Genomic DNA, 142484 nt, shown 5'->3' with positions numbered 1-142484 from the left:
GTTCTACAGGGGCTTAGAATCATCACTTAATGTATAAAGGTAACAACAGGTTCTATTAGTTCTTGGGATCTTGCTCTTTCTCAGTACCTGCTGTAATGAAACTTACATAGCTCTCCAGTTTAAGGAATTCAGTGCTCCTGTCAACCATGAAAACCTGTTTGTGGGCACTGAGTTATCTGACTGTATTTAAGGAGCATTTGTCAAATTATCGCTACTGCTTTCGTGATTGTCACGAGCATTCTGTTGAGGGCGGGCAGTGAATGATGGGGGGAAGCAGCAGGGTGAGACTGAGGGCTCTTCGTGGAGCCCCTGGGAGCCATTTCTGTGTGTGGCGTGGCCATCCAAGACAGGCCACTGACACATCAGTCACAGCGCTTCCCAGGTGGATACAATAGCCGTCCTCGTTTGGGACATCAGGACACACCGGTGGGCACTGCTGGGCTGGGCAGGCAGGGTGTAGGGTACTTGCTTTGCCCTGTGAAGTGAGGCTTCCCTGCTAGAGAACTCCAGGCCCAGATGCGTGAGGGGTCATTGGCAAGGATGCAGTGCAGGGGGTACCAGCCCACGAGTCTCCCCTTCCACCAGCAGGTGACTCAGGTCCAGGGCTGAAGGAGGGTTGCACCCTCATGCAGAGGGCTCAGGGAGAGACCTCTGAAAACCCGCAGACGTTTCACAGGGAGCCGGGCTGGTGTGGTGACAGCAGTGGGCCGTGCAGCCTGGGCTGGGGGCTGGCTCCGCTCCCAACACGCTGTGTGGCTTTGGAGCATCGCCTCACAATCCCAGCCTCGACTCTTCCCCAGGGAGCCGAGAGGGTCAGTGCTCAAGACTTGAGAAACCCCACGCGTCCTCCTCTCCCCCTCGGGGAGGTGGCCTTCTTGTGGTGATTACATTTTACATTTTTCTCTATTCCCCCCACCATGCCCACACAACACTCAGATGCCTGCCGCCTACAGATGAGCAGTGTGGCACAGAGGTCCAGAGCTCCAACGTGAGAGTCAGACAAGGGTTTAAATCCAGCTCAGAAAGATGGGTTCCATCAAAGTGCCCATCTCATAGAGCTGCGTGAGGACACAGGTGACCAGGAGCACCAGCAAGAGCCTGGCAGGGGAAGAGCTTGTGAGGACGAGCCCCAAGAACCCTGGAGGCTGGGCCCAGGGCAGCTCCGTGCCCCGCAGATGTTTCCCTCTGTTGTATTCAAATCTGGTAACAATGGGCCCGCCGTCCTGGGAGGGGCTGAGTGTGGTCCCTTAGCTCCCAGCAGCCTGAGCCCACTAGAAGGGCAGCCTCCTCCTCAGCTGGACGTCTGGACCATGGACAGTGATCTGAGTGACGCGGACAGTAAGTATCACCAGGGAAGGCATGGGGCGCCCGCCTCTGCAGGGCGCTGAGCTGAATTTTTCCCGCTGCCCTCAGTGCTGTCCTGGTTCTGCATCTGTGCTGCTGAGAGCATCCGTTGCTTCTTTCCTTCCTTCCTTCCTTCCTTCCTTCCTTCCTTCCCAGTGTGAAGCCCGTTTGCTGCCTGCAGGTGGCTGTTCCATTAGGTGCTTCTGAGCAATGTGGAAGGAAGGTAGAAAAAAGCAAGGTGAGAACTTCTCTTCCAAGCTATGTAACACTGTAACCCATCCACATCTTACATTCTTTATCCTTCTTTTCTTTGGTTGTTAGTCCCCCTCTGCCCCCACCACCCTGGAGCCCAATGTGAGCCTGAATATCAGGATTCTCATTTCAACCACAGTTGCTTTAGCTCTTAGATGAGGTTAATTTTAAAGAAATGTGAGAGAAAGTTCTTTACACGTCATCTTCCTCTAGCAAAAATCTCACTAGTTCATTACTACTCATGAAACATAGCCCAGGTGACCCCGTCTTGTCATTAGTGGGACAGAAATACAATGGTAATTTAAGGACTATTAAAGAGATGAAGAAGGAAGTGGTATTTTAGGAAGAGATGCGCTGTGTTTTTAAAAAGGAAGTTTCAAGCCTGAATTTGGAACTGGCAATGTGGTAGAATGTCAGACTGGGAATTGGGAGGCTAGTGTTCAAGTTCTAGCTCTGCTGTGAATTGGCTGTGTGATCTTGGGCAAGTCACTTAACATCTCTGTGCTTCAATATCCCTATCTATAAAGGAAGATCGGGCAGGAATTCTTAATTTGAGGACCTTGAAGGTGAGGACAAAATACTGTGTGAATGTGCTTTGTGTGTGTGTGTATATGTGCTGGGAGCAAGTGGGCACAACTTTCATTTGAATCCTAGTGAGGTCTGTGACACTAGCACATTTTCAGAGTTACCAAACTTGGTGATTTTGAAGGCGCTTGGCAGGTCTAACACTTCATTTTTTTTAATACTGGTATCTCAGAGCTTTAAGCTTCCGAGCTGAAGTGAGATATAAAATGGACCCCTGCTAATCTGAGAGAGAACTCAGGTTAAATTTTGTTGGAGTCCTTTTTTATATTGAAGTGAGAAACTATACAGAGATATATTTTAGCATGAATTTGGGAAGGGCCTCATCTGATCTCTGATATTGGAAATTGTGTGTCCATAGTCTTATTTAATAGGCTTCCACTAACATTTGAATGCAGTCTTTCCTCTTCAAAACACAGCTCATTAGCATTCTTTCAATTTATACTTGGAGTTTCTTTTAGTAGGAATGGGCTAGGTCAGACCTGGATTGAAATCCAAGCCCTGCCATTTAACTGCTGGGTGACTTTGCCTAAGTCACTTAACCTCACTGAACTTTATTTCTCCCCTTAAAAATAAGAGATGGTGTCATCTTACAGAGTTGGTAAAGGATTAATTGGATGTAAAGTGCCGGACACATCACTCAGCCCAGAGTAGGCATGGATAATGATCAGATTATGTCCCCCAGAGCTTTAAAATTAAACTATTAATGGAAAATATGATTACTGTGATGTTTCTGTTTTGGCATCAAGTCTTGGCAAACAAGCTGAGAGGAAGGTGAGCTCTTTTTAGTTCCCTTAAAATTCTGAAAACTCTGATTCTGCCTTGGGGTCACGCTATGTGCCGGTTTCCAATACAGTAAATCCTGAGGCCAGCACTTAGGGTCTACTGCAAGGTAGGGGATTGTCCAGAAATAGAAACTAGGTTGATGAAATCTGAAACAAGGTAAAAATTTTTTCCAGGTTTCAGAAAGGGAGCCTGCTATGGGATCTGTATAATTCAAATGTCCCTTCCTAGGTGAGAGATGGCTGTCCACTTTATCCAGTTGAGTTACCCTTCCTCACAGAACTGTTGTCTCCTTGGTTTATGAGTCTATGATGCAGGCAGCCTCAGAGAGAGAATATCTTCTTCCAGTTACACAATTTGGGAACAAAGTAGGCATGGATAGGGACATTCTGGGATGTGGTACCCTGGTACCACATGGAAGTCATGTGGCCTTAAAGGCCTTTTAGTATCACCTTCATCAGATGCCAGGATGCCTCTGACAGCATCCCCGACTAGAGGTAGCATCTCCCACCATTGACTGGAACACCTCCTGGGATGGACTGGTCCCCCTCCTGCAGCTGAGACTGTCACAAGTTCTTTCTCACACTGAGTTGATATCTCTTTATTTGGAGCTTCTACTCTTTGGTGTTGGTTTTACCCCCTCAAGACTACTTAGAATGTCTATTCACTGTTTAAAATGAGAACCCCTAGATGTCTTTTCTTCTTTGACTTGCCAAGGTCCTGTTTTTTCAATGGTTCTAGATGCAATGTGGTTTCAATTACTCTTAGAGGGGAATGTCCTTGCACAGAGCTTAAGAGGAAAAATCCCCTCCCTTATTCTAAAAACCATATCTTTTATAATCTAACTTCTTTTATTACAGACTGAAAGCCTTCCCAGGAATGGTGAGCAAGAGCCTCTTTGAGTAAGATGGGCTGTAACTAGAGCCCCTGGTAATTTTAGGAGGGGGCGTCTGTGGTCCAATACCACAGGGTCTAGATGGTACCCCATTATGCCTTGGCATTGGTCTCTGGGGAAGGGGGCAGTGGTCTGAAGCTGCACCACTGTCACCATCTGTGACCCAGTGCTGATGAGATGGGACACTCTCCTTGGTACCCAGGCCAGCTCTGCTCTACAAAGCCTTATTCATTAGTGTGGACCCCGCCCTGGCTGAGTTGGGGTTTGAGACCGGATCTGAAGCCATCTCCGTAAGTTGATGGGAAAAGATGCCAGACTTCCTGGCAGGAACCCTGCTGCCCAGAGCCTGTGACTGACCATGGGGCCTCACGCTTTTCACACGTCCCTTCGGGTGGAGGCGCAGCTACTGTGAACCTCCTGCGGGTCGGCCCTGGGCTCCCAGACACACCTGGTCTCCCCAGCAGCTGCTACATTTCTGGCAGGGCATCGGGGACTGTGGGTTTCTCAACTTCTAAAGGAAAGATACAGTGTCCCGTCTGGGGAATGAGTAAGAAATACAAAGCCTTAATGAAACTGTATTACAGCTTAGAGATGGTCTGGAGGACTCTAGCAGGCCCATCAGCACAGACGTCTCTAGCCTGTAGTTCCCATCGTTTCTCTCAGTGATGCCCTGAGCCTTGCTGTAGGGAAAGATCAAGACCCTAACAAGTAAAGTGATTTCCCCGAGACAACACAGTAAGGGAGCTATTTTGTGCTGTGCTCATGGCTGGGGGACCAGGATGGCTAATGGGGGAGGCAGACCCCACATGGACTTTTTGCAGATAATTCTTATAAAGCCTTTCAGAAGAAGCAACAACAGAGAGTGGGAGAGAAGGCTGGGGGGCCCGGAGAAGGGGAACCACATACGGGCCGGCCTTGCGGGAGGTGAGGTCTGGGCTGAGCCAGGCTGGGCACAGTGACGGAGGGTGTCGTGGGCAGGGACAGCCAGAGCAGGGGCTGGAGTGTGTGTGCGTGATGCTTCTGTGTGTTGGGGGGTAAGTGCAGACATCAGTGTCATGACGTGGGAAGTCACCTCTGGAAAGGAGACGACTCTCAGAAAGCCCAGCCTGCATGTGGCTCTGTCTTGGCTCCAGGGCACTTTCTCCAGAGGCTGAGTTCCACACGCCAACTAATTGACAATCAGCTGTAACATCTGCTGCCTTCTCGTGGAACCAGAGGGAGCCGACAGCCCCGAGAAAGACTTCTCCCACGTCTTCTTCCCCCTGTTTTTTTTGGTGGTGATCACACCCACGGTGGGCAATCTCTTTGCTCCCCCAAATATTTTCACAATGGCTCCTGCCTCAAAGCAGGCTTGCCTCGCTCGTTCTCATTTCCCATTTCTGTTCTGTTCTTAACCCCACCCTCCCACCCCCACCGGTTAGCTGTCTTCCCTTCTCTCTCCCCTGGACAACACAGGAGGGCTTTTGCCCCATCGTGTGGGCTGACAAGGCTCTTTCCTTCCTGCCCAACAGGTAACGTAGGGCCATACCTGCCAGGTTCAGGAGTCTGGATGTTAGCTGTGGGCAGTAGTGAGCCACTGCGGTGTGTAAGGTTGGGGGTGACCTGGTCAGGCTTTCTGGTCTTGCTGGGAAGGCCTCCAAATAGTGTAGCCAATTATTTGTTTGTTCTTCTTGGCAAAACAGTACTTTTTCTTTTCTTTATCTTAGGATCACTTGAATCTCCTTCTCTCTTTCTAAAATTATTTTCCATTGTGGTAAAATACACATAACGTGAAATTTACCATCTCACTGTGAGTGTACGGCACGTTCACGTTATTGGGCGAGCATCACCACCATCCATCTCCAGAATCTTTGCGTCTTGAACAACTAAACTCTGCCCCTGTCAAACACTAGCTCCTCTCCTCTCCCCCCCGGTCCTTGCAACCACCATTCTGCGTTCTGTCTGTATGAATTTGACCACCTGAATCTCTCTTGCACCATCTTAAGTATAATGCACACCACTGGCATGTGTGAGCACCACCTGTATGCAAGAGTTGGCAGGGAGGCGGGGTGGTCCCTGTCCAAAAGGGGCTCTCACACCTATTGAAAGAGGCAAGATGTAAAACAAAGGAAAGCAAGATGGCAGTGGGGGGCCGTCTGCCCAGAGACGTGGCCTGATTTCAGTGCTTTGACAGCATTCATCTGGAATCAGGGGCAGAAGACGTGGACTTCTTTGATCTCTGAAATAGAGGGCATGGCACTTTAAAAAGAGAAAGCGAAAGGGGTTATCATGAATTATGCCTTTCCCTATAGGAAAAAATTCCTTCCTATACAAAAGAAAAATAGCTGGTGCCCGGCGAGCAGAAACACTGCCTGAGAAGCACTTTGCAAAGCTTTCGCGGTGACCGCTTGACGTGTTTGCAAGGATCACTGGGGTGTCCACCTTCCAAGTGGGAAGACCATTGAGCTTGGGGTCAGGATGTGAGTTCTAAGTACTGTTTCTGTCTTGGCTCTGAGTGTGTGAGCTCGTTGCCCCCAGTCACATCTCTGAGCCTCAACTTGTTCTTCTACGAAATGGGCCAAACAGTGGTTGTCTTGAGGTGCAAAGAGGAGACCATACAGCATCTCAGACCTGGTGCGGCCTGTGTTAGGGGGCCCTGGTCCAGCTGGACAGTCGCCCTGGAACTCAGCCCAGACACCATAGAAACTGTGACGCGGCTGGTGGCCCCCTGCAGGTGCCCCATGCTGGGCGCCACACGAAGTCCCGTGACATCCACATTCCTGTTGTGCCCAAGGAGATCTGCCCAGGAAATGACACGTCCGCCTGTACTGCAGCCTGGGGGCCTTTATTTTTGTCCGCAACATAATGGAGAGATTAATTTAGCTCTGACAAATGGCCAGAGGTCAGGGTGGCTCCCGGTTGATGGATGGAGCTCTGAGTTTCCCACCTCTCATTCTCCCCCTCTTCCTGCCCCTTTGTTTGGTTTCCAGCAAGACATCACGGCCACGTGGCATTTCCCTGTCTTTTTGAGGAGGAAAGTATTGATGCCCCAGCAGACCCAAGACTTCTGGGTGGGCGGGGGCCCTCCCAGGGAAGGTGGCTGGGACAGCCTCGCTTTTGTTTCCATGCCTGACATCTTCACTCTTGGCTTAAAGGAGCAGTGATAAAGAGACAGACCCTCCCTCCACCTTTCTCATCCCCCTCAAAACCCATCCACACAGGCGAGTGTCAGGTCAGGGTGGGCAAAATACAGCTCATGAACCAAATCTGCCCCACTGCCTGTTTTGTAAAGTTTCACTGGACCCAAGCCATGCTTACTCAATTGTCTATTGTCTGTAGCTGTTTTCTGGGTACAATGGCCGAGTTGAGTGATGGAGACCGACTGCAGGGCCCTCAGAGGCTGAAATATTTACCACCTGGCTATTTGTAGAAAATGTTTGCTGGTCCCCAAGTCCCTGGTGGCTAGAATTGCTTAAAATGCTAATAAGCTCATTAGAAGCAAAGCAATATTGAGAACCAAGGTTTGAAGAATGATTCTGGGTGAATTCTCATCCTGGGGATTTGGGGACACGTGCTTGAAGCTTGGGGACGATGTCACTTTCCATCACACCCACCTCTGCCCCAGGGCTCTCACCTCTTTCTCAGCAGAATCATTTGCTTCCTGTTCAGAAAGGTACTCCTCCATCTCTAAATGTTCCATTTCAGCTTCCTTTGGAAGTTTCCTGCAAGGAGGAAGAACCTTAGAGATGTATATTTCTTATTGTCCAAGGACAAGTGCATTCCTAATTGGGGGTTGTGGGGAGCAGTAGAGCAGGGTTATTTATTTGTTTGAATGACCCCACCCTGTGCCTCCCTCACTGCTCTTGGCCAAGAGTTTCTGGATTTCAGGTTTGCTCATCACCTGACATCTGTCTCCGCTTCCAGATAACCTAGGCTGTTCGAATTTCGAACAAGGTCTGCTGCTTCATCTGGTCTTTGCTTTTATGAAACTCCAAAGGGCAGGACATGTTATTTTTATTTTTTGTAGCTTTAAAGAGCTATGAGCTTTAAAGAGCTGCGAGAAAGGGAAGGATCTCGGTGATGAGGTGGGTCAGCTGGACGTGTGACCTGAGTGTGCTGCAGTGATTTCGTGCAGACAGAATCCCCTTCCACTGACCATTTATCAGCTCACCTTTTAAAGTCAACTTCCTGTGGTCAGTTGGCCACTAGAAAGACAGAGCTGAGGGATCCGTGTTCCCCAGCATGGGGACTTCAGGGAACAGATTTGAAGGGTGGTCCGTGGGCAGGAACAGGAGGGAGGAGTTTTTGTCCTGCTCTAACTCAACTGCTGTGCACCCTGGGGATACTGGAGTGACCTCTCTGAGCCTCAGATGCCTCATGTCAAGTGAGGTTAGAAGTCCTGCCTTCCACACCTCCAGGTGTGATGGTGGGATGAGGCAACAGGTTTGTGGGATGCTTCATGAGCTGTCCTGAGTTTCCAGAGGCCAGTACTAATAATATGCTTTTCTCCTTGGAGTCTCAGGGTAGTATGGATCTATGTTACAGCCTGACAGATCAACATGAGGTTTTAAAAACAGTGAGATAGTGTGTCTTCCACCATAGGGTTTGCCTCATAGAAGGTACATGGAAAGAATACCAGCTTTGGAGACAGAGGAACTTTGGTTTGAATCCGACTCCTTTACTCGTCGGCTGTGTGATATAGGGCGAGTCACAACCTCTCTGAGCCTCAGTCTTCTCATTGGTCGAGTGTGGTAGTGCTAGTGTGTCAGTTCGGATCATCCAAGAAACAGACACCAAGATGGCATGAGACATACCAGAGATCTCTTGAAGACCTGTGAAGGGAGAAGGGGAGAGGGAGCAGGTGTAGGCAGGGACCATCTTTGGACCACAGTGCAGATCAGACCCCCGTGAGAGAGGAGAGGGCAGCGGGAGGAGCCTCGGACCCTGGTGTGGCTCCAAGAATGTCTTGGTCAGGTCTGCGGAGAGACTCAGAATAAAGACTGCCCAGTAGAGGAAGCTGCGTGACAAATCACCCCACATTGAGGTGCCTTAAAACAATAACATTTTATTATATTTCATGATTTCATGGATAGGAATTTGGACAGGGCTCAGCGATTCTTCTGTTCCATGTGTAATTGATGAGGGTCTGTGTTAGTTTGAGCTGCTGTAACAAAAATACCATAGACTGGGTGGCTTAAAGAACAAACATTTATTCCTCGCTATTCTGCAGGCTGGGAAGTCCAAGGTGGACCAAGGCACCAGCAGATCCAGTGTCTGATGAGGGCCCTCTTCTGGCTTGTAGGCAGCTGCCTGCTCCCTGGGCACTCCTAGAGCAGAGGGGTCCATCCTCGAGACCGCATCTGAACCTAATCACCTCCCAAAGGCCCCACCTCCTAGTACCACTCCACTGGGGGTGTGGGACTCAACACATGAATTTGCGGGGTGCAGACATGCAGTCTCTAACAGGGTCACTCGGTGTAGTCAGCAGGTAGCTGCTCTGGACTGGAGGGTCCCACACGGCTTTGCTCATATGCCTGGTGGCTTGGCAGGGTGGCTGGAGGCCGGGCTCCACTGGGCCCCTCTCCACGTACTCAGGACATCTCCACATGGCTTGTCCAGTGGGACAGACTGATTTCTTACCTGGTAGGTCAGGGATCAAGAGGCCAGAAGTAGGAGCCGCAGTCTCTCCTTTGCCCCCCATGTGACCTTGGTGAAGCAGTCCCAAGCTGCCCAGGTTCAAGGGGGAGGAAATGTAGACTTGTCTCTTGATGAGCATCAGAGAAATGTGACCATCTGGTATTCAGGATCTGCCCCCTTGGGCTGTGGAATATGTTAATGTTTCTAAAGCACCTGTGACTGGCTGGAGCAGGGGCCCGGCATACAGGAGCTGCCCTGCTTCATGGTTTTCTCATCATTCTTATTCCCGCCGCCACCATCATACCCCCACCCCAGCCCTGCCAGCCCTGCAGGTGTGTTGTGTGTCCTGAGGGGGCTGGACTGAGGCTGACTTCAACTGTGAGCCACTTTGTGATGCACTGCTCCCCACCCCCACTCATCAATTTCCTGTGAAGTCGCCATCTTCCTGCTCTTCCCTCAGGTGTGGGCAACCTCAGCTTCGAGGCCGAAAGTCCTTTGGCGCCCCCGGCTGAACTCCTGGAGAGGCTGCCCAGCTGTGACTGGCTTCTTCAAGGGGACAGTAAGTCTATGGTCCATGGGTCTTGGGCCCTTCAACCTCTTCTTGGGGCTTAGCTGGTTGTGGGAGTGTCTCTGGAACAGGTCAGCCTGGGACGGCTCCCCTGACCCCTGGGGGCCCCGGGAAGCTTCTTGTCACTGTTGGGAGGGGACAGGAGGACAGGGGGTCCTGTGTCCATGGCCCTTCCATGACCATGTCCATTTCCACTGGACCCCAGGCTGATGCTGTCTTAGAACCACCATTCTTCTTCTTCTTCTTCTGTGTTTTCTCACGTGCAGCCAGCCCCTCCTTCTTTCACCCCACAAGCACCTGTGCCTTTGAGCCAGGTGTTTGACTCCTCCCCTCTCCTCCAGGGCGGCAGATATTCTTCCCACCTTTGGAGGCCCAGGGGAGACCCCAGGAGCAGAGGTGCTGGTCCCCGTTCCTGGAGCACGGGTGAGCCCTGGGGACCCCATGGAGCCATCACCATCCCCCACCCCCAACCTGGAGCCGTCCTCAGGGATCTCAGGGGCCACAGATCTCAGCCCAGGCAGAGCATCAGGGTCCCAGCCCCACTGGGTCAGATTCTCTAGGGATGGAGCCTGGGAGTGTCTTTTTCACCAAGCTCTCCAGGCTGGTGGGCTCACGAGCCAGGGTTGAAAACCATAGTCGATCAACCTGAGGGTTACAGACTCTGGCCCACCGCCTGTTTTTGTCTGTCAAGTTTGCTCGGCACGTGGCCATGCGTATTTGTCTCCTTACTGGCTGTGGCTGTTTTGCACCATAACGGTGGGGCTGAGTGGTGAGACAGGCTGTGTGGCCCACAAAGCCTAAAAATATTCATTGTCTAGGCTTTACCGAAAGTCTGCTGACCCCCTCTTTGCTCCTGGGAGCGTGCTCTATCCTTGCTTGGAGGACTTGGCGCAGAGCTCCGGCTGTCCATCCAGCTTTGTGTGGACAGGATGGGGCGCCAAGCTGGGCGGCCGTGTCCTGCTTTGGAGGGTGTCCGCCTGGTGCTCCTGGCCCCACTGCTGCCTGGAGCACCTGCCTTCTCTTCCCGGTGGCAGCCCAGGGGAGGGTCTTCCAGGAGGAGGGGAGGGGTCCAGAGAGAAGGCCGAGGAAGGGTCATGCGGAGTCTGCCTTCCCACCCACTGCCGCTCCCTCCCAGCCCAGCAGGCTCACGATGAGTCTCTCTGGGTCCTGTTGTGGGAAGTTTCTCAGCCTGGGTCTTCTCATGAGTGTTGCTAACAGCTCCTCTGGCCGAGGTCAAGGTCCTCGAGGGGCAGGAGTCTTGCCTAGCCTAACTCTGCCTCTTTCCAGCTGTGTGACATCTAATCTTCTCTGGACCTCAGTTTCCTGTATCTGTAAGATGGCATAATTCATCTTTAGTGTTCTTTTTTGAGTTTGTTTGTTTCTTTTTGTTGTTGTTGTTCGAGTTCTAAGATTCCGTCAGCCCTTCTCCCCAGCCTACGTTTCAGGTAAAGTGCTTTTACTGTCCTCTAGAAGAACCTGTCCCTTTCCCACCTGGGCATCTGTTCTCACAGCTCCTGATGCTGGAGGCACCCTCCCCAGATGGACGCCAAGGGCTCGACTATGGCTGGGGACCACGGCCAGGGCCCCCCTGTCTCCGGGCCTCCATTTCCATCTGCACAGGGAGGGGGCTGACTGGCCTGGGTGAGCCCGCGGGCTCTCCCCAAACCCGCTGCCCCTCTGCTTGGCCCCAGCAGAGTCCCCGTGGTGACAGAGGAGGTGGCCCGGGAAGCCCTCCTCAACTTCGTGAACTCCAAGTGCTGCTACGGCAGCGCAGCTGCCACTGACCTCATCGTCCAGGAGCTGAGGCAGCAGACCCTGTGCAGGGTGAGGGGGCAGCTGGCGGGGACCGGGAGGCTCAGGGTGAGGGGGCAGTGCCTGCGAGTGGCAGTGACATTGAAGTCCTTTCTGCCGCGTCTTGGGTCTGTAGTGAGTGATAACACAAGGAATAATTATTCTCAGTGGCCAGTGAGCAGCTCGGATGCACTAGGCGTCTGGAAAGCACATTCATAAATATCTCATCAAACCCTCAGAGCTGCCCCACACGGCAGGTGTTATTGTCACCAGTTAAGAGGAGGAACTGGATGTTTAGAGAGGTGGAGTTGCTTGCCCCTGACATGCAGCTGGTAGAGACTGAGCTGGGATTCAGACTCAGGCTTGCTAGTGTCAAAGCCGTGTCGTTAAAGACACGACTGATCTGGGGGAAGGGCAACAGCTCAGTGTTGGAGCTCATGCTTAGCATGCACGAGGTCCTGGCTTCAACCCCTAGCACCTCCATTAAACTAAGCTGCTTCCTGAAGGGGTGGGCTAGAGAGGGCCATCCCCTCCCCTGATCCCAGCTCCCTGCCTTCCTCAAATCACATCTATGCCAAGGAGTCATTTATTCATCACCCCCAGGCCTGAGGCTCCACAGGGAGCCTGCGTCTGGTACTGAGACCACAGCATCCCCCTGTCGCCTTCTGCCTTAACAGGGAGAGGTTGAAGCTCACATTTCCTAGTTCACCGGCACAGTCATTCCCTAGAGGGCACATAATCACATAGAAATCAGAAGAGCTTTGCAGGGAGAAATCAGAGTAGGGATCAGGGAAGAGGCCTCTGTATAGCTGTGTGACCTCGGGCAAGTCAACTGACCTCTCTGAGCCCCCATTTCCTTACATGGAAGAGGAGGAGCCAGGTGATGTCCATGATCCCTTCCTGCTTTGTGATTCTGTGGATGAGGATCAAGAAGGAAGATCTTGACATCAGGCAGATAAATTCCTCCAAAGGGTATTTGGCGCTGTTGATTCCAGCTGCTTCCATCTGTCAAAGGGCAGTTGTTGCTTCAAACTTGTCTCATGGACCATTTCTATGTATAAAAAAATGAGGAGCTGAAGCAGCCCAGTTGTGAGCCGGCCAGGAACAATTTCCCGGGGCTGACTGACCCCCTGCAGATGTCCTGGGGCATCTGCCATGGAAGTCCCTGCTGCCGGCCTGTTCTGAGCAGCCTGTAGGCGCTGTGCCTGGGGGATCACACCCCGAGGGTGGGGCACTTCATTCTTTCACATAAGGTTCTGTCTTCCTAAGGGCACAAGTGTGACATGCTGTTTTTTCTCTGTAGTATCGACTAGAGACCTTCAGCGAATCCAGGATAAGTGAATGGACTTTTCAGCCATTTACTAGTGAGTTGTCTGAAATCAGTTTAATTGGGAGCAAATACAGCAGGTGCTGGTGGAGAATAACACTTGTCTTCCCCCGAGTAAGATGTTCTTATGCTCAGAGCCTCAGTTTCCCATCACCCATAAAAAAGAGAGGGTGGCCTTTCCTCTTGGAGACTTTCCAGGACTGGTCTTAGCAAACGTTTCCTGTCCCGGCACTGGTTCGCTGGAGGGCCTGAAAAAGTCTAGTGTTGTGTTTGGCCACAAGCTGGTGCTGCCACCTGGGGCCAGACTGCAAAGGCAGCAAGTGTGCTCGGGTGACCGCATGCCTCCCAGGTCTCCCCAGCACCTTCCTGAGTTTCTGGACCCCCTGGGGACCCCGTTCACTGTGCCATCACATCTTCTGCTGAACCCCCTGGAGGCTTCAGGCTCTTGGTCTGGGAAGCCCTATGTCCTACCTGTTTTTTCTACTGACTGCTCTGGTTTATCTATCAAGACTCAGTTCACATGTTCCCTCTCTCATGAAGTCTTTGAGGATATCTTTTCCTGCTGCCCCCTCCCCAGCAGAATGAGTCAGTCCTCTGAGGTTTCAGAGCCCTTTATGCAGCTCTTGTCCAAAGCACTTACATGCAGTCTGTCGCATCGTGGCTAAAGCTGTGTCTGTCTCCTTGAACAGAGGAGGGGGAGGAGAAAGAAGACGATGCTGGGGGTGGTGACCATAGTGATGACAGTCCTTGTTTCTTGACCCCTCAGCATGTACCAGCCCTGTGCTAAGCTTTGATATGCCTTCTTTTACTCAGCTTTCACTTCCTTCCTACATGGTAGGTACCACCATTATCCCCATTTTAGGGAGGAGAGAATTGAGGGTCAGAGAGGTGGGGTAGCTTGTCTAGGGAGATGCTGCTAGGAAGTAAAAGAACCAGGGGTCAACCAGGTTTGTTCAACTCCAATGCTTGGGGGCTTAACCACAGACTCTAAGGGGACCCTTACCTCCCCATCCCAGAGCCCCAGGGTCTAGCCTAATGCCTGGCACTGAGTGAAGGCTCTACATCATTTGGTGAATAAATGAAAGCTGGTCCTTGCAGCCATTTGCTGGTCTTATAACAGCCTCTTTCTCTGTCAGATCACTCCGTGGATGGGCCACAAAGAGGGACCTCCCCCAGGCTTTGGGACATCGAGGTCCAGGTTCCTCCGATGTTTCAGGAAGATACCAGGAAGTTCCAGGTCCCTCACTCATCACTGGTCAAGGTAACATGTTTACTGGAGTCTTTGTCCCTCTCTCTCTGAGCCAGTTTTCCAGGCACTATAGGTTTCTTCAAGCTTTATCCTTTAAAAAAGGAAACCCCAAATCCAAGGTGGTGGTTCATTCCTTGACCGTCAAATAAGTGGACTTCTAAGGAAACCCAGTGTGTGGAGTGTAGTCCCAACAAAAGTCCATGCAAATTACAGAGTGTCACATGGCAACAGGGTGGTACAAAATGTCACCAGCTTAAATAGTGGGCATTCACATCCCTACACCATGTAAGTGTGTTTATCTTTTTAATTTTTTAATTTTTTGGCCTGTCAGTAAATAGCTGAATGAAACAAATATAAAATAAAATTAAAGCCTTGTTGGATTTTTTTTTTATGGTAGTTAGTAGGAGAGAATTTGACCTCTACACTGTTTTCCATAAATATAATCAGGACAGGCAGTGAGGGTCAGCTCATGTGTTACACAAACACCGCTGAGATGTTTTATATTATGTTCTCATCGAATTACCTGCCTTGTTTTCACTTTAGAACATGATTCAGGCATGTCATTTCACCCTGCAAATTTTTATAGCATCGTAACATGAAGAGGACTTTGAGAGATCAAGAAAGTGTTTCGTTCTTTTCTCCAGGGTGGAAAAGCTATTCTGATTCAGCGACTGAATTCCAGTAGCTCGTTGCCTTTCACAGAGATGCCCTTCATCTCTGATGGCTTCATCTCTTAAGACTGCCTTTAGCTGCCTAATGGGCAAAGGAAACGGGCTTTTGTGGTTTAGCCTGGGAGTCGGGGTAGGGCATGGCAGTCGGGGAACAGGTCTCCCCTTCTGAGCATCCAGGACAGATGGGGCTGGGGCTCTGAGGAAACGGTCTCATGACCTCCTGGGCTTGGCATTCAAGGCCCTTTGGAATCTAATCAACAGCGAATAGCCACCTTCCCACGGCGGCTGGAAGTGCTGTACTCGCGTTGGGAAGGCGACCTCATGGGGGTGGGGGTGGTGGAATCAGGAGCTGCCGATGCTCGGGAAAGCAGATCAAGGAGGGCATGCGCTTTCAGGAATGCCACAGGTGCCACGGGCGTGGGCGCTACAAGTGCAGCGGCTGCCACGGCGCCAGCACGGTGAGTCACGAGCGGCCGGCGGTGTGCGTGATGCGTGCGGGCCGAGCCACGTGGGGGCGGGGGGCTGGGCGGGGGGCCTGGGGCTGCCCGCACTAGCAGTGCGACCTCACACACTCACCCTCCCTTTCTTCTTCATTTTTTAAAATGTATCTTTTACTCATTTATTTTATTTGGGGAGGTGTGAGGAGGTAATTAGGGGTTATTTTTTGTTTATTTTTTAATGGAGGTACTGGGGATTGAACCCAGGACCTGGTGTGTGCTCAGCATGAGCTCTACCACTGAGCTATACCCTCCCCCCATCCTCCCTTTCTGAGCCTCCATCTTCCTACCTGTAAGATGGGTAAGTTGGATCTCTACTGACCTTTTTCATGGTTTATGACTTTCATTCTTCTCGCCTTTTTTCCTCCACCTACAAACTTTACTGAGTGCCCGCTCAGTGCAGGAGGACTAAGACCTGGGGTCCTTCTCGTGGAGACTGTCTCTCTGTAGGGCAGACTGACAAGTGACCAGCACTCCTGGTGCAGGTGGTGAGTGCCGGGAAGTGAAGTTCAGGGGCCTTTGAGCCATAAAATAGACTCAGGCCTTGGATTTGTTTCCTGGGGCTGCTGTAATAAATGACCACACGCTGGGTGGCTTCAAACAACAAATTAATTCTCTCAGAGCTCTGGAGGCCAGAAGTCTAAAACCAGGGGGTTAGCAGGGTTAGTTCCTCCCGGAGGCCCTGAGGGAGAAGCCGCCTCAGGCCTTCCTCCGAGCCCTGTGGCTGCCAGCAGCCCTTGGCTTGTAATGACATCACCTCCATCTCTGCCTCCACTGTTTCCCGGCCTTTGCCCTGTGTCTGTGTCTCTGTCTCCTCACGGCCTTCTGTTGGGACACGAGTCATGGGGTGTAGGGCCTACCCTCCTCCAGGATGACCTCACCCTCACTGATTACATCTGCAAAGATGGTTTCCAAATAAGGTCCCCTTATGAAGTTCTGGTTGTGGATGTTAGGGGTAGGGGCGAACATACACCATGCAGCCCTGGGCCCCTCAGTGCGCAGGCAGCCCCTCGCAGCATCAGTGTTCCTTGTAGAACCGTCTAAGCTACTAGCCGTCCTAGTGGCGAGACCGCCCCCGAGTGTTCTCAGCTCTCTCCACCCTCTCCATTTGTGCCCAATCCCCTGGACACACACTGGCTACGTCCCCTCCTCCCTCAGCTGCCCACCCGCGCTCCCTACGCTCAGTGCAGCAGGCTCCTCCCACTGCCCTCACAGCGCCCTCCCCTCGATGGGGCCCAGCTGTGCCCTTGCTGGGGCCCAGCTGTGCCCTTGCTGGCTCTGTGTCCCTTCCTGGGGCCTTTGCTGCTCCCTCCTCCCTCCCCTGCCCACCTCCCCGCCTCATTCCCCAGCCTTTCCCTGCAGTGTCTCCTGAGCTCCCACTGTGGGATGTAGCCTGGCTCATCTCTGGGGACCTTTCCAAGATGCAGCTGTTTGGGCCCTGTCTGGCCAGAGCTGTTTGGTCAGAGACGGTCCTGGTCCTGGGGGCAGTGGGGATGAGCGAGGAGCAGGAGAGGCTGATGTCTCAGGAGAAACAGTGAGGATGCAGAATCTTTGAAGGCTACAACCAGAGAGGTCCAAAGATACACTGCGTCCAGCCCTCCCACTTACAGATAAGGGGCCGAGGCCCAGGGAGAGGAAGTGGGGAAGTGACTGGGGGCGGGTCACAGGCTGGGATTGGAACCAGGTTTCAGGATGCCCTCTGCCTGCTCCCCCGGGAGGCCAGTGGGGCTGAGGCCACATGTGTCCGCAGGTGAGGTGCCCCTCCTGCAGCGGCGCCAAGCGCAAAGCCAAGCCCGCCCGGCGGTGTCCGATGTGCTCGGGGTCCGGCAGGCGGAGGTAAGGGTGGGTCTCCCCGGCACCGAGCTGCCATTCTTGCTTTTCACTGCCTGCCCTCCTGGAAGGCAGGCGGGCGCCCTGTCTGTCTTGTCACTCCAGTGTCCCCAGAATTCTGTGCATTGTAGGTGCGCTGTTGCCTAGGTGAGTGTTTCTCAAGACCTGGTATTTCGAGACCAGAGGGAGCTCGTCAAGCAGTCTGTGGGTTGGGGGAAGGGACGAGGCACTGCAGGGAGGAAGGGAGGCGAATGAGTTACGGGGAGGAGCCCTCTTCTTTCTCACATGGAGGGGAAGTGAATAGGGAAAACCATCCGAAGGTGAGATTCCTAACTCTCCAAGGATCCAGCCGGGGCAAACCCTTGTTTATAACCCACTGCAGGGTCTGAATGGAGGAGGAGTCAGGAATAGTCAGTTGATTAACTCAGTCAACAAAGTGCCATGTCTGTTCACAGGGCTTTGCAAACAGTGGGATGTTGCATCTTGGACATGATGTCCTTTCATGTATTTACAAATCCTTAAAGGGAAACAGGAAGCCAGGAGGAGTGAAACTCTTCAGAGTTGTGTTAGTTAATAATCCTTTCGGCTCATCAAGGCCCAGGCCGTCCTTCTAACAAGCCAGATGGCAAAGCTTTGGTGGACCTGCCACCTGTGGTGGGTAAAGATTGTCTCTGATTTGGAAAGAAATACAGGATTCTTTCACTTACAAGTAAAAGAACTCTAAATCAAACTGGCTTTTGCAAAAAAGTAAATTTATAGGCCTATGTAACAGAAAAGTCTAAGAACATATTTCCAAGGTGGCTTTAGGTACAGCTGGATCCAGGTGCTTAAACAGTGCCATGAGGAATCTGCTTCCATCCCTCACACTGCTTTCCTTCGTGTTGGATCCATTCTCAGACAGGCTGTCTCCTGTGGTGGCAGAGGAGGCCACCAGCAGCTCCAGATGTAGTAACCTCAGTAGAAAAGGGTGGCCCTTTCCTGATAATCCCAACAAAAGTTCTAGGGTGCATCTCAATGCACTCACTGGGCCAAGTGTCAATCTTGGTATCAGCCACTGTGGCCAGAGAGAGGGAATAAGCTCACTGGCCAGGCTGAAGTCCCAGGCTGGTCCTGGAAGGGGCAGGGGTGAGCCCACAAACCATGTGGTCTCCGAAGGGAGACCGGGGCACTGCTACGGGAAGCAGGAAGTCTAGATGGTGGAAGTGAGGAAGTGGTCCATGCCCAGCACAGCCCACCTCCATGAAGAAGGATGTGGGATGGGAGCCTCGGAAGCCACAGGACGCCACGACTGTCTGAGCCATACCGATGGTGCCCCTCTCAGATGCAGCACGTGCTCAGGGAGGGGGAACAAGACCTGTGCCACCTGCAAGGGGGAGAAGAAACTGCTGCACTTCATCCAGCTGGTCATCGTGTGGTACGTGCAGCTCCCAATGCCCTGGCCTGGCGGGGGCGGCTGGGGGCTGTGGCCTGGAACGGTTTCTGCAGAGAAGCTCCACTTGGTGGGGGCTTTGACAGTGCAGGGACCTGCTGGGAGAGGAGGAGTCCCAGGGTCCTAAATCCCCACATCAGGGGAGCTGCCCTGCATTAAGGGGTTTCTCCTGTTGGGCACCCAGCTCAGCGCATCACAGGTGAGGGTGACGTGATGTAATAGAACAGAACTGTCAGTGCTTTACTAGGTGCCCTCTTTACAGGTGAGGATGCTGAGGCCCAGAGAGGCTAAAGCACCTCCCCAGGGTCCCACCAGTAGCAACGCAAGCCCTCCAGCCCTGGTCAGCCTGACTCCAAACCCATGTTCTTAACCCAACACATGTGATCTGCCCTCTTCCTCTTCACTTCCAGGAAAAACAGCCTATTTGAGTTTGTGTCTGAGCACCAGCTGCACTGCCCTGGGGAGCTCCTTGCTAAAGCCAAAGGGGAGACCCTCTTTAAGGATGAAAACACGATGGTAAGGAGGGCTTTGCAACCACCACAAAGGGGGCTGGGTTCCTCCTCCCCGCTGTGAGGCCGGGCCTTCTCAGCTTCTGCAGGTGCTGCTTCTGTTTAGAAAGATGGGCTGGATGGGAACAGAGCTTTCCAGGGCTGGACAGAGGCTGCTGGGACCCTGTGGGGCCGGTTTGTCCTGAATTTTACTTATTCAGCCCTCTCTCTTCTTCTGTTCCTTTTCCCTCCACCTTCCATCCCTTCCACAAACTTTGACACCCTCCTCCTCGACCAGGCATTATTCTAGGCCCTGCAGATACCATCAAACAGAATCTCTGCCCTTGTAGACCTCACAGTTGGGAAAAGATAATAATAGCATTTCCCCCCAGTGTCAGGTGGTGGGTGCTAAGCGTCATCGGAAATACACAAGCAGGGTAAAGAGACAGGACCGGGTAGGGCTATTGTTCTAGCTGGGGCCAGGGAGCTGACCCTGAATGCACCGCAGTGGGGGAGTGGACGGTGTGACCACCCGAGCGAGGGTGTCCAGCAGAGGAAGCAGTAAGACAGAGGCCTTGGGGAGCAGCAGAGGGCAGGGAGGCTGGAGGGCAGTGCGCTGGGCAGGGCAATGAGCCAGATCAGGGAGGGTCCTGTATGCTAGGAAGGGATTGGCAAGCTCTGGCTCTCAGCCTGCTTTTATAAATAAAGTTTTATTGGAATACATCCATGCCCGTTTGTTTACATATTGTCTGTGGCTGCGAGGGCAGAGTTGAGTACAGAGACTCTCTGGTCTCCTGCTGTTAGCCTTTTGGCCTTTATGGGACATCCTCTGCAGTTTTCTTTAAGAGGGTCAGTTTTTTTTTCCCTTCCGTCTTTCCTTTTTTTTTTTTTTTTTTTGTACAGCATGTAGCTGTTTCAGATTGGCTTCTTTCACTTTGTAATATGCCTTTAAAAAATTGAGACATAATTGACATATAACATTATATTAGTTTCAGGTGTACATCATGATTTGCTATTTGTTTATATTGTGAAATGGTCACCACAGTAAGTCTAGTTAACATCTATCACCACAGTCAAACCTTTTTTCTCTTGTGGTGAGAACTTTTATGATCTACTCTCAACAACTTTCAAATATACAATCTAGTATTATCAACTGTAGTCACCATGATGTACATTACATCCCATGACTTACAACTGCAGGTTTGTCCCAGTTGACCCCCTTCACCCACTTCGCCGATTCCCCAATCCCCATCTCTGGAAACCACCAATCTATTCTCTGTATCTAGGAGTTTTGTTTTGTCTTTGATCTCACTTCTATGTGGAATAAAAACCTATGATATTTATCTTTTTCTAACTTACCTCACTTAACATAACACCCTCTGCCATCCGTCGTGTTGAAAATGGCAGGATTTCCTTCTTGAGGGCTGAATATAGTCCTCAGGCTCCTTTCTTTGCCCCAATCACCCAGCTTCCTAAAGGTTCACCTCAGGCATCGCCGGCTCCAGGTAAACCCTGCACCCCCCCCCCTCAGCCGAGTCAGGCTATACCAGAGGCCCGGTGGATGGGGCAGAACTGTCTACAGCCCTGCTTTTTGTTGGCATTTCCAAGGTGGTAATGTGGGTGATCAAGGTTTAACAAGTGCCACCCACCCCACTCGCTCCTGGCCTGGGCCCTCCCTTCGGACTCGTGCTCTGGTCCTTCTGCGTCAGCCCGCTGAGGCTCCGGATCAGGGCAGGTGGTCCTCATCTCCCCCCAGGTGTATCCCATCATCGACTTCCCCCTGCGGGAGATCTCTCTGGCCTCCCAGCGGGCCATCGCCGAGCACAACGCAACGCTGGCCTCCCGCGCCCGCGTCCTGCAGCAGGTGAGCTGGGCGGGCAGGGCTTGTGGGAGGTGAGGTTCCTGGTGTCCGACCGGGGGATTGAGGGCACTGCCCCTCTGGTCACATAAAGGAGGAAATGGGCCCCTCCCTCTGCCCGGAGGCTCCTTCCTCCGAGAGTGGCAGGGCGGAAGGAAGAGGGGGTGGAGGGGAGGAGCCCCAGCCCGAGGAGCACGAGGAGCACTAGGGACTGACCTGTGGCCGAGGGCAGAGAGCTCGGCGGGCCAGACCAGAGACCACGGTGAGAGGCTTGCATTTTATCCTGAGAGTGACATGAAGCTTGTAGGGTTTCACGCAGCAATGTGGCTCAGTGTGATTTTGGTTCTCACCCCCTGGTATTCAGAGAGGGGAAGACGAAAGCTCTAGATCTAGGGTCGTAGGCAGGGCTGGAACCCAGCCTCCTGTCCCTCAGGGCCCTTCCCAAATCCCAGGCTGGTCCCTCCGGGCCTCCCAAGGGCGGGGCTGGCCGCCAGGGCTGCTGTGTGGCTGTATCTGGATGGCCACTAGGTGGCGGTGGTGCCCTTCGCGTCTCCAGGTGCGGCTTGGGGCGGGCGTGTCGGGGGGCGGGAGGGGCAGGAGGCGGGGAAGGAAACCGGTGGAAGATGGGGGTTTGGCCGGGACACCCAGCGCCAGAGCTCTGTGAGGGGCGTCTGTGGCGGGATCCGACTCTTAGAGAAGGGGCTCAGATCCTGATTCTCCTAAGTGGCCCTGGACTAGCTTCCAACTCGTCCTTGAAGTTCAGTTTCTTACCTGTGGAAAAGAGATGCTAACACTGCCTCAGAGGGTTTTGTAGGCATGAGATAATTTGCTTTAAATGCCTGGAACCTGTTGCTCAAACTGCCCTTGTTCCTTCTGTTCCTGTTTGCAATGAGTATTTCCCCTTCTCTCTCTGCACATCTCTATTGGCAGGAGAAAGAAGCATGCCTTTAGTTTAAAATTAATAATGACCATCTTGGAGCTGGAATGAATGGCAGAAATCATGGCACTGGGACACTGCAAACTCAAAGACTTCCAGGGTGGGTGGTAGCATGGGTGGGAGGCCCCCATATCCAGAGGGGTGGGCCTCCCTTCAGCTCTGTGTAGCCTAGGGGCAGAGATTTCAGGCCTGCTGAAGTCCAGACTTCTATAGAAAATCTAATTTTTCAATATTGAGAGCAAAATTTGAAAAATGCTAATAACTCTGTGTGAACTGATGGGCCAGGTTTGGCCCATGGGCCATCGTTGGCTACCCCTGGTCTAGACCAAACCCCTGACTTTTCCAATAAATCAGAGGAGGCCCAAAGAGTGGACGTAATTTCAACAAGGTCACACAGCTTCTTAGCGGAAGAGCCCAAGAGTAGAACTCAAATTTCCCAACTACAAGGGAAATGTTTTTATCTGCTGCATTCAAGACACACAACCAACTGAAAGCTGGGGTGGCTTTGCAGGGATAACAGCCACGTGTGGGATTCACAGCGCTTTTCACCCGGCAGACACTGCGGGAACAATTAACTTCCCAGCTCTGGCTTGTACTCCTGGCGCTCCTCTTCCCTTCACAGCTCGATGTCCTCATCTATAAAGTGGGTGTGGTTGGGCTTCGCAGAAGCTGCTCTGAGACAAAGATCTGTGTGTGAGTCATTCGTTAAGGAAGGGCTGCTGGGAGAAACTGGAAAAGGGGTGATGGCATCGGAGCAGAAAGAAGGACAGACCATGCAAGGGCCGGTGTGGGCGGTGGTGCTCTGAGCATCAGTCATGCCTCGGCAGCTCTTCCCTTGGAGCTGACGTCTGTTCTGCAGCCCTGTGCAGGAAAGACCGCAGCCGCGTGGGTGCAGTATGGCGTGTGTTACAGTGAGGAGCCCCAGATACTGAGGTGTCTGCTCTGAAACAGGCAGAATGATCAGGACGTGATTTTAGCAGCTTGCCGATAGAAGTGGGACTTTTGTGCTTCTGAGGCTGATAGTTTGAGTCCTTTTTGGACCCTTCATTTATTTGGCAGAGGGGCAGTGGCCTGCCCTATCTGACACAGTGTGTTGGCGGCAGTCCTCCGTCTAGACCCTGGGTCCCCCGGGCTTTCCCCGAAAGCTTAGACCCGTCTCGGGCCACACAAGCCATCTGTGAACCAGTCTGAGCAGGGAGGGCTGAACCAGAGGCAGACGCACACTTTAAAAGGGAATGTAATAGGAGGAAAGGCCACATTGGTGAATCTTTTTCCTAAATTGTCCTTTGGCCTTGGATCCGTAGATGAAGATTCATGCTGCCGTTTGGGTCAGGGCTAAGAAGTGAGTGAGTAGAATCCAGCAAGGAGACAGCGGTCACACGCGGTGCCCTGGCCACTCCTCTCAGACCCGGAATCTGCTCACCCCAGGGGATGAATGAGGTGTCTGAGCAGATAAACGGCCGATTACGAGATGACCACGGTTTGGCAGCAAATGTCCTAAGCATCCTGTGGTCTCAAACCCCAAGACTTTTCAAAATCAGAAATGGACGCGGGTGGGGATGGTTTTGCTGGGCCCTCCATGTGATCTCTGTAGAAAAGTCTAAAAACAAGAGTAGTTTCTGAGCAGTGATGTTGGTGCCCATCTGCTCTTGGTCTCAGTTCCCATTTTGGGGTCCTTTATACCAAAATTCAAGAGGAAACTTCAACCTTTTATTTCCACATTTATCACTTGGAGGTTCATTTCCGGCATATGGAGAAAACTCAGTCTCACGATCGTCTTTGGTTTTTTCCGACAAGTCTGTGATGTAGAAGTTTTTACTCCCATTTCACAGATGAAGAAACGGAGGCCCAGAGAGAGGAAGTGTGAGATCACACAGACCGCTTCATGGAAAGCGTAGGCCCCGACCCTGAGTCCCCTCTTCCTGCTGTGGTGTCACATGCCCTCTGGTGCCCCTCCTGTACCCTAGGGAGCCTGCTTGTCAAGATGGCCTCCCTGGCCTGGTTCCCCCTGTCCCCTGGGGCCTCCAGACCATCACCTACCATGAGAGGACTTGGACTCTTTTCCCAAGAAGGGGAGCTTCCTGCAGGCGGGAAGGTCTGACCCTGGGCCAACCACACCACCTCCCTCTGGGGTTGGGGTCCCCCAGTCTGAGTCTGGGATAGGGGAGCAACTTGTGCAGAAGAACTCAGGGTTTTGGCACAGAGCCTGGCCCACATACATCCTGAGAAAGCTTTGCTCCGATGGTGAGGAGTCACTTTGCCATGTGGATTATGCATGTAGTTGTCCGTCACAAAACACCACAGCTAACGACATGGGTATCCCAGCAGGAGCCAGTGTCCTCTCCCAACGTGGCAAACCTGCTATGTTCTGCTGACCACCTCATGATTTTGGAAGATTATTGAGTAACTGCTCGGAGAAGGGGCCAGAGAGGGAGGGATTTAGGGGAGTGAGCGCCCCAGGCTCTCAGGTAGACGCAGATGCTGGGGAAGAGATCTGAGCATGAAACAGTTCCAGCTACGGCCAGGAGATCTAACAAACTGGAAATTCCACAAGCCCATGGGCCCCAGTTCCCCATTTGTAAAAGAAGGGGGAAACAAGTCTTTCCTCAAAGGAAGGTCAATGCAAAACCGAGGAGTGGGGAGAGAGGAGTCTAAGAAAATGGCCTCAAGAAGCTCATCAAACCTTGGAATTTCTTTGGGATTAACATTTTATCTTAAAATTTCATTCAAATTGTATAATCCACTCTCTACTGTCTCCATGGTTGTTTTTAATATAAAAACGTCTAAAATGACTTTATCCTCTACCTTTCTCTGCCCCACACCCTCATCTAAAAATTAATGCTTCTCGAAGATGTCCTGTTTGGCTGGTGGCTTTCCATAACATCCTGAAACTTCCTTCCCCCACTCCAGAAACTTAGAATCAGATGATGGTTAAAGATGAGAAATCGATTTGGATCAGAGCTGAGGATGTGAAGGAGTGCAGTAGAAGCTACATTTCAAAAGGCAGGGAGGAGCCAAAATGCCAACTCCAGAGCATGAACTTCATCCCACTGGTAGTAGGGAGCTACTGAAGGTTCTTGAGCAGGTGAGTGACATGAAGAGAACATTGAGGTTTTTCTTGGCCAATTGTTTCCTCAGCGCCAGACCATCGAGCTGGTCCCCCTCACGGAGGTTCGCTACTTGTACCGAGGAAAGACTTCTGTCTACTACCTCTACGGCACTGACCACAGAGTGCACGTGGTGGACTACCCCGAGAGGTACTGCTGTGGCTGCACCATCATCTGACACTGCACAGCCGCGCCCAGACCCCACCACTCACATTTGCCAAGGAGGGCAAACGAGGTCTCTGAGTTCACTCACTGTTGGCTGTTCTGGACAATCGCATACAAACTCTGCTGTGTCCTTCCAGAGAATTCAGCTCCTCTGTCAAGCCCCAAGTCGTTCTGAAGCCCTTCTGGTGGAATCCATCCTGTGCTTAACCTACAAGAATTCATCTACACACGTTCCTTTAGGAGAAATCACTTAACGGGTGGGGGCTTTGCCTCTGGCCTCCGAGCTGAAGCCCTGATTGCATGTGGGGTTGATTTTGCTTGTCCCTGGATCAGTCTTGGTTCCAGTGGGCCTTAAAAGTGCAGACCTTTTGCAGAGCTGAGTGATTGTGAAATACATTAAGATATGCAGAAATTGGCTGCCCCTTAATGCACACCCAATAGCTCACGTAGGAAAAAAAATGTACGAAATTTCACTCCTCGTTCTCTGGGTCAGGAATTCAGACATAGCCATGGCAGGGGTGGTGCAGGGCAGGGGGCTGAAATCATCTGAAGGCTGGTTCACCCCAATATCTGTGGGCGATGGTGGCTATTGCCTGGAACACCTATGTGTGGTCTCTCCATGCAGTGTGGGCTTCCTTACAACATGGCGGCTCTGAGGGTAAGTGCCCGTCGTGCACAACCTGATTGAAGGGCTAGAGACCTGTTCCCAGGCTGGAGAGCAAAGCCACTGTGTTGGAGGGACTTGGGTCTGTCTGCCAGTTGCTAGCATGGTGCCTGTGCGTGGGTAAATTTTACAGAGTGATCTTGGATCCACGCAGGTTCTTACATCACCTGCTGACCTTAGAACCTGCCCACTGAGTAGGATGCGAACTTGGACGTCCTGTGTACCCAGTCACGTGCAGGAACTCCCACCTGGTACAGTGAGGCTGGGTGGGCAGAGGGGACACCCTGCACATTGAATACCCAGCTGGCTTTGGAGGGGCAGTTCAGGGACTGGGTGGGCCACTGGGTACCAGGCTGTGGATAACCAGAGGCCCTGGTCATCGTACAAGGCCTGTCCTTTCCTGGAAGGGGGCTGCTGCTCCCCAGGAGGGCCAGTCTGTACCCTCTTGATCCTCAAGCTCTTCTCTTGGCCTACATACAGCCCTTGCCCCTCATGGGGTAGAAGGATGTGGACAGGCCTGGTTGGGGGAGGCTTGGAGAGACTAGGGCCACTCCCCTGGGCATCACTGACAAATGATATGCAAACGAGCACCCCCATCCTCTCCTGCTGCCACCCTGCCCCTGGGGGGGTCTCTGTGTTCGGATGTTGCATTTGCCCCCCAATTTGGCTGAACCCCCACTGGCGGGACCTGGCTGACAGTGTGCTGGGTCTTGCCAACAGGAGCAGCAGGAGTCAGGGGGCGTCCTCCCTTGGGACTGCACGGAAAACAAGGGGAACTTGACTGAGAAGCAGAGGGGTGTGAACCTCGAGGCTCTGAGATGCCAGAGACCTGAAGAACTTCCAGGTTCAGGTTTTGCCTCCTGACCAGGCTGCCCCCAGCCAATGCCGCAGGCTCCACTGGTGGGTGAGGCCAGGGCAGGACAAGGTGCACCCTGGGCTCAGGGTACATTCTGGACCCTGGGGACAGAGCCTGTTGGTGGCAGGGGATACACAGTCTTCCCAAAGACTTCCCAGCGCCTCTCTTGTAGTGCCCAAGTCTGGGAGGCCAACACCTCCGGCCCCTGGTGTCTCCGTGTGACCCACCTCTGTGGTTTTTCAAGGCGATGCTTCTCTTCTGCCCCTAGGGGGCGTCGTACAAATCGCGTGGATGGTTTTTGGTTGTTGCAAGAAGTGGAAGCAACACTATTGGCATTTGATGGATTGAGTCCAGGAAAGCGAGGCATCCAGCAGTGCTTGGGGACCTGCACACAGTGAGATGTCATTCCCCGTGTCACACACTAGCAGATACCCCACTGACACCCACAGAGAACTTACTTTGTTCTAGAGTCTCATCAATTATTACGTAACGCAGTGCTCGTTTTCATTCAGCGTTCACCTTTCTTCTTTGATTTTCCTGTAGGTCTTGTCTGAAATGGTTTCACTTCCTCCCCCTTCTTGTCTGACGCCATCCCTGGCGCTCCCCCAGCTTGCTGTGCCTGAGCATCACAAATTGAAATACACAGATTAAAACATGGCTTTCTTCTCATTTCTCCTTTATTGTTCAGTTTGTGCATTTAATTGCTTTTAAAAAATGTAAATGGGTTATATATGAATGTCAGCTTAGGATAAATAGGGAGCCCTGCGCGTGTTACAGTTGAGGCCCCGTGGCCCATACACACTGTTGGCATGTGAACCCAACCAATGAGAAAAATCCAGCTGGAATAAAGTGGGTCACAGGGACATTGTTGTAACTGAGCCCCAGTGATTCACCAGCCACAGGGCCCCTTACCTCTGACGGCTCTGGCAAAATCCCAGATGGTCACTGGGACCTCTGGCTGTTTAACTGTTGCGTGTTTTCCCCTGCAGTGTTATCTGTTTTGATGACCTTCACTGCAGCCAGGATAGGACTTAATTAGCTATTTCTGCCTCTTTCTGTTATCCTAGGGCTGAGTTGGCCATTACTATAGAGCCCCAGACCCAGCTGAAGACCACTGGGTGGTGGGGAGCAGAACACAAGGGCAACCCGAACCCCCGGACCGGCCGCCACACACTGTGGCTCTGGGCCTGATTCACTTTTTTAGAAGAACGTCAGACTCAAGTGCCTGGCCTTTGCTTTCTTGCCCTGCCAAAGGAGAACACGAGCCCTGTTCTTTACCCATCATGGACAGACGCTGGGCTTCTGCCAGGTGGCGAAGGCCGTGCTGGGCTTAGTGAGGGTTTCACGGAGATCTGAAGTCCCTGTCTCGGGAGGAGGCGCTGTCTACAAGCAGAGGAAGATGAGAGAATCAATGTGAGAGTCAGGTGTCATGACAAGATGAGGATACCTAAGGCCCAAGGTTGTGGAGGTGGTTACAAGCATATATATGAGTGTGTGCACACGTGCACCTGTGTGTATCTGTGTGCATGCGATGTGCACACATGTATTTGTGTACATATGTGCATGCAGTGTGCATGTGTGTGCACATGTGTGCATGTACAGGGAGTGTGCACATGTGTATACATACATATGCACATGAGTGTGTGTGTGATGTGCGCACATGTATTTGTGTGCCCGACCACATGCACATGTGTATGTACAGTGTACATATGTGTATATATCAAGTGCATGGTGTATATGTGCATGTGTGTGTGCATGGTGTATTTGTGTGCATGCATTGTGTGTATGTGTGTGCATGGTAAGTGCATGGTGTGTGTTTGTGCATGTACTGGGAGTGTACATACGTTTGCGTGTATGTGCATGGCATGTGTGTGATGTGTGTGCATGCATTTGTATGTAAGCATGTGTCTCCATGAGTGTCTAAATGTGTATATGCACGGTATGCATATGTGTCTATGTTCACGGCATGTGCGTGGTGTATGTGTGTGGGATGTGTGTGCTTCGTGTGTGCATGCACGATGTGTGTGTATTTGTGTATGCACATGTGCATTTTGCACATGCATGGTGTGTGCATGCCTGATGTGCATGCATGTACCTATGTGTGTGTATGCACAGTGTGTATATGTATGTGCGTGGTGTGCACTCATGGTGTATGTGTGTACATATATGAGTCTGTGCGTGTTGTGTGTACATAGTGTGTTTGTGTGTTTGCCAGATGGTGAGGATCACTGCTTAGAAGACAGGAGAGACTTCTTCCCCCATCTGGTTTTCCTCCCTTCTCTCCAGGTCCCTGGCGTTCTCTGTAGTTCCCATACCTGGCTTTCAACACCTGTCATCTTGTGCTGTGGCCGACTTCAGTTTCTAGTTAATTTAGCATGTGAAGAATGATGAGAGAACTGGGGTTTCTCAGTCAGGACTGTGGAGTTATGTTTTTCAACAGGAAAGACTCTTCTAGATTAAGCAGTGTGGACGCTGACAGCTTACACTCAGAATCCCACTCTTCTTTTGCTTACGGTTAAGAGTCAGGAATTGTGGAAAGAGCATTTAGACTCTGGTTCAAATTCTAGCCCTGCCCATCATCAGCTGTGTGACACTGGACAAATTCTTTTAACCTCCCTGAGCCTCAGTTTTCTCTGCTGTGAGATGGGATGATATCACTTGTTTGGCAGGGTGAGTTGAAAAGAGATCGGGCGTGCAGAGCTCAGCATCACTAGGTGCTCAGTACCTGGAGAGTTCTCCTCTTCCCTGAAGGAAATGTCTTTGGGGCGGGGAGGGGCGGTGCTTCAGTGCTTGCCACAGTGCTTCTCCAGGTGACCGGTGACCACAGCAGTGACTACGAGTGACCTCTCTAACCAGCCGGCTCCCTCTTTCTTCATCCTTCAGCTCAGCTCACGCTCTCCTTCCCCAGGTCTCTTCCTCTTGCTCTCAGGTCAAGCTGGATCCTGCATCCCCTCTGTGGCGCTGGTGTCTCAGGGCGCATGCGCTTGCGCTTATCTCTGATTTGAGTTACCGGGACTGGAATGCACCACTGTTGCCTGGAAGGTGTCGAAAATGCTGAGTCCAAGCCTCGCCCCTAGATATTTGGGGTATTAGTGGCTGAGATTCGGTCTTTTTAACCAGTGCCCCAAGATGATGCTTATGCATGGTCAGAACAGGAAATTGACATGTAGAGTCAAAATTACTGGGCTTTGGAATCAGAACTTTGAGCCTGAAATTCCAGTTCTTAGTTCACCATGGGCTTGCGGTTTGTAAGTCTGTTTCTTTATCGTGAAGCGGGGAGAATCCCTGCCCTACCTACCTTGCAGGGCTGTTTGAAGTTTCATATAAGACACTGAAAGGGAAAGCGCTTTGCAAACTAGAGCACTGCCCCCCAATTTTTCATATTAAGGGTGTAAAAGAACCTCTGTGGTTTCCACGGCTTCCTGCTGTATCTGGCTCTGTCCACCAGGGGGCAGCAGGTGCCCACGCATGAAACCTCAACACGGTTCTCTTGCACAAGTGAGCGCCTCATCCGGTAAAATCTGAACCCTATGTGGGTCTCTCATTCTCAGCAGTCTGTGGGCTGTCAGATCACCTCAAGGAACTCGGGGTGGCCCCAGAAAGTTTCCTAGGAGATGCATGTAGTGTATCTTCTGTTATTCATCAGCTCCAGTTAAAACTGCTTTATCTTTCCGAAAAGACACCATGGAAACCAATAGTGATGTTTAGGAAGCCAAGCTTGAGATGCCAGACTAGAAGTTAGGGATCTAGGGCAACACATTAGCTCCTGAATCAGTTCACTCATTCGTTCACTCATTCATTCATTCATTCATTCAGTAGACTGAGCCCCCTCTCTGTGCAGGGCACCAGCAAGGCCAGGTGCAGGGAAAGCAAAGGTGAATCAGGCATTGACCTTGCCTTGAGAACTCCTGGTCTTCAGAGTGATGGTGGACCTTTCAGGAGTGCCACCCATGTGTCAGGTGCTGTTCTCCGCTCCGTGTGTGTGTCACCTGATGTGAGTCTGGCTGGGTAGGTATTAACCTGACCTCCTCTTACAGAGGAGGGACTGAGGCCGGGAGAAGTTCAACCAGAGTCCCACATCCAGGGGAGAAGCATGGATTTGGACATGGGAAGTCTGGCTCCAGAGCCTACATTCTGATTTGGTGGGGGAGGCTGACGTGATAACGACTTAGCGGTAAGCGCTCTGGGAGACTCACGCCTTTGTCACTCCTTGTTCGCAGGCCTGCTGATGATGCCTTCCTGAGCTCTGCATTGCTGGGGAGGTGGTGCTCCCGGAGCAGCCCTCCTGCAACTACAGGCCAGAGCTGGAGGGTAAGTCCCCCAGCTCCCTGGTGGGACCTCTCTGAGATGTGTTCTCTATCGCCCCCTGGTGCTTCCCAGTGGGACTGAGCCCCGGGTGCCCACAGCGGACCCTGCTCAGTCATGCCAGGGTCCTGGCTTCCTTCCTGGTCTGGACCACATCCTCACACTCCTGCTGCTGTTTCCTGAGATTGCCTCCCGAACCATTCCCACTGCAGTTCTTGCTGTGGGGCTGCTTCTGGGGAAGCCCTGCCTAGGACATCATCTCTCCCTGAATTTTGTATCCTTTAAGGACCAAAGGGCTGAGTCCCATTCATTGCTGTAGCCCCGCCCAGAACCTGCTCGGGCTGAATGGAATTGAGCTGGAGGCTTTGGAGACCTGGAGGGCATTGATTTGGCCCAGGCAGGACAGGTGCAGTGAGGGCAGAAGAGATGACAGCTGAGCTGCTGAGTCTGGACACACAGCCCTCCCCCGCCCCCGCCCCTGCAAGTCTTTATTGAAGGGTTTTCTCCCTCACTGGTTTCCTCCTTGCCTTTGGAGCCCATGTGTTCTCTCAGGGGAGGTCATGACCCAGCCCCCGAGATTTCACTGCCTTCTGCTCCCTCATTCTTAAAGCATTTTCATCCTGTGTGTTTATCAAGTGTGTTAACCAATTGATCATTTCTGCTTGACTTTTCAGTAGCTTCCTGGGGTCACAGATCACCTTGCAGAGCGTCAGTTTCCACATTTGTAAAACGGGAATGGTCATGCTTCCCTCAGCTGGGGTGTGTGAGTCTCAATGTGATAAGGTGAGTACAGGCTGTTTCATCTCCGGGGCTTCATTGGGAACCCTCCGGGTGGAGGCTGGAGGCTGCCCTGGCGGATGGCGGTGTGGGGTACGGGGCTGTCATCTTGTGAGGGCAGGTAGGTCAGTCACCCGCTGCTGCTCGTCTTCGCCCCTTCTCTGGGGGCCAGGCAGTCCTGCAGCCTGATCCTTGACCTCCCTGGTGGTGTCCTGGTTCCTGGAAGGGATTCGGAAGGAGAGATGCTCGACTTCTCACTCGTGTCTTTCGAATGGCCCCAGACACCTGGTAGAAATCCAAGCATCTCACCTTAGGGCCTCGTGGCCAAACAGGCCTCGTAATTCCGTGCAGCAGACCCAGCCCAGCATTTGGACATGGTTATGTCACCGGTCCCCCAGGCATCTCTTCCCTACTCAGTCGTGTTACAAAGCTCTGTGGGATTCATCTGGTCTGGCTTTGGGAGGGGCTGCGTGCGACTCCTCCCACTTCTGGTTTCTCTTTTTCACTGACTGTAACTGGTAATAATGATGGCAAATATTTAGTAAGACGTTATGGACTACTGTGTGTCGTTCCAACCATTTCACAAGCGCTAGGCCCTAGATCTTCTCCACAAGCTTAGGAAGGAGGGACTTCTTTTAAATGCACATTTTAGAGGTGAGCAGATTGAGCGTTTAAATCACTTGCCCAAAGTCACATGGCTGGGCGGTGTGGAGCCAGGCTTTCAATCCCGGTGCACGTGCAGCATGTGGGTCTAGATGATGCTTCTGTGCGTTGTGAGAAGGGGCGAGTGCGTTGTGAGAAGGGACTCCCGGGAATGCGCATGCAGCCCGGGGCAGCCTGCCAGGGCAGCTGCTGAGGGGAAGGGAGCTGTTCTTCGGGGGTAGAGGTTTGGGGCCCAACGTTCTTAAGCTGGGTTAGTTCCAGGTCACCCCTTCAGCCTCACAGCAGAACAGAAACAGCTTCATTATAGGAATGCAAGTAAGGGTCCTGCCCGTGGCCTCTTGCTGCTGGTGTCATTGTCCTGGGTGTGGGACTAACGGAGCCCTGTGTGATCCATCACCTGCCAGTCATTCTCAGGACCTGAAATAAAGCTTGTGTATTGGGCCATCTGTGACGTGTGTAGCACACATGCTTCCAACACACGTATGATAACCTGTGGAACCAGCCCTGCCTTTGCATCGGTCTGCGCCGTGCTCTCCTCGGCCCTGTGCCACTGGCTCATCGCTCCCTGTGAACTGTCTGCAGGATGGGGTGTTATCAGTACCTACTCCTCCTAGAGCCGTTGGGAGGACAAGAGGCAGGAAGTGCCTGGAAAGCCCTTAGAACAGGGCCTCGTGCATAGTAAGCGCCTGGGAACGGTGACTGTTACCAACCCGGCGCCTGCGGTGATTGCTATTATTCCTGTCACAGCTCTCTGGGAGAATCCGTGTGGGACTTAGATGCGACGTGCTCGGCACAGAGCAAATGCTCCTTAAAGGGCAGTTACTGTTATTGTTTTGTGACCATGTTTTACTGAGTTCTTTGGCCTTCATGCAGTCTCCTCTCTAGATCGGAAGGAAAGCTGAATTCCTTTTCTCTTTTGAAAAATGTTGAAACAGAGGCACAAAACCCCAAGATGTCTTGTTCCAGGTTTCCTAAAGAGTAAAGGTCAACGTCGTGGCTGAAATTCAGAGTATTTGGATTGGAAATCCTCTTTCCTCCTAACCACCATGAATTCCTAGTTTGGGATAAGACACCGAAGGCTCCTTTAAGCAAGCTGCCCTCCTATTAGGCAGAAAACAGCTTTTTGAATCACGTCAGCTACCAACTGCCTATTTGCAAAACACTTTCCATCTACCATGTCAGTCTGATGCACTTTATAGTCCTTTGAGGCCCATTCATTTTAAGACCCATTTCAAAGACAAGAAAACTGAGGTTCACAGAGGCTGAGCTTCCTGCCTAAAGTCATGTGGCAGGTTGGAGGGAGCCAGGGTCTTCTGGTTTCTAGTTCTCTTATGCAGAATTGAAGAGAGCACCTTTAAGACCTGAGGAGGCTGTGTGTTCCAGGAAGCTCCTGCCTCCGTAGAAGTTCTTTCCCGTCTTTGCCTCCCTGGCCACCCTGGCAGTTCTGATGACCCGTGAGGTCACTGCCTCTGATTCTGGCTCTGTCCCTCTTGTAACTGATGACTCCGGGTGAGCTGACCGTGTCCCAGAGCCCAGTCCCGCCTCACTGCTTATCTCACAGACCCGTTCATACATCCCCAGCCTCCTCTCCTAGCACCAGACCACCACCCCCCCCCCCGCCATCCCTGGGTCCAGCCTCCATGCTCTCATCCCAGAGCCACCAGCTTGCTGTCACCTGTCCACTGTGTGGCTGAGCTAGGACTCCTACCCATCATGTCCTGCTGCCTCTCGACCAAGGCAGGCCACCCAGAGGGGAAACAGGCAGGTGTGCAAAGGTGCAGAGGACAGCTGCTTCTGACGTCACCCACAAATAGTGATGCAGATACTGCAGAAAGAAAGCAGGTGTACCTGTGGGCCTGGACACTTGGTTGCAAGAACCGGAAGCCCAGCTCACCAGGCTGGAGCGCTTTGTTGACATGCGGAACTGGAAGGCTGGTTCTGGCCTGGGGCCTGGGTGTATCTGAAGTTCAAACAATGCCATCAGGACCCATCTCTCTCCACCTTTTGGCCTGTTACTGTCAAGCTGCCCACCTTAATCCCAGGCTTATGCTGACTCTCTTAGCAACTCCTGCAGCCACGAGCACATGGCTTTCCTAGTTGCTCCAGAAGTTTTCTAGAACTAAGACTCACTGGGCCCAACGGCCTGGCTTGGGCCAACCCAGAGCCAATCCCTATGTCGCGAGTGATGAAATGAGCTGATTGGTAAGGCCCAGGTTCAAGGGATGGGACCTACCCCGTGAAAACCTCCTGGATCCAGAGGTGGGGAAGGCTGGTTCCCTTAGGAAGATCCGGGTGCTGTTCCCAGACCAGGGGGCATCTACTCAGCAAAGCAGCCAACAAGCAGGGCAGAGTCTGTGCCCACTCTGGACACGGGGCATCCCCAGCCACCCTCTTTCATCCTCAGACACTTAGCTTGCACCTGTGCAATGCCACAGGTGAACTTGATAGAGACCCAGGTGGGGAGTTGTCCTCCGGGGAGGCAGGGGCTGGGCTGGAGGCTCCCTGTCTACACCAGCCTCAGTTCGGGGCAGGGAAGTTAGGCTCCCAGCATTCCCTCCTTCCTGTGGCAAACCGTGGTCCCTGATGGTTGCCCTGCCTCAAAGGGGGAGATTTCTCAAGAGGACAGAAGGCCAGTAGGCCAGTTGCCTCTAAGGGACACACACCGTCTTCAGCTGGGACGACTGCAGCCTCGTCACTTAGAGAGAATGAGGACCAGCCAGAGCCCATGTGGTCTGGCCCTGGGCAGCGATGGCTGGGCGTGGGCAGGTGGCTTTGGGGCTGTGGCTGTTGGTGGGCTCGAGGGAATCTAGACCCTTGCGGGAGAACAGACCAGATCCGATGATGCAAATGTGAAACTGCTCGCGGCTCGAAGCATCTGCTGCTTTTCCCCATTCCTCCAGCTTGGCTCAGAGAGGGTTTTCTCCAAGAACGATCCACTCAGCAGCCGCCCTGAGCAGCCTCAGAGCAGCCTCCTTAGTGTTGCCCTGGAGCGTGTGGCTGGAGCTGCAGGGAATCACCTGTGAAGGGGTGGGGTTTGTATGGACCGACACATGTTTGTCCAGATCACTTAAGGGGAATTATTTTTTGCAGCGCTCCCCAAAGAGGACTTTGCGGCTAATAGTGAGTCAGGGCTGCGCAGTGCGACTGAGAAAAACGTGAAATGAAGGGAGAAGCCGATTTGCCAGGGTGCCTGTCTGGAAGGGGACGGTCAGAAAGATGTGCTGTGAGGACCTTGGAGCAGAGGGCGGGATGCTCTCTCAATGGCCCTGCATAATTAAGGAGGGAGAAGTTTGCAATTGGGGATTGAAGTTGGTGGAAGGAGTGACTGGTTTTAAAAGCTGACCACCAGGCGGAGGAAGGGCAGAAGAGAAGGGCTGCTTCTCACTGCTGAGAAAGGCCGAAGGAACGTGGACGTGTCCAGTGGGGAACTTTTCAAGGGAGGTTCAGGGTGCTGGGCGATGTGGGCTTTCCCTTTGAGCATCCATGTTGCCGGTAGAAATTATGAAGAGATCCCCCAATGCTCGGTGGGCGGCATCTCTTTTCTTTGCTCCCCTCACCCTGGGAGGTCATCCTGCGTGGGCTCCCCTTGCCCTCTGGCATCTTTTGGGTTTGGCCAGTGGGGAGCTCCCAGTTATGTCTGGTCAGGGCATCAGAGGGTGGGAGGAGAGAGACGGGGTGGGGGGATATTTGTCCCGCCTACTTCTGCATCACCTCCGGTGGGCTGTTGCTAGCTACAGGGAAGCCAGGATCCCTTGCGGTGACTTTGCGCCCTGCCCACACCTTTGTAAAATTTCCCTCTGTTCAACATTCCCTAAATGATCCGAATTTGAGCGTGCTGTCTCTTTCTTGCCTGAACTCTGACCTACTCACGTTGGGTGAGTGCATTTCTCACAAAGTCTGTAAAGGGATGGATTCTGCATCGTGAACAAGAGGCTGAAGCACAGACAAGGGAAGAGCTGACTTTGGTTCCAGCAGACACATCCTGGAGCTCTCCAGGAGTCTCCTGGCAGCCTGGCTGCCCCTGTGGCTATGGTCACTTGGCGATTGAAAATTGGAGCCTCAAAATATCAGGGTGGCCCCGGGAGGTCACCCAGTCTGGGGCCCCTTGGGTCATCATGGAGTGGTCCTCCTTCCACAGGAGGCTGGGAACAGCCAGGATCGTAAGACGCAGGGAGTGGGGAATTGAGATTTGCTGGGTGTGGTCATTTCATTGACGTGGAAACTGGCTGTAAGGGGTTCAAGGGTACATGTCAAGTTGATGGCAGCATTGAAACAGAGCTGGAGATGAGTGAAAACAAGGCCTGGCCCAAGATCGGATCTGGTCGACCAGAGCAGGTGTCAGACGTAGATAAGGTGGCGGAGGGGATGGAGCCGGAGCCCTCACAGGGCACACCGGGGCTGAGACAGGGAGGGTGCGCCCCCATTCTTCTGATGATAAAAGCAATTCAGGTCATCACAGGACACTAAAAAACCAGGATCTTACCACTTGGGCATAACTTGGTCACTGTCTTAGTGTATTTCCTTCCAGGCGTTTTCTTTCTCTCTAGTAGTCACTCTGGTCTTACACTTTTGCCTTCTGCTTCTTTCTCTTAGCGTTATGAGTAAACATTACAGGTAAACATAATTTTTAAAATTGTTTTTAAATGTCACATAGATTGCCCTGATTTATTTATAGAACTACTCCTATAAGGGGGGGGCATTTCATTTTTTTCTTTTTCTTTTCTAATTTTATTTTTCACTCTTGTAGTTAAAGATACACATATATATTAATAGCCATATAGACACATATGTAATGTGTATTGTTCAGTGTATACACATATGTGTGCCTGTCCTTTGATGCTGTAATTCCACTTTTAAAATTCTGAATGAAGGAAATAATCGGAGATGAGCACCAAAATGTGACTACAGAGTTTGTGCAAACCATCATGTGTGATCTTTTTAAGAGTCCTGTTGTAGACTGGTGCATCGCCCTCCAGAGAAATTGTATGAGCCCCATTTCTCCTGCCAGTCACCTAGGAGAGTGCAAATCTTAGTACGGCCCCGCCCCCAGGTTCTGGCCCCGCCCCCAGCTCTTGGCCCCACCCAGGTTCCGCCACCACTGGTCTGGTCTTGAAGGTGAGCCCAGTACCTGTTGAGAGCACGTGCGGTGGGTGAGAGCTGGTTCTGGTTCCAAGAGTAATCTGTATCCATTTTCTACTTTCCAGATGTTTCTCCTCTCTGGGGCCAATTCCATGGCTCCCTGGAAAGTGATACGATGACCTTGGGCTTGAGCCCAAAGAACACAAGAGGTTTTTGGCAGGTTGAGGGTGGGTTGGTGCCAATCCACTTAGAACAAAAAACACCGCATATTGGGCTCACATGGAGAAACGTGTCTGCGTCTGCCTCCCATGGACTCAGGGGGCCTCACAGGAGACCACCTGGGCAGCCGATCCCCGCGGAAGAGAAGCAGCTGGAGGTGCTGTAAAAAGGTTTAGGCTGGGAGCTAATGGAGGAGTGGGCACGCACTGGGTGTGGAATGGGCTCTGAGACCACTGGTGCAAAAGCCACGGTCATGTAAGAAGCAGACGCTTAGTGTCTCTGAGTCTCGGCTTCCTCCTCTGTGTGCGTTGGTGCTGGGAAGCTTTCTAGGGCCCTTTCCCATGAGTGCACATTCCCCCCCCCCCCAAATATATGTTCTGTTGTATAATCCACTTGCTAGATGGTAGCTGGATCCCAACTCATTCATATTTAATTTTTCAACCTCCTCCTGCTCCCCTAGTGCCATAAATGCACATAGTGGATTATTAGTAGCAGCTCTTGAAACCCAGGGTTGCCTTTCCCCTGAACAAAGCCCTCTTCCTGTTACTGCCCCCGTGGCCACATCATTTCTGGTGGCTGGGTAGAATTCATTTTAATATTAACTCAAAAAATCTGATTAAGAGAGTTGATTGGCAGAGCTTGTGTTTGGATTTATCCAGTGTTTATGCAATTACTCTCCATCACTTTCCCCTCTGAGCCCAAAGTTGCTGGATGTGACCATTTTACAGATGTGGAAACTGAGGCTGAGAGAGAGGACATGTCTAGCCCAAGAATACCCACCCAGTGACTGGGGGAGCCAGGAGTGAAGTGTAAATCTCCCAGTTCCAGGCTGGCGCTTTGCTTATTTTATGATGGTTTTATGTGAATCCTTCCAACTCAGAAACAGTTGGAAGTAGTGAAGAGGGGGTTATGTGTGGCCCGGAGCCTCATCCTAGGGGCTTTGGAACCAATTCCAACTCTTATTCAAAACCACGCGTGTTCACCAAGCAGCCTGCCCCATTCATTCACCTATTCCCTCATTCACTTATCCTTTCAGCAAACTTGTGGTAAGTACTTATTATATCTTGGGCTCTATGCTTAGCTTAAGTGAGCTACCTAGATTCCCTGCCCTGGCCTTTTGCCCTTTCTCAGAATTGGTTCTACTGCTTTTTATCTATGAGCCCTAATACATGTAAGGAATTTTACCATCTAGCTGGTGAAGACACTTGGGAAGATTTTAGGCAGGAGTGTCTCTGGGGCAGATCGAGCTGGTGGCTGAACCACAGATGGTTGCTGTGGCGGGGTGAGGAGGGGAAGATAGGAGGCAGGAAGATTGGTTTCGTAATATTGACGGCCAGGAAAGAAATACTGAAGGCCTATGCTAGGTTACCGGTTGATTGCTTTAAGGGTGGGAAAGTGTAGTTTTTTAAGAGCTTGATCTCTGATGACAGACCTGGGTTCGAATCCTGACTTCACCACTTGCTTGATGTGTAAACACAGGCAAGCCACTAATCTTGCCACGTTTCATTATCTGTAAGAAAGGCTGGTTAAGATTGCCTCTGCTCGTGGGGTACTGAAGAAGTCCCTGAGATAATGTGCAGGCCAAGCACAGTGCCTGGCCCTCAGGAGGCACTCAGTAATTGCTGTTGTCTGTGGTTGATGATGCTGGTAGTGGTGATGGTAAGGTGATGACAGCAGTAACAGGGATGGAGATGCTAAGTGAGATTTGAGGGAAAAGTCAGAGATGCCTCCTGGATTTCTGGCCCAGGTGACTGAGGTCTCTCTTTTCAAGAAGAAAAAACCCACAGAATATATTCAGATGGTTCTATGCTTTTGTAGAATTTGAGAAGTTGGATATTGGGTATCTTAACCCCACTGAGCCGAGATTGCCTTCCCTGTCCTCTCTGATATCAACACTTTTGGGTTGGGCGGTGCTGGGACAGCTGCAAGAAGGACCCGTGCAAACCTCATGAGCTCCATGTTAAATCTGTCCCTGTTTCTTCACACTTCGCAGAACACCTGAATTCTATTTACTTAACATTTCTTTTCATTGTCTTCCATTTGTACAAGGCAAGCCAGCCTTATTTCCGTACGTAGAAAGCTACAGAATTAAACAAGGTGAAAATCAAAGTTATTCAGCCTTAGCTAGATAGTGTGGCCTGCAAGGACCCCAAACCTGAGGTTTGTCCTCTGTTTGTTAAAAAAAGGAGATTAGCTATCGTTAGAAAGTTGTTAAAGACTTACTGGCACCGAAGTGAGACTTTCTCCTGGCAATAACCAGCATGATTTGGAGAGAATTGATGATGGAATGGGGTAAATCTCTCACTGGGTTATTTAACGCTGGGTCCGTGGACCACCCAGAGCCATTCCCGAACCGCCAATGAAATTCACCGCATGTTGTGGACAGTCCTGTCCCAAAGTCAGTCTGTCCTGTCCCCACACCACATGGCTGCATGCTTCAGGACCTCTGGAAAATGACATTGACAGGTGGACGCAGGTAAAAATTAGCTCAGGATTAATCAGCTTGGCCTCTCATCCTGGCTTCCTCAAGCGGACAGAAGGGAGGCATCGTCACACAAGCCTTCTATTTAGAGAAGGCATCTGAGCAACTGCGTTTGGATGGGCCAGGCTCTGTGGAGAGGTTGCTGGAATTTCCAGAGCGGGCTTGCTGGTGACATCCTGGAGCCAGAGCACAACAGCCTAGCTCAGAGACCACCAGGAAGCAATTAAAGGGACAGGAACCCCCTCCCCCACCCCCCACATTTTCTAGGCGCTTCCCCAGAGGTACTCCCTTCCTATGAAGGAGGCTGAAACCAGCACACTGGTCTCCTGGCGAAGAGAAGTGAGGATGAACAACTCTTTGGCCTTGTCTTTAATGAGTGTATTTTCTCAGTCCCTGCCCAGCTCACTAGCAATTTGCTTAAATGACTTCCAGAAAGACTCGGAAGTGCCAGTGTATCCATGGACACCAAAATTGACCTTTGCAAAATATTTGTGTCCTTTAAAAATTCTCTTTCTAGGCTGTGACATTCACACCAATGCTCAAAATATTGGCAACATCTCCTTTTTAAAATCCTGAATTGTAGAAAATTTCCAACCTATGCAAGAGTGGAGAGAATGATAATGAGCCCCTGGTACCCAGCACCGGTTTCAGCAGCTTTAACTCAGGGCCAGTCTCATTGCATCTCTTATCACCTCCCATGCTTCCATTAACCCCACTAGGTTATTTGGAAGGAAATCCTAGAGTTGTGTTATTTCATCCACAAATACTTCTGAATATATTAGAAGAAACCATATGCAATTGCTGATAGACAAACACGTTCATGTAAAGTTGGTTTGCTTGAGTGAGGATTGGAACGTGGTCCACCCATTTTGGCAGCATCTTCATGTACCTTCTTTTCCTCCCCCCATGTCTCCATCCTTCTCATGTCCCCAGGAATACAGCCTTCCCACTCAGGGAATTTGCGAAGGAGGGAAATTTGTCTTTGGAACTCCCAATCTCTTCTGAGGGTTGTCTGCTCTGTGGGGTTCCCACCCACCTACTTTAGGCACTCAGAGATGGTACATTTTCTACCTCTTTAGGAATTTTGATTCCTGATAGGCACTCAGAGATGGTACATTTTCTACCTCTTTAGGAATTTTGATTCCTGAAAAATTCTGATTCCCTGAAAAAAAAAGGTTCCTGGATTGAGAGAGCCAGTGGATTAGATGGTAGAAGGGTCTCCTCTGTGCTTCTGGGCCTGGTGGGGCTGACACTTCTGTTGAAGAATTAATTGAGGCTTTACCACCGCTCTGTGACCCTAGCCAAGTCACTTAACGTCTCTGGGCTCTCATTTTCTCAGATGCCACAAGAGAGAAGGTTTGTTGAGTTGTTAATCCCTTCCTTTCCTGCTATTAGAGTCAAGTCACTGTAGCTGAATGCCTTGCACGTTGTGAGGGCTCACTCATCTGCTGGGTGAGCCAATGAGACGCCCGAGACTCTCCAGTCCTGCCCACTCACGATGTCTCCTGTTCTACTCCTGGTTGGTGGGGGTGGTGGGGGGAGCGGGCGTCTCCCATCCCTGACTTTTCTTGGCTGATTGAGGAGAAAACAGCTGCAGATGGAAGTGGAGGGAGAAGAAGTGGGCAGGGATGTTGGAGGCCTTCCCCAGTGTCCTTGACTGGACGTCCCCGTCCGGGGTGACGGCCTGTGTCCCAGCCCTCTGCTCTATTTTGGTCACCGTTTGGCCTGTGTTGCCTGATAGAGGCCTGGGACCACAGGGACAAAAGGCCAAAATCTGCTACAAGAATGGTAATTTGAGGAACCTTGGCCCTCTGCCCCCGGGGCTTCGGTGTTCTCTGGGACCAGTCTGTGATGATGTCATGGACTTAATTACTTTCCGGACTACATGGGGCCCTTGTCTCTGGGCTCCAGCCGGTGCGCGGCCCTAGGGAGCCTAATTTAGGAAAAGGAATCAGTGGGGTGGCAGCTGTTGAAAGTGCTTGGCTCCTGCCTTTAGCCAGAGAATTTAAGGAAAAGCCCCTTTGAGACACCCAGCTCTAGAGATAGGTCTTCCCTCCCAAGGTCTCATGGGAAAAGGCTTGACTTGGAGATAACAGGGCCCACAGAGGTCATCCTGGCTGACCAGTACCACCCCCAACACCCCTAAGAGGTGGTCATTCTGGCTGTGCTTGATTACTTCCAATGATGGGGAGCTCATTCTCTCTGGAGACAACCCACTGTGCTAGGCACCTCCACCCTGGCTTTTGCACAGCCCAGTCTGCCTTGAAGCCACTTCCATTGCCCTGGTTTCACCTTGTGGAGCCACACAGAGCCCACTGAAATCCCTCTTCCCTGTGACAGCCCTTCAGATATTTGAAAGTCGCTCTCCTTCCCCGCTGAGCCGATTCTCCAGGCTAAACATAGCTCTTTCAGCCGTTGCTCATATGACACGGCTTCAGCCTGCCCCACTGTCCTCTTCATTTTCCTCTGGATGGGGACCAGCTCTCCACTGTCCTTCTGACAGCAATGTGTGGGGCCCCGGAGGCACTGATCCGAGCAGACCAGAGCCAGGCATTCCCCTTTATTCAGACCCCTGCATGGCTACTGTCACAGCCTTGCTTGGCAGACACCCCACCCTTGACACAGTACAACCCCCCACGTCTTTCTCACACAGGCTGCTGTTAAGCTGCGCTGCCCCCCTGGGATTTGGGCAGCTGCGTTTCCGGGCCCAAGCATGGGGCTCCCAAACATCTGTCCCCATTAAAGTTTTGTTTGTTGGATTCACGCTATTGCTCCAGGCCGTCTGGATATTTTTGGGTCCTCATTTTCTGATTCGACATTGGCAGCCCCTTTCAGCTCCCACACCAGGGATCAGCGCACTGCCTGTGCTCGCCTGGTCGCTGAGGAACACGACCTGTGGGTCTCGGCATGTGTGTCCCTTTCAGGCTCTGGTGAAGCCGTCACTCAGTGCCCTTTCGGGGGTCGTCATTCAGCACCTTGCAGGCCTGATGTCATGTAGCTTTCGTTTCTCCACCCACCCACATGGGGACTTGGGAAGTCAGGTTGTGATCCAGATTGCCTGTGTCTGCGCATAACGCCGCCCAGGTGATGCGTCGTGGTGTGAAAGCAGTGCTGGGGTGAGCGTGCTGTTACTCACTGCCGATCCTGGAGGTCCTTGTCATCTCCAGGTTTCCCCAGAAGCCAGAGGGAGGCAAACCCAAGGCAGCAGCCGCCCGTGTGGGGTCCTGGGGGCTGATCAGCAGGTGCCGAGGTCACCAGGAAGGGCTGGGTCAGGGGTGACAGATACAGGGAGAGGGTAGCTTCCTACCTCCTGAGGTGCTCTCACCGTGGAGCCTTTCCCAGGGATTGGCCTCAGTGACTTTATAACCAGAGTGACTATAGGTCTTCCATTTCTCTGTTTTTTTTCTTTGTCCCTCCCTCCTTTTCCACTTTCCTTGACTTCCTTTCCTTTTCCTCCTTTCTTTCAATGCCTGTTCCCCCCCACCCCCGCACCCCACTCCAAGCACAGTCTGTCTGTATACTCACCATTACCTCAGGTGCCTCTGTCCTCCAGGCTGCAGTCCATTGGGTGAGACACATGTCAATCACCAGCATCCCATGGTGAAAGGCGGGCCCAAAGTGCACACAGGATGCTATGGGAATGCGGGGTTTCTGGGTAATCCCAGTGCCTGAGATTCTGCCCCATGGTCTTCAGAAACCATTGAACTCTCCCTGGAATCATCACACTTTGGTGTCCAAATGACATCTTCCCAGACTGACTTCCACAGCTGAAGGAGAGTAAAATTCACCTGTTAGACTCTGGGCTTGTTTCTTGGCTTGGACAATGTGTCCCAGTATTAGATGACCTTAAAGTCAGCTCAGGTCATTTTGGGATTCAGGATGCTGCTGAATTTGGGAGGAATGTGATAAACTAGAACCAGGACCACCTCTGGGCTGGGAGCCTGGGAGAACCAGAAACTCTCAGGGATTTCTGGAAAGAGTATAGAATCTCACATCAGTCTTGGGTTTATATGGTGGTTCTTCCTCTCACTGTCTGTGTGACCTTGAGCCTCTTACCCTCTCTGAGCGTCAGTTTTCCATGTCTGTAAAATGGGGGTTGTACTTTGCAGTATCAATTGTGAGGATTAACTGAGTTAGTGGAATACCTGGTATATAGCAAGCATCGTATTTATGACTTCTCTGTTACGCTTCTAATAGCACTCTGAGCTCTTTAAAAAAACCCTGTGACTTCTAAAAAGGAAAAGAAAATGATAGAGAACATGAATAATGGAGATTCCATATGATGCTTGAATTACGGTTTCAAAACCATTTCTAATTTGTGTTTCTCATGCAGGTAACTCTGTGTAAATTGGCCTTTCTTTGCTGCTAGGTTTTGCTAGAAAGTCTTCTTAGAAGGGAAAGTACAGCTGCCTTTCAAAAGAAGATTTCAGGCCTTGCCTTTGTTTGGGGCAGCTCGGCCCTCCAGAGCAGGGGTGTGGGAGCCTGTCCCGGTGACAATGTCGAGAGGGCCAGGACCTGCTCTGATCTGTGCCGTGAGTAGGGGGTGAAACCAGGGCACCCCCAGGGCATCGAGCTGGAAGAGCTTTTGCGTGTCTAGGACCAGGGGACAGACCAGTGCCGTGGAGAGCCATGCAGGAGGACTTGGGACTTTGCCACTGACTTCTCCTGGGCTGCTGGCTGGGGTTTTGGGTGGAGGAGCATCAAAGTGGGGAAGACTCCTCCTGCTCCTCTGACCCTTTCCTCCCCACCCTTATTTTCAGGGCCACGATCTGAGAGTTCCATGTTCTCCATCCCAGCACCATCCCTACATATCTCCTCACATGATTCAGCCCAGCCTGGTTGCCAGCTTGCTGCAGGTCAGGCGGACCCCTGCCTGAGGGGCCTTTCTCCCCTGGATTCATCTCCTTCCCCTCCCTCCTGGGTCCCAGCCGCACGCCACTGCATTAGGATGTCCCAACTCTGAATTCCGTGATTCGGTCAGCCCATGCCGTCCGCACCCAGTCAAGTCGGCAGATTTTCTCCTATTTATAGGATGAGGTGGCCTGGCAGACATGGCGCCCCCATCGCTGGCCTGGCAGCCATAATAGACTTTTTTTCCTTTTCTCTTTGTTCTGTGTCCTCTAAAATTGTAAAGGTAATTATTCTCCTGAGTAATATGCAAATATATTCTTACCAGAAAAGATTTTAAAAATAGAGAAATAGAGAAAACGGAGTGAAATATTTAGGTGACACTTCCTTCTACGCTGACTGTTCTCAGTCTGGCATGTTTCCTTCCCGTCTTTCTTCTGTGCATTTATATACGTATCTGTGTAAGTACAAATGCAAGTATATGTGTGTATGAGTGAAGAGTTAAGCCTTGCCCAAAAGTAGGCCTGGCCTTTGCCCTGGGAGGGATCTCTATTTGCCTGGGAGCCTGGGTCAGCCAGATATTAACAGGGTGATTTAGGGTGGGGCTGGCCATGCTAGAAAGATCAACAAGTGATGAAGGATGGGGCTTTGGGTCATGCAGTGTCAGTTGATTTGCAGATTAGAACAGCCATGGGGCAATCAATCAATCAGTCAAGCCTGTGTAACGGCACCCCGTTAAACAGTCTAAAGTCTAAGGCTTGAGTGAGCTTCCCTTATTGGTGACACTTTGTGCATATTGTCCCATGTCAGTATCAAGAGAGTAACCCATCCATGACCCCGTGGGAAGAGGGCCGTGGAAGCTCCGCGTTTGGCACTTCTCGTGGACTCTGCCCCATGCACTTCTTCTCTTGGCTGATTTCAGTCCTCCTCTTTTCCCTGTAATAAACCACAACTGTGAGTCCAGGAGCTTTCATGCGTCCTGTGGGTTCTTCTAGCAAATTATTAAACCTGAGGTTTTCGGGAACCGCCTTAAATTTGCAGTTGGTGTCAGAAGCGAAGGTGGTCCTGGGACAGCGCCCTCTAACTTTGTAGTTGGCTTAAACTCATCACAGTCTGTGAATTTACATGCATGGGTGTGTATTTAAAATTACATAATTGGGAATTCTAGTCACAGTTCTGGGACTTGAATTATTTCATCTTTCATATGCTTGAAGACCTGTGTAAGGCTTCTGTGCCTTACTTTCTTCACGGGTAAAATGGGGTTAACAGGAACACCTGCGTCCAGAGGGTTGCTACGAGGGGGTCAATGAGTGAGCGTCTGTAAAGCTCTTAGGACAACGCCTGCCGCGGAGTTTTGGCCCTATAGGTGGTGATGACGGTGATGGTGGCAGTGATTTCCACATCAGATCGTTGAAGTCTAGCTTATTGCTTTGAATAGCGGATTAAAGGATCTCATTTCTCTTGTCCCCTCTGGGCCCCCCACAGAGAGAGCAGTAGGTCGGGGGCTGGAGAGCTTGTTGGGAAAGCACTCTTGCTGCACTGCAAGGTTGGGTGAATTAGCCAGCTGGTTTAGAACAGGCGTTTGTCGAGCACCAGTTATCCATGGAGCAGACATTAATTTGCCACACACTGCGTACAGAGGCCCATTCTTTGTGAGATGACGAGAACAAGTGTGTCAGGAGAAGAAAAGGAGGAGAGAATGAACATCCATCAGAACATCTCCTAAGTGTCCTGCACTGTTCCCCTGTGATTTCATTTTATCCCTACACCCCTTGGAGGAAAATGTTACGACCCCTGTTACCAGCAGAGCGTCTCAGATAAAGAAATGTGCTTATGTTGACACAGCCAGAATATGGCAGCGGTAGCATTGAAGCCCAGATCTGTCTCTTTTCAAAGCCTGTTTGCATGGAGCTGTGTTCACTACTGGACAAGACTTGGACCTTGTCCTGAGAGAACTCATTGTTTCTTTGAAGGAGGGATGGTAGAGGCGGGAGTCATAAGATGGTTAACGAATGCTCAAACTTGGAGAAGCACATCCACTTTTGTAAAGTTGCTTCATCACTCATCATGTCATTGGCCTTTTTAGAACAACTCTGATGTAGGCAAGCATTATTATTCCCATTCACAGTTGGGAGGCTGAGGCCCAAAGGACTGAACACCTTGCAGCTGTTTAACAAGAAGTCTCAGTTGAGTCTTCATGCTGTGTCACGTGGGTATAATAATATTGGGAGTGACCATCTCTGTGACCAGAAGAGTCACGCTCCTGAGGGCAGAGGGCTCTTCTTCTGCTCCAGGACCTCTCCACCAGTCCCTGGAAGGTGGTCTTCACCTTCTCTGACTCCCACCCCCTTTTTATTTCTGGTCTAGCTGCTCAAGCCCTCAGGATCCTGAAAGCTGGTTCCTTGGGGCTCTTTGTAATGGAGCATTTCAAAATTGAACCTAAATTAAAAATAAAAGCCTTAATTAATTTCCTTTGCAGCTTTATCTGCAAACAAATAAATGGCTGCCTCTGGAGGGTTTTCTTCATCTTTCCAGGCGTGATTCATTGTCAGATATGTGCATCCTCCAAGATACAGTAGAAAACTAATGAGAATTTAATCTCTGCTCAACAGAAGAGTGAAAACCCAAGATGAATGCAGGGATGGCCACAGGGCAGGCAGTGAGTGACTTAGAATGCTTTTCTGTATGGCCTGAGCATGGGTGTGGAAAGAATTGAACTCTCCCCCAAATAAGGTCATGAATGAAATTGGCGTTTGTTCTTCTATGCAAATTTCAGTTTATGAGACACCCCAAGGACTCTAGCTTCCCTGTGGAGAGGGCCTTGTAGGCAGGCAGGTACAGCTCCACATCCTTTGCAAAGATATCGACCTTTCCTCCGTCTGACACAGCCACTGCCAGCATGGAGGTGTCCCCACCCGCCCTGGAACTCAGGATCTAATTTTCCTCTTTGAAATCACAGATGAGACTGGGACAAATATTGTGACCATCCTCTTAGGCTCTTGTTCTGAGGACCACAGGATTGCTGGGGTTTGGGGAATTATTCAGGAAACTTCCCCTGTGAGCAAAACAATTTGTTCATTCATCCAGCTTTTAAAAATTGGATACCTATTATTGTCCCATCCAAAGTGCTAGGAACTGGGGTCACAGCCAGGAACAGAACAGATGTGGACCTCCCGGGAAGCTTGAATGCTCCTTAATCATGATAAAGTGTTTCACAGCCAGTCTCCGCTGGTACCCACAGCAAGTGCACAGAGTGGGCAGGAACCGGTTAATCCCATCCTCCAGATGAGGAAACCAAGGTTGGGGAAGGACAGTGACTTGCTGACAGTCACAAACCAGTGCTGGAACCAGGTCTTCAAAGTCGCAGCCTTTTCTGAACCCTGGACTTCTACACCAATAAAGCATGCAAACTTTGGGGAAGTTACTTAATATTTCAGAACCTCAGTTTCCACTCCGATCAGGCAGGGATGAGAGAATCTATTCTGCAGAGTTGCTGAGATGGTTGAATTAGATGATGTAGATGGATATTAGTAGACAGATGTGTATGTATAGAAATAGATAGGATAGATCACAACAGGCTTAAGGCATTTGACATACTGCTGAGAACGTGTGAATAGCCACCATTACAATAGTAATGTTGACTAGCTAGTACTTACTGAGCACTTACTATGCTCCAGACGAGTTCTACTACTATTTCCATTTTACAGTTGAGAAAGCCCAACTAAGGGAGTGAGGTAGCTTGCCTGAAGTCACACGGTTTCTACGGTGATGAGGCAAGTATTTAAGACTTACAATAGAAGTAAGAATTTTCTCCAGATAATCTGTAGTATACATAGCTCTGTAGACTTCGGCAGGAAGACCGAGGCCTCAGTTTTCTTATCTGTTCAGTGGGGATTGTCCTGACCCTGTCAAGGTTGTTGTGACTATTAGATGAAAAGAGTCTGAAAAGCTTTGCGCCTGAAGTGCTGTCCACCACGAGGACTGCTTGTCTTTGGATGCTGAGCTCACGGGCCCACGGCATTTTGTGTTCGAGGGGCTGATGCTGTTTGACACCGAGATGTCATTCTTCTGAGTCTATAGGCCGGAAGATAGTATCTTATCGGGGTGAAAGACACACAGCTGACCGTCTGGGAAAGTCCCAGGAACCCGTTTAGATTAAATGCCTGCGTTTTTGAGGCCCCGCTGGTCAAACGGAAGGCCTGGCTTTTAATTTCATTTTTAAATGACTTGTTCAGAAACTGTTGTCTCTTTCCCATTTTGCCTTTAATAACCTGTCTCTTGCCTTAAAATAATGATTGGTGTCACTCTATTGAGGTACATAATTCAAATGGAAAAAGCAACAGACATTAAAATTTCTTCTCAGGGAACAAACGAAAAATAGACATACCCTCTAGTCCTCTATCGGTGTTGAGCTATGAAAGAGAGGGAACTTCAGGTAATAACTTCTTACAGATTTTTTAAAACAAAAAGTGTTCTTTTTGATTGTGGTAAAACATGCATGAAAATTTACTATTTTACCTGTTGTGAAGTGTGCAATCAGTGACATTAAGTACACTCACAATGTGGTGCAACTGTCGTCACCATCCGTTTCCGGGACTCTTCTGTCATCCCAGGCAAAAGCTTCATGGCTATTCAACACTAACTCCCCGTCCCGCCACCCCTCAGCCCATGTTAACCTCTATTCTGCTTTCTGTCTCTATGAACTGGCCTATTTTGGGTACTTAATAGAAGTAGATTCACATAACATTTGTCCTTTTGTGTCTGGCCCATTTACTTAGTTTAATGTTTTCAAGATCCATCCATGTTGTTGCATGTTAGAGCTGAATTTGGTGTCCCTCTTCCCCTCTCCAGCTGCTATAATTCATGTGCTGAAGTCCTGACCCTCCAAGGTACCTCAGAATATAACTGTATCTGGAGAGTGGGTCTTTATGGGGATAACTAAGTTAGAATGAAGTCATATGAATGGGCCCTAATGACTGTATGACTGATTTCCTTATAAGAAGAGGAAAATCTGGACACAAACAGAGGGAGTGCAGAGGGAAGACCAGGAAAAGACACAAGAAGAAGCCAACGAGATCACAGCCCTCAGAAAGAACCAACTCTACCGACACCTTGATCTTGGAAGTCCAGCCTCCAGAACCAGAGAAGATTAATTTCTCTTGTTTAAGCTGCCCAGTGTGTAGTACTTTGTTCTGACAACTCTAGCAAACAGCATGTACCAGAAATTCCTTCCTTTTTATGGCTGAAAAATATTTCATTGTAATGTGGACCACATCTTGTTTATCTATTTATCTGTTGGTGGACACTGGATTATTTCCATCTATTTGTCGCTTTGAATATTGGTACACAGGTATCTCCTTGAGTCTCTGCTTTTGATTTTCTTGGGTATATGCCCAGAAGGAGAATTGCTGGATCATATGGTAATTCTATGCTTAACTTTTTGAGGAACTGCCAAACTCTTTTCTGCAGTGGCTGCACCATTTTACATTCCTACCAGCAAAGCACAGGGGTTCCAATTTCTCCACTTCCTTGCCAACACTTATTTTTCTTTTTTCTTTGGTATGTTTCTTTTTAAATTCTTGTTCCATCAGAGGTGTTAAAATCAACAAGGACTTTCACTTCTGGGATGACTGAGTAAGCTCCTAATAGGCTGATCTTCCCTCAGAAAATAAATTCTGGATAAAGTACAAAACCAATACCTGAAGGCTCTGGAAAGTGCACAAAGTGAGCAAATTTGGAGACGGTCAGAGCCTGAAAGAAGGGACCCAATGCTGAGTAGTTTCCAGTTTTTATGGCTTTAGCTTGAAGGCACGGGGCAGTCGTGGTGAAATGAATAGTTGCTAAAACTCTGATAGAAATCTTGCTATATTTCTGGCCTAGGAACTTGGTTCTGTGGGGCTACTGTGGCCACTGAAGAGGGACGGTGGAGTCCTGGGCAGGAGAGAGCTGGAGGGAAGAACCCCCAGGTTCTCCATATACTCCACAACGTCTCTGGTTGAACACTGAAAATGCACATGCAGGGAGATGTAAGCAACTTTCAGCTAAGACTAAACAAAATCCATTGTGTTTTTATGTGTTGGCTGTAAACAATTAGAAGATGAAATTTTTGGAAATTAAAGTTTCACTAACAATTTAGGAATAAATGTAACCAAAGATATCCAAGACTTTTTACGACGGAGGACATCTGCAGTACGAGAATGAAAGAAGACCTAAACAGGTGGAATGATATACCATATTCATGGATTGAGATCTCAACGTTGTTGATGACAGTTTTTCCCGAATTGATCAATGTGATCCCAATCAAAATCCCAGCAGGCACTTTTGTAAGAATTGATGAGCTGATTCTAAGTTTACATGGACTATACTTCAATTTAAAAAAGTACACCAGAAATCGACACAACGCTGTAAACTGACTATACTTCGATTAAAAAAAATACAGTTTATGTGGAAATGCAAATGACCTAGAACCAACCAAAACAATTTTGGAAAAGAACAAAGTTTGGGAACTTATTCTACCTGGTCTCAAGACTTACTATAAAATCGGAGCAATCAAGACTGTAGAATTGGTGAAGAGTAGACACATGGATCAGTGGAATGGAAGAGAGTCCAAAATAGAGCCACACACATATCATAACTGATTTCCAACAAAAGTGTCTAAGCATTTGGATTGGGAAAGAACACATTCTCTTGGCCAAAGTGGGTCCCAAGGCTAGTGCAGATTCAAGGAATAGGGAAATAAACTCTATCTCTTGGTGGGAGGGCAGCAGAGTTATATTGCAAGGAATGTGAAGACAGGGAGACACAAAGGACTGGAATCCTTCATGGTGAAAGACAGATGAAGGTCCATCTTTAAGATTCATTGAGACCACTCATCAGACTACTCTGTCTGAATTTCAGCTCAAAGGCCACCTCCTCTGAGAAGCCTTCCCAGATATCTCTACCTCAAGGTGACCCACATTTCCTCTTTATCACACTGCCCTGTTGAGCTCTTTCATACCTCTTCTACTATCTTGTTTCTTTCTTTGTTCAATGTCTGCCTTCATTGTTAGGATTATAGTTTAAGATGGCTTTCAAGAAAGTGAAGAGAATTGAGGCTGGGAAGTTAGCCAGAGGTGGGGCCATGACAGGTTGAAATGCCCCAGTAAGGAGTTTAGACATGAAGCTGTAGAAAAACAAAGAATAAGAAGTTTAGAATAAGAGCTTGACTTGATAAGATTGTTATTTTCTGAAAGACCTTGTGTCTAGGGCACTGGAGTAGAATTCCTCGGGAGGTGTCTGAAGGGAGAACTGCAGGGAGTGAAAGCAGGGACGCCTGAGGGCTGCTGTGGCAGTGATGGTGAACGGCCGGGCCGAGGGTTGGGGCAGCGGGGAGGCAGGTCTCTGAACTCTGACAGGTCAGACCTTCTGATCTGTCAGCAGAATACGGACATTTAGATGTTCTCTGTGGAATCTCACATTTTTTCATTGTCGGCAACGAATAAAATACTTCAACTATGTTGGTGGGGGATGGGGGTAGGCTGTGGCCTGAGTCCCGCTGAACAGCCTCTCTGCCAAGCATAACATAGTCACATGATTTCACAGAAATAATTGTAGCTTAATTTGAACGCCTGGAATCCAGGTTCTCTGAATGGCTTATGTGTGCAGCCCAAGATACGGCACCTGGGAGACAAGGTCAGGAGGTGGGAGGCGTAAGATGGGGCTGTGAGTGCCAAGGCGGGATGGAGGCCAGCTCTCTGCCCTGGTTTGGAGAAACCTTGGATTCTGGTACATAGTGAATGGTCAAGGTACAGCTCTGCCCCTTCTGCACCTTAGTTTCTTCCTCTGTAAAATGGGAATAGTAAACCTCCTCAGAGCTGATTGGTGGAGAAAACAAGGACACATAGTAGCATATCTGTAATGACCATGGGCTGAGTGCAGCTCTATCCCCTCTGCCTTAGTGAATTCACTTAACAGTCCCAGCCACTCTCTGCGGTCATGATTATCTATCCCCTTTTCACATGGGGAAACTGAGGCACAGAGAAGTTAAAATACCTGTCCAGGTCTCCATGGCTAGAAAGAGGCAGAACAGGATTCGACCCCGACTTCAAGATCGTGCTCCCACCTGCTGTACTCCCCCATACAAATGTTCTCCTCCAGTTCGCTGCCACATGGATTGTTTGGACACAGTTTGTATGGTGCTTTTCATTTGCAGTGCGTGTGATGAAAGGCTGAACTTGACAGGACTTGTAGGGGATTCATGAAACATGACCTTTCCACCCTGGGTCTGCATTTCCAGCCTGGGCTCCTGCCATCAGACTTTTCAGAGTCCCTTCCCCCTATGACACCCCTTTCTTGCCCTCTGATTTGAACCGTGTGGTCAAATAAATGGTCTGTTTTGCCTTTTCTTCCATCCCAACATCCTTCCTTAAGGAAATTCCAGAAGGAGATGGGTCTGGCGGGAGGACACAGGGAGCTTCTGCTCCTGCCTCTCAGGGCTGAGCCTTAGGGCATGATCTGGTCTAGAGCTTTTCCCGCTGGTTCCTGGGAGCCCTGGGGTCTGTGGGGAGGGGCCGGCTGTTGCCATCAGCTTAAGGCACAAGCGGATGGAGCGGGTCTCCAGCTGCCTCCCTCCAGCTCATTCTTCAAGCCCTACGTTCATTTATTTCACTTCCAAGGAGGCTGTAGAAAATTCCACTGACATGAATGGTTTGAGAAATGTCTGTTCGTGCCTGAGTGAGCCCAGTAGGTGCCGCTGAAAGTGTGTTCCTCTCAGACCGTATTAGGAGAAAGCCGGTATTTCTTCTGAGAATATCAGATAAGCAGGCAGTGTGTGAATAGGACTCTGTACGACTGATTTACACAAGTCGTTCCCATCTGCTCTTGCATGGGGTCCGCAGCAATCTCCAGGGGTGGGCGGGTTGGATGCTCACACCCCCATCTCGCAGGCAATTTGGGGATGAGAGAGGTCTCGTGACTTGCCAGGGAGCAGGAAAGCCCTGGCTGAGCTCTGGCTTTCCGCCTTCTAGGCCAGTGCTCCTGTGGTCCTCTGTCTAGAACCGCCAAGGAGAACTGGGGAGCCCTGGGGACCCCAGAGAGGACCCTGGCTAAAAAAAGTCTAGGCTGGTGATGTGTGTGGGAATACTCCATCCTCAAATGAGCTGAAGGCCGTGGAGAACAAGCAGATGCAGGAACAGTTGAAAAAGCAGGGCACAGAAGGAAATTTAGATTTATAAAGAGAACTTCTGTTTGTAAAGATAACTCCTGGTCTCATAATTGGAAGAGGAGGACTCTGAATAACTCTTTTTTTGATAAACATCTGAAAACATCTTAATTCAGTAATCTGTAGGTTATTTAGCATTCACATAAATCTCCAATAAACAGCGTTATACTGGATTCATAAGATGAGATGGGAGACACTCCCACTTTATTCTTTGAAATAGTTTGTGTAAAATTGATATTACAGTAGTATTTGGTATTTTCTTAATTGAAGTATTGTCGATTTACAGTGTTGTGTTAGTTTCTGGTGTACAGCATAGTGATTCAGTTATGCGTATATATATTCCTTTTCATATTCTTTTTCATTGTAGGTTATTACAGGATATTGAATGTAGTTCCCTGTGCTATACAGTAGGGCCTTGTTATTTACCTATTTTATATATAGTAGTTAGTATCTGCAAGTCTTGAACTTCCATTTCCTCCCTCCCCAATTTCCTCCATGGTAACCATAAGTTTGTTTTCTGTGACTGTGAGTCTGTTTCTGTTTTGTAAATAAGTTCATTAGTGTCTTTTTTTTTTTTTAGATTCCACATATAAGTGATATCATATAGTATTTTTCTTTCTCTTTCTGGCTTACTTAGTATGATAATCTCTAGGTCCATCCATATTGCTGCAAATGACATTATTCCATTCTTTTTTATGGCTGAGTAGTATGAATGGAGAAAGCTGGCACTTAACTCAGCCTAACAAACCCTCCTAAACAGCCCTCGTTTACTGTACTTTTCCCTGTTATCTTGCTCAAACTTGCCTCCTCCTCCGAGAAGCCCACCGGCCTTGTCCTTTGTTTAGCCTAAGACGATCTAGGAACCTCATTCATCTGTCTGCCTCCTTGAGCCACAGTTTTCTTTGTGAACTCCCATGCATGAATATGCAATTAAAATATTTTTCCTCTTGTTAATCTTTCTTTCATTAGTTTGATGGGGGTCCTTTGCCAATGAACCTGAGATGGATAGAGGGAAAAAGAACTTTTTTCCTCCTTTACACTAGTCTGCAACCAGGGCCCAGATACCAGGGCTGCAGAGAGATGGGTGTGGTGAGCAGAGCCTCAGAGTGGTGTCCTATTTGCCAGGAACCTCAGATTTCCTCTAAGTAGCAACCAGGACTGATTCCTCCAATGGGTCATTTGGTTCTGGGGTTCAGTGTGAGCTGTGTTTCTTCTTCCTAAACCTTTTCCTGCAACACTGCAGCTAGAATGTTTGCAGAAGAGGGGAAGGAACCAGATGTCTGGCCTCAACTTATCTGGGAGAGGGGGTGACAACCCGTCTTCTTCCTCATAGGTAGGAAACCAGATGCTACCTGTGACTCTAATGTAGTCACTGGAATAGTCATGCAGACCACCACCTGGTTACCTGCAGGTAAAAAAGAAAGAAAAGGAAAAAGAGTCACCTAATTCTTAAGAATTCTAGAAAGTAGCTCTAATTCTGCATTATAAATGAAACAGACAACATTCACATTTGCTCTGTTTCATATTATTTTCTTTCCTCTTGGAAAGTTTCCTTGCATGGAGGATCCACATGGTGTCATAAAACCTTTGGAAGTGGGCTTGCCCTTGGGATAGAAAGAAGTTTGCTAGAGTGAGCAGAGTGAGACTGGTCCCCAGGTCACTCTCCCTAGGAAACCGATGGCCGATGTTTAGGGCCATGTGTGCAATCTCAAGTGCAAGTCCCTTGCTGGACAATGAAAGGCAATCACGTTTTGGGCAAAATCTGGAAGATCTCGCCCTACCTGGCAGATGGGCAGTCTAGCAACAACTGAACTGAAACAGATACGTGCTCCCATCAGAAAGCACTTGAGCCTCTGAACATGGAAGAAGAAATAAGAGTCAAAAGAAATGCTGGCGTCCAGAGGCCAGCGGTGGACTGCCAGGTCTTTTCTGATTTCTCATTAGTGTGCAGGATGTGTCTCTGGAGCCGGGTAACCTGTTGTTCCGTCTTCCAAAATTAGGTGTTTTCGTTTTAGGCTGTGGTGTTTCACCTGGAATGTTTGGCATTTCCTTCTAGGCCCCCATTTCAATAATCGTTTGATTTGGGGAAAAAATGCTTTCTTTAAAAAATGAGTATATATGTGACCCACTTCCTCATTTGGAGTTTGTGATAATTCAGTCAATACTGAATTGATTTCCTTTAGGAAAATTACACTGATCATATACGGTAGGAAAGCTGCTTTGGGGAGAGTAGGGTTGTGGTTGGAAGGGGTGGTTTCCACTGATCTGGTGTCACCTCGTCCATGGATTTTAGCTCAGTTTGCATGACGTCCACTTAAGTGACAACTTTACTGGGGGCTGGAGGGTGGAACTCTCCCACAGTAAGTGTACATCGTTACTCTGAGCTGAATCCCCATTCTCAGAATGTGGTTTTCTTTTAATGTGTGTGTGTTTTTTAATTAAAAACATTTTTTTTGGGAGTGGTGGAAGATAATTAGGTTTATTTATTTATTTATAATGGAGGTACTGGGGTTTGAACCCAGGATCTTGTGCACGCTACGCACATGCTCCATCACTCAGCTTTACCCCTCCCCTACTTGGTGTGTACTTTGGAGCCGAGGAAACAAGATAGTGAACCTCCATGCTCCCTCTCTATAACTCACAGAGGACAGCACTTTACGGACTAGGCAAAAGGCACGTTGTGTTTTTAAAATCCTGTTTCAGAAGTGACGGTATAAATAGAGGCTGTCCCCCAGCCCTGTTTGTGTAGTCAGCTAGGGCAGGGCTTGGTGAACTGCGGCTCCCTGGCCACGTCGGGCCGCCCTCCAGTGAAGTTTCATCGGAACCCGGTGTACCCTTTGTTGCTCTGTTGTCTGGGGCTGCCTGTCCACAGCAGAGGTGAGCAGTTCCAGCAGAAGCCACGTGGCATGAAAGGTCTAAAATATCTACTGTCCAGCCCTTTACTCTGCCGACCCCTGGTCTTCGGTTGGGCAGATGCAACCTGGTCGCCCACAGAACAGTCAGAGCTACAGTGTGTTTTGCTGGTGTGTTAAAAAGTGAAGTAACTAGTGGCCAGACCAGCAGCTTGGCCCCTGCTGTTGGCATCTGGCCAGCTTCATGCCCATCCCTCGTCTCTTCTGTGTGTGTGTGTGTGTGTGTGTGTGTGTGTATGTGTGTGAAGCAGGATGCTGAGAGGTCTGAGTGAGGAGGTTGGCCACACCGGGGCATTTGCCAGGAGGTCTTACATAGATTAGAAATAAGCAAAGTTTACTGATGGACTTTAAAAAACTTACAGAATTTTTTAAAAATCAAAAAACCAAAAACATTTGCAAATCTCAAACTCCGATTTGCAAATGTTGACCACTGTATATAAAAATAAATAAAAATATACATTTCTTCCGTATAGCACAGGGCACTATATTCAATATCTTATAATAATAACCTTTAAAGACAAAGAATATGAAAACAAATATGTATATATATATGCATGACTGGGACATTATGCTGTACACCAGAAATTGACACATTGTAACTGACTTTGCTGCAGTTTAAAAAAACCCAACAAACAAACCAAAACCTCTTTCTAAGAGTAGAGGAGACTGCAATTAAGCCATCCTCTTCCGGGGTCCACTGTCAGGTGACACAGCAACGGTGATGCTGAAGGCTGGTAGGTACTTCCTGAGCACTTACTGTGTGCCAGGAGCTGCCCCAGGTCTTTAAGCATGCATACGTCCATTTAATCCCCAGAACAACCCTATAAGGCAAATGATATTGCTGTCCCCAGTTTATAAGGGAGAACCCTAGGAACAAAGTGAGATGACTTATCTGAGCGACACAGTCGAGTTGGTTTAGAATTGCACTGCGCTCCCCTACCCGCTCGGTCAGGGGTGACGCTGCACTGCCACGTGTGTGGGATCTATTTGGCAGGTGAGTTCAGAAAGACCAGGCCTGCTGGTGGCCTGTTTGCGAGGAGGCTATGGCTATCTTGGGAGGGAAGTCAAGCTGGGATTCTGCTGGGATGCGGGCATGTCTGAGCAGATAATTGTTATTTGTTACTCTCCTCTGATGGAGTTTGACTCCTGTGGTGCAGGGACCATGTCTCCTTTGTCCACTGTTGTATTTCCTAGGCCTGGCACCGCTCTGGGGGCGTGGCAAGTGCTGGGTAAATGCGTAGTGAATGAATGGATCAAAGAATGAACTAGTGAGGGAGTGAGTTGCCTGTTGTTCAGAAGACAAACCGTGGAGTCTGATATAAGTACGATCCGTTCAAAGGCCACGTCAGTCACGTGGTTGGTTGAGTCTCTGAACATCTGGAGGTCTGCCTGGAGGAGGCAGAGTTCCTGCTGAGCCTTGAAGCAGAGGCAGCAGATGGGTGGCTTTTGAGTGGGAGGAAGCTGAAAGCTCAGTGTTTGCAAACTCTGGCCCAAAATGTCACGGACACCTCCCCTGCAGAGGGGACCACACAACGTATTGAACAAACACCTTCTTCCTTGGCCTGGGGCTTTGGCTGGAGGATATTCTTCTGTCTGGCTTTGGCACCAGATGGTCCCCTCGCATTGGCCAAGGATGCCTGCCCATCCATTGGCTCCTGCTCCTTCTCCCCTTATCAGCTGAAGATGAACTCCACAGAGCTCTCCTGTCAACCGAGCACAAACTATTCCCTTGTAGGGCAAAGGCTTGTGATTCTTTGCAACAATATTTCATAATTTATATATTTGATTAAAAACCAGAACCCGTGCCAGGAGCCTGCATGATCTAGCACATTGGGATCATTAGCGGCTTGTGTCACTCTTCTATTTTAAAACTTTCCATATTTGAACTCATGCAAGTACAACCTTCACATTTATTAAACTTTCCCCTAAGAACAGTTTAGCAAGTCTCCATCATCTTTCATAGAATTAAAAAAAAAAAACAAAACAGAGGTCCCAATAAAACCCTTTCAACATTTCCTTTAGGGAATACCATTTTATTTAGACCTTAAAGGCATCTGCCTTTTGTTGCCAGTAATTAAAAAAATAGCAAGACAGATGAGATTTTTTAGTAGCAGGATAATTACTTCAAGATGAGCGTTGTGACTTGGCTCCTGGACCCTGGCTGTTTGCGGCACCCCTCCCAGGACCCTCAGGAGCCTGCATTCCCCAGTCCCAGGGCTGTCTTTGTCCTTAGATTCCTTGGGCTGGTTCTCTTCCAGTTTCCCAGATTGCTCCCTCTCTGTGCTTTGCCCCTGCAGTTTTATCCACCCTCGCCTCTCTTTGTCCAGAAGGACACCTCTCTTTGCCACCTCCAGTTCTAACAGGGACTCTCTTTTTGACAAGAGGCCTCTTTCCTGTCATTTAGATGCGACTGTCTTTTCAAATCTCTTCTCCTCCCCTCAGGGGTTGGCTGGTTGGCATGTGATCCAGGCACTGCCTGTCAGGCTACCCCGGCTGTCTGGGCACAGTCATTGGTCGAGGGATGGACACGTGACCCACGTTGGCCAATCATCATCATTCCCTGAAAGCCTGAGAAAGACGCTCCCTTTTGACTGGGCTCACTGGCTCCAAGGGCAGAAGTGACCTTAGCTGGGTCTGGTGGCCACATCTGCTGCCCCCCGCAGGTGCACCTGCCTGAGGATGAAGCCAACATGGAAGAAAACAGAGGGGAGAGATGGAGAAAGGAAGCAGGTTTTCAGCTACACAATTTGAACTGCTGGATCCAGTTGTCCCTAAGGATGGCCCTTCTCTTGGACTTTCTGACTAGAAAGAAGATTCTAGAATGTGGATTCCCTCCAATTTTTTTTTTTTTGAGTTTGAACTGGTTTGCCTTGGACTTCTCTCACTTGGATAATACTGGCTGGACAACACTTCTGCCTGTAAGTCCACATCCTTTCTGTTGTTAAAGAACCGGTGTTGTCCCAGACTCAGACCAAAAAAACACCATGTGCTGGATGCCTACAGGTGCTAATATCATAGAAATGAGAGAATCAGACCAAGAGATCATTTTGCTTCAGACTAGTAGAATCTGACTGAACACAAATGGTGGTTGAGACACAGGGGCAAGCGCACTTCTTCTTTCAACAGCATCGTCTCTGGTCTTGGCTCATTCAAGGCAGGGGTGTGTGAACAACCTTCACACATGCTGTTGTACTGTCTCTACTTGCATGGAACATTCTCATGTTTGAAGCCAAACTTTTGGAGCCAAAGTCTGATAACCCAGTGAGTCAAGAGCTCATGTCATTCTCTCTTGTGTCCCCCGGAGACTTGATTAAACATCCAAATGAAACAAGGAATGTCATGGCCTCAGAAATGTGTGATCCACTCAAGCTGAAATGGGAAACATCTTAGGTATTAGTCACATTGTTTTTGGCTACAATTAACAAGACCTCACTAATGAGAAACTATATGGTGAGGAAATGTAATACACAGTGGGGAAATGTATCGTCCAGCGCAAAGAAGAAGGAAATTGGCTCATGTAACAAGAAGCCCAGAGGTGAGTTCACTGGCTGGATGACATAACCAAGGACCTAGGCTCTCTTTAAGTGTCACCTGTGTCATCCTCAGCTTATTGGCTTGGTCCTCTTGTCTCAAAGTTCAAAGATGGAACCAGGAGTTCCAACCTAACAGCACCCAGCTTAAGAAGATGAGACTCGAGAAATGGCTGAGTCCAAAACTGGGGCAGGGAAAGTACACAGTGAGCTGAGAGCTCCTTACTGTGCCAGAATGTAAAGTTCAACAAATCATGGGAACATGTCAATAGAGCACCAGTTTAAAAGAGCTTCCATTGGCCAAATTTGGGACAGTTCGGGCATCAAAATAAATAATAACAACAGATAATAAACAACTTAGTAACATAGAAACTCATAATTCCAAACTGATAGAAAAAAATGAATACATACATAAATAGGGAGAAAACAGAGCTTTTCCATATAGTAGAACCCTAGCAAACATTGAAGGAATGACTGAATGAGTAGAATCAACATTTGGCAACTCTAATTGAAAAAACAAAATCAGTCAAGAAACCTCATTGGATACTAACAACCAGTGGGTGGGATTTTGATGAGGAACAGGATTAGCGTAGTCTCAGTGTACCTTCCCACAAAATACTCATTAACTACAAATGGAAAAAGAGTAACTTTACAATGGGAAAATCTAGCATAATCTGGTGTTTAAAATTAATAACCAACACTAATGGAAGAAATAAAAATCTTGTATTATCTGATCGGATGCGATGAAAGAAAACAGTATCCCTTCTGTGGCTTTCCTACCGAAAATGTGTAACCTGAATCTCAATATGAGAGGGTATCAAACAAACCCAATTTGATGGACATTCTACGCAATAAGTGGCCTTTAATCTTTTAAGATGCTGAGATCATAAATGTCAAGGAAAGAACTAGGAACACTTCCAAATTGAAGAAGACTCAAGAGACTAGATAACTAAACGCAATGCATAATCCCAGACTGGATCTTTTTGTTATAAAAAGACATTATTGGGACAATTGGTGAAATGAGGATTAGGTGATAGAACATTAATCCCTAATTTTGATGGTGGTTTTGTGGTTGGGGAGGAGAATGCCCTCGTTTGTAGGAATTACACCCTAAGATATTCAGGAGCGATGGGCATTGTGCCAGCAACACCCTCCAGTGGTTCAAGAAGACAGATTCTTTGTTCTCTTCTCATAACTTTTTTTTCTAGTTTGAAATTATAGCAGAAGAAAGAGAAAGTAAGACTTTTCTCCAATGCATTTTTTTTTCATTAAAGAAGAGAACTTTTCTAAGCTGCTCCCCAATGGTGAAACACCATTGGCCAGGCTTGAGTCACGTGCCCTTTCTCCAGCTGCCAAAGAGGCTGGGAAAGTGAGTGTGTATTGTGGGAAGTGGGCTTGTCCCACAGAGAAGAAGGAAATGGGGCAGAGAATGGTAACACAGAGGCAGCCAACCTGTCTGCCTTGGTCTGAAGTGTTCACACTTAGGCTTTCTTGGAACCCAGTGCCATTAGCGACAGTGATTCATCCAAGGGCCCTAGGCTGTTTGTTCCTTCATTGAGTTGCTAGGTGTTGTTCTGAGGATTGGAGACTAAAGATCATGAGACTGTTCCCTCAAGAAGTGCATCAGGGAGCCTTTCTCAAACTAATAATTATATACCACGGTCGAATCAGTTCAACTGATCACAGTAATCACTGTAACATTTGTTTTAATGGCGGTACTGGGGATTGAGCCCAGGACCTTGTGCATGCTAAGCACTCCACTGTGCCACTGAGCTGTTACGCTCCCCACCCCAACACTGTAACATTTAAAAGCCCATTTCCTTCCAATTCTGGTACGGACTCACTCAGCTAGGGCAGCCCCATGGAAGAGGCAGCGATGGAGCCCAGTGCAGGGAACTGCAGGGAAAGGGAACAGCTGGAGCAGCGCGCAGAGGTGGGGAAAGTGTGGGATGTGCAGAGAGACCTGCACGCAGTGCACTTGGCTTCTGAAAGGGGAGCAGACAGCAAGGCGGGTTGGGGCCAGGAAAATTAAACAATTTGAAGGCAAAGCTAAGAAGCTTTGACTTTCTCCTGTGTGTGCACAGGGAGCCCCTGAGTGTTTTGGAGAGGAGAGTGCATGGGGAGGTCTGTGCTGCTGAGGACCCCATCTGAGAGGTGGGTGGAGAGGGTAAGGTCATGGCAGGGAGGCTCACTATGAGACTGTTGTCATTCTAGACAGAAAAAGTTCAAGGTCAAACATAGCCTTGGGGATGGAAGGAAAGGTGTGGGAGAGAAGGGACTGCACTGAGTGATCATCAGGTGGGAGGAGGGGTATCTGAGAGGACTCAGGGGTTCCAAGTGCAAGGCAGGTTTCATGTGGTAGACCCTGGGAAGGCAGGAGTGTGCTCTGGGTGGGGTCCAGTGGGGACGTCACTCCGACCCACAATGGTGTGGTCAAAGTCACCAGGACAAAATCAATCAGGTATCACACTATGGTTTCAGCAGAGGAGAGGTCATGTACCTGATAATCTCTCTGTCCAGCCATCACCAACCCCTGCTTTAAAGTCTTTAAAGGCTCCCCCTTGCTTCTAGGACAGAGACTTGTCTTTTCTGTTGCTCACAAAGCTGGTGAACCTCTTGTGCCTCAGCGTCCATCCTCCCTCCCTAGACCTGCCATACCAACCGTTCATGGGGCATGGTCACCACTCTCTCCAACAGCAATTAGTTTTGAATAAGCTGGTGCTGTTTTAGCCACAGGGCCTTTGCACATGACATCCATGCATCCATCTTTGACCATCCTCCTTTCCCTCTTTGTCTACTCAGAGTCTACTGTCCATTAGATCTCAGTTCAGGTGTCACTTTTCCAGGAGCACCTTTCCTGGCATCCCTCAATAGGTCCAGTCTCTCTCATTTGCTTTATAGGGACATGTTTCTCCACCCTGGCCTTTAGAGCATCTGCAGTAGCTATAATTTTACATCGTCTTGTGAGAATATTTGCCCAAAGCCCATCTCCTGCACAGACAGCCAAGTCTAGGGGTGATGTTCTATCTGTGGGCACTGAGCCCCCCGCACTCAGCATGGGAATTGGAACTCTAGGGCTCAGTGGATATTTGTGGAAGGAAGGAAGGAAGGAAGGGAGGGAGGGAGGGAGGGAGGAAGGGAGTGAACATTCCATTGGTACTTCAGGAAGGGACTGAGAAGCAGCTTAGGACATATAGAATTTCAGTAGAAGAAGTTTGTCTTCAAGTAACCAGCACAGAACAAGGTAGAAGGGGAGTGGTCTGGATCCAAAGGAGTTTCTGAATTTTGAAGAGAAATTGGGAAACAGAAATCCAGAGCAATGAAGTGTTTTAAGACCAGAAAGACAATTAAGCCCTGTGTTGGAAGGACTCACATGTCAGGGTGGGGACTTGGCTCTTCACTTAAGAGGCAGTGTGGAGCCAGGAAGGATGGGCCCTAAAGCTTCTCTCTGAGAAGGTGGGCGTGTCAGAGAAATCGAGGGGGCTGGAGAGAGAAGCTGGGAACAAAACCACCTTGGGCGGATAGCATAGTAGCTTTCATCAAACTTGCGAGGCACGTGAACGGGGGTCGCGTAGGTGAGCTGATGAGAGTGAAATTTGGGTGGTGGAGTGAAAGGAACTGGGCAATAGATGGGATGTTTAAGAAAGAGAGAAGGTCATGAGTGACCAGGACTGTGGCTCCCAAGACCCGTGATGTTTCACCCTTATGTCCCCAGGAGAAAAAGAAATGTCTTTTCTCAGAAAGTGTGGGAAGGAAACAAATTCAGGGGCTGTAAATACTCAGAGTGGCCATAAAAAGAGAGAGAATCTCGCCCAAAGAGCTATTTATTCCATTTGAATCATTCTGTATTCAGCTGGCAACATTTAAAAAATGGAGCAATTTCTCATAAAATCTATCTTCAGGTCTGCCTGCACTGGTCCCCGTGTCCCTCGTGGCACCCATTGCTTGAGCTCAGGTGGTCCTGTTTGGCTGCTCCGAACACTCTCCCTGGTCTGCCTTTCAGAGTGGTTCACTCATTACCTGCCTGGGCTCTGAGATCCGCTAAGTTGGGTCCTTGCTCCCCAGGCGGCTCATCAGTTCCCAGGAGGCAGCTCTTCAGTGTCCCATGAAATACGACACTCAAGTTTCTGTCAGTGCCATGGGGGTACCAGGAACTGAGGGATGGGGGTTCTGCCCCCAGGACCTACAGTCCCCAAAGAAGTCTGATGAGACACAACTGATGAAGAGACACACCGGTACTGAGAATGCCATCTGCCAGCACCAGCATTCAGGGTCCTAGGGCCAAACAGATGCCCCGAAATCACTGCCAGGTGTCAATAATGAGATCAGGATATACATGAACTTCATAAAATTTTTATTGATATGTTTCTCATGCCAAAACTTTTTTGATTTAAAATTCCAATTCCACTTGAAAAGGAGGCAACAAATGGTTGCTGGGATCCCAGGCTGCTCCTCGAGGAGCCCCCACGTTCACGCACGGTCTACAGCTACATGATTTGACCACTCAGAGTTGAATTCTGGTAAACTCCTCCCAGCGATCCCTTGCAGGATGTCACCTAGGTCTTTAGCTGGTGGCTGGGAAACAACAACAACAAAAACACAATAACTCCATCCTAAGGCTTCTCAGAGCATCTCTGGCTTTCAAACTTGACCCTCAAGGATCCACCACCACCCAACCTAGAATATGCTTAGAGATATATATTCCTGCTGAAAAAAAGAGCACTGTTTTTGTTGCTTGCTGGCTGTCTCGCCAGATCCTTAGGATGGCCTCAGCACACTGGGCTCCCCTTCCTGGTGGGATCCTGTTGATCCCGCCTGCAGGTGGACAGCCATTCAGGAGCGCTTCGACTTGCTGCATGTTGGGCACAGAAGCTGACCCTTGGTGATGATGTATGCTCGGCCACCCAGCTGCTGCTCACAGCCCTCACAGACGAAGTGCTTTCGGTGCCAGGACAAGTCTTCTACGCGCTGGTAGTCCTCCGAGAATATTATCTGGGGAGGGGAGCAGAAGACACGTTCAACTCAGATTCTGCCCCTATTCGACCACGTGTGGAGGACAAGCTGGAAGATGGTGGTCCACCCTCCCCCAGTCTTGTTTTGACCTTTAAATGCCTCAGTGGAGACATAAATTGCAGGCAGTCAGTACAGTATTTGGTGAAGGTCATGGTTGCATCTTAGCTTCTCAGATGGAAAAAAAAATCCTATGTTATCAGCAGGTTTTACGTTTCTAGCATCTGTGATACTCTTTGGGCCAAATCCAAAGCCCGGTTGTGTTCTAAGACAGGATTACACACCCCAGTGAAGACAGCCTAAGGATAGCTAAGTGGCCAACAGGGAGTCTTCAAGAGCGGGAAGACCCAGAGTCACGTGGGCTTGGAATAAACTAACGCTTTGGGGCATCTGGACCACCTGTGAGGACTGCAGAGCAGAAGAGCATACTGGTTAAATGTGCCTTCTGATGTGGGGGGCAAACAGGAAGCAGGTGTGAGTGTTCACTTAAGTACTTACCAGCTGCATGACTGGACAAACTACTTAACCTCCTGTGCCTCAGTTTCCATGTCTGTAGAATGGGGACATAAACATGACCCATCCTGCAGGGTTTTATGAGTGCTACGAGTGTTGCTCCAGATGGAGTATTTGGAATGGAAACAGAGACAAAGTCAATGCTGTATGATGATCATTGACCTCTCTGAACTGCACGTTTCTCAAATGTAAAGTGGAGAGTGGTTCTCCCTCCCTAAAGGGCCGTAGGATCTGTAAACAGCACATCCCATACAAAGTCAGTGGCGCTTGAGGATGAGGAGGTGTTCCTGCGAGCATACTGTGGTCCCTGCAAAAGTGAGGGGGTGGACCAAGCAAGGCTTGTCCTTGCTCACACAGTTATGAGACAGGAGGATTACGGGGCCTTAGCTTCACGTGGAGGCCGATACGTGCAAGGTGGGAGAGGGCAGGCACTGGCTCAAAGTGAGGAGGACATTTCTGACCCTTGTGTGTGCCAAAAAGGAAGGTGGTGAGTTTCCCATCACCAAAGGCAGGCCGACAATAGTTATCAGTATCATAACTGTTATTGTCACTGTTAGCACAACTTTGAGTTGCTCTAGTGTGAACCCATATTGGAGAGCTGAACCCTTTTCCTAGCATCTCTGACTGTTGCATTGTGTTATGTTCATGTCACTCTATTATATTCTATCATCTCGTGTTACATTATCCTAAGACTCACAGCAGCTCCCATTTATTAGTTACTCGGTCGATCCTGTGCCAAGCATCTTCACGCATGATCTCATTTATCCTCAGAGCAAGTCTTTGGGATGGGCACTGGTCCCCTCCCGTTTTATAAGTGATACAACGGAGGCACAAGAGTTAGGTACCCGCACGACTCACAGATGCAGTGGTTTGAATGCAGGCAGTCTGCCTCCCGGCGGACAACCCATCATGCTCTTCGGGGCTCTCACTCAGTGCCGGGTGTTGTGCCCAGGAGAGGTCCTGACAGGTGCTCTGTGCCCAACCCATCCCAGCAGGCCCAGGGGCAGGAACTCATTTCTGCCCCATTTTGCAGATGGGGAAAGAGAGGCTGAGAGCATGGAGGGAGATCTGAGCCTCAGTTTTCCTATCTGTGGCTCACACCATTAGTGAAGCCACACTCCCCGGGGCCTCTGGGTCCCGTCCCACTGTTGTGGGGCCCCCCCCCCCGCCGTCAAGCCCCTCCGCTCTCACCTCGTCACAGCCCGAGCACCGGGGCCGCACGCTCTCACAGTAATGACGGCCACACCAGGGCGCCCCGTCCTTCCAGAAGTAGATGAGGTCCACCAGCGGCTCGGAGCATTTGGTGCACACGAAGCAGGCAGGATGCCACTGCTTGCTGTAGCCCGCCCTGTCCGAGTAGACCACGGGGCTGTCGGCAGGGGCCGCTCCCTTGCAGAACTCACAGACCTAGAAGGGTCAGGGAGGACCCCCAGGACACAAGATAGTCAGGAGTGCATCATGACACGGGCTGGAGTCTCCACGCCAGTCTCCTTACTTCCTGGGTGACCTTGAGCAAGTTACTATGCCACTCTGTTCCTCAGTTTTCTCAACTGCAGAATGGGATAGTAACACTGCATACCTAGCCAGTTGTCGTGGGGACTAAAGTACTTGTTTAACACAGTGATTCTCAAACTTTTTGTTCTAGGACACGTTTATACTCTTAGAAATTATTGAGAACCCCAAAGAGATTTCTTTTGTATGTCAGTAACAGCTGCTGATATTTACCATAAGAGAAATGAAAGCTGAGAAAAAATTAAATAATGATTAAGTCATTAAGAAATAATAAACCAACATATTAACACAAATATTTGTAATTAAAAATAACTGTATTTTCCAAAACAGAAAAATTGAGTCGGAGAGTGGCATTGGCTACATTTTTGCAAAACTCTAATGACAACCTCAGCAGAGGATTTCTGGATTCTTATGACTGTTTCAGTTTTTCATCCATTGCATTGTGTTGTTTTCTTTGAAACAGATGAAGAAAATCTGACCTTCCACTGATAAGAATTTGAAAAAGGCAGGCATTGTCACGGCCCGAGGTGACTATTATTACTGTATTATGAAAGCCTGTGCTTAATTATATCGTTATATTTTGAATTTCAAAAAAAAAAAGTGGGCATTTATTTTCTCTCTTGTCCCATAAAGTACTTAGGTGATATCACCAGTTTCGGCTCTTGGCCAGCCACCCCCACAGGATGGTGGCCGCCCCTGCCTTGATGTGAATACTCTGTCTTACTCAGCATCAACCCTACATCAGCCCAGATAGAGATAGTTGCCGTTTTGCTATGTAAAGATGAGTAGGCCTATGTTCAGAGCCTAAATACTTAGTATTCTTTATGCACTTTAATGGTATACTTAATATACTCTGTATAGGAAGAGGACATAAGAATGAACATGGTGAAAATTGGGGGAGAAAAGCCATCTGAAAAAAATGTGCAGGTACTGACAGCGGTCCCTAAGCATAGTCGTGGTTGAGCGCATGTCTAGATGGGGGATGTGTTTGGTTACTTGCTCCAGGCTGCCTGACGGTGTTCCTTCGAACGTGCTGGATTTGTGGCTTGGGTTTTGCCCATAAGAATGAAGGGCATGAGTCCTTCAGCAGAGTGAAACCCTGTCCCTCTGTGTGTGACCGAGCCCCAGCTTGCCCGGCTCTCATCAGAGGGTCTGAACCAAAAGTAGGTGATGGTCCGCAGCTCATAGATGGTCACATTGCTTCATCAGAGCTGGGAAGTGTCGACTCTCTGGCTCGGGCTGTTGAGAACCAAGTGAGTTTTCTGTCTTTCTTTCCAAATTTCACAGAATGAAATTTCCAATCCCTTTCCTCCCACACAGAAGGGACTTACTGTCCATCTACCACACCTGTCTGGGGATCATCAAGATATATCCAAGGGGCTCCTGGCTCCAAATTTCCAGATGCTGCTTAATGCAGAGGTCGGGAAAGGGAGGGTTTTAAATGCACTTGGATGTGCCGGGGGGTTATCAGCAGCGGCCCCTGACCCACAGAAGGAAACAGAGGGATGTGAGGTCAGAAAGGCATGCGGGGGGATCACAGGTGGCTTTGAACCATGGAGTCACAGTGGGCTAGGACTTCACTCTGGAGGGAATGGGGCGCTATTACTAGTTCCAGAGGCCAGGAGTGCTGTGTTCTGGTTCACACTGTGGGGAGGTGATTCTGGGACCACTGAAAGGGCCTTGTTGGGAGCCTCTCTCTGTGGAGCATCTCTGTCCTCATTGTCCCCCAGCATCCCTGGCTCTGTGCCCCATTCCTACCAGCAGGCAGCCCTTTTTTTAAGCAAAGAGTGTCACTGCCATTTTACCAAAACATGATGTCAGGGTAATGGGCTCTGTCAACACGTGTTAGGAACCAATTTCTTCTTCTTGCCTTTGAACTATTTGCCATGCCCCCTTCCCTGTGGTCTCAAAGGATGAGATATCTGATAGGATCCTGGCTCTTTCAGCCTGGGGGACCCTCAGCCACCAGGGGCAGCCTGGCAAGCAAGAGTCAGAATGCCCAGCCTGCTGGGGTCTTAGGGTCCTGGCCCTGCCTTTCTCTGCACCAACTTATTCTCCTACAATCCTTAGTACTGAGGTTTACAGCTTCCAAATTGTACTGAATGGTTGAGATGGGGGCTAGCTGTGTGACCTTAGGTGAGTTACCCAACCTCTCTGGGCCTTAGTTTTTTTTTTACCCTGTCAAAAGGGAATACTAATAATCATACATACAATAATAACATCACAGGTCAGTTGCATGGATTAAATGAGATAAGAGAATTAATGAGCTTTATAAGGATTCAAGGATAATTAGCCCGCGTTATCCCGACCCAGCCCTCCTTACAGAGGAGAAAGCTGAGGATCAGAGGAGCCGAAGCAGTTTCCCAAGATGACAAAGACGCATTGAAGGGAGAATCTGCTTCTGGCTGGGGGCCTGGATTTCTTCCAGTAACAGCCTGAGTACGTAGACTGGCAGGAGGTGGTTCCTCCCACCCATGAGCTTTGTGCTTTTCCATCTCTGTTCTCTCTCTGTGCAAGTCCAGAGAATCAGATCATGCGAGTTTCATCATATGTCACTACCCCAGACTCGGCTACAATGTGTCCCTGGCTTGGGGGGCCTCCTCCTCTCCCTCTGCCGTCTCCTCCCCCCCACCTGCAAGACGGTTTCTCAGACTCAAGTCTGCCCCAGCATCCCCTAGACGTTGTTCAAACAGACTGCTGCACCACCCCCGCCCTGGAGTGTCTGATGAGTAGGTCTGGGAGGGGGCAGAGGAATTTGCGGGTTCCCAGGGGGATGCTGGTGTGGTCAGGGGACCACGCTTTGAAAACCTCTGTCACAGAATATTTTTAAATGACCTTATAAATAAACTCAGCAAAAATGACATCACCGGTTAGGTTCAGTTACAGCAAAAGCCAATTTGAATTCCTGGGATGCTTAAATCCTAGACTATTTTGAGAATGACCAATGTGGTCATTCCAAGGCGACTTCCCGTGTGGAGGAGACAGTGTGGTCAAGTAGAAGTCCTCTGGGACTAGGTTAAAAGAGACAGAGAAGAACACTGCTCATTAGCATGTCAGTGGGTTCTCATTCATACTCCCAGCTGTCTAAAACCAGAGCCTCCGCACGAGAATCAGTCCAGCCTTTGCTGCGTAACCTAGTTTGCAGACTGTCCCCCCCCCCCCGCCGGGGGGAGACGCTGTAGCACAAACCTCTCACAGGTAGAACGCACATGACGTTCCTCCCAGTGCCTCTGAAGTTTTGCCCTGTTCATGTTCAAATGGTGAGAGGTTCTTAATCACAAGGGTCTAAATGAAAGAGTTTGTTCTGTACTTCGGGCTTTTGTAAATGCCTGCTTTGACAAAGCTGAGGAGCATTCTAGACTCAGCTGCCTCAGAAGCTCAGACCCTGCCGGGCTGGTGTTCCCTTCACCGTGGTGTGTGGAAGTGACGCTGGCAACTTCTTGCACCCTCCTTCACCCAACAGGGTGTCTACTTCTCGCTTCTGTAGATTAGAATGTGGTGGAAGGATGCTGTAAATTCCTGAGGTAGGTCATCAAAAGCAACACAACTTCTGCTTTCTCAGTATACACACCTTGGGAGTTCTAGATGAACAGGAAAAAGGTCTGAAGGCCCCCATCTTAGGGGAGAAAACACTTAGAGACAGAGGGAGAGGCTGCTGGTCCCGCCCCAGCCGTTTGTGTCTTCCCAGCAAGGAGGCCAGATGTGTGAGCGACCGAGCTTCAGGAGATCCCAGCCCCCAGCCTGTGGGCTGCTCCAGATAATACCTTGAGCTCAGAGCCGAGAGATCCCCGCTGAGCCGTGCCCAGATTGCTGACTTGTGAGCAATAGAGACATAGTGGCTTTAAACCGTGGCACGTCGGGGTGCTTGAAGTATGATCCTGCATAACAGCAGCAGCAGATGTGGACACGCAGAATTATTAAGATGTCTGAAATGCAAGTCACCAAGTCACAAAGTGTTGGAGGCCACAGCAGACTGAGGACAGTGGCCCAGGGTTACACGGCCACAGGACTGTCTCTAAGGATGAGCCGCACTGGCCTTCAGAGGCAGATCTGCAGATATCGAGAACCCTCTAAACCAGCCTTAATCTCTCTGCCGGGGTTGCCAGAACTTCTGTCCCAATCATGCTGTTCTCTTCTGGAAGGCTCTTAGCCAAAGGCCTCCCCAGTCTAAACCCAGATTGCCTTGTGAAAATCTTACCATTACGATTCAGTAAATATTAACACAAGGGCCTTGAATTCAGGCACTGGGTTCTCTCCAACACAAATACTCAACAATTTATTTATAAACAGCATCTCCCATTTCCTCTTATGGTGAGGATTCACCATCTTTGCTTTGCAGCCTCATGTATCCCAGAATGTGGGTTTTTTTTTCTTTCTCTTTTTTCTCTTTTTCTGGCCCAGCGACATTGCTGGCATCTTCAGCCTCTTGCGTTCTGTTCCCCGACACAGTCATCTTCCTGAGGCTCTTTACAGACAGGCCGGGTGGGCAGGTGGGTGCGATGCTGTGGTTAGGGTCCCAGACTGGCATGAGGTCCCACTGTAGCTTCATCTTGGGGGGGCTCTTGGATAAGTCAGCCACCTCTCCAAGCCTCAGTGTCCTCATCTGTAACAGGAGGCGGGCCCTGGCTCATGGGAGATGCTTGGCACATGTGGTCACTGTTGCTGGCCACTGGTGCTTGGCCTCTGTCACTGGTTGTCTGGTGAAGGCAGAAGGTGGGGCCAGGAGGGCTTTGTAAATGGTACGCTTGGGAGAGAGACCATCAGCCTGCAGTGTTCTTGAATCCAGTGTTGATGGGCATGTAGGGGAAGGCCAGCTTCCTGCACAGGGTCGCTGCTGAGCAGGGACAAGGCTCACGTGTGGTCACCTCTGTTGTACTGGCCTCACCCGGTGGCAGGACCGCACAGGGAAGTGGGAGCTTCCGTTATTCAGAGTCTGTGCAGGGTTTGGGGTGAGGCTGGCCTGAGTTACTGCTCTGGCTTCACCACTAACCGGCTAGATGACTAGAGAGGGGACAGTATATCTTGAAGGATCATTCTTGGGATTAAATATGACAGCCATGAGCAGCCTGGCACAGTGCCTGGGACAGCCTGGGCAGTCAGTGAATGGGGGGTGACACCACCCATCACCATCGTCACCCCTTTACCTACAGTAGCAAAATAAAATCAGATAAAGCCAAAGTAATTCTTAAACAAAACATTTTGTATGGTTCTTCCAGTTCCAGGGTCAGCAGACTCTCTCCGTGGGCCAAATCCAGCCTGCCGCCTGTTTTGTCAAATAAAGTTTTATTAGGGCATGGCCACGGTCATCTGTTTAGATATTGTCTTTGGCTGCATCAGGGCTGCCAGGACAGGGGCCAGGGCTTATGACTGAGACCGTATGGCTCGAAAACCCTAAAACATTCACAATCTGCCTTTTACAGAAAAAATTGGGCAACCTCAGTTTTAGTCAATGGAATATTACACAGCCCACTTCAGAAAAAAATTTTTGTGACGACTTATGTGGCAACATGGAAAAGTATTTAGAGTATAAAGAGTCGGATGAAGGGAATTTTCTGTGGAAAAGAAAATCTCCTTTAATGTCATTAAAATATCTCCACCATAAAGAAGGAGGCAGGCAGATGTTGAGAAGTGTGGTAACCATGGTGATTTGGGGGATGCTTCCTGGGCCTTTGACCCACTGTCCTCCAGCTCGAATGGGGCTCTCAGGCATGGGGATAGGATGGTGGTTTCAAATTGCCAGAGAGGGGCTGGCAGGAAAGCCAGCCCACAAGCCAAACATCTGCTCGGACGAAGCTTTGGAAGTCCCTTGCCCACAAATATGTCCCTTGTTGAAGCTGAGCCGCCAGCTGCTGTAAGTTTCCATTTGAGAGGCTGAATTCTGGGGAGGGCGGGGACCCAGGCCACTGGTCCCTCCTCTGTACCTGCTGGCGGGGAGAGGAGGCAGGGGGCTGTGCTGTGATTTGGGACCAAATTAACACATCTTTACAACTCCCAGGAATGTCTTCACTTCCTTCCATCTGTTCTTCTTTTAGTCACTCTCTTTGGTGCCGTGGTTTGGCTGACAAGGCAGGAGCAGGGGGGCTCCTGGCAGGAATGAAAATTACAAAAGGGCAGAGATGACATGAAATGCTATGTGCTGGCTTTCTTTCCCCTTGCTTCAGTTGCAAGTTTGGGGTGTAGGGATGGGCGGAAATTCCTGGGCAAGATGACCATGCCCAGGAAATCTGTATATTTAATTTCTGAGAAAATAACCAGTAAGCTGTCTAAATGCAAGGCAACGATCTGGTGAAGCTGTTCACAGTCAGAGTATCTGTAGGATCCATCCAGGTTGGAGAGGTCCAAGCGAGGGCCTGAGAGCGGATGTGAGGCTTGGCCACACTGCTGTGGGATGGTCCGGGTTGCTAGAGTGGGCAGCTCACTGGCCACGGAACGCTTTGAAGCCCCAAAGACCCATGAGAACCCATGGTGGGTAGGATTAGGGTGGGAGAGGCAAGTCCTTCTCTTGTTCCTGGCTTGCAGACAAGAGGACCCTAAATTCTTCACCGGGCCGGGCTGTCAGTTACTCCAAACACTGTCACTCACCCCAGCAAGTAGAAGCACATGTATCCTTGTGCTGTTCCCCACCAGCTGGACCCCAGTCCCACAAGGCTCAGACCCCACAGGGCTGGTGATGCAGAAGGACCTGGGCTGGAATCCCATCCCCATTCCCTCCCCTCCCCCAGCAAGCCCATTAACTTCTCTGTGCCTCAGGCTCTACCTCTGTGAAACGGGCACAACAAACCCAACTTCTTGCGTTGGTTGTTTAGAAGATTCAAAGAGATCAGTGAGCCTGCTGTTCTTCCCCCTCCTCCCTGCTCCACGCGCACACAGTGGGGCAAGTGAAGGAAAGAGAAGGAGGCTAAATATGTTGGGTTTTCATTGGCCTCACTGATTTAAAGGGCTTGCTTTGGGAGTAACAGTGGGTGTGTGAGTATCTGGGATTTTTCTGTGGTGGCATTTCCTCATGAAGAGGGGCGACTGATGGAATTTCCCATGATGCCTCTCTCCTAACCTTACTGTGATGATGATGCTACCACGCCTGAGGTAGGCATGGGCAGCCGCAGCTCTCGGGTTCATTTCCCAGATGTGTCATGGCTGATCTTAGGTCGCCTGTCCTGTTAGTGGGGCCCATGTGAAGCCCTGGGGTCTGGGAGCCGGGGGGAGGGGTGCAGACCTGAGAACTGTGCTCAGATCTGGGTAACTGAGCAGCCCTGGCCATGAGGATGGGTGGGCTCAGAGGGCGCTGCTCCTGCCACCTGGCTGGACCACCGCTCTCCGGCTTCACTCAGAACTCAGCCTGTGGGTGGAGATTCCACACAGGCGATTTGGAAAAGGCTTTTGGCAGTCGCACTCCTCTGGTCTGGACAGTCTGGTGGAGGGGCCTGTTGAGGGGCGGACTTGGCTGCCTGACCTGTCATTGCCTGGGTCTGAGCTCCTCCCATGGTCCTAAGGAAGGACATCACTGTAACCAGCCGTCCAGCAGCTGGACGGAGCCGAGTGAGCATCCGGGAAAACTGACCGTGGTGTAGGCTGCAGGCAGCACAGAGAAAATGGGGCTTGTGGCCTCAGTGCCCTGTGCTCAAGGACTGGGCAGTCGGGTGGGTGTAGAGCAGCGGGCTACATTCTGTGCCTGTGTTTCCAGATCTCTCCAAGGACACTTCAAGGAATTCTAGAGTGCTGTGTGGCCCTCTCAAAGCTGGACTCCCTAAGCTGGGAGTCCTGTGTTAGCATCTCTTGGACCCTCACTGTTTATGAAATTGGTGATATCATTTTTGCTGAGCTAAAATGTCAGGTAATTTTTAACACTCTTTAGCAGTAGTTCTCCAAGCGTGGCCCCCAGACCATCTGGAGACTCGTTAGGCATGCAGATTCTCAGGCCTCATCTGCGCCGACTAGTGGTGAGCTCTGGGGTGGGACCCAGCCTGCTGGACTTGGGCCGGACTTCCAGGCAACGTTAGTTTGTGAACCATGCCGTCCCCTCCTCAAAGCTCTGATGTCTGCCTTGCATGGCCCGGCCCTTTTATAGCCTAATAGCCACGAGCTGTCCAAGGAATTAGCTTTGGGAAACGGGAAAGATGGGCTTGCGGGGCTGACAGAGGTTGGTTTGAATCCCAGTGCCTTTCTTCACATCGTTGGGCGGCTGGGAGCGTTAAATCAGAATATACTCCCCTGCTTAGTGCTGTGCTCGGTCCAGAGAAAGTCCGCTAAATGGTAGCCACTAACAACAGAAGGAACTCTTAGAGTTAAGATAATGAACAGTGATAAGTTACCAACACAGTTCTAGGATGATATGTGTCACGTGTCCTTCTTTTTGCCTCTTTTTTTTTCATAAATCACTGTTTGCTGTGGGGTGTCGGTCTGAGCCCTCTACTCCCTCCCTGTTCGTGGGTTCTCGAGTCCAATGCCCTGACTGCTTCTAGCAAAGTTCGTTGCCCTCCCCAGGGGAGCAAAAGTCAAGCTTCATGCCTAATGCTTGGTTCTGGTAACTGTCCTGTCTGCCCTTTCATGACAACAGGAGGAGCACAGTGCACAGGGCGGCCAGCACCCATGTCCACTGAACGGGCTGCTCCCTGGGGCAAGGCAGCGCGGTTCCGGCAGGCGGCCCAGGTCCAGGCCTAACGGCGGGGCTGCGGGACACGCCGTCTATGGCTGGGTGGGCTGTTTAGCTACCTTAATAGGATTTGCTCCCCAGCTTCAAGGAGGTAAACAGGGAGTCAAATAAGAGCGCCCAGCCTGCTTTCTTCCTGGAACAGATAACCAGCAGGGTTTTCTAACTCAGCACCAATGTAGTAGAGAGTATCAGATCCAGCTTCTGCCCCTTAGAGACTATGGGGCCCCGGGCCGGATACTTATCTTCTCGGAATCCCTGACTTCTCACCTGTAAAATGGGGTTGGTGAGATCTACCCCCCAGCTAGCTGCACGGATTAATCCACGCCCCGGAAGCAGTGAGCACAGCATTTGGCACAGAGCAGGTGCTTGATGCATGTGAGCTCGAAACCTCATCATCCTCCCCAGCAAAACGGCCACCCACGCGGTCCCCATCTTTCAAGGATCAATTTAGTTCCAACATTTATCCGTTCATTCATTTGTTCATTCATTCATGGATTTTATCAGGCACCTACTGTCTATATGGATGGAACTTGCAGATACAGAGCTGGACAGGACAGGACCTCTGCATCTGAGGGAGGTGACGGACATGGGTCTACCGATGACATCACTAGGTGTCTAACTAAGATTGGGGTTAGGGCAAGGAAGGGAAAGTCTGTCTTCCCAAGCCCGCCCTGCCCACCAACATCGGCTTCCTTCAGATTCCCTGTTTACTGGCTGGTCTTGTTTATGTGCTTCCAGAGTGTCAGAGCCATTTCCTAAAGCTGACTGTGGGCAAGGACCAGGGATCTCAGGCCACCTCTGCCCCACTTCCACGCTGTCCAAATATGTGGGCTGAGTCTAGGATCAGAGAGTTCTCAGATCAACATTTCTCTCTTGGGAACGGCAATTGGGAAATGTCACAGACTTAAAGAAGTTGCCTTCCAGCTTGGAACCATGCAGTATTTATGCGTTAAGGACAGACGGCTACTGGAGGGTGGGGAGAGGGCAGGGCTATAGAGAGACTAATTTATGAAACATGGTAACTGGATCTAACTTTTTTTTTAAGCCCCTGGGATGTGAATTCTTACGGAGAAATGGGTCTTTTCAATACATCATCAGATTTGTGGTAGGGAAAATCAGTCTCATTCTTTTGTCTCAGAGTTCATTGGATGGCAATCCCAAATGAACATGCCCACAGGGAGCGGGGTGGAGATGTAGGACGCAGGTCTTGTGTAACAAGTGTGAATCACTACAGAGATGGGCGAGCTGGCCCCTTCTGGGTATAGTGACAGCATCATTTGGGCTGGCATTTCCTTGAGGTGTCTGGCTCAGGCGGGTGGCTGCTAGCCTGGTCCCAGAAAAGCATGTAATTTGCTTGAGGACCCTGTGTGTTCGGACTTTTATCTCCAAATGTCAAACAGAGGCAAGAGATCGCTTGGCTGATGAGGGTTGGGGCTGGGGGCCAGGAAATTTAGCAGACATCAGCCCACGTGACCCGAGTCTCAGGCTAGTCCTCTCACCTCCTGGGCTGCAGATTAAGACAAGCCAAGCTGGGAGGCTCCAGCTCCCAGACCCTGCCTCCTCGCCTGTGCTTCTCAGACAGGCCCCAGGGGCTTCCCCCACAGCACTTCTCCCACGCTCCTCCTGGGGAAGCCCATCCCGCATCCTGTGATACCTCCCGCAGAAAGCCTGCCACTGCTCCCCACGGCCCGCAGTGGAAAGTCCTAAGTCCGTGGCACTCCAACACGAGGACAGTGTCCTCTGCTTGTTTGATTTCCCGGGGCTCAGCAGACAGTCCGGGCTAGTCAGTGCCTGAGTGATGAGTGGCCGGAGGGCAGGACTCTTCAGGAGACGTGCCCCTGCTGACCTCACCAGCCTCGTCCCGCCACCCCCGTCTCCAACACACGCACACCACGCTTTCATTCACATGGGACTTCACTCCATCCTCTGTGCTGTGCTCTCTGGAACTTTCTCCTTTTTTTTTTGGCTCATGCTCCCCTCTTTAAGGCAACACAGGTTTTCGCGGAAGTGCCCGAAGACCTGGGTGACTCCTACTTATTCTTCCAAGGCCGGCACGGCCTCCCCTCTCCCCCAAGCAAGGTCAGATGCCCTTTCTGGGAGCTGCATCCCTTTGGTTGTCTGTGACCCCCACTGGACCACGAGCCTCTCCAGGGCGGGGACCTTGTCTTACTTTTCACGGGATGGTGCCTGGCATAGACTCCAGGAGCACCAGCTCTCCCCTGGAGGGTCCCCCGTGGGAATGAATGCAGGAATGAGGGAACAGTGCCTGGAGCTGGGGCCCCCGGCATGGATGGATGGATGGACGGATGAGCGGGAGAGACTCACGTATTCCTTGGACGGGTCGCCGATGTTGCCGTTGGTGGTGGGGGCAGTGGTCTCTGCGCCCTCGGGCTTGTCCTGCTGTTTCCCCTCCTCCTTGGGCAAGCCACCCTGCCCGGGGAGGGCCACTTCGCCCACGCCCAGGGCCTCGCTCTTGTACTGCTTCACAAACTCCTCCATCACTTTCAGCTCGTTCTCCAAAAGTCCGCGGCAGCGAGAGGGGTCCTGGTCGTAGATGGGGAGCTGGCGCGTGAGCTGGCGCCGGCGGTAGTAGGCGCCCTCGGTGCCGGTCACCGGCTGCTTCTCCTTGGGGATCAGCTCCATGTACTGCAGGCCCTGGGGAGGGGGAGACAGAGCACCCGTGATTCCCCAGCACCCAGGCCGAGAGCCGAGCCCTGGCGAGCCCTGGGCTCGGTGGGCAGTGTCTAGGTCTTCAGGTTTTGCAGGACCCAAGCATCCTCAAGGAAGGAATGGAGTGAAATTTGGTCACACCTAAGAGAGACCTAAATCAGCTTCCACTCTCCCCCGGGTTGTGGTCACAGATTCATATTCTTGGTGAGAGTGAGCTCATTTTAGTAGACCTTTGTTTTGAGATTTGCTGGCTTTACAACATGGATTTCGTTTCCTTCAAAACTCAGTATCTTTACCTCATTTACCTCTTGGCAATGTTTCTCTTTTAAAAAAAAGTCAATCTAGTTGAAAATCGCCTTTCTTAGCAAAGTATAATTAAATTGTTATAGGCATGTGGTATTTCATGGTTTATGAATAAAAATATTCAAAGCACCTTCTGATAGTAGAATCAACAAGGTCTCAGGTCAATAATGTTTCCACACAGGCAGGCTAGAATGGACGATAGACCATCTGAATATGAACATGTCTGTGGATCACTGTCCAACTGGCCTTTTGTTTTGTTTGCTTTTTTTTAAGGAGCAGAAATCTTCCACCTGGGTGGGTCCCAGGGATGGGGAGATTCTGGGGAGAGGCCAGGCCACACAGCCTGAGAAACGGTGAAAGGCAAATTGTTTATCCTTGATTGTTGTTCTCCACCTCTGACCCCGACCCTGAACCTGACCCTGACCCCAGTGGGTGGCCTGATTCCCACACCCAGGTGGCTGCAGCCAGGTTACCCGCTGAGAACCTGCTTGCCCTCTAGTGCATCCTTGGGGGTGGACTCACACGGGAGTTGTGTTAATCGACGTGGAAAGTGCAGTTCGTAATGGACAGTCTCAGCTGCAGCCCTATTGTTGGGAGCAGGGGGTGAAGGCCTGGCGGAGGGGTCTGCTGGTCCAGAGACTGTGGTTTGCTGAGTTTAATGATAAATGAATCCTGGATAAAAGCCTTTCTAGAACAGGGAGAGGCAGGTGACCTTGGTTCCGGTGGGACTGAAATTGAGGGGGGCTGTGCATCCCCCAGAGGCTCAGCCCTAGATCCCCGGGGACCTGGCTGAGCTCTCTTGGCACTGTGGGCTCACGCACGCCCTCTTGGTCCCTGTTCACTTTCAAGGAGCTTTTCCAGACACAGAAGATGGCCCGGGTGTTGCCCAGAGTTCTGGGGTGCGGAAATTTGGGTTTCTAGCTCCAGCCCTGCTGCTACTCTCTGAGTAAGACCCAGAGAGCACTCAGTCCTGCTGGGCCTTGGTTTCCTCATCTGTGAAGTTCAGGGTAGATGGCACCATCATGAGACATCTGGGTGACCTCACGCGACCCTCATCACAGGGGAGCAGCAACACTAAGTGGCTCCGCAGCCCAGGAAAGGGGCCAGAGGAGCTGGGGTGCTGGGTGGCCAGGAGGTCCAGCCCTTCACCCAACACTTGGAAGAACCAGGAGCCCCAGGGAGCCCCCAGCTGATGACATGTCGGGGAGGGGCTGGTTCCTGACTCTGTCTTGGGAAGACCGGGGCGACTGTGGTTTTTCTCTCGATCAGTATGAAATGGCAGGTGGCCTCCAGCACGAACAGGCCAGGCAGGTAGATCTGAAGAACCTCATCTCAAACATGGGGGGCTTAAGAATCACTTGGCAACCTTATGAAAAAGCTTCCCAGGCCCACTCTGATTGGGGATCCTGGAGGGGCCAGGAAGTGAGCGCTTGTCCAAGTTCTCCTGGGTGAGTCCAAAGCAGGACATCCAAGGACAGTGGGTGGGGAAAGGGATGTGACCATCAGAGGACGGGGAAGCAGCAGCCCAAAAGCCACCAGGCTGGGGTGGGGCCCAGGCCCCCGGGAGATGGGTTAGGGGACAGCAGGTGTGGGGCAGAGAAATACCCCCACCAGCCCTTCCTATGTCTTGCCTGCGGCCTGCCCTGCTCCTCGGATCTCGGGAAGGATTTTGGAGAAGTGAAGACTAGAGCTTTGCTCACACTGCCAGAATGGTTATCCAGACCTGGCCAACCTCTCACGCACTCCAGGTGCTGAAGCAGCCCCAGTCGCACAGCTGAGTTGGCTCTGGGTACAGCAACTTCTAGGAAGGCTGCCTTCTCCCCCAGGGTGGGTGGTTTGAGGGATGGTAGGGACAGAGAACACCTACATGCTGCTTACTGTGATCCTCTTCTAGTGCCTGACTGTGGGAACCCATTTCATTCTTGTAGCACTCCTACGAGGAAGGTACTAATATTATCCCTTGGGAAACCGAGGCACAGATAGGTCAAGTAACTTCCTGAAGGTCACACAGCCAGTATGTGGCAGAGACCGCTTTGAACTCAGCAGCTTGAGTCTCAAACCCTTCTATCCTGCCTCACTAGGAGGATTTGCAAAGAGAAAAAATGTCCCTTGAACTCTGGGGGAGTTTCCTTTTGTCATGGTTTCAGGGTGAGGGGGCCGTGGAAGCATTGCTTGATGCCAGGGTGGATCGGTGTGTGCCCCTCGTCTTCTAAAGCCTGCACACCTCCCCATTCGGCTTTACAGATAAACCCTGTGGTCCTGTGCGGTGGCCTCGCCAGCCAGCATCTTTCTGAGCCTGCACTCACAGTGTCCTTGCACGGCTCTGTCCTGGCTGCTGGTGTCCTGGCTGGGTTCCTGTATGGGTTCCTGGCTGGGGCCCTGGAGATAGCAGCCCACTGGTCCTATTGCAGCACAAAGCCCCAGCTGGGTACGGCTCTCTGCCTTTGCCTGGGCAAGGCCTCAGCATCCAGCTTCCACGGACATGTGTTCTGTGATGGTTGGCCTGAGACTCCTGCCTCCACTCCCTAGTCACACGGTGATGGCAGACGTTACTAATCAACCCTGAGGAGGGTCTCAGAACTCACCTCAAACAGTCACTATCGACTGGCATGGACTTGGGAAGGGGCTGATGGAGAGAGAGGGTTAGGTCAGAATCTGCTGCCTGAGCCGCTCAGAGCCTGTAAGAATCTCCCAGATGTCGCTCCAGGAAGCTGACTGAAGTCATGTTCTCAAAACATTTAGCAAGAAGCCTCTTTCCTGGGACCAGCTGGAAAGATTGGTTTAGGTTTTAAGTTTTTTATGAGGACCTTTCCAAATAATTTGGTGCTTTGTTGGCTGATTGAGACATCTTGGGTGATGAGTTCCCAGAATCAGGCTTTCTCAGGAGAGAAATCAAAAGAGCAGAGAGAAAGGTGCTTTCTCCCCCAAGGCTGGGCAGTAGGACACATGGGGGCTCTGGAATCAGGAGACCCAGCCCTGATTCTGCGCTTTCTGATTCTTCTCCAGCTGTCAGACAAGGACAACAAATGGGTTTCACATTCCTTATTAATCCTGGTTAATCATGGTGGCTTAGAGTGCTGTGTTGAGAAGGATTCTGAGGCCCAATGTGGGCTCACTGGGAAACGGAGCTGTGACTGATCAGCAGTGTCTCCCATGGACACGGGAGTAGAGGATGAGGGATGAGTGATTGCCACCCCTGCAGAGGATCCCCACAAGCCTCTGTTTGCTGCCCGGTAAAATGGGAGCACATGGCGTGTGGTGAGGTCTTAATGAGATACTGTATACAGGTGCTCAAAGGATGCTGGTTCCCTTCATCTTCTCCATCTTGGCTCCCTCAAATCCTGGCTCACTTTCAAAGACTCATTCAAGCCCCTCCCTGTTCTTGGAAGACTTCCCTAAAAATGCTAAGCCACACAGTTGCCCTGCCCTCCCACCTGCCTGGCTAGCTGGCCTGGCTGGGCAGCTTGGGAGTCACGGATGTCTCAGTTCATCACCTGGTCCTGACATTGAAGTCAGCTGTGGGACATCTGGCTAGCTGCGTCCCCTCTCTGAGCCTCAGTTTCTCCTTCTATAGATGAGGGTCATAACAGTACAGCCCAAACCGTGTTGGAAAATTAGATAAGATTGTGCACATACTGCTCTTGGGACAGTGCCTGGCTCATAGTAAGTACCCAGTAAATGTTAGCAATGAGGTTTATTGGGACAAGTCTTAAAAGGCTTAAGCACTTCTCTGGTTTTCATTCTGGTTGGGAAGGATGACAGTGAGCAAGATTCAGGCCTTGCCCCTCTCCAAAGTATCATCAGTCCTGATCACTTGGTAATTAAAAAAAAAAAAAGTCAGAAGTGTGAGTAGGAAGGGAGACGTCCAATCTCAGAAATGCGACTTCCCGGGGCGGGCCAGATGCCAGCCAGACACAGAGTCCTTTATCCCATGTGGTTTTATGAGCCAGCATTAATCATGGCCTGATGGTACCTTCCTCTGATTAGTCTAGGGCCAAAGAGTTTGGGGTTTTCACCAGCCAGTGCCTGACGCCCACAGCCGGCTCTTTGATGAGCTGCTTTAGTTTCCACGGACATCTTGGCGACCCACTGACCGCTGACCCAGACCCGTGTTCGGAACCACCTGGTACTGCTGGTGGCCACCACTCCACCCTCCGAGGCCCTGGACCTGGCCCCGCCCACCCTCAGGAAGGCCAATGAAATGTTCTGTTTCCTTACATGTAAAATCACCCCTCCCTCACAGGGTGGCTGAGCTCATGAATGCAGAAGTGTTCTTATAAAATATGCTTCTCAGAAAGCAAAACTTGAAGAGAAAATCTGTTTCTCTTCGCTTGATCTAGGTGGGGTATGTTCCCCTCTGAAGCTGCAGCTTAGCACCGGGCTGGCTCGAACCCTCCACGGTGAAGGATGGCCACCAACTGAGGGACGATCTGTGGGCTCCCTGCCTGTGATGAGAACGTAGCTCATGCCACCCGTGACTTCCATGGGGGGCTGACCACATGGGGACTCTGCTCCCCCGAGGACTGCTTGGATCCCACCCTTGGGTGTCCACTGCTGGACCTCCACAATTTCCCAACATTTATTCTCAGTTCCTGTGCTCCTGGTTGTGGACCAGTCACAAGGGTTTTGGGGAGCCATGCCAGTCCACAGACCACACCTAAGTGTCACTGGCTGGGAGGTGACACGGCACAAACACCCATTAAGCTGGCTGCACACTCTGCGCGGCACGAGGTGCTGGGCCGGGTGATGCCCAGGACAGGCATGGAGCGTGCTCCCCTGGGCCTTGCTCCCCTCTGAGAGAGGGTGTTGAAGCAGACACGGGCAAGAGACAATTACAGCTTGAAAGCAAAGCTTCTAGAAAAACAATGGAGAATTGAGAGAAAAAAATGTAGTAGGGGGATGGGTGACATCTAGCGCAGGTTGGGTGGTTAGGGCAGGCCTGGGCCTGACTGACAGAAGGTCCCAGCCATGCAAAGTGCGGAGTAAGGATGTTTCAAGTAGAGGGAACAGCGTGTACAAAGTCCCTGAGGAGGGCAAGAGCCTAGAGTGGTCCTGGGCAGAAAGGCGGAAGGTCAGGGCCCTGACAGGTACGGAGAGAGGGGGCACAGCACGAATTGTGGGAGGAGCCTGCAGGGATGGGGCCACGCAGGACTCCCTTTTTCTCCCAGAAGAGGTTGAATTCAATGCCAGGCTTGCTTCTCTAAAACTGGAGGGCCTTTTAATTTTGTTAACTTGTAGAAATCATCTAGGCCCTCGCTACTCCAGCTGTGGTCCAGGGCCAGCCACATCCACATCACCTGGGAGCCTGTCAGGCTTGCAGACTCTCAGGACCAGCCCCAAGTATCCTGGATGTGTTTCTGCAAGCTCTCCAAGTGATGCATATGCTTGTGGAAATTTGAGGGGCACGATCTGGTGCGCTGGGTCTCCAAGGTGGCTGCACGTGCTATCACCTGCAGGTTCCCTTCAGTACTCGTGTCTGGTCATTCTGATCCTGCGGTCTGGGCTTCTGATTGAATGGTCTGGGGCGAGGCTTTGCAGGGGGACTTTTCATGCGTCCTTTTCATTGGGCAGCCAGGGGGTGACCTTGTGCAGGTCACTTGCGCTCTGTGGGCTGTCCTTCTCTGGATGCCTCTTCCCTTGGGTTGTGTAAAGCCAGTTTGCTTGTCCCTCCTAAACCCGAGAGTTAGGGTGAAGAGAAGACTGTTCCTGCGCTCTCCCCTAGGCTTGCAAAGGGCACTCTGAGGGAAAATGAACAACTTAGAGATGAAGACAAGTACCCTGGGAGCTCAGAAGGATAAACCATCGTCTTTTCAGAAGTGGGGAGCCCAAAGGGAACTAACTGCAAACAACCCTGTGCTAGAGCTGGAAGGGCCCTTAAAACTCACATGAACACCTCTACCCATTTCATGGATGTGGAAAACTGAGACCCAGACAGTTTTCACTTCAAGATCACACAGTGAGGCAGGAGCAGGTTCAAAAACATAGCTAGTCCTACCATTTTTGCCCTCTTCTTACCTTGTCTTTGACATTCAGGAACCCATGGCATGGCTGCTATTTACAAAGATAGGAAAACAACCCCTTGTTTGGAGGAAGGGCTCTTACCAGTTTCTGGGTGACTCCTGGGGGTGCCCACTCATAGGTGATGGTGTCAAAGGTGGGATCTTTCCCGGTGGCAATGGGATTAGTCATGATCATCCGGTTCCTCTTGTAAATCCGAATGCCGTCCCCGCCTTTCACCCGGGCCGTGAGGGTGGAATACTTAGAGTCCATCAGCAAGCGGCCAATTTTCCGATCATCTTCCAGGTCAGAGCTCACAAAGTGGTCCTCTTGGCTGCATTTGCACGATTTGCATATTTTCCTGGGTGGGGGGAGGTAGGGTAAAGACAAGTGAGATCAACATCCAGAAAAGAGAGGCAGAGTCTCCCGCCGGCAGCATCTATTGCTTTGGAAAGCAAGCTGAGTTTGACTTTAGTAACTCGGAAAGGTTAGCTGCAGACAGATGATAACCTGAGACCAAAAGGCTTTTGGCATTGGAAACTCAAGTCTACCTGTGGGGAACATGGGTATGACTTTGGCTGATAAAAAGAGCTGGTTCATCATTAGAGATGGTCTACAGACAGTCTTCGCTGTGGGCAGAACAGGCCCACCACTTGCTTCTGTAAATAAAGTTTCATTGGAACACAGCCATGCCCATTCATTTACACATTGTCAGTGGATGCGTTTGGGTGGCAACCGCAGAGTAATTGTGACACAGACCATGTGACCCACAGAGCCTGAAATATCTACTGTCTGGCCCTTTACAAAGGAAGTCTGCTCATCCCTCTTCTAAATGATTATTTATTTATTATTTTGTTGGGGGAGGTAAGTAGCCTCATTTATTTTTAATGGAGGTACTGGGGATTGAGCCCAGGACCTTGTGCATGCTGAGCATGCGCTCTACGACCGAGCTATACCCTCCCCCTCTAACCAGTGATTGAAATTGTCTCCCAGGAGTCCTGGGCCTCCAAGTTTCAGCAGCTTATAAACTCTTGAGCACTCATCCTGAAGTTAGAATGCAGCTGGAAATTTTCTTCAAGAAGCTGGGGGACAGGACCTAGGGGGCAGGAAATGAGCTTAGAAAACCCCTCGGGCTGGAGAGATGGATGTCTGCTGGCAAGATTTGTTGCGAGACTAGGAGAAGGAAAATCATCAAGGGGCAGGTTTCCATTCATTTGAGAGCCTGCTGCTTCTCTCTGACAATGAAAAACAAAAGCGTATGGCTGCTCTGTGTCTTGCTGTTAAGGTTTAGACACCCAGAGAGTTCCCCTCCCTTCCTGGCCGTGTCCCCTCAGGCATGCTGTGTCTCAGATGCTCCAGCGCAGGGGATTTAGAGCTGGTCAGGTCAAGTAAGCAACGACAAGACCTACCGCGCTTCGGGGCAGGTTTAAGTGGGAGCGGTGCCGGGCCGTTGCATGCCTGCTGGCAGGAAGCCCCCTTTCCTCGTCTAAACTCAGGAGATTGATGCATTTAATCATTTAGCGCAAATATTGATTGTGGGGCGACCGGAGGCGTGCCTTGGTGGTCCCGATCAGTGGTTCCCAATCAACGTCAGAACTCTCCCCCAGGGGCGTTTGGCAATGTCTGGAGACACTTTTGATTGTCCCAGCTGGGCGCTACTGGCTTCTGGAGGGAGGAGGCCAGGGATGCTGCTAAACATCCTACAATACGCAGGACAGCTCCTCCACAGACAGCAATTACCCAGCCCCAAATGTCAGTAGTGCTGAGGCTGGGAAACCCTAGTCTAATACAAAAAGAAGGGTCACAACCTTCAAGGAGACTGCAGTTGGGGTGGGAGAGGGAGAGAAAAGTCAGGTGGAAACTATAACATAAGAAAATCAGGTTGGACCACATGAGAGTTGCATATGCCCTGGGGTGGTTCCGCTGTCTGGGCTGATGCCCCCAGGATAATAGTGTGCGGCACGTAGGAAAGGGCTCAGCGGCGATGCATTTGGAAAATGGGGTGACAGAAGGTGAAACACATTTCTTCAGGGCAAGGCGGCTGCTTGTTTTTAATGCACTGACATGGTGTTTGACGTTAAGGGGGAGAGAAGGCGGCATTTCTGGCATTCTTGGCAGAGAAGCTTAGGGTCCAAGCTCACATTCAGTGGTGTTTGAGACATGTTCAAATGGACAATCTCAATGATAAGTCCAGAGAAGTTATCTCTAAAGATGATGCGAGCCTAAAGATGGCACAAGGCAAATGCAAGATGATTTTCTTTTTGTTCTCATAAGAAGGGGTTGCTTGCTTTGTGGAATTGGGGCATTTTATTCATGACTGATCCTATCCTCCTTCAGCTCCCTTTTATGAGCCAGGCATGGAGGCAGGTGCTTCCCTAAGAAGACAGGTGAGGGCACCACTGGCTTCCAGGAGAGGTGGCGGGGCGGGGGGGCAGCAGCAGAGCAGGAAGTGAAAGGGGGAGGAAGAGGAAGGAGTCCTCTGATGTCCCAAACCTTCCATACTTGGGACTCGGGGAGGAAGCTGCCCTTGGCTTTTTTGGTTCATGGAGACACTCAGTATGGTATTAGAGCTGCTGGGAATGCCTCATACTTCGAAATGGAAAATGATGACAAATAGGAGATGTTCTCTCCTTTATCCAGCTCTCTCCTTTATTCCAGGACTTCATAGATGAGGAAGTCACCCCTCTGGCCCCACCCCACTCTTTCCAGGCACCCAGATTGCAGAGGACACAGATGCCTCTAGAAAGATCCTCAGCGGTGTCACAGTGGCCATTTCTGTAATCTGTCAGAGGCAACCTGAAGTTATGGAAAAGGCACAGCCTTGGAATCTAATCCCAGCCTGAACACTAGCCCACCACAGGCCCCTGTCAAGTTTCTTATCATGAAATGAAATGGGTGGTTCCATCAGGGGTTGGCAAATGACAGCCCATGGGCAGAATCCAGCCCATCTCCTATTTATGCATGGCCTGTGAACTAGGAAGAGTTTTTACACTTTTAAATGGTTGAAAAAAATTCAAAAGAAGGTTACTATTTTGAGACATGTGAAAATGATGAGAAATTTGAGTTTCAGTGTCCCTCAGTAAAGATTTACTGGAACACAGTCACATTCATTCATTTACGTATTGCCTGGGGATGCTTCGTGCTGTAAGGGCCCAGCTGAATAGCTGTGAGAGGGGCCATGTGACTTGCGAAGCCTAAAACAATTACTCTCTGGCCCTTTACGGAAAGTTTACTGGCCCCTGGTCTGGTTGGTGAGTTCCAAGCTTTGCTTCACACCCAAATCTGGGGAGCTGTGTTAACTTGGAGGTCCACCCCCACAGCCCCTGGCCCCAGCTGGTTAGTTTCACTGGTCCAGAGTGGGATCCGGGCATGGATGCTAGTGATCCTGTTCCAGAGGAGATTCTGATGCACACCGGAGTGTGAGAGGCACCGTCGGTCCCTTTCAGGAACTTAAGCAGCTCAGGTTGACTTTCTGTCCCTGGAACAGCCCAGGAAGCCCAGCTATTGTATTACTGCGGAGTAACCTACGAAATCCCCAGCCCTGGGGAGAAGAGGTGGAGCTAACACCACCGTTCCCAGGGCAGCTGCTGAGGCTGGTGGGGAGATAGGACCTCGTGCAAGGGCGCCACAATGAGGAGATTGAGAGGATCTGTCAAGAGCAACCCCTGAAGAATGTAAAATTTTTATTAATTTGCAGAGCCAGTGGCCTCGTTTCCATTTTTCATATTAGGTCCCCTTCTTCCCTCAGATCAGGTTTCTTTCCTCTACTCACTGAAGTTGGTGGACATTTAAAAAAAATAAAGCTATTAGAATAATGACGATGATGATGATTAAAAAAAATCTCTGCACGCAAGGAAGAACCCTTTCTTTGGGCTCCTTCTGAAAAGCTTGGAGTTCTGGGGGCCTGCGTCCCTCTGCCTTGAATGGCAGTTCAGCAGTCCATGAGGTTGGTCCAGGCAGGCAGAGAGTCCAGCCTGGCCATTTGGAAACTGGATGCTGAAGGCTGCGGGGAAACATTTTCATGACATATTTGTTTGAAAAGTCTGCTCTTGTCTTCACTCTGTACCCTCCTCTTTAAGTAATTCTACTATTCTGTCTACCAATATGAAGACCATTCTAAATCTACCAGCCACGTGAATCGTTAATGTGATTACAGACAATTTGCCTGAAACTATAAAACTGTAAAGCCGGGAAGGGACCTGAGGTCCCAGCGGTTCCTACGTTCCCATTTTTCAAGATGGGAAAATCTGAGGCCGAGAGAAAGGAAGCGTCTTATTCGAGCAGAGTCAACCTGTGAATGCTGCTCTGTGCTTACCAGTTAGGAAACTTTCCCATGAAGCCAGACTGGCTGCCGCTTTGATCGTTTAAACATCTTTCAAACTATTGAGAGTGTGAGAACTGGAGCGTAAAAATGGTTCGACATGGTTTCCCCGCTACGACTCTGAGCCCTCACTGCTGGGATGTGGCTTAAGTTTAGGTCCCGGTGAAGGCTGCTCCTAGGTGACACTGGCTATGCGGGCCCTACAAGCTGCTGTCTGTATTTCTCAAGAACAGGGTCACTGGGTGTTCAGATAATTTGCAGGATGATGAGGATATGTCAGGACTAGGACAACGCAGAGAGGCTTCCCCTCCCTGCCAGGAGGAGCAGTGTCCAGAATTGCCTTCCTGCCATAAACCACTAAGAAAACAGACAAAATGTATTAACCAACCATTTTCAGACACTATACAACAGGCAGTGCGGGACTGTGATCCCCGAGAGAAGAGATACGGTATTGAACCCACCCGGTGCGTGCTTCTAGGGCACATTATCCCCCAGCCCCAGGGCCTCTAAAAGGAGGCGTCCCCGCTTGGCTTTCAAAAGCTGGCGCGAAGCCAGCACTGTTCTGTGATGCCCTGACAGCAGATTCAGGGCCACTGGGCTGGAGTGATAGGGAAGCTGACTCTTCTCAAGGCCAGGAAGCGCGCAACTGGCCAAAAGAGATGCGTGGGGAGTTCTTCATCCTGGGAGTGTTTTAGCCGTGGGAGGAATTTGTGCAAGGGACGGGCGTAGGGATTGGATGACCTTGAAGGTCCCTTGAATCCAGAAGACGCTGTGAGCTCCTCCGAGGTGGGGACTGGCAGGGAATAGAGTCACAGAACGGTCTTGGGCGTGGTCCACAGTGCTGTGGAGTGGTTTAGGGCACAGGATGGGGCTTCACGCAGACCTGAGTTCAAATTCTGCCACCTAGTAGCTGTTCACCCATTTCCCACCCTCAGTTTCCTGCTCTGTAAAATGGAGATACTCATACCTCCTACCTAGGGTTATTTCAGTATTTAAATATGAGAGCTTTTTTTTTTTTAAATGCTTTAGCTCAGCTCAATAAATAGTTTTGTAATTTCCGTTTCATAGTGGAAGGCAACTTCTCTGAGTTAAATATCGCCCCAGTTTTGTCCCCATGCTAAGCGCCCAAGGCAACGCTCTGACAGTGGAGACAGAAGCTCCTTTCTAGCTCTAGTGCCATACAGAGCCTCTCTCTCTCCCAGGGCTGCAGGGACGTCACACAGGCTGTGCCCTGCACACCTCCAGGGGGTGCCATCCACAAGATGCTGATGTGAATGGTGCCCGGGGTGGTGCAGTGTGGCAGCTCTACCTCTTGTTTCCATAGTCCTCAAGGGAAAAAGAAAAAAAAAAGCTCTGCAAATCCAAGTTCAGCTGGATCTTACAGTCCTCCCACATGGATATGACTACCAGGTCCTGGATTTTCAGTACTGTGGGCACAGTGAATTTTATTTCTGTCCCCAAGGCACTCTTAGATCAGAACCCTGGTGGGGTGAGGGCACAGTAGGACGAGATCAAGCCCAGGACAGGCAGGTCTACCCAGAGTGGACCAGGTACCAGGTAACAACGGCCCGCCCCTTCCCAGAGCATCCTTGCTGGGCTGAGCATGGCAGCCTCCACCTGGAAGTGGCTTATAAAGCACTAACTCTTTTGGCTCCCCACGGGCTTCTCTGTCATTTCTGAATTAAGCCAAGCAAGAGTGCATTCACTCCAGAGCCAGTCCACTGACAACGCATGCATCCTAAGCAGTCCCAGAGAGAACCACCAGGGTTCCCAGAAAGGACAGCCAAGAAATGAAGGCAGGCAGAGCCTCTCCTGACAAACTCCGTTACCTCCACGAATGTGGCTCGAAGCCCGAACACGTCCCTTTGCATCGCAGACAAGGCACACCTCTTGCTGACTGTTGCTGGCCCAGGGACATCTGGAAAAGGAGACAGAAAAGAGGGTGTTTTTCTTCCAAACGTCTTGGACCGGGGATGCTTGACCTCTCAAGACTTGGCATACCAGCAAAGCGATTGTGTGGGGTTCAAAGGGCTCGATGAATAAGCCATCGCTTTACTGTTTACCAGGAACAGAGGAGACCAGCCGGGAAAGTGGTCATGGGGTAGGCAAGAGGGGAAGGGTGGGGCCCTTCCCAGTGAAAATGCAAAGGGGCCTCATTGCGCCTTCCCCTACCCTCGCCTACTCCCCTGATTCACTTGTCACCGGAATGGAATCTTCCAGCGCGGGTTGCCTCTCCTGCATTTATTTGTGATTTATTGATAGGATCTGATTGAACCAAAGCTACAGGCACCAACAAATGTTCCTGCTGCCAAATGCTGAGAGCTCAAAGCATAACTTAAATATTTTGCTAAAACATGGACGATCAGGAACATCTGAAGTCTGGTCTTCCTTTGGAAGGAGGACAACGCACGAGATAGGTTTTATTATTTGTTACTGGCCAGAGGAACCCAAAGTGCGTTGGCTGCTGCTGGATGATGTGTTTCAACCCAAATGGCTCTTGAATGGAATCTTCACACCAGCAGTATTGCCAGAAGTGTGTCGGAAACACAAACCCTCGGGCCCCACCTGTGAGGGTCTCAGCCCTCCTGAATCAGAACCTGCACTTCAACAAAATTACCAGGAGAGTCATACGACATGAGAACGGGAGAAGCAGTGGGTTATTATATGGATGTGAGCTGAGAAATTTCCCTGCTTCTCCACTACGGGTGAGGGAATGACCTGGGACTGGTATACCATGTGCTATGATTTGATCAGAAGCAAAGCTCCATCAGTGAGTAAGGTAAAGGGATAGGCTTCTCATTCAACAAACTGTTGATTCATTTAACCATTAATTTAGCACCTGCTATATGCCAGGTGCAGGATCCATAGTAAGACTCTGGTGTCCTAGAGGAATGCACAGTCTACTGAGAGATGGAGAAAGACACACTTATCTCCTCTCTGGGAAGGGTTAAGTTTGAGGAAAGATCAGCTGCCCACTGTGCAGTAGAAAGACGTGGACTTTGGAGCCAGAGAGACCCGGATTCCAAACCCAGCTTCATGACTCAACAGCCACCTGGCCTTGGACAAACTGAGCCTCAGTGTCCTTACCTGTCAAATGGGTACAAAGATAATGTACATCACGTGCCCAACCACGTTAGGCACTAAAAATGGTAGCTGCTATTATTTTGCACATGCACTTCAGGAGCACAGAGCTAAAGGTGTTAATCAACCCAGATGGGAAGTCCGAGGAGGCTTCTCAGAGGAGGTGACTTGGGATTGGGGCTGCTCAGGGTGAGCAGGCAGAAAAGGAGAAGCAGAGTACTAGCAGCAGGAGGAGTGTGTGGAGGGGCAGAAAGTACAGAAGGGCTGGGTGGGTAGGGTGTCACCGTCTGAGCACGCCCTTTGGGGCTCTGTTTTTTAGTGGAGAAAGAAGTGGTGAGGCTGTCCTCATTGCTAGTGTTAAAATCCAAAGAAGGAAAGAAAGTTAGTTACTCTTCACAATAGCAATAATTCTGCACCCCCAGTCATCCTGCGATAGTACCCAGCTCCATACCTCCCGCTTGGTGACCGTTGTTGACACCATGTCCTCCCACCCTGTGCTGTTCTGTCTGTATCATGTGTATTATCTCCCCAGCTTTGGGACTAAGAGCCATGGTGCACGTATTTGGAGGGAATCATGTTCATATTGGTGCCTATTCAGTGTTAGATTCATGTTCAAATTGAAAAACAACACGATGCTCACAATGATCTCCTTGTCTGAGCTGGGAACTTTCCTTCACAGGCGGAACTGCACTCCCTAAGGCAGTTGGCATAGAAAACCTCACCTCTTGTTCTGGACACCTTGGATTCTACTAGTTGAAAGACAGTGATCCTTTAGTACTTAATATGTAAGTAAATTTTGGGGGAGGATACAGTTTAGGAAGCGGGCTTCATCGTTGGGTTGTTTTAGGCAGACCCAGGGTCGGCAAAGCCTGAGACCCAAGAGCTACGCGGGAGCATTTCCTATGTGGCCGATCACGCTGCCTGCCTGAGCATGGTTGTCCTTCTACCGAGTGGTTGATTTAACAGCCATCCTATAAGGGGATTAGCCCTGGTGCTTGGCTGGGAGAGTTGGGTGCTGGCTCAGGGTTTGATTTAGAAACAGTGTTGGAAGGCAGTCCAGCACAGCCGAGCTCCAGCCTCTGGGGTAGGGGGCTGGTCCTGCGGTGCCACCGCGGACATTTGTTAGCTGTGCAGCTAATGGCGACTCAGTTCCTTGCCCAGCTCGGATCGGGGTGGCCCAAATCCTGCTCCATGGAATCCTCATGCTGTGGGATGTTACAAAGTGGCTCATGGCTGAAGGGTGGGTAGAGCTCAGTGGTAGAGTGCGTGCTTAGCATGCATGAGGTCCTGGGTTCAATCCCCAGGACTGCCATTAAAAAAACAAATGAACAATAAATGAACAAATAAATCTGGTTAGCTTCCCCACCCTGCTCCCCCCAAAAAAGCCAACAGAGTGGTTCCTGGCTCGAGGCAGGAAGGATGACATGGTCAAGTGGAATGGTGGACAGTGGATGTTGGGTGGTCAGCCCATTCGAAGTGCTCGCCTACCAGGGAGGCGAGAAGAGAGGTGCAGAGCAGGCAGCTGTTACAAGTCAAGAGGTCCAAGCTCTGGGGTCAGAGGGTCTGGGTTTGAGTCCCACTTCGGTCCCTTTCTGCCCCTGGACTTGGGCAAGTGACTGGACTTGCAGAGTTTCTTTCTTCATCTGGGTCATGGGGACAATAAAACCCCCCTGCCTTGTGGTGTCACTGTGAGGGTTAAATGGGCAGCCACATAGAAAGGGCTTAGCATGCATTTATTATGCACTGAGCGTTTGCTATTGTCAGTATACTTGTGTAAACACACTCTGAATCAGATGTTCTCAATTTTTTCCCCCCAGCTTCAGACTTCTAGGGAACTTCAGAGGAACTATTTTTCTGATGCATACCCCATCCACTTTCTTACTCCCTACTTTGTCTTGTGATTATAATTGTGGCCTCTCTGACTAAGTACAGGAAGCAGGGTTGGCCTTAGTCTCCATCCTGCTCGTGGGACAGTTTCCATGGCAACAGAAGTCCGTGGGGGAGAAAAAGAAATGGCCTTGCAAGGAAGAAACAGATTTGGGCCATCAGGCCACACTCGCCGCCAGTTTCCTGGCGGACTGTTTAACACAATAAATAGCCATTTGTCCACAGCCTGCTGTTCATCCAGGAGCCAGACAGACCCCACTCTCCCCGACACAGAACGTGATGAGCCTGTTTATTGCAGAGGGGAAAGCTTCAACCAGAATGGGAGTTTCAAATGAGATGTTCTGGTTTATAAACAGTAGGTTTCTCTGATGTGGACTCTGTCTCGGATGAAGGATGGTGCACAGTAGCTGAGAATAGAACAGTTTAAAAGGAGCCACCACTTGAAAAAAAAAATGGGTTCTTGGAATGCAGCATCATTCTGTCCTTTTTCCTGAGGAGAGGATAAAATGTGTGGATACTTTGCTTTGGCTCAGGATAGGAGGATGTGGTTCATCTGATGTTCAGGAACTGAAGCATGTTGGGGACTTAAAAGGACATAGAGGAGACCAGGAGCCCCCTGGGCTGGAAAGGGAAGGGGGCAGTGGGGCCTCCTCCCTCCCTGGAGCATTTATCTTCAGGTGAACCCCCAGGGAGGTCTTACAGGAGAAAAATGCCCCCGAGGGTAACGTGGGGTGGAGATGAAGTGAGGAGGGCGGGTGTTCAGTTTCCCTCTCCATGGGTAACTCAGTTTCCTCCCCTGAAAATGGGGTTTCCCTGCCCCTTTTGCCCCAAGAGGGCTGTTGTAAGCATCATGTAAGATTGAAAGGTTGTTTGTACAATGTAATAAGTATTTACCATTGTTAAAAAAATCCCGAACCTGGATGTAAGGCAGAAGTGCGGGCAGCACATCCTTCCATGTCATGTGGTGGCAATGTGACACCCCCCGACCCCCATCCCCGCAAGGATTATGTACAGACATTTACTTTGTTCTCTTCTGACTCCGTGAAGTTACTTGTTAACTTGTAGGTTTTTGTCTAGTAGAGATACAAATACAAATAATTTTTGTCCTTTTGAAAAAGATAACCCCAGAGGTTATAGTTTCTTGTCCTGTAGGACATTTACTAGTTATATACCTAACTATCAGTCTTGACCTAACATCAAACTGCCTGTAAACACCTAGCTCCTTGAATACTTTATAAACTGGTCTAAATATCCTTTGGGTTCCTTCATTACATAATGACTTGACAAAACCTTTTGCTAAGTTTCATTTTATAGTGGCACAAGCGTCGTGATTTTCCCTTGTTTGAAAACTATAATTTAACACCATCCCGTGCCCTCCTGACCATCTATGGGTTTGCTTTCTGAGCTGGGGGTGTTTGGAAATGACACTAAATTCGATTCCAAGCCAACTATCCTGCCTTGTCTTTTGCAGCTAAGCTCGACAGGCATAAGTGTGTTGTTTATAAAAGATGATTGGTCAGCATGACCTGTTACTTACAAACAATCCCCTCCCCAGGGGTCCCAGGAGAGAGAGTGCAGTGAGGATGGAGATGGGGGGTGGGGGGGTGGGGTTATGAGAAGGTCCAGAAGACAGCTCAGACCTCGTACAGAAAAGGATCCCGAAACTACGCTATTACCATCGCCCACCCGCAAAATAAAACCAGCTTGACAGCCTACAAAGTGATTTCACTTACAAAAGGATTCTCTTCCTTCACATATGACAGCCCTGTGAGGTACAGTCATTATTCCCAGTCAATAGGTGATATACGACTGGGAGTCTGAGACAGAGAAACAACCTGGTCATTCAGAATAGTCTCAACTGGAGCTCCCCTGGTTGGCATGGGGGGCGGGGGGGGGGGCTCCTGAGTCTACCCTTAGCTGCACTGTAACTTTAAGCAGATATGTTTTCTTTTTCCTAATGATTATGATTGTAGCTGACGTGTACTGAATACACCTTATGTGCTGGGCTCATGCCAAGCATTTTCATAATATTTAATTTAAGCTTTGAGATGAACCCACGAGAGAGGTACTTTTCAGTAGCTCCGTTTTCTGATGAGGAAACAGGCCCAGAGAGGTTAAGCCTCTTCTTGAAGATCCAACAGCCAATAAGTGGTGGAGCCAGGAGGTAAAACCAGGCAGGTCTGACTTCTTTGCTCTGCTCTCATCTCATTTTCTATGGCACTTTCCACAGAGGGTACAGCGCTTTACAGTTTACAAAGTGTGTTTCCATCCCTGATCTCACTGGGTCTTCACCACAATGCTAGGATGTAGATGTTTTGCATTTGGCTCATGAGAAAAACATGCTCACAGGACTGATAGGATATGCTGCTTGGGACACCAGTCACACTCATGTCTTGGGAATCCAGACCCGATGACTTCCAACCCCACTGGGCGTCTCCAGACCCCAGACAGCCTCCCACGAGTCTAGCCTTGACCCAAGATCTCGGGCCAGTTGGGTCCAAAGGGGTGGACAGCGTTTCTGTAGGGGTGGGAGGTCCTGGAAGGGCTAGGGGAGGGGACAGTAGGACAAGGTCATGGTCACTTTGGTCCCAGGATTTCTACCAGCCAACCCTTTCTGCTAAATAAACTGTAGATGTTCCAGGCAACGGACAGGCTTCAGCTGGAGGAGGGGCCAGAGGAGAAAGTGAGTCAGAACCACAGCACTGCCTGTGGGAGAAGAGCACCAGGCGCTGGCTTCACCTAGTTTATCTGCCCTGCCCGGACTCCTGGAATGACTACGGGTCACAAATGCTTAGTTCTAGGCCAGGACTAGGCTGGGGCTCACACTCCCACTCAAGTTGTAGAGATGGTTGGACCGACAGTGGCATGGGGGCCAACGTGTTGAAGACTGTTTCCTAGAAACTGTTGTCACTTAACAAAAATAAGAACAAAATCCATAATAACCAAGAAGCAAGTCATTTCTGGGTTTATTCCCAACTCTTAAAAGTTTGTCTGTCTTAAGGATGTTAGCGCCCCTCTCATTTCGAAGTTATGCGGAACCACTTTCAGAGGGAGAAATGTTCTTGAGTGTTAGATGTCTCAGGGCTCCCATGATGTGGCCCACCTCCCCTGCCCCAGTTTATCTATTTCTTTTTCCACATCATCTACTGTTTCTACCCAGACTCTCTTTCCAGTCCCCTGGGCCTCTTGCCATTCTCCTTAACATACACTCAGGGCTTCTGCTCATGTTCACCTAAACCTCAGAGAGCTTCAGTCCTACCGTCTCTTTGGAGGCCAGCTGAAGGCCATCTTTTCCATGTTAAAAGCATTAACAGCAGCTGTAACAAGTGTTAGGCTTTGTGGTTTTCTAATCACTGCACTAAGCCTGAGCTCGTGCAACTCTTGGCACATCTCTGGGAGGTCGGTATCTTGAGATGGTCCTCGAGTTGTGGTCCCCAAGCAGCACCTGGGAACTCGCTGGCATGGCAAATCTTCAGTCCTCACCCCGGACCTCTGAAATCAGGCAGTGTGCATAGGGTCCAGCCATCCCTGTTCAAGGCCTCCAGGTGATGCCTAAGAACCACTGACCTTTGCTGGTAACTCCAGGTTGCATGTGAGTTAACGGAAGGGTGACTGACTGCCTTGGTTTGCCTGAGACTGACTCAGGGCCTGGATGGGACACTTTTAGGCCTAAAACCAGGAAAGCTCCGGGCAAACCAGGATGAGTTGATCTCCCTAATTAAAAGGGATTCAAAGAGGTTGGATTAAAGTGCCAGAGCTTGGATTTGAACCCAGGTCTCTCTGAACCCCAAATTTATATTTTAGTTTAATCAACACACTGCAGGCAGTGTCAGGAAGGCTTCTCTAGGTATTTTGGGGCCTTTCCACTGATTTCTGTAATTGCTCACATAAATAGAGAATTACAAATGCAGTCAATGCCAGGAAGGAGGAGTGGGACACTAACTTGCACTTGAGTAGGAGGATTTGTGTGTGTGTGTGTGTGTGTGTGTAGACAGCGCTTCTCAGATGAGCCAGACACTCTGATTAGCATAAAGATCACCCAGGACTCCAGCTAACATGCACATTCTAGTCTAGCAAGTCTGAGTGAGCCTGATACTCCCTAGTTCTACCAACCTCCTCGGGAAACCAATGCTGCTGGTCCGGGGACCACACTTTGAGAAGCCAGGAGCTACATCAGTGGTCCCCAAACCTGTCTGCACATTAGTAGCACCTGGGGATCTTTTCACACTTCCAAAGCCTAGGCTGAACCCCAGACCAATTTAGCCACAGTCTCTGGGGAAGGGCCACAGGCTGCAGTCATCCTGGAAGTCCTCCAGGGGATTCTAATGTGCAGACAAGTTTGAGAGCAACAGGGCTGTCCAGGCCCTCAGCTGTTCCAACTTGGACTTGCAGGCTTCAGCTCATTGGTTTAACACCTGCCCCTCCCCTACTCCAACTTTGCCACTGTCCCCTATAAGGTAAGCTTCTACCACCCGCCTGATTTTGTTATTGACTTTTCATTCTGTTTCCATCTACCCTGGCTCAGGCCAGCCTCATAGGCTTCCGTGCCAAACGCAGTAACTTTCTTAACAGCCAGACCGAAGGGAAACCACACCCTTCCTCTTCCTTTAAATTTCACTGGCTGCCTCCCCTCGGGGCTCTCTCATGGATCTTGAGACCCTCTGCCAGGCTTGAGATCAGCGGGGTGGTCCTCCTGCCACCCCCAACTCCAGAGCTGAAGTGGGGACTGAGGGGTCAGGCCAGATAGAGGAGCTCAACTTGGCTATGGCTTCCAGTCTTGGCCAAGAGAACCTTGTTTCCCCAAATAGGAGAGGAAGGAGTGATACCTGTGGCCCAGGCCCTGGAGGGTTCTATCTTTTATCTCATCTGCAGTAAGATGACTGGCTTTAGAACATGGTAGCCACAGGCCAGAGAGCACAGAACTGAATGCTGGCAGTCTTTCTCCTTTTCCAAATTTCCACCTCTGCACCATCCGACCTACACTCTCTAGGATGACTTGTAAGTCGGGCACGTTGGATAAAGGGAGTCCTAAAACCACAGCCGGTCACACAGGCAGGAGCCAAGTCCTCGTCTATGTTAGAGGTCATCTCGGATCAGAAACGGTCCTCGGGGGCTGTGGATGCCAGTGTTTGTGCATGTGTGTGTCCATACCTACTGACTCTCCCCTACATTTGTTTCTTGGGGATTTCTCTCCCTCTGTCTGGACCAGCAGGGATGTGAAGCAATCTCTTCAGTTTAGACCCTCTTTTCCTAAATTGTGTAATGAGGAGACAAGTGCACAGACTAAACAAATTGAGATCAGCCCCCACCAATCTAGTGCTGAGAAGTCTATGGACATAAACCTTTTCCTTGTTCTCTTCTGTTTTTAAAGACCAATCCTATTTAAAGCAACAGGATAGGAAAGCATTTGGTGGGTGACGAGCTGGTTACAGAAGTGCCCGTGTCGCTAGTGTTTTTGGGTATAGATGCTGTAATTTTTCCTATGACATGGTTTGTGTGTGTTTACACTTAAATTTTTTTTAATACAGGTACTGGGGATTGAACCCAGGACCTCATGCACGCTAAGCATGTGCCCTACCAGTGAGCTATTGCCCACCCCACTGTGTGTGTGCTTAAATTTATCCCGTGGACTAGCTGTGGTTGGGGGATGGTCTGATGGATTCAGCTCATGCTATTAGGAGTGTCTGATGTCCCATAGGAAGTTTTTAACAAACACCCAATGAGAGTACTTCTCACGCTCTCTAAGAAATAGTGCTGAGTTATAGTTTGGGTTTGTTTTTGTCCATCAAATTAGTTTGGCCTAGTTCAGCTCTAGGAGAATTTGGGTTTGGGGCAACATATACCATATTCTTCTTTACTGTTCTCTTTCTCTCAGCACATCATGTGTAACAGATAAAATTAAGTCAAAATCAGGGCAGCCAGGAAGGAGCATTGAATTCACAGATGCTCTAGAGCACGTGAAAGGTTAGCAGGACGTGTGCTGGTCCCCACACCCTGCATGGGGTGGAAGGGCCCGTTGCTCCTGTGTCTCCCACACCAGCTGTTCCTGGAGGGGGCCCTAATCATCTGTTCAAGTTCCTTGAGGAACATGCCCCAGGGAAGTCCTGGAAACCACCATCCAGTTCCTCCCCTCCCTTCCTTAGGGAGGTCCTTGATTTTTCCTAGATTAGATCCTTCTCCACTCCCCCAGTAAATTCCTAACCACCGTGTATAACTCTTCACGGAACATTTTTATGGTTGTAACCACTCGTTTGGTTCAGTCTTCCCCTCTAAGGGAGGAAATTATTGGAGATCCCCCAAGGTTCACATCGTGTGTGAACAAAAAGGGTTAATCTGGCTATGAAAACCCAGTCACAAAGCAAATCCATATGTGGACAGGGAAATATACAATGAAAGCCTTTTCTGTTTAAGTCCCTGCTTTTACCTCCCCCCCCACCGCCCCACCTCCACCCTTGTCAGACAAGCATCACTGATTCGAGGCTGCTTCCAAAAAAGGAGGAACCCAGACTGGCTGGTTCTAAAACCACATCCCACCCCCACAGCTGACCCCATCTTGGAAATTTCCCCGTGATTAAAAACGAATGACTGCCCTCAGAGTTGCCTCTGGTATCTGGCCTGGTCGGCTGAGTCTGTTAGTAATGTCTGCATCATACCACGTCATCACTTGGCAGAATGGAGCGAAAATCAAGTGGTCAGTGAGCCACGATAGGGGATTATCTACTCCTTTTTTCTTTTCTTTCTTCCTGTCTGCCTTTTTGATAATTTCACTCTTTGGTGTTTTTAGCACTTTTTTTTTTTTTTTTTGCCAGAGAACAGGTTCTTGTCTTGCACGGGAAAGAATGCAAGAACGAGGCATCGTAAAGCCAAAGCAAGTTTATTTAGAGAGATACACACTCCACAGACAGAGTGCGGGGACAGCTCAGAAGGCAAGAGAGCGAGCGACCACGAGGTGCAGGGCTGCTAGTTTTCATGGGCTCAGTAATTTCGTATGCTAACTAGTAGGAGGAATATTCCAAACACCTTGGGGAAGGGGCGGGGATTCCCAGGAATTGGGCCCCACCCACTTCTGGACCTTTCACGGTCAGCCTAGGAACTGTCGTGGCGCCTGTGGGCGGGCCACAAGGCTCAAGGTCTATTGGAAGTCCAGTCTTCCATCATCTTGCTTCTAACCAGTGTGTCCTGTCCTCAACTGCTGTCATCCCTTCAGTGGTTGTGCCCTGCCCCCTTCCCTCCTTCCTCACTTTCATCAAAAAATAGGCCAAGAGGTGACCAGATGCAAACCAGTACATTTCTCAAGGGTTTGTAGCTCCTGGAAAGACCTGACGTGAGGGACATTGGGACAGAAGAGCTATACCAATTCCATGAACTAATTCACATAGTTCGTGACAGGCTGAGCTCTGCTTCCGGTTGGCACTGCAAGAGCCCTTGCGAGGGGGCAGCCTCAGAATACCCGCAGAGCCTCTCTTTTGCCTTGCCCAGGTGATGGGGCTGGGATCGCTTTAAAGAAGAGGAGTACAGACAAGGCAAAACGTTCCCAGTCCTAAATGGGGCGATTGACGGCTGGGGGACTGGATTTGTGTGATGGCCACGGAAAATCAGGGAAGTTGTCAGGCCCTGCCCTGACTCCTTTGTTTAACATTCCATCCACAGGGCGAAAATGACAGTGACCCAGGCAGGAAGCAAAGTGGCCTCTTGGGCTGCCAGCTTCTCGCTCATACTGAGGTTTACATGTGGTTGTATCCAAAGCAGGTCCACCCATCTTATGGAGAGGGGATCCTGCTGGGCTGAAGTGACAGGATTTTTAGGACTGAACTCTTATTTCCCTTTGACACCAGCTCCCTGGGAACTAGCTGCAGACCCAGCCCAGGAATAGTGAATAGTGCATTGCACAAGTGCAGACAGATCAAACCAGCCGTGGGGGCAAAACCATTCCCTTTTCTAGAAAAGCCAGCCCATTATCTGAGAGGCTCGCTGGCGGCTTAATTAAAAAAGGGAAAGGAGGGGTTCTCCTGCCTCCCCTTCACCTGCAGGCTTTTTAGGGACCTTTTGAGACACTCAGGTTCCCAGAGTGTGGGCAGTTTTTCATCATCAACCGTGAAAGGATTCCCGCAGGGCAGGAGCTGACCTGGCATTTCTTGCCAAACTAAAGTGTTTTCAGAGGCTCCAACATAATCTTTTTTTCTTGAAGTTGTCTTTTTTCTTTCTTGGGTAACTCTGCCAGGGTTGGAGGGAGATGTAAGTACAGTCGTCTCACCAGGAGCCAGAAGTTATCCATCCCTCCTGGGAATCTTATCTAGAGGTTTACCAAGTAGCTCAGGGGAGTAGAGATAAAAGAAAATTAAGCCACTGCAGGGAGTCTTTGCTGCCGCCCAATCCCCAGCCCCCCAGTTTCCTAAATGAGAACAAGTCTGGTGTCCCCTGCTTACACTTGGAAATGAAAATCTCATTGGCTGCATGGTTCTTAGGTTTTGACCCTTAATACACTCCTTCTCAAGCATAAAATTGTAAGTTTGAGGCCAGCAATATTTACTTACTACACCTCCCCGGTTTTACTAAGACTCTCCTGATTTTAGCAGCCTGATGTCTTAAGCACAACTTCCTTTAAGGATATCATTTGGGCGGTGTGTGGAGGGGTGTGCATGCATCTGAACTCTGAACTGGCAGCGTTACTGAGCTTCCCAAGGGTAACACACTTCGACTGGACTTAATTTTGGACCGGGATGGGGGCGAGGTAGGACTCAGCAAACCAAATTGGAGAACTTTTGATCTTGCCTATCTGAATCTGAATATCCTGAGAGGAAATGTGCGGTCTAAGTGTACAGCACGGTTATTCAAAGTCTGAAGGCTTTGCTTATGCAAATAGTTCTTGCTGGGAAGCTCACGCTAACATAGGGGACAATGGAGGCATTGAGACCCATGCATCCTTCAGCCAACACTGGTGCCTTGATGGTGAAAAGCACTTGTGTTTTAAGGGTGGAGTCTCTCACACGACATTTTCTTGGTTTAAAGCAAGTCTCCTTCTTATAAACGACTTCCCTCTCCTCTCTTTATTGCTGTCATATGTTTTTAAAACTAACTACCCTTTCACATGTTTCATCCTTTCCTGGATTTTCCCCTCCATAATGCACTAGTTGTACATACACTACATAGTGGAATCCAGTGTTGAAGAAAACCTGACACAAGAAAACCATAGAGTCTTAGAAAAGAAAACACCTTAAGGGAGGACTGAGGCCAAGTTTTTCATTTTTCTGAAACAGAAATTAGCAGATGGTCATTCACTTTGCAAGCAAATTCCTTTCAAGGTCTCACCTCTGAAGCTCATGGAACCCAATTAAAATGTAAAATCAGAGATACAACAGCCAAGTTTCTTTCCAGAAAATTCCCTTTGGAGTAAATTTAGAATTATTCACTTAATCATATGCCCTAGAAGAGATGCCAAATTCTTGTATATTGCTAAGCTGGCCCCATATGCAGTCCCCTCTGCCTGGACCATCTTTATGGTCTCTCCCTCCCATCACCTAACAAATTCCTATTCATCCTTCAGGTACCCCAATCATGGGGTCTTAGAAAAGCCTGTATCATGCACCCATCGTGATTGACTTATTATTTATTGGGTTATTAATAATGGGAATTATTTAATCATGGATGTAACTCTTTAATGTCATTCTTTCCTACTGGATTGTATGTTCTATGGCCGTGGGTCCCTGTGTGTCTAGTTCATTGCTCTATCACCAGTGCCTGAACCAGTCCCTTGCACAGAGTATCTCCTCAATAAACACTCGTTTTAATAGCTTCCTTTGTAACATTTTCAGTTTTGCCTTCAAGCAATGCTTCTTGGTGCATTAAAAGCTAACACATCATAGATGCCCTGATGCCTAACAGAATGAGTAGGAAGGAGAAAGAATTAACCTGGTTTCCAGAATGCATGCCTCGCCTGGTCACCCAGCTTACCCAGACAGCCCTTCTCTGCTCCTCTTCCTTGTTCCCCTCCCCCTCCAAGGTTCTAGCACTGGTTCTGGTCTCTTATTGGTTCTCAGCATGCTTCTCTCTTCTGCATGAATCTGCTCAAATAACTTCAACTATTCTCTCCAGCTCTGAGCATCATCTCTAAGGGTGTGTTCAGCTCCGGGAAGCTCTTCATGGATTGACTGATGGAATTGCCCACTCACCTTCTTTGCCACCCAGACCCACTGGTTCTCCCATGTTTATCGAATCCCTGACCATCCAGTCACCTGGACCTGCAGTCTGAATCCTAGTCAACTGCTGGGAGAAATGGTGTTCTTACTGGGCTGAAGTTGGCTTTTCCTCTTCGAGGAGCCCATTTCTAGTTGGTGTCATCCTTTCTGCGGTGTACCCCAGAAGGTAGGAGATGGCCCCCAGACAGGAGAACCAGTTTTGGAGCCTTCTGGAAGGTGACTCACTAGAGGGAGATGGTCAGACTTAGCTAGAGGAGCTCAGAATGTAGCAACTGCAGGCTTTTCCATGAAATAGAATCTATACAAGCACTGGGAAATTGTGACAACCCAGGCCAATCGTGAGAGTCATCAAATTCTGCAGATTTTCCGTGGCATTTCTGGCTTTAGCTCATTGCTTTGGAATATCCCTTTTTCCAGTCCTGCCCTTGACCTGATGTGCTGGTGGAGCGCTGGGGGAACACTGGACATGCTGGAGCTTGCGGAGTTGAACCTGAGCCCTGGCTGCTTTTTCACTACCTGTGTGATCCTGGTGAGCAGTTTCTGTTCTCTGAACCTTGATTTTTTTTTTTTCACTTTAAAAAATGGATCATGATCCCTACCGGCTTTATGGGGTTGTTGTGAGACTCCAATGTGGTAATTTACATAAGAGGTTTCGAAACTCATCAGGTGCTGGAGCGGTCAGGGATTATCAAATAGCAGAGAAGCCCTGGGTTCCTCCTTCCTGAATCCTTTCCTCAAGATACCATGTGTGTGATTATTTACTTATTTTTGTTTAAAGAAATCACCTTAAAAAACATTTCTTAGAAAAAATCCTTTATCTCTAAAATGTATAAAAACAGGAGGTAACCATATGAAATACAATAAATATGAAATAACAACATGAAATTCCAGCTAATACTCTTGCCTTCTTAATGCTCTGAACCTGAGGGCAGCTCTCCATCTCTTCAAAGTGAAGCTGAGCAAGAGATTGAGGTGTTAAAGCCCTTTTCGCACCAGATGGAGACTTTTCTCCTTGACATAATCAAAAGGACGAATGAACTGAAAAGGGAGACAAGTGCTGACCAATGCGGTTGAGCATTGTTAATGCGTGTCTGGGTACCAACTCAATCCATCCTGAGACCAACAAATTCATGGCCCATCCTTCTGGAACCCTGTAAATATGATTGGTGTAGACGTGAAATGGTTTAAAGGGAAAAGGAGGAGCTGTAGACTGAACTTCCTACCTTTCATTCATGTTCATCACATTAGCTATGTCACCTTGGCAATTGACTTAATCCCTGTTCATCTTAGTTTACTCATCTGTAAAATGGGATTTGTGTCAAGATAAGGGAAAAAAACAATGTAGCGCAATGTCTGGCCTGTGCTTGATAAGTGCATTTCATATGCCAAGTACAAGGGCAAAGCTTCTGTTTCAGTCCCTCATACCAAGAGCAGAACTGGTTGAAGTTTCCGGCATTGTGGTTCCAAGGACTATGGAATGACTCATAAAAATGAGGAGAAAACTTAGGGCTATTTCTCTACTAGCAAAGTAAAGAGGAGAATTAAAGTGATTAACTGGGCCATTCAGATTTTTAAAAGATGGGAAAATATTAACCAACAATGTCATTTCACCCAGCAAAGCTTTGAACAGGCTTATCCACTCTTTCAAAAGAGTGTTCATGGTCAGCACAGTGTCAAAGGTTCAGCTAAAATTATAAAGCAATGGGAGGTGTTGATAGTAAGCATTTTTTTTCACAAAGGGAGTGCCAACTCGGAGTCTTCAGGATAAGAAGAAATATGATGGGTCCAGGGCCTTCTCAGAATTTCTTGCACTTCAAAGAGCATAGACTTGGCAGTGATTCCGCCCCTTTCCTGAGTGTGGTCAACGTGGCTGAGGAAAGGCAAAACTCTTAAAATCCACACAGATGGAACTTTTCCACTGGCCCTATTTTGGTATAAATATGCATCAAGGACTAGAAACTTTCAAGTAGATAGTGGTCTGAGCTATGAGTGGTTTGGATTCCATTTCAGCCAATTTTCAGTCGTCCTGCCGGCCCTTGGCTCTGGGAGGAACAACCCTCCTGAGATGTGACTGCTGTTGGTTAGAGATCCCAGCCAACTACCTCCCAGACCATGGGAATCACAGGACTTTGTTCTCGAGACGCTTCCAGCCAGAAACAGGGGGCCTCGAGGTTTAGCTGAAGGTCTGAGTGAGTTGTCTGAAGGAAGGAGACAAGTCAAGGCTTGGCTCATCTACCATCTTAAAGTCAGTCCTTTCATAGACGAGTTTGAAGGAGGATAATAAAACTTGGGACCAGACAGCAACAATTCAGAGTCTGCTTTGGAAGGGTGCCTTCCCCATCCCTCTCACTTTCATTCCCCTTTCATCTTAAGATCCTTCCTAAATACTCCCAAGGAGTCTTTCTCCCACCCCCCTGGCCCCACTCCCACCTTGCCAGTCCTGATCTTGGTCCACGAATCAGGAGGTTTCAGATTAAGCAACGTGTGTGGGGCTCCGTCTGGAAGAGGCTAAGGGTCTCAGCTACTCTACACCACGCCGGTCTGTGTCCTCCGCCCTCATCCTCTGACTCTCCCCGCTCTTTCCCCTCAGGATTCCTTGTCTCTGCCGGGAAGGAAGGAGATCCTATTTGCTCTTATGTCTTCTGATACCGTTCCTTCTCCCTCCTGTCTCCTGAGTTCATCCCATTTCCTTTCCTATCCATTCACGTAACTGAGCCCTTACTGTGCACCTGGCTTTCTGGGGAGGACAGAGGAGAAACAAGGGGGTGATCCCTGCCCTCAGGGAGCTGACAAATGGAGGCATAGGCGGGAGCTCGCGGGACAGGAGTTCAGGGCAGCACAGCACTAGCGTGTATTCCAGGGCCACGTAGGAATCCAAGTGTCTGTTCAATACGAGAGGAAATCTGTGCTAGGAGTTCCAGGGAGAGAGAACTTGGTCTGCACCGAAAGCTTCATGGAGGAGGGCACTGAGGCATGGGTGGAATTTTGGCCTAGGAAGAGGAAGGCCTTTTAGTGTGCACGTGAGGAAGAACGGGCATGTCCAGGGGAAAAGTGACGCGTCAGTTTGGGGGAAGCAGAACGTTGCAGTGATGCATGGGGCTGACCAGGGCCCCCCCATCATGTAGAAACTTTAATGCCAGACTCACGCCAATGGAAAGATTCTAAAGCATCCTAGTGGCAGCTCCCTGGGACAAAGCTGTCTGTTATCGTGATACCTCTGCGAGGTCCCAGCAAGAACCCAGCCCTCAACCTCTATCCTCACATCCTTCTGCTTGAATACAGAACATTTTCCAATGATAAATTATAAGTTAATATAATTATAATTATAAATAAAGTAATTATAAGTAATATAAATATAATTATAAATAAAATGCTGTCATTTGTTTTCTAACAGTGCTTCCGGTGCTTCAAGGTAAAATTTACGTGCAACAAAAATTCACAAATGCCCCTTTCTAGTTGGTACCTCGTCTTTTAGAGGCAGCTGTTATTCTGACTTCTCTCACTGTAGATTGGATTTGCCTGTTTTTTAATATGACAGAAATGGAATGATACAGTTTTTAATTATACCTATTTATTTATTGAGCATTCCCTCCAGACGAAAAAGTCATCAGGATATAAAACTTGGAAAACGTTCTTACTGTTCTAGCATCCCATGTAATAATAAGCTATGACGACTTGGCCGATCGTCTTTAAAAAAGATATTGCCCTCTTTACTGCAGGTTTTTTCCTCCATAGCCTTTTCTGATTTCCTATTACCTCCCTGTCCAAGCCCTTTTTATTAATCAGGTACTTTGCACGTGGAGCCGTGCGGATTTTCCACGAGTGTGTATGAGTTTGGAGATCTTCTCTTGGTGATTTAAAATTTCCTGTTCCCTTCTCACTTGGTATGTTTTTCCACTTTAAAAGACTCTCTTCCAAGAAGTAGGATAGTTTGGTGGCACAGAAGTGGCCTTGAGGCTGGAAGGAGGGAGAAGCATCCCACCCAGGTGGAGGAGGTAGCACAGGTCACAGAACTAATGCCAAGGCGAAAGCCGGGGGCTGTCTGTTGACCGTGTCTCTCAGCTACCAGCAGAGACTGGGTCTCCCAGAAGGTAGGAAGTAACCCAAGAAATGGGTGCTCTGACCTCAATCTTGACCAATACGTAGGACTTGGTTGGTGAACCAGTACCAGAATGTTAGAAAAAAGTGGCCACTGCGTCCTTGAACTAAGGAAACAGAGGGAACCAATGGGGGGAAGTTGCAAAGAGAGAGCGAGAGAGAGAGAGACAGAGAGAGAGATATTTTAGCTCAAAATAAGACAGAGCTGTCTAATAATTAGAGGGCTTCAAGGAACCAGATCTCTTTGGGAGGACTCAGTGCTTGTCGGTTGTTCTTAGAGCATCTGGTCACCCGTTTCACCTCCTGTTTAAGGTTTTGGTTGGGGTACTTGGACAGAATCATTTTTAAGTCTTTCCGAACCTGAAAAGGGATGACACCCTGAACTCTAACCCTACCTCTTCTACTAACTAGCTCTGTGACCTTGAGCAAGTCACCTAACCTGCTAGTTACCTCTTTCCTTGTCTGTTAAACAAGGAAGCTGACCCAGGAAATCTGTGAGGCCCATTCCACCTCTTAGAAGTGAATTCTAATTGCTGAAATATACAGTACAATCATTATTCAAATCAGTATATGATGCTTTCCCTTGGGATGGTCCCAGCCCTGGGCTGGGTCCAAGGAAAGGTGCCGGGCAGGTGGCAAGAGCTGTTCTAATTAGCATGAATCTTCGTACAGAGTGTGTTCTCCCCACGGGCTGTTAGGGCCTGCTGACTGTGTAAGAGGCCAGACTCCAGGAAATACAGCTTTTCCTTCAATCCTCACCTCTTTGTCAGATCCTTGCCAACCCAGGGATTGATCCCCAGAATTTCATTTTTCGGGATAATTGGCAGGGAATCATCTGGGATGTTTTTTCTCCCTCTGTTTAATGTACCATATGCAACTGACAAAAATCAGCTGACGACAATCATCCCAGTGGCATTTTGATATCCAAACCATGCGTGTTTCATTCCGATGCCTCACCTGCTCTAAAACATGGCAAGAACGAACCCACAGCTTCAGACCAGGTCAGAAGTCTGAAGCAGGAACTGCGCAGAAGGAATGGTTTCCATGCAAGATTCTGGATCTGGTTAGTCAGGTTCCCACATTTCAAAATTTTCATCCTCATGGTTCAACGTGGAATTTCCCATGGGATTTCTTTCCCTCCAATTATCATTTAAATGGCTTCAGGATTGGAAACTGCATGAAACTTGGGGTGCACAAACACCATCCTATGGTCCTCAGAAATGTGTTTTCACATTCTGACCACAGGTCCAGCGTGCTAGATTTCACATTGTGTGTGTGTGTGTGTTTGTGCGTGTGCATGTGTTCCTTTCTTTCCACATATGTTGCATATCCTCAGTTAACTTTTCGTCTCCCGTTGTCACAACACACATCTACATCTTCCTGCAAAAATTCAAACTCAGTGGAGGTGAGCTTGCTGGAACTCCTTTGCTGAGCTTGGGAGGCTCAAGCCACCACCAGAAGTCTTCTGTGTGTCAGCTTGGTGGGCCCTGTTGCCCCAAAGGGTTTTGGTTGAGAGGCCAGAGGAGCAAGTTCTCAGATGAGAGTTAAAAGATGTGTGTGATGGATGGATGGATACACAGAAGTGTATTTCTCTACAGGTCAAGATGCGTGGTATTCCCCAAGTTAGAAGTCAAATAAAATGGAGTAGATGCGTGTCAGACTTGGAACACACAAAACTAGACTGTGACCCAGTCCTAGTGGCTCATTCATCCTCGTCTTTCAATGCTCAGCTCAGATGTCACCTCCTTGGTAAGTTTTCCTGTGATCACCTCCCCAAGTACTTAAGCTCTTAAGTACTTCCTCTCTGATGTCCCTCGGTCCCTCATTCGTACCTCTGCTCGAGCCTTTGGCACTGTTGTGATTCTCTGTGAAGAGAATCTCTAGATGGCCAGACTGGCTGCTCTGTCTCTGAAACCATCAGCCTTTGGGATTCCTTTCCTTTTAATTCTCCACTTCCCAGCTCAGTCCCTGGCTTACATTCTTTACACACAATATGTGTTGGCACAGAATAAATTCTTAAAGTTGGCCAAATCAGAGGTGGGTAATAAGTTTCATCAAAATAATGGTTTTTTTTTCTTTCCCATTTTGCTCTCATTGGCTCTTTTAATAGTGACGATTTCTCATGGTTAACACACACTCATTGGTTGTCAGATACTGTGTTAAGAACTTAATAGATTATGCTGCAAGGACAACTTTGAGGCCCATTTTATTGATGAAGAAACTGAGGCTCAGAGGTAATGTCATTTGTCCAAGGTCATAGGAAATGTGGCGGAGCTGGACTTCAGACTCAAGAACCTCGGTTCTCAATCCACTATAGTTGTGGGTGTGCATGTGTGTTTATGCATATGTATGTGTATTTGTGTGTGTGTGTATGTGTAGAATACTGTTAAAGCTTTCTTTTGACAGAAGTCTTAATATATTTGAGGTCTTTTGGCTGTCTGACATCAAAGTGTCCCTTGTCAGAACAGTGTTTTAAATATACAACTTAAAATACATAGGATTACAAAGGAAAGGAACGTTACTGAAATAATACCAATATATAAAAACAAATCTGCAATGTAGTAACATATGTGCCTTTGTTAAGTTAATTAACAAGATCCAGCCATGGACTTAATTACTGTTATTTCAGAACAGGGAGAAGTGTGAGCTGTACGCAGGTCATCTCTCTCGGTTGTAATAGGATATGAAAATATCAGATTTCTATCGGTATAAAGGGCATGGGACCTACACCCAGTTACCTTTGTCTAATGTAAAAGTCATATACAGTAGCTTTATTTGATTTAAAAAAAATGAGGCACAGGGGCCGCTAAACTGCCAGGGCTTTTGCCTTCATTCATGATGGAAGGAAATGTTACCTTTCAGTTAGAGGTTGGGTGTATATGGATACAATATACTCACTTACATTCCTTGATACCCTCAATTCTATCCACAGATCCCTGATTAAAAACCTCTCCTCTATCTACTAACAAGATGCAAAAAAAATCTCCCTCTGAGACTTCCTCTAAAATAAGAAGTCCCCAATCTGTCCCTTCCCCACATTGAAGCTGGATCGCTTAACAAGGACACTGCTGGCCACAGGGCCAAAGCTGGGGAAGGGAGCTCAGGTTTGTCTCAGTAGGTGGGTGGCGCTCCTCCAGGATGAGCGCAGGTCTGGGCTCCACTTTCCCTCCACCTCTTCCAGCCAGAGGCTTAGTCGGGTCAGTCACCTTGGTGGTCAGCCTCGTGAATCAGTACGTGGAAATACCTCTTAGTCATACAGCCCAAATAGATGCTGTCTTCTTAAGGCAGCTTTCTTAGTGGGGCATTCATCAGCCAAGAGCTCTTATCCCATGCTCCTGCCCTACGGTGCCCCTGACACCAACACCGTGGAGGACAGAGTCTGGATTGTTGAGCTGCTTCTCAGACAGACAACTGGTCTATCACCACATGTCTACAAGGGGGCTGTAGGGGCCACTGCTTACCGGTGGTACCTGAGAACTGCTGCCAGTAGCCCTCTTGCCTCAGACTTCTCTTCACTCAATGCCCTGTTTAAAAATGCAACAGCTGGGAGCAGAATTGTCATACTCATCCCGCTGTTACACTGTAGAGATGACTGGGGCTGGGAGTGGCTCAAACGTGGGCAGTGCTGGAAAATCTCAAGGCAGATGGCAAAGGGGGAGAAAGAAGGGTGTGAGTGTGTGTATGTGTGTGATGGAGGAGGTCAAGGAACACACAGAATGATAGAACACTGACATTATTTGATTTTTCTCCTACCTCCATATACAGCATATTCTACCAGACTCAAGTTTATGAGGCAGGGACCAAAACTTTCTTATTCATTGTCTCATCTGGAGCACTTAGCACAGTGACTGGCACATAATAGTTGCTAAATGAAGAAATGAGGGACTGCGACCCTGCCTTGTAAGCAAGACATCTGAAGCTTGGCGAGGGTAAGTGGCCATGTAAAATCACACAGCTGGGGCCAGCGAACGGTCTCAGCGAAGGGGAGGGCTGCTCTTCAGAAGTGTGGCAACCAGACACCCAAGGCAAATTGTTACCATTGTCATGATTCCGCAGACGATGTGACCTGAGTCTGTTTACGGCCAGGTCTAAGTTTAGCTACCAAGACAAGGTCCTGCAATCTGATCTCTTAGAAGCCACATGTGACGTCAGAAAACTGAACTTTGGTCCTCCGCCTTCTAGCCCTTAACCGCCTATGGGGTTTCTGCTCTGTGCTGCTGAGAGGGGGTAACAGTAACAGCAGAGGGAAATGTTATTTGGGGGCTTATTATGCATTCAGGCACTTTACATGCTTTTCATCTCATTAAACTGTTGCCTAAATATAGACCTCTCATAAACTCTCTTTCTTAAATGAGGAACTAGAGGTCCAGAGGGAATAAGCAACTTGGCAAAGGCTGCAGACCTAGACAGTGGCAGAACTACAAGTCACATCTGGATCTCCACGCTTGCCAGGGTTGCGTGTTTAACCCCTCCTCAAAATGGCCCTGAAACCATGTGTCCAGAGCTAAGTTCACAGCTAAAATGTTCACCTGACCTTCTGAACTTCGAAGGTATGAGTGTGACATGAAACCAGGGTACTCTGGGCATGGAGGTGATGGAATAGAGAAGATGCCCTTTCCCCTTTCATTCTTAAAAGACGCCGCGAGTCATTGCATCCCTCACAGGTAAATTTTGGGTATGATATTTTCCCCCCATGGCGCGGCTGCACCTTGAAGGGATTGACCAAGCAGATGACAAGATTTTTCTCGGCTCTTTTATATAATCATCCCTTCACATTTTTCTCCAAAGATTAATTTTACAAAGGATCCAATGCTTTAAAACAGGAGGAGGAACAAAAAAAATATATCAATCTATAAACAAATCATGTGGATTTGAAACAGTCACTGGGGGCTGGACTCCAGCGCTAACTTTGTCCTTCACAAGAATGACCTGCCAAACAGAGCCTTGGGTTTCTTCTCCCTCTGCGATCTTATTTCCTTTTAAAGCATGTCCTGGTGGGGGCTTGGGCTGTGTTTTGCTTGGTCCTGATTCACATGTTATTGGGTAGACCAGGCATGTAGAGATACACATTCCAGAGGCCAAGCTAATCCCCAGGATAGAATTTCCTGGAAGCTCTAGAACTTGAATCGCTAAGATTTTTTTTTTTGGTCAAGTGTCATTGCTTCTTCAGTAATTTCTGGATAATACTGTATAATTCCTTAGATTGTCTCTCTACCAGCCTCCTCCTAAGAGAGTTCTATGTCTTCTAGAGAGCCAGGAATGGAGAAATCTAGAAAGCCCCTCTTCTTCACCAGGGAACTGCCTTTGACTTACTGTGGGTGATAATACAGACCTGGTTATGGCCAAGAAATACTAGAGAAATACAGATGCCTGATAACATTTGGCAAATGCTGGGCAATTCTTGAATTGCACTGTCAATGTGTAGGAAGACCTTCGCTTTTGTGTGAAGCTTGCAGTAATAATCCTAGCCTCTCTCTCTCTGAAATAATAATCCTAGTCCCTCTCCATCAGAATTCTGCTTCTGACGAAAGCCTTCTTATTCCTCTCTATAGTGGAAGAGCTTTAGTTTTGGAATCAGAGAAGATTGGGTTTGCATTCTTAACTTGTCATCTTATGATCTTGGTCATTTCAACTCTGAGTCTTCATTTACTCGTGTAAAAAAGGACATGAATATTTTTGCACAGTGGTCTTAAAGGCTAAATGAGATAAGATGTGTGAAAACGTCAAGCACCCTGAGTGTACTCAAAAGATGCCTTTCCCTTCCTTTCTTTTGCCTGTCCCCCAAACTGTCCTAACAGAGAACAGGGTCTTCCTGCAGAGTCCTTAGGGCACAAGAGTCTGAATGGGTGATAAAAGTAAGACCAGCAGGTCATTTCTGAGAAAACGTGGAAAAGGGTTTGCTTCTCGTATAAAAGAGCAGACTGTGAGCAAAGGGTTGATTTGGGAGTTTATAAAGCTTGATAGCTGTGTTATTGTTTATGTTTTTGTGAAAACACAATTGAATCTCCCCAACAAATATTTAGGCTTATATACCAAATGTAAGTTTTGGCTGCTAAAAGAGTCTCGGTGCACATAGGAGACCCAAATTCTAGTTTCTCTCTTTCTATGAAAGCTTCATAGAATGCATTCCTGGAGCTTCTGCAGATCCGTGCCATTGATATGTGAGAAGCTCTGAGAATGGATTCAGGAGACCCCGAATGCTCCATGTCAAGTTAAGGAAATGGTACGATCTCGAGGGATTCCTATAGAAGTGGCTGGTGGCCCTGCACCTGGTAAGATGGGGGCAGCTGCCAGCCAAATCCTCTTCCTATTAGCAAATGAAGGGGAAGAGGGGGATGTTTCCAAAGGAAGGCAGCAGCTGTCTCTCCACACTTCTGCTTTCAGTGGAATAGAATTTTAGGCCCACTTTTCCATAATCATTTGTTATTTGAGAGACAGTTTGATGTCCAGCAAAGGTCAGTGGACTGCAGGGAGAAGGAAGTCCAGTTCTCACCCAAAGTTGGCCACTTCCTAGAAAAAATGACCTATGCAAAGTCACTAGTAAGTGCCTGCAGTTGCTGTCATGACTTGACCCTTTGTCAGAAAACTATTCTTGCGATACATATTTAAATGGCGTTGGATGAACACTGGGGAGATAAGAACTCCCAAGGTCTGTGCTCATCGTGACGGATTTCTGCTGTATTATACGCACACTATTTTGAATGTGAAAGTTGGAAAGAAAGAAAGATTCTCCTTCCCAAAGTCAAATCAAATACCTCCCCTGGAGTCAGGTTCACTCTAGTGGGTTACACAAGGAACTCCTCCCTGATTGCTCTGCTCTTTACCTCATTCTCACCGGAAGTGGCCGGAGCAGGGAAAGGAAGACGCACACGTGAGCATCTGTCCCTCCTTCCCGGTCCCCAGCCTTTGCTGAATTCAGCCTATTCTTTTTCTCCCTTGTCACCTTTGGTCAGTTAACATGGAGAGGAGATCAGACTCTGGGGTCTTCAGAGGGGAATACCAAAGTCATTTTCCACTGTCCTACTTGTAGAAGGGTTGGTTAGCCCTGGGACAGGAGAAGTTCTTGGAGCTGAGATGGCTTAGGATGAAGCCTAGAGATGATCTGTGATACAGCTTTTCCCTGTGTCCCACCACCAAGGTGACAGAGGCATTGAAAGTCAGTTGTCAACCCCAACCCCACATGTTCAGACCCGTTGCACAGTATGACAAGTATCTGCTATTTACAAAGTAATGGCTTCATCATCTGTTTTTGGAGATCCTTTAAGAAGGACTTGGATAATTTCTTTCTTCCTTCCTTTCTTTCTTCCTTCCTTTCTTCCTTCCTTCCTTCCTTCCTTCCTTCCTTCCTTCCTTTCTTTCTTTCTTTCTTTCTTTCTTTCTTTCTTTCTTTCTTTCTTTCTTTCTTTCTTTCTTTCTTTCTTTCTCTCTCTCTCTCTCTCTCTTTCTCTCTTTCTCTCCCTCTTTCTCTCTCTCCTTCTCTCATTCCTTCTTTCTTTTTAAATATGGCTCTCTTTTGGGCCAAGTTGCTTATACACCTATGGGCATGTCTCCAATGGCTTGGCTATTAAGGTCTTTAAGTGACAGCTTAATATATTTCTAAGATTAAGGGAGCCAAGGACAATTCTCGAGGAGCCGTGTTGATGTTGGATTGGCTCGCCTGGGCGGCATGCCAGCGGTTTTGCACGCTGCAGGAACTGGAGGTGAAGGCAGGAAGGGCTGAGTACATAGGGGAGGGCGGAGCTGGAGGACAGGAAAGCCGAGAGGGATGTGATGTGGAGAAGGGTGGAGGGAGACGCCCAGCTGACCCTGGCAACGCACTTAGAAGAGCCCTCATTTCATGCTTCTCCGACATTGTCCTGAGGAGTGAGAAATAGAACCCTTTGGACCCGGTCCACTGGCAGACGCACAGTCAACAGTGAACATGCTCTCAGATCTCTTTGTTCTAGTCCTTTCCAAATTCCTGCAAATGGCTCTTTGGCAGCCACAGGGTCTATATTCTTGCAGAGCCGAACGGGCTCCAGTACAGCTTCTCAGCACCCTCCGAGAAGAGGCTTGACCCCTCTGTGCCTCCGTTTCCTTATCTACAAGGTGAAAGGAGCTCCAACCCCCGCTTCCAGGCCGATCATTCCCTGACTCCAGCGTGAAATGCGCAATGACTGGGAATCTCTGTGGTGTAAGCAGATTTTGTATCTGTTGGTGTCAAATGAAGACACGATCACCGGTCGGTTCTAGTTTACCAAGGCTGTGCTACTGGCTTTCGTTCAACTGAATGAAAACTAGCTGCTCCTTAGGTGGAACAGTCACCTGAAGAAGACAGGTATATCCTTCATTCACCTAAAGACCCCTTTCAGCCTTCACACATCCACTGAAACACACAACCACCACCGACAGTGACAATGGCTAAGTCCATTTGAGCTCATGGGCTGAGCCTTTTGTATAAATCATCTCATTTGATGATCATAGACCCCTTGGGAGGGAGATGCTGCTACTGTCTCCCCAGTTTTTGGCCAAGGACACAGGCTTAGAAGTTAATCAGCTTGCCTAAGAGCACACAATGAGTAAGTGGTGGAGCTGGGATTTGAACCCAGATCTCGTGACAAGAATCCTGGGCACTTAATCAACAGGAGCAGAACACATCCACAACAGTGGTTGATTCCACCAAGAGAAATGACATTTGGCCTTCCAGGCTGTTTGCTACCACGGAATGTTGGCTAGTTCATCATTCTCAGGGAACTCTCCTGAGTTCCCTGCTAGGGGAACTTCTCTTTCCCAGTCAAAAGACAAGTGATGGCTCCTGGGCAGCCAATGGGAACATTCGACTCAGCACAAATGAGAGGAGGGAGGGAACTGCTTCTCTGCCCTGCCACTAACTATAGATGTGACCCATGGCGAGTTCCCCCGGTCTGCCTGGAACTGGATAGATGATCTCAAAGGCTGCTCCAGGTTGGGGATTTTATGTTCTCTCTCAAAGACCTTTTTATGACTTTCCAGCTGCTAGGGATTCCCACAACAGCCCCCCTCCCCTTGGGGGCAGGGCAGTGGTGACAGCTTGTATGCCATTTTAAATTATTTCTCATTTTGTAAATAGGTCTCTTGCAGCGCTAAGAGCCTAGGAAATGGTTTCAAAATGCCGAACTGTGATAATGCATCCTGGAGCCCAGTGTTAGAAAACCCCCCACTGTTGCAGATTTAACAAGTAAACAGGCAATAAAAGATTTTCAGCATGCGGTTGATAAGACACAGTGTCTCATCACTGCTGTACAGCTCAGCAAGGAGAGTCCCCCCTCCCCCGACTCCCTTCCCTCCACTTGACTTTCTGAGTTGAAAACATTGGTGAGTTTACAAGTGGTGATCCTCCTCCCGATTGATTGTCACAGTCCCAAGGGGTAAAAAAATAACCGCCCTTTCATCTCCACCCACCACATGCTTTCTCTAAGCCTGTAATTGGATCTAAATGGAAAATAAGCCCTTTGCAGGCCAAGGAAGTTGGCACTGGAGGTTGACAAGAAGGAGACCTTGTTCCACCTCTAATCGGGACAATCACTCTCTCCCATGCAAAGGCAAATAAAAGCAAGACTTCCTCCAAGGGGTGGCCTGGGCTGGTGCTGAGGAGGAGGGGGATGGTCCATGTACCCTGTCTCCCTTCACACATTAACCATCAACCTGCCTGTAGTAAAACCACACCGAATCATCTGACTTTCCAGAGGACAGTGAGCCTCTGCCCCTTTAGCTCTAAACTCTTTGACCTCAGCTGAATCTGGGGAGGCAGTTCAGACACACAAATACCCCAGTGCTACCACAAATTAAAGAACAACAATGCACACAATGTATGTCCGCGGACACTATGGTCTTAAGTGGTTCACTGGTAGTCGATTGAGTCCTGCTGTGTATGGCATGCAGCATTGGAACAGAGATAAGCCAGAAAGGTTTGTTCTCAAGGACTTTAGAAAGATGGGTAGGGAAATCAGAGCAGTGTGCAGGACTCACTACTATGCAGAAATTAATAGGTATCTTACCAATATCTAAGGTGTTGCAAGAATTCCAAAGAAAGAGAGCTGACTTGATTCTGCAAATAGTCTGACAAATCCAAGGGAGCAGGTACATTCCTGAGAGATGTACTGATGAAGTCCCCCTTGGTGTACATATTTAGAAGGGTCTGATGGACTCTGTGTGTGGGTGTCTGGCACAGGTCAGCCATGCAGTGGCCCAGCTGTAAATCAGATGCATGAATCCTGCCCTTCTAAGTGGTTGGCTTGCATCCTAATTTTAATTTTGATTCTGACATAGGTATGTTTTTGTTTGTTTTTCTCACATTCCAATCCCCCCAGCTAATGGCAGATGCCTAAGGAGGACTTTGCCCTACAAGACCAAATTTCCTGAAATCAGAGTTTAAAAATGACTGCTCTGGGAGATTACCCCACTGTGTACCATCACTGTTACTGTTGCGGTGAGGGAGGTGGGGCCTGTCATCCCCCATGGGAGACAAGGAAACTGAGGCTCAGAAACATAACTTAGTTATCGTGATGCAGCTAAAAAGTGGCAGGACCAGGGTTTTGATGCTTAAGGCGTTCCTTAGACTCTGCTGCCTGCTGGAACCAAGTCTCTGTGACCCTGGGCCTCAGTTTCTCCATCGGCAGAGCCGGTCTCTGGGCTTCCTTCCAGCTCACATGTCCTATAAGCCTCCAGCCTGTGGCCTCTCCCAACTGCATTCAGGTAAGTAACCGGAGGGGTTGGAGCTACAGGCACAGCTGCAGGCCCCTCTGGCAGCAATTCACCCGTGACCTTCTGGGCTCTCCGCCAGCCCTTCTTGAAAGGGAAACGTGCAGACCCCGGGGACAGAAATTAGTTCCCTTGTGCTGGAACTGCTGCCCCTGCCAACATCACCAACTAAAGAAACTGGTTTCTTTGTGTGTGAATAACACAGAACACCAGGATGAACGCAAAAGGGGAAATTCCTTGTGAGTAAATATTCCCCCTCCTCAAACCATCACCTCAATCACAGGAAGGGGAAGGTAGGGTTTTTCCCTAAGGACCAGAGAATTACCATTTAAGAAAAAGTTTTACCTGATTTAAATTCTAATTCGCATCACCAAAGATCTAAGATCCTTTGCAAACACTTTCCACAATGGCTTTTAAGAGTCAGATTTGGGGTGTGCGCCTGTTATCTTAAACATGTATTCCCAAGGATTCTATTTTCTATGAAGTCTTGGAATGTAATGCATTTCCTTCTCCTTACTTCTAGGTAAGTCTCCGCAAACCCATTGGCAAGGGAAACGGGAAAAGAAAGAATCGGGGTAAATACAGACAGATCTCAGCTCACCTTCTGAACTCCCGGGTTGAGGTCCTTGGCCACCTTTGCCATCCTCTTCCGCGGTGGAGAAACAGCGCCTGGCTTCTTAGGCAGAGGCGCGAGGGCGCGCAGCGGGGACAGCGGTGGCTGAATGGCCAAGATCGCGGGCCCAGGGGGAGCTCTGCGCGCAACACAGCTCAGACGGGCCCTTTAATTGGAGAGCGGGACTCCCTCTAAAACCTCGCCAGCCAATCCGCGCCGGCGCTCGCACTTGGCCGGCCAATCCCAGCGCGCGGCTTCCCCCCTCCCTTCGGGTGGCCGGAGAGAGCGCTGCCCTGACGTCAGTGCGGCCGCGGCCCCTGCCTCTCCGGGCGGCGCACATCTGTCCCTGAGCGGCAGGAATCCGTCTCCACGCCCTTCTCCTTTAAAGGACAACGGGGCAGAGGGTGGGGCGGGCCGCGGGGCCCCGCGATCCGTTCAGGTCAAAAGGGAGAGTGATCAAACAGGAAGGCTCGGGTATTTTTAGTGAGCTCGGTCCAAAAATAAGTGCTGAACTGTGTTCCCCTGTCCACCCTTTCTGCCTTGTCGTAGAGAGGTGCGAGGGGAGGGGGAGGCAGGTGCTGTGCAGCAGCGTCGACTTAGCTGGCTAGCCTTCCCCAAACCTGGGCAAACTTTACAATCACCAGAGAAGAGGTGAGCTTCCAGGGAGTTTTTTTTTTTTTTTTAACCTAGTGTTTGTAAATTATTTTTTTAAATTGAAGTACAGTTACAATGTGTCAATTTCTGGTGTACAGCACAATGTCCCAGTCATATATATACGTGCGCACACACACATACATATACATATATACATATACACATACACATACATATACATATATATACACATATTCGTTTCAAATGTTTGTAAAGTATTAATCAGCCTTTCATAACTTGCTTTAGTATAAACCCTTCCCATTCAGTGAGGAAGAGAACACTGTCTTAATTGTATAAATGCCAAGATGTTCATCTTCACTCCTGTAGTCACTTTTTCTCATCATTATCTCAGCTGCTGTTATTATTACCAGGATAATGACAATGTTCGCTCCCATTTTGTGGTTGAGGACATAGGATCAAGAAGGTAACTGGTCCAAAGCTGAACTCTTCAGCCAGACCCTAACCTGTAAGAGTGAGCTTGAGAACTTATCTGGGGAGAAGTGACACAGATGACAAGCCAGAAACTAGGAAATTCTTTTTTTTTTTTTTTTACATAAATTAGGTCATGCAGGTCCAGACAGGTAAGGTTCCACCTGTGGATTTCTCCCATCCTTGGGATGAAGTCTTTTGCAACATCTAACGTTACAATTTCTCTATAAGGCAAAATCTGCCAGGTCTTCCCTTGCTATGCCATCATGTTGTCTGTCTATAAATCCACATCTGTCTCTTAAACCAGTTTCACAGATCTGGGTTCCCAGAGCCATTTTCCCTGCCTGGATAGAGGAATAAACACAGCCCCTTTCCACCTTTTTCAGACAGGAGAATACTCTGTCATGAGGTTTTCATCCTATAACCCATGCTGGCGGTGTCCTCTGCCAGAAATCAGGGCTCAAGTGGGCTATAATAAAACTGGGTTGCAGGGAGACTGAAGGGTGGTCTCAAAGTACAACATGACTTACTTTGGGACTGATTTGGGAGGACAAGGGAGGTGCAGATCACATTCTAGGGCTTTTTCTCTCACTGGAGACATTTTCCCTATTCAAGCCTCCTCCACTTTGGTTCTTAACACATTGTCTTCTCCAGGGATCCTGAATCTTGACCAGTGATCCCAAATTCTGGTTCCTTTTTCATATTCCTGGAAAGAGCTTTCTGTTTGTGGCTCCTCTTTTCCAAGACGAGGAAAGGTCTTTTTCTTCTTTCATGGATTTCTGCTATAATTGATGTTTGTCTTGGTTACCCCCATCTATAGTCTCAACACCTAGCATGTGATGGATGCTTAGAACACATTTGTAAAAGGAGTGGAGACTGGGCTCTGGACCTTCATCAGTAGTGAGCTGGCAAGGTGGGACTAGGAGAGATGGCGCAATGCCCAACTGGTCTGGTTTGTCCAAACTTCCTAGGTGGGCTGCCTGTTAAACCAGTGTGTAAATAAACGGTGGCCAACAGAAGCCTGGCCTGGGAGAGGTTTCCACGTGAATAGTCCTTTCAGTAGCAAATCCTAGAACAATAGTGCTGACCTGGGATATCCTGCCAGAAGCCTTTATACTTCAGAGCTCTGGGAACAGAAGCCAGGAGAGTAACAAAGGCAAGCTTTATCCCTTGCAAACCAGGCAGAAGCCTTCCCAGTGAAGTCATTTCCCACTCCCAAAGCCAGCCTCTCTGCCCCATCTTGAGAAATTATTGTTCTGTGGAATAATTCTCATTTTATTAGCTTTAACACAGTTTCGCTCCATATGAGACCCCCTTCCCCTCTTATTTTTTCCCTTGGCCCTAGTTTCAATTAAGGAGGCAGATATTGTGGCTTTTTCTCAGGATGTGAGAATCAGAAGCCATTGCTTGGATGGCCTCGTCTCTCCCTTCTGGAAATGAACTTTCGTGAGCAGAAAGCTTGATCTCTCTGCAGCTGAGGATGCTGACTCTGATCTTGAAACCCTACTGTCAAGCCACATGTTCCAGGGGACCTAAAGTCATGGTTTTGGCTAGACAACTTAGACAGATTGTTATCATTTGGGATTCTTCTGGAAAATAGAGGAAATCTGGCCCATCACACCTCAGCCTCACTCCATCTCTGGGGTCCTTTTGCTTCTCTTTAGAAGCAAATGGGGCATCTTTTCCAGGTTGGAACAGTAGAGAGATCTGATGTTCCCAAGGTTCATTGCTCTGTGGTGCTGGGGCTTATGAGAAGCTTCATTTATCCATCAAGCACTTTTGGGGCACCTGGTGTAAGCCATGCCCTGTGTAGGGTGCTGGAGACACCTTGGTAAATAAAAGACTCCTTCCCCTTCAAGAGTGTCTTGTTCTGATAAATACCACTGGGAATGTTTGATTGACAAGCTCTTATCTTAATTGAACTTCAAGACAACCATGGTATAAGCCTAATTATTCCATAATAATTCTAATTATTCCTCTGGAAGAAAACGGAGACTTGAGATAGTCAAGGGTTCCATCCAAGGTCACACTCCAGCAAGTGGCAGGGATGAAATTCATACTCAGGGCTTCTAAGTCCAGACTGTGTCCTTTCAGTTATTACACTGCCTCCTGTAATGACTGTCGAGGATTGATTACAAGAGTAAGCACCTCGGAGCAAAATGGTGGTGTTGTCAATGTGGTTGCTGGGTTTGTCACACCTGGGATTTTTGACTGTCTGTTTCTGCTCTTTTCACTGTTGATTCATGAATTCAACAAACATTGAGCTGAGAAATACGATGGGTGAGGTGCTGAGCTGAAGATACGACATAGAATAAGATGTGAAAATTCCTGTCCTGACGCAGCTTCCATTCCACTGGGGAGAAGCTGACATTGAACAGGCGAACAGATCATTAGATAAGGTAACAAGGATGGCAGTGAGTGCCTCAGAGGAAACAAATGGAGGAGGGAGTCCCTGGATGGGTGGTCCCTTGAGATCAGCTGGTCCAAGAAGATATGACTGAGGAGGTGATGTGTGTGAGCTGAAAGCTGAAGAGGGAGAATGAGTCAACTATGAGTAGAGTTGACATGGAAAGAACATTCCAGAAGGATGGAGTCATGAGTGCACAGGCCCTAAGGTGGGCATGGGCTTGCTGTGTCTGAGGGATCATAGGGTCATTGTGACTGGAGGGTGAAGAGGGAGAATTTGTGAGGAGACCTGAGAGGAAGATTTGGTGAGGACCAGATCACATTGGATGCTGATAAGGAGTTTATTTATTTTTTTCATTAAAAAAATTTTTTTATTGAAGTACAGTCAATTGCAATGTGTCAATCTCTGGTGTACAGCACAGTGTCCCAGTCATGTATATACATACATATATTCATTTTCATTAAAAGGTTATTACAAGATATTGAACATAGTTCCATGTGCTATACAAAAAAAAAACTTTATAAAATCTATTTTTATATATAGTGGCTAAAATTTGTAAATCCCAAAGTCCCAAATTTATCCCCTCCCACCCCCTTTCCCTGGTAACTGTAAGATTGTTTACTAAGTCTGTGAGTCTGTTTCTGTTTCATAAATGAGTTCATGGTGTCCTTTTTTTTTTTAAGATTCTACATATAAGTGATATCACATGGTATTTTTCTTTCTCTTTCTGGTTTATTTCACTTAGAATGACAATCTCTAGATCCATCCATGTTGCTGCAAATGGCATTATTTTATTCTTTTTTATGGCAGAGTAATATTCCATTGTATAAATATACCACAACTTCTTTATCCAGTCATCTGCTGATGGACATTTAGGTGGTTTCCATGTCCTGGCTATTGTATAGAGTGCTGCTGTGAACACTAGGGTGCATGTATCTTTTCACATTAGAGTTCCCTCCAGATATATACCCAGAAGGGGGATTGCTGGATCATATAGTAAATCTATTTTTAGTTTTTTGAGGAATCTCCATACTGTTTTCCATAATGGCTGCACCAAACTACATTCCCGGGAGTTTAAATTGTTTCCCGAGAACAGTGGGAAGCTATAGATCAGTACTTTCCCATTGAGATATAATGTGAGCCACGTATATCACTTAAAGTTTTCTAATAGTCACATTTAAAAAGGTAAAAAATACAGGTAAATAACTTATATTGTATTTAATGCAATATATCCAAAACGGTGTCATATCCACCTGTGATATATGTAAAACATTACTGAGGTATTTTACATTCTTTATTTTTGTGCTACATTTTTGAAACCTGGTGTATGTTTTATACTTTCAGGACATCTCTGCTGAGGTCAGCCACCTTGCAAATGCTCGATAACCATGTGCGGCCAGCGGCTACCACACTGGACAGTGCAGTTATAGAGAGCTTTAAGCAGGGGAGTGGCAGTATCTGATCTACTAGTTAACTCATAGCAAGGACACCCAAGAGGTTCTAATAGAACCCCAGTTGGTAACTAACAGACAGTGAGACCGAGGGGCTGGGAACCCATAATGAAGTGTCTGCTCTACCATGTGTTTCAAGCTCTTCACTGGGAAGGAAAAGTGACCTAGAAAGAGGCCAAGCAAAACCTGTAACCAGATCTTTTAGTTTCTTGCCAGACACTTTAGAAAGCCCCTAATACTCATGGCCCACAAAGATGATATTTTTACTGCTACAATGTAGCAAGTGTGGCTTAGTTATTTTAATATGTAAACGTAAGTGATGACTTCTATATGATTATGATTTTTCTTAACATATTGTGTTCATTAAAAACACCCAACACTTAAGCATAGGTAGCTATAAATAATCCATGAATCATATAGTATATTTTAACGTGTATTAATTGATGTAAATATACCATGAACCACATAATGTATTTTAATTTGTATCAGCTTGGACCATCATTTGTACCCTATATATGTGAATTGTTCACAACTTGAATTTTTTGGTTTCTTTCCTGCCATTCTTACAGTAACTTTAATTTTAGAATAACTATCTAATTTTCTCCAGATTTTTGGATAGCCTCCTAGATCAAGAAAGGCTTTGCCTATAAGGCCAAAACATCTGGGTTAAAAACAAAACATGATTCTTGGACCCAGCTATTCTATTCTCCTGCTTTATAGCCTGTTTATGATAGGGACAGTGAAAGACACTAGGAGATCTGCCCATTGTGAAGGAGCACTGGGTCAGGAGTCCAGGGCCCTGCATTTTGATTCTAGCTCTGCTAGGATGGTGTGCCTGGCCATCACCATTCACAACTCGAAGTTATCCCTATTTACTGGGAGCAAGTGATCAATTTGCTCTGGACATCAGATACATTTCCCACCTGATGGTGAGATGGAACCATTCCCTTCTTTGCCAGGTTGACAAGGGAGTGGAAAGGACACTAGATTTAGACCCAGAAGTCTCCATGTGTGTTTTCACCCACTGTGGAGCAAGCTCAGTGATTTGGGCAATGTATTTAAGAGTCCCTGAAAAGTGGGGAGGATGATCTTTATTCCTCTTGCCTTACAAAGCATATCTACATGGTCGTCTGTAAGTATATGTACTGGGCAGAATTCTAAGATGCTGCCCAATGACCCAGGCCCTTGTATAATCCTTTCCCCATGAGTGTGGGCAGTACCTGTAACTTGCTTCTAACCAACAAAATGTGGTAAAGGGGGTGAGATTCCACTCCCATGATTATATTGTGTCTTATGACAAAAGTTAAGGCTTTTTGCAGGTGTAATTAAGGTCTCTAATAGGTTAATCAAAAGGGAGAGTATCCTGAGTGGGCCTGTCATAAGCAGGTGATCTCTTCACACAAGGATCTAGAAGTCAGAGACAGAGGAAACCTCCACCTCAGTCCTGCTGGCCTTAAAAGAAGTGAGCTGCCCCACGTTCTCCATCTGTAATGAAATGAATTCTGCCAATAGCCACATGGCGGAATGATAAATGAGTACCAAGTTGCTAAATTCGTGGTAATTTATCCCACAATGTATCGAAAACCAACATACTATCATTCTCATCATTCTTGGATCTGTTTAAAAGATTAATTCTCTGCTCCTTCTTGGAGTGAAGACGTTTGGTACCTCGTTTTAAAAGAATTACTTCTCCCCTCAATTCTTAAAACTTCCTGGAACAATATATTACATGTGTTGAGTGTGCGCTTTATTAAAGCAGCATTTACGCTCATCAAGGAGATAGTTTGAGTTACGGTCCTGAAGGACTGAACCATAGCCACCCCTAATTTCCATAGGTGTACTGTTTCCTGCTGCAGTCAGCCTGCCCATCCCCAGTGCGTGCGGGCATGTGCGTGCGTCCGTGCGCATGCGTGCCCGCGTGTGCGTGCGCGCACGGGCCCCCGTCTGCGTAGCAGGAGGGACCAGAACGCGACGCTGGTGTTTTCTCCGTGCCGTCAGTACCTCACGAGGTTAAGCTTAAAACGACCCCGGGTGTTAGCCCCATTGGCAGATGAGAAAATGAAGCTCTGCTGTGTGAATGGGAGCGGCTTAAGCCTCATAGCTAGTTGGGAGCCGCTTTCACCTGGAATCGCTCAGAAGACGCCTGGCTCCGGAGCAAGGGCTTAGCCTGGACGACGAAGGTGGAGAGGCGAGACTCCCGGCCGCTGGGGATCCCGTGGCCCCCTCCAGAGCCCCTCTTCCCGCCGCTTCCAGCTCGGCCTGGGAGGCTGACCGGCGTTCTCCACGCGCGGTTCCTTCGCTGTTTTCCGTCCTGGTTCAGCCGGCGAGACGTTCCAGTGGGAGTTCAGAGGTAGGTGTGTTTAATCTCCTTACGTCCTCCGTGTCGGCCTGGGTCCTCCATCTGCAGCTACAGCTCCTGTCCGTCTGAAGCTCTGTTCCTCGGGCCCTTCAGGCGGGGGCTGGTCTCTGTGTCCTCTGGTCACTGGCCCTGGGGTGCTTCCTTCTCCCCAGTGGGTTCTTGAAACCCTGTTTTCTCTTTCATTTATAGCCCCTCCCTTAAGCTCCCTTCAGTTACCCCTTGGAATGTTTCCAGCCAGGACCCTGACCATCTGGAAGCAAAAGTGGGCTTTAGAGAGGACCCTTTCCCTAGGCGGTTGTAATATGGACTGCCCTGTGGTTTCTCACGTAATCTTCTTGGCTCTTGGCATATTAATCAGTTAAAAGGATTTGGGGCTTGGCAGTTCATTAGAATAGGAAAACCAGAGAGAGGTGCTGGGAAAAGACGGGAACTTGGTGACCCCTTCCTGGGCAGGTCTGTTGGCTGCTCTTGTGTCTTGAGAAGACTGACCATGGCTCGTTTGGCCAGTGATGGTGACTTCCGGTGTGTTAACTGCCTTGTGCCTGAGTCCCCTTATCTGTGAAGCTGACTGTGAGGTGTGAATGCGGGGCTGTGTGTGGCTGCTGGGTCTGGGCTCTGGTGGTCCTTCCAAATGTGAGGCCACGCTCCAGCTAACGTGACTCTAGTCTTGAGTCTTTGAGAACGAGGCTTGCATGTGAGACTTTGGGGAACTTGGAGCAGTTTGCTGAGCTGGACCCTCTTCCTAAGCTGGAATCACTGTGATTTGCTAATCCTCATGGAGAGGGCAGCCATGAGGTAGCAAAATACTTGTGTTCAGCATGGCCCACGGGAGTGAGGTGTTGAAGTGACTCACTAAGGAGAAAGGCTATTGAATGGGATTAATGGGACATCCTTCAGCTCCCAGTTCCCTGTCTAGGAGTGATTTTGATCTTTTGGGGAGGAAGGCTGTGCGAAGGGTGGACTAGCTTGGAGGGGGCTGGGTGGAGGGTTTACAGTAGCTGATTCAAGGCGGAACTGCTCAGCTTGTAGGGACGTGCTCAGTATAATTGGTCCCAAGTGTCCTTTCTAAGCTCCCTGCATCCTCCCAACAGCTTCCTGAGGGAGTGATATTACCCCCATTTTACAGAAGAGCAAACTGAGCCCTAGGGACGTCAAGTAATTTTCCCAAAGTCGCATGGCTGGTGGCAGAGCCTGAATTTGGACCCACGTGTGTCAAACTCCAAAGGTGGCACTAATGAAAACTATAAAACAACAATTAAAGCACCAGCAACTATTTCTTGGGCTGTTTACCAGGTATCAAGCTAAGTTCATGCCATTTAATTCCTGCAGAGTAGGGTCTGGATTCCTAATGTAGACATAAAAAACATTTCATTCCTCCTCACCCAAACACACACACACACACACTCACACTCACACTTACACTTAACACCTGTGATCTAATTGCAGGTAACCCTCAACAACTTAATTATAGCAACTATTGAGGATAAGATCTATTTTAGAATAATTTTTACACACCAGATAATGGAGAAAATCAGGCCTGTTCAACCCAGCAGATCTCTGATTAGCAGAGGGTTGGGGGAAGCACTGTAGCACCCCAGGTTCCTAGGAGAACTTAAAAGGCAGGGAGGAGATAAAAATCAGTGTAGTTAAAGTCGTCATTAACATCTTTTCTCATGATCATCTTTTCCATTCTGTTGGCCATATTGGCATTTTAATTTTCCAAAGCCTTGTGAACCTGTGTTACCCAGTAACATCTCCTCATGGGATGTTGAAGTCATTCTCTTCTCTGGAAAAAAGTGGTAACGGTGCTTCCGTAGGTTCCCTTGGGGGGCAGAGTTGACGTTATGTAGGTTTTGTTCATATAGAAATGTCTGAGGTGTTGTCTCTGAACCTGCATTATTTGCAGTTTGGAACCAATTCTGGAACTAGGGCTCAAGGCCAAAATTAGAATGAATTGTGATGGAGGTGATTTGATCCATTTCCTTTATGTTACTTGCCTTTCCTCCACGATTAAATTGACCTTTGTGAGCAGCTCACTCTGACCTACTCCCTGTATCTTACTCCATGCTACAGCCTTATCATTCCTCTTCTGCCCATCAAAATCTATCTGTCCTAAGGACTGTGCTTTCAGAGCCCTGCCCAGTCTCCCCCTCACTGGGTTCAGCATATACTTTGGAGAAAAGAGGGAGGGTTTTGAAGCCAGACATATCTGAGTTTGGACCCTGGTTCCTACCAACTAGTAGCTATGCAGCCATGGGCCAGTGAACTTCTCTCACAGACTGTGCTATCTGTAAGATGGAAATGATCAGCCCTTTGTGAGGGTGGTCCCCAGCTTTAGTAGGGGAACATACCCAACCCGTGGCTTGTCATGCGGTAATACCTGTAGTTTCCTTCCTCTCCCAAGATTCCTCTCCCTCCTAATGTCCTCTCAGTTTTTCCTTGTTTATCACAAATAGGTTCAGAATAACAGTTCCCCATCATGACTTCCTCCATCCTGAGGGAGACGAGCCTGTCACGATGGACCAATTCTGGGAAGATTCTCTGACTTGCATGCCTGCAGCAAATGGTGGTGGGGTGCAGCAAGGGTAACTTTCTCAGATGGCCAGTGAGCATCTACCCAAAGCAAACAGAGGGACTAGGAGTGGGACAGGACCCCTGAGGTATCCCGTCCCCGCCTCCGTGGCACCCAGCGGGAGGTTTTCTGCTGTCTACTTGGGTGCTTTCCATGTCAAAGAGCTCATTCTCTTCCTAGACAGTTCCAGCAGTTGGGGACAGTGCTCATTGTTACAAAGTACATCGTTACCTTGGGCTGACATCTGCCTTCTGAGTTGTCACCCATCTCTTTCTGGCCTTTAGAGTCTATTTGAAGGGCTCTCCCTTTCGCACATGATGACGGTTATCTATTAGAATAGTAGGGTCATGTATTTCTGAGGTCTTCTCCCACCTTTCACCTCCAGATTTTGGGTTCTGCTTTATCCTGCCTAAATTATAGTCCTCCCTTCCATTCTACTTCCTGGGCAGTCACCCTTTCCTCCTTTCTTGGCATGGTGCGATGCATCCTGTAGAGGGGGTAAGAGCACCAGCTTTGAAATGAGACAGATTTGGTTCCAGGCCCTGCTTGGGCACCTATGGGGAACCTCAGTCTCCCAATCTGTAAAATGGAAGCAGTAACTCCATTTTACTTTCATAGTATTCCATTTTAATCTCATAGTACCTCCATGCAGATGAAGCCTGCTGATATACACAAAGCATGCACTGTCATGCACGGCATGGAGAAAGGTGTTGGATACCTGGTAGCTAGGTAATTATTATTTAATTATTAGGCAGTTATTGTTGGCTAATTTTCAGGTAGGTGGTCATCACGCTTGGTTTTCTTACAAAATCTTCCCTGGAGCCCTTAAGGTTTTGCTCAGCGTGGATGTGGGAGTCCCTTCCTCCCTCCCAACAGGAAAATGGCATTAAGTGTTTCAGTTATTTCGTTACAACCACAGATTCTTAGGAGGATAGGAGAGTCAAATACCATCCAGTGGTCATTTTAAGTATGTTAGTTTGAGGCAGGCTATAATTTAAAAGCAATTTGGATCATCTATGGCTGAGTCCATCCTAAGAGGCCCCATAGGAAATGCAGCAGAAGGTCCAGACATCCATGGGCAGAATTCCAGAGCTTCTGAAAGATGAGTGTGTCCCGTGGCTGATGAACAAGGTATGAAGACACCAAATCCCCTGACAGAGTCCAGCCATGCCTTGCTGCTGATCAGCGTTTCTGGAAAGACTGGATGAGCTCATCCAGGAGAGAGGGGTGGGCGATTTCAGGGAAGATTCTTCGTTTTCAGAAATGAGGCAGTGAAAGATCTGGGGCTTCCTGTTGATTCTCCCAGTTGTTCTCACAGCCCAAGACACATGGTTTGGCCATGATGTCATCTGACACGGATAGACACGCCGAGGCCAGCGCTGTCAAGTAGATCCTGGATTATGATGGAGGGTGGGAGGGATGTGCAGTTTGAGGGCTATGTGAGTGAGTAGTGAGTAATGTTTTCCATCAGGATATTATCGCCTGTCCCATCATTGATTGTGGGGGAAAAGAACTGAACTTTTGAAAATAGTCAAATCCAGTTATTATTTATCTCTCCAAATACCTTATTTTTTCAAGTTAAAATCCTGTAGTTAGTGCTCTCATCTTTTGTCATGGTGGGAGGTATTTTCAAATCATCTAGTTGAATGGAGGTGACCAATTTCAGTCATTTATTTATTCATTCATTCAATCAGTTACTTAGTTTATCATTCAGTCATTCAGTCTGTGGTTCAGTTGATCATTCAGTCTGTCATTCCTCTGCTCCATTGGTGGTTCTGTCTTTCAGTCATTCAACAAACAACTAGAGCATATCTCTTTCAGTACCAGGAGCTCTGCTGGGTGTTGGGCATGCAGCAGCGATATAAGATTCATAGGATCTACTCCCCAGGGGAAGACAGATGTTAAACAAGCGATTACAACAAAAGATGGTGACTCGGGAGCTTTATGGTAAGAAAAGCGTGAGCCCTGAGGTCTAAAAAGATCGGTTTGGCCGGGTATTACTGTTTCCTAGTACCTGAAACATCAGACTCCAGTGGCTTAACTTCCAGGGTATCTAAATAAAGAACTCCAGACAGTTCTCCACTAGAAAGAATAAGAGCTAACATTTGTGAAGCTCTTGATACAGGGCCAGACACTGAGCCAACTCCTTGACGAAGATGACCACGCTTAATCCTCCCAGTAATCCTGAGTTAGAGACTCTGAGTTTCCCCATTTCACGGGGGAGGAAGCTGAGGCTCAGAGAGGATAAACAACTTGTTTGTAGTTGCACAGAGAGAAGTGGCAGAGCCAGGAGTTGAACCCTGGTCTGTGTGAGTCCAGAGCTCAAAAGTGATAACCGTGAATGCTTTTTTCCCCCTCCACATGCCCAGGAACTGGGAAACTTGTAACAGAGGCACTGAGAACTCAGGGAAAAGAGAGCCTCTGGACCTTTCTAGCTTACTCCCAAAGAGCCAAGTGCTCTGCGATGACACTCACAGCCCATGGGAATGAGCGCAAGATCTGGGGTTACCAGGTCAAAGGGCATCTTGGGGTGAGCTGCGTTCCTGCATCCCAGAAGGCATGAGAAAGCTTTGCAGGAAGTGATTTGTACCAGTAGAAAGACCTTAGGCAGTTCAACCCAGAAATAAATCAATCTTCTGCTCATACATGCATTTTAAACGTAGCTAGAGTAATACAAACGGAATTAAAAACCTACTGCCCACATGACATCTTTATTTGGTTGTACAGCACTCCGTCACATGCACCCACTTTTTTCAGTGATTAGAAAAATAAAGTGAGTCATTTTTTGCAAAAATAGGTCCTGTATTTCAAAAGAAGCTAGTTTTCTTAGAGAACATAGCTTTCTTTCTAGTTTTTCTCTCTCTTTACGTCCCCTCCTCCGATTCAGTAATATGTATCCCCTATCCAGATGTCAGATTGCTTTGAGCTAATTTGGGCATCTTGATGCTTAATTTAGAAATGATTCATCTACAAATGGAGTAGTACCTTAGTTTGGCCGGGGATGGGGGCGGTTGCGAGTGAGTGGTGATTCAGGTTGGCCTGTGAGCGCTCAGCCTTCTGTTATTCGGGATGATACTGAATTGTTCCAGTGACTCAGCTTGAGTCTGGACATCTGTAAATACATCGGTGAGCACACTCAGCAGCCTCTCTTGGTGTCCCCCACGTGGCTTGAGATGATTCTGTGCTCACAAGCCCATAGTCTCAATGAAGGCATGTGACTCATGTTTCCTCATGTCTCTCTGTTAGTTGGGTTTGGTATCTGCAGTTACCCCAGGCTTAGTTCATAGATCATCCCTTCCCCAAAGAGATTCTTTTCTCCTGTGTCTCATTAGCATTAGAGATGGCTCCTTTCCAGACTTGGAAACAGTGAGCCTCAGAACCCCACTCATCTGCCTAACCCCCCTGTAAATACAGTGTTACTGCCTCTTCTTGACAACGACTACTGCTCTACTAGTGCAGCGCTGCGACCGCCACCGCCGCCAGCCTTACTAGCAGGGGATATTTGGTAACAATGCTATAGACACTGGTTGAGTTCTGTATACATCTCAATACATCCTTGTACCAGTCATCCGTGGTAGGTGCTGTTGGGATCCTGATTTTGCTGAGGAAGCAAAACCAAGGCGCAAGCAAAGTAACTGACTTAAGGTCTCACAGTGGGTATACAGTGGAGACAGGATCTAAACCCAGCTTGACCCTGTGCTTCAGCCACAACATCAGTGCTTTCTACCTTTATGATCTGTTTCAGCACCTCATATCAAGTCACCTCTGTGCTGTTATTTATGTAACTCTGGCAGCCGGACACTCACCACACTTATATGAACGAGGCTGCCCAGTCCCCTGAGTTGTTCTCAGCATGTGGGACTTTTAACACACTGATAGTTCGACCACACTCTGCATCATCCATCACAGTAAATCCCATGAAGGGAAACAGAAACCTGGATTAGCGTGGACTCGGCAGGATGAGCTTATCAGACTCCTGGTCCCCTTTCTGTGTCAGATACATTCTTATGAATCTCCGGGCAAGAGAGCCATTCTCTGAGTACTTCCTTTCTGCCTCATGACTTTTCCCCCCATCGTACTATAATTTTATTTACTCTAGTGAGGACCTTAATTTGTTCTTTCTAGGAATAGTCTGAGGGCATCTAAAAGGTTTTGTGCAAACTGGATTTCTCTGGGTTCGTCAACTCTGACCTCTGTCCAAGAGGACTTGGTGGTATGTTTGGACATACCATGGTTTCAGATTTCAAGGGGCCTCCAGGGAGGGGTGACTCCCACAGGCAAGAGTGGCTTCTGGTCCTGGGGACCCCACCCTGGCCCTCTGGTCATCCACCCCTTGCAGGCCAGGCTTAGGTTCCTCGGACCCCAGAATTCACTGCTTGAAAGACTCTTATCCCACTTCCAGGGCAGAGTGGGCCTCTTCTCTGGGGCCAGTCTCCTTCAAGGGTGGACCTTGGCACAGTTTACCTAAAGGCCTGAAGGAGAACCAAGAGGTGGCCGCTGATGGGGTATGGATGGAGTTTGAGAATCTGCATCTGTTTGATCAAGACCCCTTAGAGTGTGGGACAGAGCTCAGAGTGGGAAAAGAAAGTGGAAACAGACCAGAGGCCAGAGGCGAATCCAAGAGCTTGGATTTCAAACCTAGCCTTCCAGGTAGTTCTGAAGACATTTATCGTGGTGGGAAGATAGGCTGTATTTTTACTGAGCAGTGTGTTAGCTTGATTTATGACTTCTGTATATTTAGAGATACAGCATGTAGGGCTCCACTTGTACCCTTTGCCCTGGGCCCCTCGAGTGTTAGAGGTAGGCCTTTTAGCTATCACCAGGACGACCTGTTGTCCCAGTTTATCTGTGATTAGGGGGGTTTCCAGGATGCAGATTGAATGTGCTAACGGAGAAAGACCCAGGCAGATGGCAACAAGGTGAGTTGATCCCTCGAGACCACCTACTGTCTATAATATACTGACTGCTACTGATTTGTATAACTATGTAAAACTCAGACTGCTTCATTCTGGGGCAAGAAAGAACTTCTGTTTACGTTTTCATCATAACGGCACACTAGAAAATTCCATTTAATGATAGATCTGTTCTTAGAGTCAGGAGAAAATTGAAGGCCATTTAGCCATGGGCATGTCTCCTGTCTCCAGGGCAGGAAGCTACCATTAGCAGTGGCCTTCATACATTTTCCACCAGAATCAACAGGGAGCGTTCATGGACCACTAAAAGAAGAAACAACATGAAAAGGAAGTCTGAATAGATCTCTGTATCTTGGACTGTCTTATCTTCTCCAAGAACATTGTGTTAGGCTGCTTAGCTGACCTGCTCTGTTTATAAGCTGTCACCAACCCTTTTTTAGAAGTAGATGGGTTACAAATCAACTGATGATAGTTCCTAAGCTATCTCAAAGGGAATTTTTGTGATACTCCTAGGTAAGGGAGGCATCTGAAAGGTGTGGTTTGAATGCCATAGTAATGGCATCCTGTCCTGGTTCTCGAACTTCAGCCTGTATCTGATTCACCTGGGAAGTCTGTATGTCAAGCAGCTTTGAGAAGTGTAGACATGGAGCTGCAGTGATGCTGACCCCAGGTTGTGGCATCATTTAGGGCGGTGCTTCTCAGACTTCAGAGATTCTCATTCAGCTAGTCTGGGTACAGCCTGATGTTCTGCAACTCGGATGAGTTCTCAGATGATGCTGATGCTCCTGGTCTCTGGACCACACTTGGAGTAGCAAGGTACAGGGAACATTTTCAGAGCTTTAAGTCCCATGTGCCACAGATGAGCCTGACTCCAGCTTGGATACGATGTGACAGGTGTCAGAAACAAAGGAGCGAGGGCCTCGCTGTGGTGGGGGTGCAGCAGATTCTTTTCCTCTCTAAACCATGGACACTAGGCGTTCTCTCCTGCTGAGCTCCTGGAGGCCTCCTGGCCAAACCCAACAGGAGCCAGCTTCCCAGACTGGTTTACAAGGCTGGGGTCTGCCAGGTTCAGCCCTTCCGGGAGAGCCGTGAGCCAGACGGCATCCTCAGCCCAGCGCTGTCCGTCTTGCATGGGACCCCATAAGGGCCGGCTCGCCACCATCAGCATGCTGTTTCTCACACATGGTCCTGGCCATGCTCCTTGCGCACTTCAAACCCTGCTCTGGTCAAGCTCACCAGCCTCCCCACCAAGCTCCACTCCCATCTCCAGCCTTTAGAGTCTATAACCCACCCATATATTATTTCCTCATTTCTCATGTTTGCTTTCTCTCCTCTCCAGGTCTGAGGGATGAGTCACACTAACTCAGAAATCATCCTCGTAGGATGGGGAGGGATACCTGCGGTGACGAGAAGGAGGAGCGGGATTTGGGCATAAAGAGGGGCAGTGCAAATTGGTGGTTATGGTCAGACTTCACACTAAATCCCAGCTTGGCCACTCCTCCGCCGTGTGACCTTGGGCAAGTGTCAGGGCCTCAGTTTTCTCATCAATACGCTGGGGAAATACAACCTTTCTCTCGTGGCTACTGAAAAAGGTCAATGAGTTGATGTACTTTTAAAATGAGAAGATTGGACAGGAGAAAGAGAACTCTATAGTTTCTGCTTAATTTTCCTCTGGAACGAAAAGTGCTCTAAAAAATCAAATCTAATTAAAAAGAGGGGGGAAAAAAAAGAAAAGGCTTTATTTGGTACTGGGCATGTCGTAAGGGTGGAGAGTAGCAGTTCCGATGAGCCGTTGCTGTTTGCTTTCTCTTCTCTCCTAACCTTGCCGCCCTCTCCCCTTTTCTCCTTGGCCTTCCTCTTGGCATCTTGGGGCTTTCATTGAGGTACAATTCTTGGCATTTCCTCTGGGTGGAATTCCACAGAGGTGGGGAGTATTGATTATCCTCCAGAGGCTGTTTTTGATCATTGGCCTGCAGGCGTGGTTTGGGCTGTCCATTCGGCTGCACTGTCGGCAGCCCTTTAAAAGGAAATGAAGGCAAATGCTCACAATTCCGGCCATTAGTCCAAACTTGGAGCAAACAGGAATCTCAAGGTCCAAGCATTTCCCCTGTCAAGCTTTGTTTACCTTGGAGACTAACATAAACACAATTAGGCTTCAATATCAACAACATGGGAGGGTTTGAAGTCAAGGGCAGTGGAAGCCTTTTATAAATCTGGTGTCGGGGGCCACAGTTAATGGGGAGTGGGGGATGTTTTGGGGTTGCCCCATTGAATTAAATAATCAGGAGCTGTCATCAGGATCCAGATGTGCTCATCACTCGAATTTTGGAGGAGACTCTTTGAATCTGTGTAAAATCTAGAGATGAGCATTTGCTGAGACCTAGCCTCCTCCATGGCCAGCCACATGAGACGTCATTGAGTCTGTGAGTCACCTAAGGAGAAGAAATAGAGGCTTTGACTGGGGTTGATGCATCTACGTTTATCAACAGATGTTTCCCCCGTACCTAGTGCATGTCAGCTACTCTTATAGATGTGGGGGCACAGCAGTGGGGGAGACACATAAATCCTTCCTCCACGGAGCCCACATTCTAGTTGAGGTAGGTGTTTCAGTCAGAATATCTACTGGCTTCAGCCTGAATTCAGAGACACAAAGAGTTCTAGGACCCGGGGTTTCTTTGGGGGAAGAACCTTCAAGATGATCTATTCTGTTGGTTCATGATCTTTCTGAGGGTAATGTGCCTCTTTGAGAACATTATAGATGCTGTGAACCGGCCTTTGCCTGCTTCCACCTTCAGCTTCAGAAGGTGTTTATTTCATCCTCTCTTCCTCCCCGACTTCCGGCTTCTGATCTGGTTCTACCATCTTGAGAACATTCCTCAGCATCCTTGCCAAGAGGTTTTGACCACAACGTAGGGATTTTTTTTTTTTTTTTAGGAATGGGAAAGTACTACCTCTTAAGGCAGCCTGACCTAGAGCTCTGTAGATTACAGACTCTACTAGTTTCTTCTTTGACCTTGTTCCCTGCCTCTGAGCTCCAAGACTGGGACCTGAGACCCTGTTCCCTGCTGTTCTGATTTTTGTTTCTTAAAGGTGCAGACGTAGTGCCTCCTACTACTCTCCCAGTTTTGGAGCTATTATGGGCTTGGCTGCTCTCCTTTTCCCTGAAAGGGAAAGACTCCAATAACATTTCTCCTCCCAGCCCCTCTATAAAGATACCCGCCTAAGATAGGCCTCCTTAATCTCCTCTACCCTCTGTTTACCTTCTTATCTGAAAATATGACTGGATTTGCAAATTAGCCAAAGGAAACAGAGACATGTTTTTAAGGCTGGCGACTTGCTTTTTGAGGCTGCCAGGATTTATAAAGCTTAAATGACTTCTCTGTTCCTTGTGTGGTGTGGGAGGAAAACCTCTTACCTACAGCTGGGTGGGAGAGCAGTGTCAACAAGGTGCCCCTCCCTGCCCGCCCCCTTTCTGCTGAAAGCCAGTTTTCTTTTCACCCAAAGTCTAGGCTGGGTGAAATCCTTCAAAAGGACAGGGCCAGAGATTCAACTCCGAATGTTCTTTCTGAAGGAAAAGTAGGGCAGGCACGTCACAGCACTTTAAATGGGTTATGACGGAAAAAATGTCGCCTGAAGATTGTAGAAGTAACCGGGTCTTGTTATCAACCGGGCAAGAGCTGGGTGATCTTTAAAAGCACTGGGCCCAGGAGAGCAGGGAGGTTATATTAATTCACAAAATCCGTGGAGCCATGAGGCAGAGAGAGTTGGAGGGAAAGGAATTTGGATTCTCTTTAGCTCGCCTCAAGGTATTTGGCAGCCACACGTACATCACAGACTTGTAACAACTACCACCCCAAGAGCTGGGCCACTCATTCTGCAGCCTCACAGCATCCTTGCCACCAGGAATCCTTGCTATCATTGTCATTGGTCCTCAGCTTCACAGGATTGAATGAATAATGACTGAGTTTAGAACACGTGCTAAAAAGTGCGTATTTTAGTAATGCAATGACCACTGGTAGCCTGGAGGTAAAATAAAAGTGCAGACACTGACTTGCATCACTGACTCGTGTCTCAGCACAGGGCTCCCTCCCGCATCTCATCCCTACTCCCCCCAACCATTGTCCTGAGCCCCATTCCCACTACCCTCTGGCTTTCCTCTTTATGTAACTGTATCTCATCTATGTGTTACTGGAGAGTAGATTCCTGTCTAGTCACAGAGAGAATTCAGAGACGAGACACAGAGGTCAGGATAGTAAAATGAGGATTTATTAAGTGATAGGAAGCTCTCAGTGGGAGAGCAGGCAGGCTGAGGTGGATGCTGCCCTGAGTTCCTTTGGCAAGCTGGTTACACAGGGTGTAAAATTGAATGGGCGGCATATTCATAGGGAAAGGAGAAGTTTGGGGCCACATTCCCTGATTTCCTTCCCATCTCCATCTTCCCGAGGGGAGGAGGGATTTTTTTTCCTTAGTTAGTCTTGATCGGATGTGTCATAGTGTCAGCGCATAATGGGTGCTTCCAATCTGCAATGCTGATTGTGTTGTAATGGAGGCACAATGGCTACATTCGGACCCGGAGATTCCTGCCTTTCCCTATCTTTCTTTGTCTGCCTCCGGGGCACTTGTCATCCCAAAATATGTGGTTTCTTATCAGTCTGGAGGTTCCTGCTTTTGTTCACAAGATGTATGGTTTCCTGCCTTTTGGCCCATGCCCCTCCTTTCTCTGCTCATGTCTAGCCATCTGCCTGCTCTAACATATGTTCATACGTCATAACTACATGTGTGTATATTTCATGTTAGTTGTTCTAATTTTATATCAGAGGCTCTCACATGCTACATCATTGGAGAGACTTAGTTCTTCCACATGCTGCCTTGTTGAGATTGTCCATAGCAGGCACTTCTCCTGGTGTATCCTTGGTGACCGCTGCAGAAGATTACACTGGGGAAATAGCCCACAGTTGATCCATTCATTCTTATGCTCGTAGGTTTTGGGTGTTTGCCAGACTTGCTCTTGTTAGCAGTGTGACCTTTGAACATAACTTCTGTGTCTCGGTTTTCCAAAGCCGTTGCACCAATTCACACACTCACCAGCAACGTGTAAGAGAGCCTTTAGATTACATCCAATTCAGTGTTTGGGGTTGTCGGATTAAAACTTTTTTCCAAGCTAAAAGATATTAAATATTTGGTCTCCCATTGTGGTATTGATTTGCATTTGTTGATTACTAATGATATTGAATGTCACTATATGTTTTTTTTTTTTTTGCCTTGTGTTCCCTTTTCTGTGAACTGTTTCTTTTGCCTGCTTTTTTTACTGTGCTGGTTGTATTTTGCTTATTGTTTTTTTTTTTTTTTTGGTTTTGTTACTAATCCAAAGGGAAGAATTAATATCTGCATTTTATCAGTGGAGAAACCGAGTATCCTATAGGTTAAGTGACTGGTTTGATGTCATGTAGTGATGGCGCGATCCACATCCAGCCCCTGCGATACCACCAGTGGGCTGGAGGGTGTTGTATTGGTCCTTGTGTCTTTAGGCTTTGGTCTCCTCATCTGTACAATGACAGCTTTTCTTCCAGGAAAGCTCAGTGGACCTTCCTCCAACTTCTTTGATTCTTCTGCTTTTAAGTGCCACTGTGGCTAATGTGTCGGGGAGGGACTGTCCACCGCCAGCCTGCACTCCGTCTTGTCCAGTCCACAGCGTGCTGTGCGTGGTCTCGGAAAATTGTATCCGGACTGGTAGCTCCAAGGATTTTCCTTGTTTTGGTGTTTGGGAGACCAGAGTGAACAAGGATAGTACTGACGTCTTTCTTGCTTTTTTTGGCTTCATTTGCCATCTCCTTGTTTCCAGAAGCCACTGATTAAACATAGCAGAAGGAAAAATTAACGATAACCATTATGACAGCTTTCATTTCTCTTGTCCATCCAACAAATATTAATGAAGCACTTACAGTGGACCAGGCATACTGCTCAGATAGTGTGCTTAGAGGGAGACAGACTTGAGTTTAATGCCTTTCACTAGTTGTGGGAACCTTGACCAAGTTCTCCCACATTTTGACTCTTGGGAATAATGCTGCTATAAACAATGGTGAAGACTTTTTTCTAATAGAAATATTAGGAGGGTAAAATGTAAGATATGCCCCAGCACATAATAAGAATTCAATAAATAGCAGTGGTGATGGAGATGGGTCTTACCAAGGGATGGAAATGGCAGTGAGAAAGTTCCAGAAGATGGTGTGAGGGACAGAGGGCTGAACTTCTGGGGGTCATCCCGCTACATGCACACTTGAAGTCACACGGATTGAGAGAAATGCATCTCCACTCAGTCAGAACTTTTTATTGAGGGGTAGACACTGGACAGAGACTCATAGTAGGATTAGGAAACATTTACCCAGCACTTACCATGTGCCAGGCCCTATTCTAAGTGCTTTCATATATCAGTTCCTTTAATGCTTGCGAGAACCTGATGAGACAGGAGACAAAGCCCATTTCACAGATGAGGAAGCTGAGGTACCGAGAGTTTACTTAACTTGGCCCAGGTCACAGACTCTTAAATGTTTGGGCCAGGGTTGGAATTCAGGCCGAGTGACCCTATGGGACCGTTACAAAATGTCTGATTCAAAATCGCTGTCCCTGGAGAGTCACGTGTCCTGGGACAGACAGACATTTCAGCACAGTGCGATTGAAAGCAACTGGATAAATTCACACTGAGTGTTGATGATGTTTATCTCTGGGGAGAGGCATTAGGCTGAAAGGGAGAATTCATCTCACTTTTTATCTCATTCCGTCATGTGTTGTTAGGATTTTTATTTATTTTTACGTTGTGTATTTTTATATTGGTAATAAAAAAAAATCATCCTATGGGAGATACAGAGCAAGGAAGTATGACACAGGTGAGAACAGAGGTCTGGACCAGTGCTGTGGGAGCCCAGAGAGGTGGGCACCTTACTATAGAGGAGGAGATGAGGTGGGGTTTTGCAGGATGCATAGGAGTGCACTGGATGGAGATAAGCAGAGATTATTCCAGGAAGAAGGACAACTTGGGGAGAAGTGAGTATAGTTGCCTTCAAAGTAAGGACAGTGTTGGCCTGGGGTATGGGACGTAGGACACACTCAATTAATATTGGATCCCCAGTCCAGCGCCCCTGGATATAGGAAAGGGGCCATTTGTGCCTCTCTCCTGGATTCTACTCATTAATATTAGATGAGCTAGGA

The 142484-nt window shown here is 48.9% G+C and overlaps 2 protein-coding genes across 2 annotated transcripts; one reads left to right on the top strand and one right to left on the bottom strand.

Annotated features, from left to right (window-relative positions):
• Positions 1 to 1270: 1270 nt before the first annotated feature.
• Positions 1271 to 27499, top strand: SSUH2 (ssu-2 homolog). The gene is made up of 12 exons (XM_006206836.4): positions 1271 to 1338; positions 9933 to 10031; positions 10382 to 10463; positions 11735 to 11864; positions 13135 to 13195; positions 14295 to 14419; positions 15474 to 15536; positions 17326 to 17411; positions 18727 to 18819; positions 19245 to 19350; positions 21079 to 21186; positions 25256 to 27499. Exons 1-12 carry the CDS (start codon positions 1311 to 1313, stop codon positions 25400 to 25402), a joined length of 1128 nt encoding a protein of 375 aa, XP_006206898.1. The 5' UTR covers positions 1271 to 1310; the 3' UTR covers positions 25403 to 27499.
• Positions 27500 to 65256: 37757 nt separating this feature from the next.
• LMCD1 (LIM and cysteine rich domains 1) lies at positions 65257 to 120615 on the bottom strand. The gene is made up of 6 exons (XM_006206837.4): positions 120482 to 120615; positions 91729 to 91817; positions 85684 to 85939; positions 78934 to 79263; positions 67638 to 67853; positions 65257 to 65915 (listed from the first exon to the last, which is right to left on the bottom strand). Exons 1-6 carry the CDS (start codon positions 120521 to 120523, stop codon positions 65757 to 65759), a joined length of 1092 nt encoding a protein of 363 aa, XP_006206899.1. The 5' UTR covers positions 120524 to 120615; the 3' UTR covers positions 65257 to 65756.
• Positions 120616 to 142484: the final 21869 nt, after the last annotated feature.

Source organism: Vicugna pacos, chromosome 17 (genome assembly GCF_048564905.1).
Source record: "Vicugna pacos chromosome 17, VicPac4, whole genome shotgun sequence".
NCBI lineage: Eukaryota > Metazoa > Chordata > Mammalia > Artiodactyla > Camelidae > Vicugna > Vicugna pacos.
Note: the sequence above shows the minus strand (reverse complement) of the source record. Positions and strands in the feature narration are given on the sequence as shown.

Excerpts from the sequence above, each read along its gene's own strand:
- SSUH2 (XM_006206836.4), top strand. The coding sequence starts at position 1,311 with ATGGACAGTGATCTGAGTGACGCGGACA. Across the intron at positions 1,339-9,932 it reads TGATCTGAGTGACGCGGACA|GTGTGGGCAACCTCAGCTTC; the intron begins GTAAGTATCACC and ends CTCTTCCCTCAG. Across the intron at positions 11,865-13,134 it reads GGCAGCAGACCCTGTGCAGG|TATCGACTAGAGACCTTCAG; the intron begins GTGAGGGGGCAG and ends TTTTCTCTGTAG.
- LMCD1 (XM_006206837.4), bottom strand. The coding sequence starts at position 120,523 with ATGGCAAAGGTGGCCAAGGACCTCAACCCGGGAGTTCAGAAG. Across the intron at positions 85,940-91,728 it reads TTCGAGCCACATTCGTGGAG|GAAAATATGCAAATCGTGCA; the intron begins GTAACGGAGTTT and ends CCCCCCACCCAG. Across the intron at positions 65,916-67,637 it reads GGTGCTCGGGCTGTGACGAG|ATAATATTCTCGGAGGACTA; the intron begins GTGAGAGCGGAG and ends TCCCCTCCCCAG.